This window comes from Phalacrocorax carbo, chromosome 1 (genome assembly GCF_963921805.1).
Source record: "Phalacrocorax carbo chromosome 1, bPhaCar2.1, whole genome shotgun sequence".
Lineage (NCBI taxonomy): Eukaryota > Metazoa > Chordata > Aves > Suliformes > Phalacrocoracidae > Phalacrocorax > Phalacrocorax carbo.
In genome coordinates, this window is record NC_087513.1 from 56,729,125 (window position 1) to 56,873,303 (window position 144,179).

Here is a 144,179-nt window from a genome sequence, read left to right on the forward strand (position 1 = left end):
GAACAAGGGCTAGCAATTGTAAGACTTCTCCCAACTGCTTATAGAACATTTCTTCTGCCTCTTCATCCTGGTTGGGTGGTCTATAACAGACTCCCACCATGATATCTGCCTTGTTGACCTTTCCCCTGATTCTTACCCATAAACACTCAACCTTATCATCACCATCATTAAGCTCTAGACAATCAAACCGCTCCCTAACATACAGTGCTACTCCACTGCCTCTCCTTCCTTGCCTGTCCCTTCTGAAGACTTTACAGCCATCCATTGCAGCACTCCAGTTGTGCAAGTCATCCCACCACACTTCCATGATGGTGAATATATCATAGTTTGCCTGGTGCACAATGACTTCCAGCTCGTCCTGTTTGTTGCCCATGCTGCGTGCATTAGTGTAGATGCACTTCAGTTGGGCTATTGATCCCACCACCTTTTTGGTGGGGAAAGCCCTGATTCCTACATGACCATTCCCAGGTGCTTCTGTGGTTTCTAACACATCAATAACCCTTGCATTTTTTGCTACTGCATGGAGCTCCATCCCCTACCTCCGCTGAAATGGCAGACTGAAGGACCTTGCTAGCATACCACCCCTCAAACATTGGCATGCTGCCCCCAGACTTATCACTAGCAAGTCTGGTTTTATCCCCTTCCCCCTTCAAATCTAGGTTAAAGCTCTTTCAATAAGCCCTGCTAACTCCTATGTGAAGGACATTTTCCTCCTTTGAGACAGCTGTAACCCATCTGTTGCCAGCAGGCCTAGTGTCATGTAAACTGACCCATGATCAAAAAACCCCAAATCCTGCCTGTGACACCAGTATTGATCTTCTGGCTCTTCCTGTTTCTTCCCTCATCACTCCCTGCAGCTGGAAGGATAGACAACACTATTTGTGCTTCTGATCCCTTAACCAGTCAGCCAAAGGCTCTGAAGTGTCTCTTGATTGCCTTCAAGACTTCTTGTTGCAACTTCATTGCTGCCTACCTGAAAAATCAATAATGGATAATAATCTCAGGGCTGTACCAGGGTAGAAAGCTTTCTCTTCACATCTTTGACCCAGGCCCCAGGGAGGCAGTAGACTTCCCTAAGAAGTGGGTCTGGTCTGCATACTGGACCTTCTGTTCCCTTCAGAAGAGTGTCTCCTATGACAATGACCCATCTTTTTTTTCCTTTATGGAAGCAGTTTTGATGCAGGGCATTGGCCGACAATCTCAGCAACACCTCCAAGCTAGATGAACCATCGTCCTTATTACTGTTCAGTTCCACTTGCAGAACCTCATACCTGTTATGCGAAGGCACCTTGAGATGTGGCACAGCTGAAGCAGGACTCAGCCAGAAGGGAATCTCAGGAGAAAGAGACATTTATTTTCCCACCTTACTGGTTTCTCCACTTCAGGAATCATAGAATGGTTTGGGTTAGAAGGGACCTTTAGAGGTCATCTAGTCCAACCCCCCTGCAGTGAGCAGGGACATCTTTAACCAGATCAGGTTGCTCAGAGCCCATTCCAATCTGACCCTGGGATCTTCTCTAGGGATGGGGCCTCCACAACCTCTCTGGGCAACCCATTCCAGCACTTCACAACCCTCATTGTAAAAAATGTGTTCCTTATATCCAGTCTAATTCTACCCTCCTTTAGTTTAAAACCTTTACCCCTTCTCCTGTCACAACAGGCCTTCCTAAAGAGATTGCCCCCATCCTTCCTATAGTTCCCCTTTAAGTACTGAAAGGCTGTAATAAGGTCTCCTGGCAGCCTTCTCTTCTCCAGGCTGAACAACCCCAACTGTCTCAGCCTGTCCTTGTAGGAGAGGTACTTAAGCCCTTGGATCATTTTTGTGGCCCCTTCAGGTCCAGAGGAAGGAGAAATAAGTGTGAAAGAGTTTGTTCTGCTCCTCTTCTCTGAGCTGTCCTCTTGTACAGCTCTCTTTATTCTTTCTTGCTTTTTCAGGTTTTTTGCACAGAAGCATGTTCTTTATCTCCAGGCTACATTTGCCAACACTTTGAAACAGTCCTCAAGGGAAAGTCTGGGCAACCTGCTCTGCTGAGCCTTGTGGTCTGGAGAAGACGCAGGCAAGTTTACTTTGTTGAGCAGTCCGATGTGGGCAGCCAGGGGCAGGCCCCAGGTTTGTTCTGCCCTCAGCACCTGCCATGATATTTGGGGTTTGGAAGGAAGACAGGCTCCCACTGGAGGAGCAGGTGAAGCAGCCCCTCTGTTATTTCAGCACTCCCCAACTTCTGAGCTAGAAAGGCCGTAACCCCAAGGATATCTTCTCTCCCCTGAGAGGGTGACAACAACTCTCCAACAGGCTGAAATACAGCTCCTACAAGCTCCCACCCTTACCTTAAGGCTGAAAAGCAACTCTCCCTGCTCTCTAGTATGGACATCACCCATCAGGTTTTTCCACCTTCTCCCCCACCTGTGGAGTCATCTGTGAGCACAGGCATTTTGTGCAGCCACTGATGGATGCTCATGGTTGTGATGGGAGGGTGGCTGAGCATTCAAAGGACTCCTCAGAGGCTCAGTGGTGTGGAAGAGTTTTCCTCAAGGGGAGAGAGCCATACAAGCACAGGATTGTCCCTGCCAGCCAGCTCGTTTGCCTTACCCCTGTCCAAGTGAGTAGGAGAGCGCTGTCTGCTTGCATTAAAGCTGTTGCACTGTTGATAAGCTGCAAGCAGGCAAAGAGTTCACTTGGGGAAAAACACAAAGCGTGGCATGGCAGAAGATAAGAGACTCTTTTAAAACACTTCTGGCTTTTGATAATCACAGTAATAAGACCTCTGGAGGAAAATCTATACTTAATAAAAAGTTTAACAAGCCCAAGGAGATATCCAAGGCTACTGAGACCAATTGGTGAGATCCTGAGACTTACTCACCAGCTCTTAATACGTTAATTCACAATGTACCTGAGAGAAGACCATGACCTCCAGAGTTACAAAAGCATTGCTACTGGGAGGATCAGGTGAAATTTTTTTAAGCTGGTGTTAGTAGCAGCCACTGTTCTTTCAGTAGAAAAACAGAAAGATGTTCAGCTATTTTAGAATAGGCAATTGCAAAAAACCTCTGTCTGAATCAGTCTTGCAATCACCGAGGCCGGTCAGCCTGTGTTTCCACGGTTGGTGTTTCCACCTTAAAACAATTGGCAAGGGCAGGTTTGATGGTGGGGCACAGAGAAAGGCAGGGACAGCAGGACAGGAGACGCAGAGGAAAGCCAGGGAAGCACATTCCTGCACAACACAGAGCAAGCTAAGGAGAGCTTTGGCTGCAAAGCACAGGCTAGGAGACACACTTGGGGTTTTGGGCAGCTGTGTTCAGGGAAACAGGACTTTGCCTATGTTCCTTGTCAATAAAGAAAGCTGCACCAAGGACAGACTTTCCTCCACTATCACTTACTTATCAAAAACCCCCTGCACTCCTGAGCTAGTTGCTCAGGTCTAGAGGTAGCTGCTGGAAGGGCTTTGGAGGATGCTGCCTCTCCTGCAGCAAGCACAATGAAGCAAACCCCAGTGGAAGGGCTGGTAACATAACTCAGGGTACAGGGGAGATGGTGCTGCCACTCGTGCTCAGCACCTCCAGCTCAAAGCCCAGGGTACACAGGATCACAAATGCAGGTCAACAAATACGTAAGAATAGTTGGAAGGTTTTACTCTGGGCCCTCTAGCCCAGGCATCCCCACCTCTAATCCCCTCTAGGGCCACTGGCGCAAATATGCATGCAGGGCATCAGTTCACTCCCACTGCACTAAAAAAGTCCCAGCATCCCTGAGCTACTCAGAAAATACCACCGCTTGTGTAATAGTGCTTTTCAATCCCAGCAATAGCAGGAGGCAGATGCAGCACCAGGGAAGGAGACTGCCAGCCCCCCCCACTACCACCACCACACAGGCAGGCATACAAACTTACCTTTCACTCCTTCCTTCACTAACTGTCTTATCGCCATAGCAACTGTAATCCTAGGTCATGCAGCTAGGAAAAAAAAAGTACAGCACAAATGAAGATACACACTATCACCAAACACAGCCTCAGTGGTAGAATCTAATTTTCATTAGAGACATAACGGTGGTTTTGCATAATTATACATATATTAATGCCCAACATGCCCATCTTCAGTTAAAATTCATTAATTCAGTTCTAAATAAAAAGCATTGCTCATTGCAGGTTTTTTTTTAAGGGAGAAAATATTTTTAAAAGCTCAACTCATACTTGCACAGCTTTTTCTTAATCCTGAGATTAGCAGGGAGAGGAAAATGCAAAGATTAAGTCAGCTTTCAAATAGAAACATGGCACAAAATGTAGAGGAAACTTTGCTACTTTTACAATATGAGAAGCGAGAGTGAGCAATAATAAAAATTGGCCAGATGCCAGAGCATACCTGGAACTGAGACCCAAAGGAAAACATTCTGAAGCCTTTCCCGTTGGTTCTTGCAGTGAAAGCAATACAGCAGCAACATACTGAGAAGCAACATACTTCTGTGAGTGACTGAGCACAGGTTTGGCTGGCACCAGAATTTACTACATAGCTTGAGGTCAGTGTTTACAAGAGGAGGTTTATTTACTCTGATGGCACAGATACAAGATAGCAGCACCAAGGGAGAACCCCAGCCAAGAAAACCCTGTAAAGCAAAAAAACCCATTCCTTTCTACCCTCCTTCTTTTATTTGCTCCTACTACCTTCAGGTTCCTTCATTACCCACTAAATACAAATACCCTGAGACTACTACACTACAGCCCTCTTTATTACCAAGTTTCCAGGTGGGCCTTATCTGAGTGATGGTCAGACCCCCCACCTTCCCTAGTCCTACATGTGGGGCAGTGCCTGGAGGGTGTTATTGCCACTTCAGGTGGTGTGGATCTGGGCATATAGGGGCTTTGAGACCTCACAGCAAGCTCTCATGTTGCGAGCATGCACACAGCTTTAGGGACGCTTGCAAAACTCAGACCTGGTACATGCTGGACTTAATATTAAAGTAAATGCAGCATCCTTAGGAGATGCCTCCTCTTTAATTGTAATGATATCCTAGCCAGGGAATAAAGGGAGAAACTACTTCCTGGGTTTTTTCTCCACCAAGGCTTATTTAATTCCTCACTTACAGAAAAGGCAAGGGGAACTAAGACAAAAGGGAGGGGAAGGCTGGGCTTGAGGGAAGGGTTTGGGGATATAGAATGGGTGAAGGAAGGGAAAAGTGGGCAATGGCAAAACAAATGGAAAGACAGAAGAAGAGATGGAGAGAGGTCTGTCCTAAACAGCGATGGAAATGCCTTATGGCTGTCAGTCTCTGCTCCTCTCCTCCTTGTGCTGTCATTAGCACACAGCAGGAGGAAGAAAGGCTGAGCACAAAGCTCAGCTGGTGGGGGGAAAAAGCTCCCTTCTCACCCATATTTCTGGAAGAGGGAGAGGGAATCCACCGCCTCTGTGTCCAAGCCCGTGTCTGCTCTGGCCAGGGTGTTGCTCATCCTCCTTTCTGCAGCAGTGAGCCCTGGCTGACAAGGACCTTTGCAGGCGCACAGGGTCAAAATATGAGTACCACCCTATGAGTACCTCCTGCCCCTGCTCGCTTGCCAGAGCCCTGGAAGTCCACCCATCCATAAGGAAAAGAGAAATAACAGCTTGCTTCAGATGCTGCTGGTCACAAACAGATTTAATTTTCTTTTTTTAAATGAACATACACCTCTGGCTCACTTGTGCTCACTTTGTTCCCCTTTCTCAAGTGGTGGCCCAGACAGAAAAGATGCTTTTTAGAGAAGTCAGATAGGGCCTGGCAGAGGGTCCTATTGGGCAGGAGCAGAGACCAAAATGGAGAGAACTTACCTTCTGTCCAGCCAATTCCTCCTCGACTTGGTTCCTGCCTGGGAAGCAGAGGCTGAAAATCAGTTTAAGTATCTTTATGCCCATGTTTGGCAAAGCCAGCTCTTCCATAACCATGCTGTATAGCTGACCTGTGCGTACAAAGCAACTCTGACCTGCCCAGACTATGCATGCTGGGGAGGTGCAGTGTGTTGCAGAGCTGTGCTGTAGGTATGTGTGGGCTGTTTACCCAGGATTGCCCACTGGCTAAGGCAGCTATCCAGCTTCCTGCCTGAACAGAGACCAGTGGCATGGCTAAAACCTCCAGAAAAAAAAAACAGGGAAAGTGTTCAAATGCCTCTGAGATAATATTTACTGGTGGTAACAAGACAGGCATTGAGATACGGTGGCTCCGTGTGGGAGGAAAGCCATTAGTCCTAGTGTTAACTTCCTGGTGGCTGATCTGGAGCGAAGGTTCAGAATATTCTCTGAACTGGTGGAGGAAACAAAACCAGCCACACTGATTTTTGTGTTATCTGGAGTTACCACCTTTGACTGCCACAAAAAGTGGGTGAGCCACAAAAAGGGGAGATGAGACACACAGGGACTTCAGATGGAGGAATGGAGAGGCAAGGCGTAAGACAGATATGACACATGCCCATGTGTCCATCAGCAGTAGAATTGTAGCAGGTGAAGTCACCACAGACGACTTCCATTTCACTCCAGCCCGAGTGCAGGGACCACTACCTGGCACAGGCCTGTGTGGGTCCCATATCCTATGTGCACTGGGGGAGCTCATGCTGAAGCCTTCTCCTTCTGCCGCTTCACAGATGAGCGCCCAGAGTATCTACACTGAAGCAAGCTTGAGCCTGTGTCCACAGCCTGCTGTGTTCCACAGCCCTATGCGCTGAGCGCACACATACCTCCTCACCCTGTGCCCATCACCCTGGAGGCTGGTGTGCCCTGAGTCTGATTCCTAGGCACAGGCCATACACAGCCAGCAAACATCTTGTCCCTTCTCATTCCCCAGGGACAGCATGGACAGAGGGTTTCCTTCTTAGGACATTTTCAGGGGATGCTCAAGCCTACTGGGAGTAGTTGGAAAAGGAGTGTGCATTTTCCCACTCCCCCTCCTGCCTTCTAGCACCTCTGTTGTGGGATGGACTGTGAGGGCACATGGGGCTCTTCCTGGGGGTGAGATGGGAGAGGGACCCTAAAGTGACTGGGGAGGTCCCTGAAGGGGGCATACATCAGTCCCCTCAACAGAGGATGTAGCAGAAGTGATGCTGAAATCTTGTGGTGGGACTGGGGAAACTGGCTCAGCATAGACATTTGTCTCAGGCAAGGGGCATTAACACAGCAATGGCTTAAAAAAAGTGAGTCCCCACTCTGAGGGAGCCAAATGGTTTAAGGTGTGTAAGGACACCTGCACAAGCAGCCCCAATGTCAGACAAAAGGGGCTTGTGATTGACCTCCACTCTCCCATGGAGCCAAATAAATGAGCTCAGAAGAGAAAGGGCCAAAAGGAGGAGAGGGGTGTGTAGGAAAGAATTAGGATAAACTCAAGGAGGAGCTGAAAGGATGACTGAGGAAGCTTGTCTCTGCCCCAGAAATGTCATCACCCCCCCATTCCCTTCCACTGGTTCCTGCAGTTTTGTCTCAGGCTCAGTCTCCCCTTTGGTGTTCCTCTTCTGCAGAGCCCACCACACACAGACATCCCTCGACATGGGGTACAAGGCGGGGGGAGCCCTGAACCCCCTACTCCATCTCTTGGGGAGGGAGTTTTCTTGTGTCACCTGCTGTGGCTCACAAAGTGCTTGGGCAGCACCAGGGAGAGTTATGGCTCTGACGGGGTCCCTGGCAGGACGGTCCCTTCCTTGCGAACATGGGCATTGAGCAGCACCGAGGGAAAGCAAAGCAACAAGGACTGAAGTGGCACAGCCCCCATTCCCCTTTGGAGGGACATTTAAGCCTTCTGGAGAGGCAGAGGGGATCTGTGAGCATATCCAGCAGCACAAGCTTTATGATTTAGGCAAACAGTGTAAATGCTTAAGTACTTACAGGCTAATGTCTTTCCTAGTGCTTTCACAAATGGACTCTCCTGCCCAACTGTGCAGAGCAACCTCAGCTGCAGTCTCATAGCAGGGACCTATGTAATTGCTTCCTTCAGCCTACAGGCACTCCTGGAAACCATGTCTGTGCAGTATGGCACCAGGTCCTCGTTCTTTGCCCTGCCTCCCCATCGGAGGGGACAGGCCAGTGATGCTTAGCTTGTCCAGCAATGTGCTGGGGATCTCTGTGTGGTGCACAGCACCTTGGAGGGTGTATCGAGGAGTAGGAACATCAGGCAGGGAGCAGGTAGTTTGTTTCAACGTTTTGCTGAAGTTGTACAGCAATTCTTGACCAGACGGTGAAGTGGAAGATGCAGCAAGACTGAGCTCCCCAGCTGGGCTGGAGCCGATGCGTGCATATACCAGGGTATGGGCTCTCCTATGGGCCCAGATTTGCTCTCACATGTTCCCACAGCAACAGCGAAGCAATCACGTCTCCTTCTCTGCCGCACACATCAGTTAAAATCACACTCGTCGCAAGCGCCTTAACTCAAGCACCCAGCCCTTTAATTGCTGCAATGAAGGATGTAGGGGATTCGGAGGCCAGCAAAGCAGAAAATTAGCATTTAGCACTAAAACGATACCACTGCATCTTCACCAGTGCAAAGCAAATAACACAGCCTTCCAGGCTGCCTCTTTCCCTCCCTACCTGCGTGCTCGGACCCATCGGGTGCTGCAACAGCCCCATAGCTTCCCACACCCGTGGGTCCTGCCCCCACAGGGCTGCTACCAGGGACCCCTGACAGGCAGAGGGCTGTGAGCTGGCATCTGCTTTCCACCTCTGGGCTTCTGATGAAGCAGATTTATACACTTGCTTCTGAGATAATCCTCCCTCAAATGTCAAAAGTGCCACATTAGCCGCTGCATTGATTCCTGCAGTATTTACAGAACAGAAAAATGCAGTGGCAGTAAGCACGAGGCTGGGGGGAAGAAGTCCAAACCCTTGGCATGTCCCTTGGGGTGAATCATCTGTGTCTCAAGCCACAAGTCAGACCTTCACCTCCTCCAGACCCTTAACTAGCTTTCTCCATCGTTAGTGCAAATTCCCCTCAGGCTTTTTCACCTCTTTGTTACCTAGGCTGTATTTTTGCCTGGTTGGACACAAATAAACATTAAAATGCTGTGTCCATCCAAGCACAAAAGGAAAGGTTGCTTACCAGTCAGGCTGGGATGGAGCCAGCAGCCCCAGCCCCAGGGTTTAGCCTGCCGGTGGATCCCACCAGATCAGGGCACCGGAGTTAGCTGGAGGGGAGGTGATGGCTCTGCCTCTGTAGTGGTCACCGAGCAGAATTATGGATAAGGCTCAGAGTGACTACTCTGGAGCAAGATCCAGAGCCCAGGGCTTGACTCTGGTTGCAGAACTGGCAGCCACACTGGCAGTCTTGCTTTGTTGTGAGATTTTGGACTGTTCAGCTGCACCCACATCAGAGATAACCAGGATTGAAAGCAAATTCCCCATTTATGGGTAAGACTTCAAACAGGCTGCAGGATGTTGGGGTTGGGGCAGGGGCTCCTGGTTCTTTCTGGCTGCCAACACTGTCTCCATTTCATGTGCAAACTCACATAGGATCAACATTCAGGTAGATGATAACTAACCTTCCGAATCTGTGAGCAGTGCAGGGGTGCCCTCCGCACTTGCACACCCCAGCCAGGGGTCTGCACACTGGTGGTTTCTACCACAGAGAATGCTGCAGTTTCCTTGGCCTCTCTTGTGTGGATGTCTGCATGTCCTTGACCAAAAGGGAGAATATTTCAATGTGTTTTGACATGGACCTGTGACCTCTTTGTGTTCCTGAGTGAATCATTGATGCTGAAGTGCCACAGCTCATGTCCTGAATTGCAGACAGACTAGCAATGTACATGGTGCCAGGAGGGTCCTGGTGGCCCCCCTCCGTGCAGGTACAGGCATGCACGCACGTACAGCCATAGTGGCTCCAGCAGCCCGAGGTCCCTGCATGACCAACCATGCCTTCTGTCGCAGCACCCCACCAGCCCTGCCACCCCTATTTCCTCTCCCCACGGGCGCTGGTCCCCTGAGCCGCAGCTGTGGGCATGCAGCAATGACTAGCGTGGGTTGCAGCAGAGCTGTACCTGCTTCTCAGGCTGTGATGCTGTGAGGTCATCCCTTGCTCCAGGCCGATGGTGCATGGCTGGAGGGGGGCTTTCTGGCCTGGGGTGAGCAAAGACCTCTGCAACTCATTTTGAACAGTGATGGAAGTGCTGCCCAGGCATTGCCTTTATCAGTGTTGCGGGGACTACTGGTGAGCAGTGCCCTGTGTCAGCAGTTTGGGCTGTTTATTGCTTTAATATACACTTGATAAAAATGACCAGTGGAGATGCGATTATAAACTACAGCCACCCTGCAAGAGGTACATGCCTATGCCCACATAAACACGCACATACACACACAGGCACACACAAAGCAGCAGTGACTATGGAAGCATAAGAATAAATACTGAGCAGACACCGAGGGATTTCTCAGAATAGTCTCTCTGTTTTTTTATTCAATGCCATGTTGTTTGTTGTTGGGTGGGTTTTTTTTCTTCCTGATTTATTTCCTATGCCTGGGCTTACTATAACAGCAGAAACTACTCAGTGGCCCACAACAATTAACAGTCTCTCATGTGTTATTAACTCTACATTCAATGGAAGGTAATTTTTAAAGTCTGTGGCAAGAAATATAAGTGTCCAGGGGTGACCAGTTGTATGTATGTAGAGGGAATATGCACACAAAAGCGGATCTTTTATCCATGCCACCCCATTTACATTGCATTCGACTCTTTCTTAGAAATATCTATTATTATCTAGAACGTGTGTAGATCATATCTTGAAACAACCTTCATATGGCTCAGATAAGGAGGTGGGAGAAGTAGTGTGTAAATGGGAACATAAATTAACTGTGTTTGTGAAGTTGTAATTGAAAGGAGAAATGGGGTCATCTGCTTTCATTGTTATCATCCCAGCTATTATTAGATGCAGCTAAAGGTGACGGCGGTAGTTTTAGATGAAAGATCACCTAGTACTTAATATCCAAAGCTGTGATAGCTTGAAAGCAAGGTTTATACCAAGGGCTTGCAGGCTAATAAAAATGCCTGCCTGTGCATAGACCATGCACCTTGGGTTCTTGCATGATGTTTCTCCTCCTTGTGTGTGGGCGAGCAGCTCTCTCCTAAGAATGCACTTTGCAATTTAAGAGCAAAAGCTTGGATTAAAGATGTTTCACTGAACTATATTTTCCCTTCAGATCACCATCCACACAGACCATGGTATTGCTGATTGTTTTGAAGCAGTATCTTAGCCCACATGGGTGTTTCTGACTGAAGGAGGGGTGGCCACCCTGCTTGCTTGCGCTAGGTGGTTGCTAGCCCCCTTTTTGGAGATGCTTTGTCAGGCTCTGTGAAGGAACAGTGTTATTCCCTTAGCAGCAGTCATAAGATAAGAAGAGAAAGTTGTGGCAGCAGAGCAATGACAGGCAGCAAATCCCACTGCACCGTGGTCAGCACAAACGGGTAAATTACAGTGCAAAAATTTCATCCAGGATGAATAAAAGCTGGAGGAAAGGGAGGGAAAGAGCTGCAGGAGGAGCTGCTGTTGTTTTGCATGGTTCACTGTGTGCATTGACCCTACCCTAGCAACCAGGAAAAAAACCAAAACAAAACAAAACAAAAAACCCCAAAACACCAAGCTACAGCATCTTTCAAAGTTTTCAGAAATACAGATAACTAAAACAGTGTTAGCCAGAGGGGTTAAAGCACTCTGGTCTCCAGGAAAATGTCCTTGGAAAACCGGTGCCTCTCCTACACTATCATTCTGCTCCATGAACTATGAGACAAAGAGAGAGCCGTATCTGCTGAGTTAGGTGACTACAGACAAAATCACTGAGGAAAAAGTTTTGTATTCCTCTGCGCCCACAGTGCTGCCCAGCAAAGGGAGAGCGTGAGCTGGAGCCTGCTGTGGCTTACATGGCAACAGCCCAACTGCTAATGGGAGCAACTTCGTGAGGTGCCGAGTGCTCCCCACTCCTACTCATGTCACAAGCATGAAAGACGCTCAGCAGCTCTGCTGACATGCAAAGCAACACTGAGGACATACCCAGCCATAAGGTCCATCTGTGCAATCCCATCATGGGCCTAAGAGAAAGGGCAGAGCAAAAGCAGTCGCATGCTGCAAACTGGAGGCTGGGATGCTGTTTTGGTGGGGGTGAGAGCTTTTGTAAATTGAGCACATCTGCTCTGGAAGTGGCCAGGAGGCATAAATATTGAATATCACATTGCCGGCTCCCACTGAAAGTGTGACAGGATCTTAGTAGAAATAAACAGGGAGCTTGGAAATATGCAGAAGATAAAAGTGCTAAAAAAGAAACATATATGTCCAAATGAGATGGAAGAAATTAATGATAATTCAAAGATACCAACATACTGAGTTCCTACTGGAAGTCAGTCCCTAGCAAGTAACAAAAATAACATGGAAAAAACTGAGAAGTAAGGCAGATTTCATAAAATAAAGTATTCATAAGACCAGGGATGGGAATATATGGAAAGTCAGGTCACATGCAGATAAACTGAGCTGTGCAGTATACATCTAGGGGCCTGACACTGCAAAGTACCAAGCACTTCCTACATGGTGCACTGTGTGCTTTGTATCGCAGTTAGTCAGAAAATCAGTGGGGTTTAATTTTTCTCTTCTCTGCAAAATTTTTGTGATGAGAACAAGCAAACCAAAGACACTTACCTTCATGTCTTCCGTAACAAATTTAGAGGTTTTAGTTACATTGGGTAAAATAAAATCTCTGCTCCCAAGCTGCTGCTACAATGCCTTTTGCTCTCATTGCATGGTAGGTGTGCAGGGCACATCTCCCACAGCACCTTGAGGACACCTCACTGCCTGGGGACCCATATTCAGTGCCCCATGGGGTGGACGGGTGGCCTGGTGTCACAAGGAGACAGTCACCAGAGGCCACGCAGGACACAACACCTCTGTGGTGCCCTGTGGGAGCATTTTGAACATGAGAGTCATTTTGGTGGGAATCATTTCTTTCTCAGAAAAAAGGAAAAGTAGAAGATCCCTTGAAGACATCTAAGTTTTCTGCTTTTAGTTTCTTTTCTCTGAAAAATTATCTTCCTGTTCAATGACTTTCAATGTTTCTACCCCCAGGCCTGCTCAACTCATGTTAATTTCACAGAAAGCTGGTGGTGTTCAGTCCTTTACAGGACCTGGCCTCACAAAATCCCCCCAAAACAAAAAACCAAACCAAAACCAAAAAAAACCCAAACAACCAAACAAAAACCCAAAACTAAACCAAATGCACTACGTTGCCAAATTCCCATGAAAGAAAACAGTGATTCTGCTGGCAATTGCTTTTCATATATCTAACTTCATAAGGAAACTGTTGGTAGTAGTAAGGAAGACAGATGAAGATGGACAAGGCATGAGAAGAAGGACACCTAGAAGTACACTTCATTCATTTGGCAGTGCTGAGACAGGGGCTCTGGGTGCAGAAGAAATATGGGTGCATTTTCCATGGGCAGGTTGGAGCAGTTGAGGATTTCACCTGCAAGAGGAGGTGGGAAGCACTAGGGATGGGCTCCACTCTGCAGCTGCAGTAAACCACATCAACAGGCCCAGAGGCCATGGTGAGAGGGGAAAGTGTACAGGGAGGGCTTAGAAAAACAGACTCAGAAAAATTATGAAAAGAGGTGAGGAATCGGCTGGGAAGCCAAGATGAAATGAGCTAAATACATCTAGCTTGGCAGAGCAGCAGCTGGAGCAGGACATGGTACCGCTGTGTGAGCATGTGGAGTAGCTCAGCACTGAGCGGGGAGAGGGACTGCTTTTGGTGGCAGATGCAGGGGAGAGCTGGGCACGAGGGTGACATGGCAGTGGGACAAAACAGAGCAATCTCAGGCTGATGATGGCAAAGAGCCTCCTGGCAGGAGCTGCCTGTGATATAGTCCCCTGTGGGAAGTAGGGAGTATGGGAGGCTGAAAAGATGCCTGGGCAAATCCTGGCCTGCCCTCAGGTGTTGTCTGTGAGGTGGGTGGGTGATGACAGAGGTTTTTCTTGGTGCCAACAGCCAGGCATAGCTGGGAAAGGCAGCTCTTGCCAGGAGAAACCCCACAACCTGCCCTGCCACAGAAATCTCCGGCAGCAACACAAGGCATTTGCTGGGTTTTAGTATTCTGCTTCCTCTTTGGGAAGGATGGATGTTTCCTCCTTCTTCTTCAAACAGTTAGTAAATAATTAAAAGAGAGAGACAAAATATTCTCTAAAGATAACCTAGTCTTCTGTTTCCATGGCAACCTCCTTCCTAAGCCAGAAGCTTTTTGCTTGAGTCATATGGCAGAGGGTGAAAGCCCTTTTGTGGGGAGGCAAGAGTGGTGGCATGACCCCACTAGGAGGCAAAGGGGAGATATTGTGCAGAGTAAAAGGCCTGTCATGGACCTCAAAACATGAGAAAAACAAAGACATTTTTCCTTGCAAGCACCTTCCAGGGACAACCGAGAATAAGGTGGGAGAGCATCCATCTTAGGGGCTGTAAGACATCCCTTGAGGCCACCATCACCATCTTTTGACCCTTCTCCCCTCCCAACTATTCCAAGTGCAGGCCATACTTCTATTATGACTGGGGCAGCTTCTAGCCCTGTACTGATCTCTGACCTTTCTCCCATTCCTCAGCTGAAATGTTTCACGACCGCCAGGACAGCTCGGAGTCCCACCTCCAAGTCCCCTTATGGCCACCTTCCAGGAAACACTGTGTGCATTAGGTCGTCTGGGGTTTGGCTGGGTTTTAACTGTTTGGGTTTTTCTGGTAAGCCCTCCCTCTGGCTTCAAAGCAGCTCTGGGTTTGAGTCTAAGCCTTGTGCAGTCCAAGTTCATTGTTCAGCCATTTGGGGACTGACTGCCCTCCTTCCCTGAGGATGTGAAACCATGTGTCTTGTCTCGCCTCTCTGCCCACAGGAGAGCAGGCATGGGCAACTTACCCAGAGAACCACCAGTGCAAAAAAAAAAACAACAACAAAAACCCAAACATTTAAACACCCTTATTATTGCTTTAATAAATCTGGATCGGCACCCTTTCTGCAAGGACAAGAACCCAGGCTCTTCTGTCTTCTCCCCACAGGCCTGACCTCACTGCAGTCAGTATGCAGGCTTGCAACACAGCAAACACTCCTTCCAGCAAATTAATCAAGTCCACACAGTAATTATCCTTTTCCTGGCTGTTGGTCCCATTTGACATGCCCGCTGTTCACACCCCCTGTTCGTAAGATGCAGCAGCTGCTTAAAAATCAGGCAGGTTACAATAAAACCAGAACATCTGTTTTGTGCTGCCCACTCAGCAATGCTTCATATGCCAGCTGGGAGAGCCTGGGAGGGGCTGAAGGTGCCCTCTTGATCTGATGGAAAAAAATGGGACAGGATTCCCCAATCCTTCTCTGAGCAGTGCACCAGCCTCCAAAACTCCGCACCTCTGTTGGGCTGCTATCCTCTCCCTGCTTCCCTTCTCACTCTGTCTTCTCTGACACTCCTTAGTGGAATTTCCCTGGGGTGATAGGTGACATCCGAAATTTGTTGTGCTCCCTGGGTGGCTGCCTTTCATACCCACCTGCAAACCTGGGAAGGGTATGAAACCTTGGAATTGCTGCAGGAGGACATCCAGGCTGATCCTGGCCAGGAAGGAAACACGTGCAGTCATACCGCTGGAAAGGCAAGGAGGGATGCAGCTTTCGAAGGCCTTACTGCAACCACACCGGGAGAGGATCATGTCTGCCAGATCGAATCCTGAGGCAGATCATGGTTCAAGGAGTCAATCTGCCCTTGTCCTCCACACTGCAGCCCTCCCCACTCACACTCCCCTGCAAGGAAGAAGCAAGGAGAGCTACAGTTCTCCTCCTCCCTCTCCCCCATCTCTCCAGCTGGTGAGCCAGTTAGCCTGGACACAACACACGCAAACATCCTTACATATATGTGCACACACACACATACACACATGCACCAATATTCCCTGCTCTCCGTGTCCGCAGCTGGCACTGAGCAGGGATCTGGTCCCAGCTACACTGACGCAAATCAGGAAAACACCAGAGGGTGAAGGTGATGCTGGAGAGGAGGCGGAGCCACCACCGAGCTGAGGATGTTCTTGTAGGGTCTTCCAGCTGGGACTTGGAACAGAGTAAGCCCTCAGCCAGGGGACTGACTACATTTTCTGTTGTTGAAGCCCCCTTTACTTTTATTTGTCTTTTTTAAAATTCTATTTTTGTCTTCTTTTAATATATATAGCTATAGATACAAAAATAACAGATAGTTTTCTCTAGAGATGATTTTTGCACCTTTGGGCTTCTAAAATAAAATACCACAATTAATGCAAACAAAAGGGGAACAAGTTCAGTTTCCTCTCCCCTTTAAACCTCCCTCTTCTGTTCCAGATTTCCCCACGTATCTTGTCAGTTTTTTCCCTTGGCAGTTTTCTTTCTTTGGAAAATTAAAAAACCAAACCCAACAAAACAACAACAAAATATGCCATGTAGCCCTTAACCGCTCCTCCCATGAGCATGCCCGCTGTGTTCACACATTCTCTTCAAAGCAAGGCTTTTCACCCTCAGACGTTTCCCTTGCTCCATGGCTGTTTGCTTTTCCCTGCTGCCGGGGCCAGATTTTCACCTGCTAGAAATCAGCGTGAATCCACCTCAAGCCAGAGCTCTGCTGCTTTATACCAACAGAAGCACACAATCACGTTTTGCCAATTTATGCTTGACCTGAAGATCTGGCCCACAATTTTTAATGTTTGAAATGGAAGCATGGACAATATGGAAGTTCCCAGAAACAGGCAAGGCAAACCCCAGACGCTTTTCCCTTGCTGCTCACCCTGTTCCCCTTCCCTTCGCCCCCACCCTCCTTGTTTGGTGTAGCAACTCCTTCAGCCCCTGTTTGCTTGTTCCTCCTTAGCACTTTCTGAAATTCATAATCTCTCGGTAAAAAAAATAAATAAATCGATCTCTCTATATATGTATATGTATATAACTAAACAGCTGCCACGCAGCAGTCACCTGGCTGGAGGGTCCTGTCCCCCACAGCCCCATGGCCTTTTCTTGTCACTATAGTCTCTGCGGTGATGGTCCAAGTCTTGCCCTCAGGCAGGACTGTTCCCGTATTGCTTGCATTCTCCCACGCCTCTGAGGTACGGTACCAGAGTATTTATTCTATATATATATATTTATGTATATATATATATTTATAAATTTTTGTTTGCCTGGTTCTTTTTCTTGCAAATCCTTTGGAATTGCTGCTGGGGAGATGCTAGTGAAACATGCTCCCCATGCCGGCAGCTGAAGGCTCCCTCCCTGTACCCCAGGGACCCTCATCTGTTCCTCTTGCTGACTCCATCACCCAGCTCCAGCTCAGATGGGAGCGGGGAGCCGTGGTCCCCTGTCCCCAGTCTGCCAGGGCCGTCCGGCTCCTCTCCTTCCCCAGTCGAGGGGGTGTCCTTGCAGAAGTCCGTCACCCAGGAGGGCATTGAGAGGAAGCCCCGGGGGTCAACGGTGTAGAAGGGCTTGGCGTGGTGAGCAGCAGGGCGGCGGGGCAAGGGGCTGGCGTGGAGGCTGCTGGTGCTGCTGCACTTCTTCACCAGCATCAGCCCTGGAGGTGGGGGCGAGAAGAGGGAGGTCAGCGAGAGGCTGCTGAGGGTCTCCGAGGGCTCACTGTTGTTGCCACCCCCGCGCAGGCTGCTGCCCGCCCCCTCCTCGTCCGAGGGGTCCATGGAGTCATGGTGGGTACAGCCAGGGCTGGTGCTCCCACCGCTGCTGTGGCTACGCTGGTGCCGACGGATGCTTCGCAGGCTGAAGAGCCCCCGGCCCCGCAGGCTCCGGTGGCGGGAGGCAGGGGAGAGGGGGGCTGCCAGGGGTCTTTGGCTGCCGGCAGCTGGTACAGGACACAGAGCCACTGGGAGGTCCAGGGTGCACTGGGGAGAGTCGCTGAGATTGAGGCTGTCCTCCAGTGTGGTCTGCAGGCTGCCCGCTGAGCTGCTGCTCCGGCTGTCCAGCGAGGTGTCGCTCTCAGGGGCCTGGGAAGCAGAGGTGTGATAATAAACCACAACTAGCCACAATAACAGAAAAATGGGGGAAACTCCTATTTACCTCTCTCCTCTGCTGGGGAGGGCAGCTATAAACCACCTGAACAATGTTACAAAGCACCAGCTGTTTTTGTCCAAGGAAATCCCTTCTGGAAGAGGACAGGTTTTAATATTTTCAGCTCTGATTTCATTCTGCTCCAGGATGAATCTTCCCCTCCCATGTGAAAAGCTCCACCAAAGAGAAAGGGTGCTGGGTCTGTGAGCCCTGCAGCCCCTGCTGCCACGGTGTCCCTGCCCACTGGCAGTCCAGAAGGCAGCAGAGCTGAGATTCCCTGTGGATTCCTGCTCTTGGCTTCTCTGTGAACCTGCCCCACTGGCTGCAGACACATCAAAACCATCAGCTGGCTGGAAATCAGGGGACTTCTTTACATAGACCTCCCCCCCGTTAAAAAATTTGCAATGTATGAGGAGAGAAAAGAGGTATCATAGTTCTTTTGACCAGCGCTAGTGGCAATGACAGTATTTAGGGCAGAAAGGTAGGGTCCTCTTCCAGCAGGAAGGGGAAACAGCCTTAATTTCCTTGTATCAGTGCTCAGTTAGTTAAGCTGCATTTCAGTTGTTCCTAGGAAATTGGTCTGCACTATGAGACCAGCACTGGGAATAATGGATATAGGACTGGAAGTGGTCTCCTGAACCATAGCTATTCAATACAGCCTGCGTCACAGAATCAGAAGTTTACCAATTTCTCCTTTAGAACGGGTCAGTGCTTTTGCCCCAGCGGCATGCCAACTTCAGAGCTCTTTCTCTTCATGTCTAAACTTATACCAGAAGTTTCAACACCGCAACAACTCAGTAGCCTCCAGCTCAAGGCTAAATTTATCCCTGGTGAATTTATACACATTTGTATTGTGCCAACAGTGCCTGTCACATAGAGCTGGATAACATATAATTTTATTTTTATGTTTTAGTTTGTCTGGAATAGGGTGTCCCCGTACTCCTCAAACAGGAATTTTTCATGGAGTATCTTCCAAGAACAATAATAGGGATCTTTACTGGACTTTCATCTCTGCCTCCTCTGCTCTTCAGAGACACTTGATCTTCCCTCAACACTTTTAGTCTTCTTTCATTAGAGAGAAATAGCTGCCTTTTCAGAGAGATAGTGCCTTTTGGGGACAGAAGAGCTAAGTGGGAAGGGGAAAACAGTGAGCTCAGGGACAGTGTGTGTGAATGTGGCACGAAGGGCTGTGGAGGAGGCAGGTGGGGAGAAGCCTGTTCCAACCAAATCAGGTGTGTGATCCAGAGACACAGCACTAAGAGGCACCAAGATGGCCATGTGGCTGCAATCTCCCTGGTTTACGCCATGGCTGCTGTGCATACAGGTGTCTGCAGCTCACGCTGTGAAGGGGACACAGGAGCAAGTTAAAAGGTGATGTGATTTTGTATTCATGTGGGGCTAGCTGCAGCTGTCAAACTATTTTTTGATCCAAAGCAGAATAATATATGATTTCAGGGGCTGAGCACTATAAAACAACCCTTTGCTGTACAACCCTTTCTCCTTCCAAACCTTCCTGCACTCTGCAGTCCACTATGCTCCTCCAACAGGTTAAATCCAGGTCACCAGACACTGACTACAGCTGCCTCTTTCTTTGCTCTGCCTTCCTCCCCATTCATCCCCCCCTGTTTGGGTGGCATGTGAAGATCAACCTTTCCTAGCAGAGGGAAATGGGGGTTCTCACCTGATGAAGAAGTGAACAGTTCACACTCGGAGATCTTAATGATGCCCATGAGCCTTGCAGAGAGATCTTAGGAAGGTTGTGGGGACATGAGACTTTCTCACCCCCTGTCTGGGTGGCAGAGATGGCTGGGTGGAAAAATTCTGCTGGTACAGGTAAGAGAGGGCAAGATGCACCTGGAGAGAAGGAGCTGGGAGGGGCTGACAAAGCATCAAAAGAAATGGGGAGGAAAACAGAAAGAAAAAAAAAAAGTTGAAGAGTCCTTTGATTTGATTTGGTGCCTTTGCTGCTGTTACACCAAGGGTCCTGCAAGTCCAGTGTAACACACACTCCTGGCCAAGAAGACTTGGTCTAGTGTTCACACCATGAGTCCCACTTTCTACGCAAGGACCAAAACCTGCACGATCTAACATGTCTCAGAGCCATAAAGCAACAGCCCAGGTTGCCTCTCCTGTTGCTGCTCTCACAGAGACATGCTGAGCCATAAGGCCTTGATTTGACTGTGTATCACTGCCAGAGGACTTTCATCCCAGATCCTGCAAGGCACAGGATGATGGGAGATAAATAAAGTGGCAGTCTGGGAAACCTGGGAACCACAGGAGGCCAGAGCATGCTCAAGAGTAGAACTGGAGCACTTCCACCAAAGGAAGACATATGTGTTCCCTGAACCTGTACCTGAGGAGCCTGGTCTCAGAGGGCAGCAATGTTTTACCATGCCAAGTAAGCACAGTTCATCCAGCTGGCATATCAGGGAGGCTGCCCCCACTCTTCTCTAATCATGCATGGGTGCGCTACTGTGAATGGGAATCATCTTTTTCACAATATTCACATAAGCAAGTCTGAGGGAGGATATAAGATCTAGCGGCAAAAGAAGGAACTGTTCCTCATCCCATTCCTGAGCACTGGCAAACTGAAAGTTAATTCTTGGTTAGCGTAACCCCATGTCAGATTAACTCCATTCCTGGAAGGCGGGAGGCAGGAGAAAGGCAGATGAGCTGAACCAACCCACACTTTCAACAGACCTGGCAAATGATGGGAGATGTGCTCACCTTTGGTACTTTCATGCTTTAACCAAGACTGGACTGAGTTGAAAGGAGTTTTCTCCATTTCACACAGGTAACTCTCTGGGTTTGTAGAGCCATCTTCATTGGATATTGGGAGCAGACATTCCCCCAGTTCTCCTGCTTCATTGGAATCAGGGCTGTCCTGGCCACCCTGCTGGAAAAAATAAGTGAGGACAGAGTCTGGTGAAATTTAATGGCAGATCACAGAGCAGACTCATCAAAGCCTCAAGAAGGGCTGATTCTGAAGATACCCTCAAGCTAGCTAAGAGATACTCAGGCTTGCAGCCCAAATCCCCTAAATTTAGGCTCATTCAGGGAAAGTTACTGACAGTAGTGAAGGGAACTTTCAAAAACATACATCCCTTTTTTCCTCCTGAAATCCTTCTCCATGATGTGTCTCTATGGAGAAGCTCTTGAAAAGTGACCAGAATTTTTATTCCTCAGCAGCGACACTTGGATGAATACACAGCACTTCACATGAGCAGGGGCAGAAGTACAGCACATGGTGCACCATGCCTATGACCACCTTGGTCTGGGGCTAACCTTGATCTCCTTAGGACTCAGCTGAGAAGTGTTGGGATTATCTGACTCATCTCCTAGAAGGATGGAAGAGGACTTGTCTGAGTTCAGGGATAATGCTTCCATTTCAGCCAGCTGGACCTGCAGGAAGGGAAAGGAGCTGTCACAGGTCATGCCTGGCATTCATATTTCAAGCAGTCACACTGTTTATGGTGGACAAGTGAGAGCCTGTAGACCCGAGATCAGTTTTAGGTTATATTCCTCCGATACATCAGGTACTGCCTAACCCAGACCTGGGCTGGGCAGGAGAATCCACTTTTTAAGAAAGGTTGAACATATGATATGCAAGCAGCCCGCCAGCAGTCCATGCTCCTCTAGTGCTAGAATTGGAGGAAGGAGTCCTGAATCTGTCCCAGTGATACGGCTGGCACAAGGCCCTGCAAGTAAAGCCAGGTGGGGAGAGGGCTCCCTCAGGCCGGTGACAAGGCAGTCAGCTCTGCTGAGAGATAAGGAGCGGACCCATATCTCTGAAGGCGCCATGGGCAGCCCTGCTTAAACGTCAAGGTGCTTTCATTCCAGGGGTAGTCATGCCTCTTGCAGTCCATGCCAGTATCATGCTTTTCATATTCTCTTACCTTCATCACTGAAAACCTGTTTCCCTCCAGCTTCCCTGTGTCTTCCCTCTCCCCTCGCCTCTAACCTACCCAAGACCACAGCTGACACATCTCCCATCCTGCTTTCCAGCCCTAAACTCATCCCCCCCACCCACACATACTTGTTATTTCTTGCTTTCTGAAACCAAGTCTGACCACTGCATCTTTCTCATCCTTGAGCCTCAGCTCCACTCCAATCCCATGCTTGACCTTGCTTCATGTTTTGCCTGTTTCATACCACGTGTGACCCTCTCCCATCCTCTTTCCTCTAAGCTTTCGGTTACCCTCTGCCTGACATCTCTTTCCCACAATGCCTGAAAAGCATCTCCTTTTTCTAGTAGCCTAAGTAGCTGCTCTGTCCCTCCTGTGCTTGGATTTCTGTCACTGGTCTCTAGAGTCCCATTGGTTCCCACCACCAGCACCTGACTCTTGAGAGCTATATTCTGGGTTGTCTCAGTCAGGACAGCTTGCTTTTTGGTCATTTATCTTGTCCTCCCCTGTGTTTGTGTTTACAGGAGGTGTGTATAGCTTTTGTGCTATAAGAGCAGACGGAACATTTGGAGAAATGACTCCTTCGAGCTGGGAGTTTAGTGGCTTGTGCCAATGCCAGAAACTAGAAGAGGTCTCCATCTAAGGGTTAATGTACTTTGAATAAACAGGACAGAAAATCAGGGCTGGATTTAAATAAAGGGCGCAGTTGACATCCTTATTTGGGAGATCATTCTGACACAGGAACATGGTGCTATTTAACCATGAAGAGAGCCCAAAACCAACAACTGCTGCTCAGAGCGCAGACACACCAGAGAACTCACAATGAAGTTATGTCAAGCATGCTACACAGCCACCAGTCAGCAACTCCTTGTGTAGAGAAACAGTCTTCATTCAGTCCCACTTAATGTGCGTACTCATCCGTTACTCGCCTAAGTGCTTGTTACACCAGAACAGCCTTACAGCTGTGCTTGTAGAGACGCGAGCATGAAATATGATAACATCTGTGACTACCTTCTCCATCCATAAAAAAGGGTTTCAACAAAAGCCAGAGTAGTCTGTTCTTCACGGAACCACTTGCTCACAAATTCTGGCCGCCCTGGGATCTACACAAGAACCGTAATCGCCAAAGTCACGAATAGATAAACTGCATGTGTGGAAACATTGTTCACCGCTCTGCCCGCTAGCAAACTCCTGCCACTGGTTAAGCACACTATCAGCCACCAATACACAGATGTCTAACCATCAACCAGCCCAAGAGTGAAAGGATAGTGATGAGAAGAAAAGAGGTTAGTGGTATGAAAAAAAGATGTTTTGTTCTTATAGCTTCCATTACTGCAGAATATTTAAAAATCCTCTTACTAAAGATGAAGAACAACAAAAAAGTTAAAAATGGCAGTGGAGGGAGAAAGGGCTGTTCACTATGAACACAATCCATTAAAACTGCCAGGGACATCAACCTGAGACACTGAACCACGCACACATATCCCTTAGACTATAACTAGTTGCAGATATAACTTATCTCTTAGAACATGGCCATGATTACAAAAATCCTTAATTGTACAAATAATTTGTTTGAAAATAAGATGCCAGCAGCTTAACTCTGAAAGATGCTGAGCACTTTACTCAATGCAACAAAAAGCTTAGCAAATATTAATAACTTCGAGCATATGTTTAAGTGTTGTGTCAATTCACTGTGCTCAGCATCTTGATGGATTAAACTACAAACAAAATGGGAGTGAACGTTTTTGACCAATATGAGATTTTTTTGTCAAAGGGCAGAGTTAAGGGTGATTCAGTGGGCAGCAAGCACACTATTTTGTTCAAACACGCACGTATTGAATAGGACTAGGTAGAAACTCTTTTGCCTATATAACTTGCTGTCAATTAATTCTGAGATAGTACAATTCTCTCTGCACGTACAATGCACATGCGGGTATGTCAATGTACCAGAGTACACTTTAATTTATTAATGATTATGTGCTTTGCTAGTGTTAGTGCTGGGACAATCCTAGCTGTGACTCCATATAGTGAGTTCCTGTTGGAATTTCCTCAATGTTTTTTTATACTATAAAATATGAAGAGGAGGTTATGTTCAACCGTGACTTAAACTCCTGAGCTGTAGTTTTGATTCATATGATCAGAAATAAAATACCTACATTTTATTACTGAAGTTATTCCTCCGGATACAGATAATTTCTTTTCAATTCTACATTTTAGCTGTATTGAAATATCAATTTGGAAAAATAATTTATGGCTCTATAACAGCCATTAGAAAATACGATCTAAGAATAATTCTTTCATTGTGATTATTCTGTTAAACTCTTTGCTGTGGCTGTGGGTTGCACTTCAAGATTTTGCTGTCTAGCTTCCTTGCCAGGAAGGTAAGAAAATCTGATGTTGTCTTCATTCCGAGGCGGGATACTGAAGACTATCTGGAGGGTTTTCAAATGCAGCAAACTAGTTGCAAATGCCTTAATTTCAGGGTAATCATTCTGGAATGACTTAGAAGACCTGATTTTCTGAGAAGGCTGAGCACCGACTGCTGAATATAAGGACTTAAGTAAAGCAGTGGAAATCACAGTTAATTGAAAACTAGTTATTTAGCTGCATTAATGTAGCATCCATTTGTGAAGTGCTGCAGTACTGAAACTACAGCAATGTTCGTATTTTGATACTTTCAAAGGGAAGCTATAGGGACCAGCAGGGAGCTGAAATGCTGGAAAAAATTAGAGCTTCAGAACTAGGCATAAGAAACCAAACATAATATTGATTTCTTCAAACATGGATAGACTAATCTGCCATTTACAGCTCTCTTCCCAAGTTTCCTTGTTTCTTTATAAGCAATAGCAACATAGCAAGTTAGTTATGAGGAAGGAGATGGTGAAGATTGCCACTGATGTCCTAATGTACTGACAGATGAGCCAAGCTACTGCCGCAAGTCTGACCACAATCACAGCACTTAAATACAATAAAATGATTTCAGAAACAAAATTAATTCTGCTACTTACTTAGCTTCTCCCAAGCTACTTTGCTCCTGAAGTTTCACAACATTAAAAGACTGACTGCTCAGGAAGTAGTTTTCCAAAGCATGTACTAGCTTTAGGAGCACAAGTATCAGCCATTCGGTGTCCTGATCTTAGCCACAACCCGTTTGTCAGCTAACAGGTTCTACATCAGAAAAAGGAGACTCTCAAACTTTTTCAGTGGGCCCATTTTTATTTAGTTTTTGCTCAAACTAATTAGCCGTTTTTTACCACAAACCAATCCTTGCTCACAGACGGTGACTCTATTCAACAAGGCATTTAAGCATGTGCTTAATTCATCAACCTCAATGGGGAATAAGCAAGCACATGCTTAAAATGAAGACAAAACACATGCTTAAATCTCCCACTGAATTGTCCCTGAGTGCTGTCATTGGGGTGAGATCCTTTGAGTCCTCTGCACAACATGAGCTTGAGCCTCTGCTTTTCTTGCAGAACTGAACACAACAAAAGATGCCAGGACGCCTTCATAGTAATTTCTCTACAGCTCATCCAGTCTCTCCTGACCTGTGTCCTGGCACCTTTCCATCACCTCAAACATCCCCCCATGGCTAAGGAGGGCAGGCCTGTACTAGAGGCAGTATCAGCAATGCATGACGGATGACAAACACAGGTAAACAAGCTCTCTGTCTACACAATCTACAGCCAGGAGTACACATCGGATGACCTGCAGGCATGTGGGTGTGCAGGTCTTTGGGGGGACAGTCCCCTCACGCATCCTCGTACGCAGGTTACCTCTTGCTTGTCATGGTTACACTTCTCGCACATGGCCGGCGAGGAGTAATGATGGAAGACGGAGCCCGATAGGTTATCGATGATCATTAACTCCCCGTCGAAGGAGTCCTTAATAATTAAAGAGACACTGTCCAGCCATAAGTTCTCCTAGGGGACAAGAAAGGGGGGAGGATGGGAGAGATCATTTTAAGAATGCCGAGTTTTTTGCTTCAAAGTTTCATGTGAATTTGGGGCTGGGTTCTCCACCCTGACTCATCTGGAGCAGCACCTTGTTCTGCAGGTACCTGCACAGGGTCACTGGGGGAGCATTTGCTCCTTATGGTGTGTAAATGTGCCAGAGTTCAATGCTAAAAAAAAAAAAGGAGGAGGGACTGCTTCACTCACTGACAGTGCACCACTGCACTGCTTATGCCTCCCTTCCAGCTCTGCTGGAATGCCTCACTCTTGATCTGCCATTTCCCCTGCTCTGTTCTTCTGAGCTCCACTCTCAAATTTGCTCCTAACACACCTTTAGCTGATCTGCTCCATCCCTCCTCTGCTGGCCCTCAGGTTCCTACACCACGATGACAATGGACAGGACTCACTGCTATCACAGCCTTGCCCCCACATGATGCTACCAACTCAAAAGCCTACCACTGAAAGCAAACCTCTCACCCTGAGGTGGCAAAGTATATCTGCTACAGCTAAGCCCTCTGTCATCTAGGCTGCCCAGCTTCTCCCCATAGCTACTTGCTTCAGTCTGGTTGGTAAGCTCAAAGTTGCACTCACCTGTGCTGGAGAGTAACATCTCATGCACAGATGTCCTTCAGGATCTGTTCTCCCACTGCCTCCTCCTGTTCCTGCTCCTTTCCCCTGTCCTGAATTCGGGGAGCCTGACTTGCGGGAGCACAGCCCATGTGCAATTTCAAGCTCAATCTCAGCATCCATCTCTGCATCCTCCTGGGCCTCCTTGTTGCTGTCGTCGAGATGTTTCATGAGCACAGCTACCACCACATTGATGAGGACAAACTGGGCTGTGAGTACAAAGCTGACAAAGTACAGTGGGGAGATGAACTGCAGGTTGCTGAGGCAGCTCCGGTCATCGTGGCTGCAGTCGCGCAAGGTATCCTTGAGGGAAAGTTGGGTTTGAAAGGGAATGATGGAAGGAAGGAAGGAAGGAAGGAAGGACTAAAGTAAGAACACAAGCTTGGCTGCTCTTTCTATCAAAAACACTGATGCCAATGGAAAGAACAGGGCAAATGTTTCTACCACCCCACACCCTCTGGGATCACGAAGCCCTCAAAGAATCAAGGACACTATCTGATCATGTGCTCTCTTCTTCAGAGCAAATACATCCAAAGGTGTACAGAGCAAACTACTTCCAGACCATTGTATGTTGCTGCTACTGTAGCCACACACATGCGAGCAAGAACAAAACTGAGCAGTCTGGTACTGCCTTCTCCCATCCAGACTCAAAAGCACTGTATATGTTCAAAGAACTTGCCTCTCTCCCTGTCCTTTGAAGGAAGGAAATATTTGTTTTTGATTGCTCTGGTAGCTCTGCAGATAGATGCCATGTCCAATGCACCTACATTCAGCTTTGATAACAGGCCTTATGACAGTGGATATTCCCTCTTAGCCTGGACAATCTTCTTGTTCTTCCCAAGGACAATTTGCACTTTTCTCAGCCAGATGTCTGTAGGACTAGATGAGCCCAAGGTCTAAGTTACTGTGGTGGGGAAGAAGATTCTGGCCCAAGCAGAGACCTTATCTAGCAACTCAGCTCCTTTGTTCCTTCCCTTTTCTAGCCCAAGCACTGCTGAACAGAGCACACATCAGAATTCCTCCTTCTCCACAATAAGGACATCCATGTCACTGAGGCCCAGTTACCTTCATGATCCCATTCCAGTTGTCGCCCGTGGACACCTGGAAAAGTGTGAGGAAGGCCATCCCGAAGTTCTCAAAGGTGGCGTGGCGGCTCATACCCTCGCAGGGGTTCTCGTCATTGCATACTGAAAGGAAGGGGATCGCAGCTATCAGCAGAGGACACACTGCCAGCCCCGAGATCAACAGCAGGAAGTAGGGAAGGGGACGTCAGGCTTCTCACAGCCTGGAGACCTCAGGTAACGGCCTCAGCACCCTGCCCAACACTTGGCTGTTGCCCAGTAGTACAGAAAAATCCCTGATGGCCCAGCCCCGGGATATCAGGCAGTGTAACTCAGTTGCTCAGGGGGATCCTCCCAACAGGTCATTGCGCTGCCTTTCTTCTTGGTCAATATTCCATGGCAGCCTTCCCTGAGTTTTTCCTGTAATCTTGAAGGCAATATCAAGGTAGGCAGTGAAGAAAAAGCAAAAGTTCAAGAATTAAAGAGAAACCAGACATTGCTTTTATTTTGTTAGGCTGTTAGGACAATAACAATTTAGAAGAAAATTCCTTTTACATCAGTTACGCATAAGGGAGAATAAAGGCCACAAAGTAATTCAGTCCCTTTATTGAATGACTACTGATTTTGAGAAACCTCAGCTTCCCAGCAGGCCTGTAGCTCACACTGGAGCATGGTCTGCTTGAGACTTACCCAGTTTTCCAAAGAGCTCCACTCCTAGAGCAGCATAGATGAAAAAGAGGAGCATGAAAAGCAGTCCGAGGTTTCCCACCTGAAAGCAAATGGCATGGTCAGCCCACCCCAAAGCCTATTTCATCTGTACAGGCAAGTGTTTCTATCTTTCAAAGCTTGACGAGAGCAACAGCAAATTCCCAGTGTAAAAATGCAAGCAAACAATTGCTCAACACTTGGGAAATCACCAGTGATGACACCAGTTGCAAATGGACTTGAAGGATACTTTTTTCCCAGTTGCCTCCACTCCAGCACAAGCTCTGTCCAGGGCTGACTGAAGGGTGCAGTTTCTGGGCCAGGTGAAAACAAGCACATGGGAGCAGGGGCCCAGAAGGTAAAGCCAGTTTGGCTGGGTGAAGGACCAGCTAAGGATTACAGCATAGAGACGTGACCTGTAGTGCTACATACCCCACCAAACCGTCCAAGTCCCTTGAAGTTATACTCATGTGAAGAGTGCAATAGCAGTGCTCTAAAAAGACAGGGACACAGGTACACCAGCTTGTGCCATGAATCAGGCAGAGCATGGTGGGGCAAAGCAGCAGCCGCGTGTGGAGGTTACAGCAGGGCTTGTGGAGGGAGTAGGCAAGCAGGAAGGAACAAGGGTAAAGAGGTCCTCTTGAAATGTGTGGAGAGGAGCAGGAGAAGAGAGAAGAGAAGCCTATGAAGGAGCCAAGAAGGGAAGCAGAACTTCCTTTGCATCTCATTAATAATAGGTCAAAGGCTGATTTCTGGGCCTCCAGCAGCTGCTTTTTGGAACCCCCCCCGCCAATGCAAGGATTGCTACTTTGTGGTGCACAAGGCAGCAGTGCCACCAGCAACATGGACACTGCCCCCAAGTCCTTACTCTCCCAAATCACTGCTTGCTTCTGGATCTCCTGCCTCCCAGCATGTGGGGCAGCCGAGTTATATGTGAGGAGCAGGAGGGGGTTTTGGGAGAGGTAGGCTGAACAGTAACAGAAAATGCCAGTAACAGCTGGTGGAACAGGAGAAGGCAGGAGAAATTTTAGGACCTAACAGGCATATGGGTGTTTTTGAAAAACTGAACCGTGTCCGGTCTGAATGCATGTGGCCACTGGGCCTTTGTTAGCATCAGCCACTCCAGAAATCTAATTTAGTCATTGCAACTGCTGTGCCATCCAAAATCAGGGGAGAAGCGAATGATTCAGCCCACCCACTCCCCTGGGCTGCCAGATCCTGGCTCCCTACATACCCAGTGGAAGGAATTATTTCTAATTACTAAATTGGACACCATGTAAATGCTCTGAACACACACCTCTGGGTCTGTGACTACAGGGTATTAAGAAAAAGAAGTTAATAAAACTTAGCTAAGGGCTAAATTTCCAAACGGGTCTTTAAAATTAAAGCTCTATTCACTATTAAGAATTGTTGCAGTATAACAAAGACAGGAAGGGAATTGAAACAGGTCAACTGGAGATGCCATATATGCCATTAGCAAGCCAAAATCCCTGATGTGAGTCTGTGCTCTAGGAACATAAAGAGAAAGGTCAAGAGAAGGACAAAGCACAAGGGAAAGGACAGCTTATTTTAAACTGCCTCTTTCGGCAAAGCCGATAAATCTTGGAGAATAATATTACAGATAATTCAATTGTCCCCTGAAGACTCAGTGTATAAAATATGGAGTCTAAATTCAATCTTTTAACAGTGAAACTGGGGAAATTTTAGCCCTGTTTGAAGTGCAGATTTTTATACAACTTTAACTATGGAGTGATTTTTGATCCCTCTGTTATGTAACTTTATTAAATAAAGCCAACCTGCTACAGGAGGAAGCAAAAGCCAATCAATAGGAACTGGCTTGATCATAAGTTTTGGTGCTGCAAGGATTAACCACTACTTGGTATTACCTTCCAGGGAATACCTAGAGGCCAGACCTTTAGACATCTGCTTGTGAAGATTTTGTGGCAGATATTGACCTCCAAAAGACCTGACCTATCATCTTGGTTAGCAAAGGAGCTGTAGGTGAATGTGAGAGAGAAAACCAGAATTTATAAAGTATGGAAGAATATACTTGTAGTTTGTGGCTAGGACCAGACAGCAGGGCTCAGAAGTTTGAACTGTGGTCCCAGCTGTACCTTTTGCTATCCTAAGCAAAAACACTTCACTGTCTGATGACCCGGTTTCTCCATCTACATGACAGGGATATGAACATTTCCTCCTCTCCTATTTATTCTTTATATTTTGGGGGTAGAAGTTGAGTGTCACCATTCAAGTGCATTACACTGCAGAGTCCTCTTACTGAGGGCTTCTAGATACTACTTCAGCCAGCTCTTAATACCTGTGCGCTGCATTTATCTGGGTTGCAGAACAAACACACCACAGACATGCAGATGCTGGATCTGGAGACCTGCTCTATTCCAGATACTTGCCTGAGCAAAACAGCTGTGTGGCTCCTGGAATGGAAAAGAGCAAGGTGCAAAGAAGCTGAGCTGAGCCAGCTTGGGGCCACAGAGCCAGAACTAATAAACGTTACTGTCCCAAAGCTGCCTGCCGTTAAGAACACCCTTAATCTCCTGTTCTTTTCCTTTCTATCTCAACCCCCAACTATTCTGGATGACAATATTATTATATATCCTATATATGAATTATATTATTATTAGACAAAAATACTAATTAGTATTGTATAATGAAAAGCATGAGAGATCAGACAGAGCACAGGATCCAGAAAAGAACACACTGTTTCCCCCTCGCTTTTGTGCCATGAGATTCCACTAATTCAAATAGGCATTTATGTCACCAACATCAGAAGTAAACTCCTTGGGTAACTACTTACACTGTTTTCAGATTGATTCTCAGCTCTGCATCACTCACTGAGACTGCACATTAGCTGAGAAATCAACTGACAAATGCCCATATATTTTGATATCATGCAAGATAGCTGCCTGCTCAGGGCCTGCCAGGAGAATGGTCTGACATATGATCAGTAGAGCCACATGGTGCCATTACTCCTTGCTTAACAATTCTCTCTGGAGAATCCAAAAGGAAGGGGACCAGTCTCCCTTGCTGCTCATCCATCACAGAGGATCCTCACAGTGGGCTTGAAGCCTGTGTAAAGCACCGTGTCAGCATCTCATTCGGCAACAGCTGCGGCTCACAGCTCATGAAATCCTTCTGTCTAGCTGTCTTGCAGTAGACACTTAACTGCCGGCTGCGTGAGCCACAACAGAGCGCGTCACTGCTTCTCATATATGAGAGGCTTAGAAACACAAAGGGATCCAGGAGGAGAAAGAAAGAAAAGAAAGTAGAAAGGGGGCAGCACTGGCTAAGAAAAGGAGTGACAGGAGTGCAAATGAAAGAGGATGGGAAAAGGGGACAAATATGCAAATAAAAGGAGGTGAAAAGGGGACACGTGGGGAAGGGTGAGAGGGGCAGAGACACAAAGACCTCCTTTCCTCCTGAAATGGCTGCCAGTCACCCTCCCCTTCTTATGGAGAGGAGATGGGGAGCTTTGGACTAGCCGCAAGTGGTAGACACTAGCTAGACATGATGGGAAGAAATCTGCCCTTATCCAGGAATCAAGCCTTATTTCATTCACCCACTGGAGAAGAGAGACATGAGATGTGCTGTACCCCCATGACTGACATGATAACCTATTCAACACCTATATGAGGAGGGCTGTACCCCCATGACCGACATGAAAATTTGGACATCACTTTCAGGCAGTTGCCTGCACAATGCAGTAAAGGCCACCTCTGAGGCTCCACAAGAATCAACCCTTTAGAAAAAGGGTGCATGGCAGGGCAGTTGGACTAGATAACCTTTAAAGGACCCTTCCAACCCAAACTATTCTATGATAAAAGGAGAGTCTTTGGGGAAGCTGGTCTGTTTTACCTGTGGCAGGGCTTGAACAACTGTATCCAGCAGTGCTCGCATCCCTGTGGCCATCTTCAGTAGCTTCAGAACTGCCACAACAAGCACAAGAGAAGTGTCACTTAGACTGAGCTCAGAAGGTCCATCCTTTGTGTGATTTACTAATGGCAGTATCACAAGACAGATGTCCTGTCTTCCCTTGCATTAGAAAAACTCTACTGGCCCCCTTTCCTCTTTGACCACTTCTTTTGACTGTACAACCCCAGTGGTTCCTTCTCCTCTAGTGCTTCTTACTAAACACCCTGTTTCTGCCACCCGTGACTATCGGGCTTCTTCTGCTTCACCCAGACAGTTTGGACAAGAACCCTTTTTATCCCAGCATTGTGTATCAATTCTCCCTCTGCTCTGGTTTTTCATTCCATCAGTTTCTCTTCCTCCAGCCACCATCTGTTAAGGCAGCTTAGCACATCTTGGCCATCACCAGGAAGATTCAGTCCCCTCCCTGTGCAAAATTTAACCCGCTTGGTGGCCACTTCTCCAAACACCACTGCCACACTTGCCCTATAAAAGAATAAGAGGGAAAGTTCAGCTCTCACATGATCTGCTCACCCTCCTGGTCCTTCACCTCCTGTTAAAACCACTGCATCTAAATGCCTGGCTTAAGGAAGTCAGAAAACCTTAGTCTCTAGGCTGTCCTCTGTCACATCCTCTGCCTTCCTCGCAGAGCTAGGGACAGGGGGAGTCACTGCTGAAAGAGTCATGGCACCAAGTCCCACTCCATGGACACCTACACCCCTGCCTCTGGCCAATGTCTCTCTCACCCCGGGCAATGCGCAGCACCCTCATGATCCGGATGATAGTGGGGTTAATTGGGAGAGCAGCATTGATCTCAATCTCTTCCAATGTGATGCCCATGACAGACAGCAGCACAATGGCCAGATCTAGCTGGTTCCACCTTAAGAAGAAAAATTGAAGAGAATAAAGGAAGATGGAATTTCTCCATGTCCCTAAAAAAGAAAGTGATATGTCTCCACTTTAACCTAAATATTTATGTATGAATTCAAGGTCCTGCTCTGAGTCAGCCTACATGGGCTTTTGCAGACAGTTTCACTTTGCACACACCCTGAGCAGCCAGAGGCAACCCAGCCTGATCTGAAAGCATAGAGCTGTGTTACTATGGTGCTACCCTTTGACTAATGGGCTCAGCTTTTTACGGCCTTACTACCTGGAATCACCTTCATTATATACATTCTGCTTCAGCATGCTCCCAGTTTGCCTCAAGGGCAGGGAAAAAATGGCGCTCTAACCCCTCCTTCTTAGCTTTCTAGCCTAACCAGCAGATCCCAACCAAAAGGCAGTTTTTGGACAACTCTTACTATTGCCTAGGCATTGCAGCTCATGCAGGCTGAGGCTAAGTCCATGCTCTGCAGAACTGGGAGGCAGTCAGGGAACTCTGCTACCACTCCAGATAGGGATCCATCCTCAAAACCTCCACCCCAAACCCAGTTGTCCCACAGTCACAGTTGACATAACCCTCTGCTCACCTGTCTTTGAAAAATCTCCGCAGACCAAATGCCACCAGCTTGAGGACTGCCTCCAACACAAAGACAGTGGTGAACAGGTAGTTGCAATACTTGAGGGCGGTCTCCAGGGACTGCCAGCAGAAAGAGAGGGTAAAGAATTGAGGCAAAAGCAACATCAAGCACATAACCTGTGGGGAGACTTTCCTGAGTGCCAACAATTCACTAGGAGGTGGAGAAGCTCCCCCATGCCTCCTACCTACTTGAAGGTGAAGGCTGCCTACTAAGGGCAACCACCAGCTGGCCCCTCTGTCCCATGTTGCTCCCAGGATCGGTAATTGCTCCTTTCTTTTGCACTGCTCAGCATAACAGGGAGGAGGAGACTGTTGCAAGGAGAATCCACCGAGTACCATCAGCCTCCTCTTCTGCCAGTAGCTGATGCCACCTGGACACCACCATGTTAATGGCACTGGCATAGCTATCAGCCAGCAATGAGGCATGAAGATTACTCCAGTTGTGGATACATGTCACTTCCTATGGGACCAAAACCCTCTGTGCCTTAGTCTGGAGCAGGCATATGTCATATCTCTTAGCTGTTGGGCTTCTGATTCTTTTATGTGCTGACCCTTCTCCACCACCAAGGACCAGTGTGCACAGCGCGTGGCATTTGGTGGTACTTCATACTGGAAGGGTTCAACGTGCTTTGGCAAGATTCTTTAGCAGAGCCTGACAGCAGGCTGGCATGGCTGGACCTGCAGGAAGGAGCTGAGGAGTGAGGAAGAGGAGTGACTTGTTCAGGAACAAAGGACTGATGTGAGGATGACACTAGATAAAGGTTGAGAGTTCCTGCATAGTAAAACTGGCACCATCAAAGGCAAGATAAAAGCTGGGCAGTTGGGGAAGACAGGCAGGCAACAGAGGAGCCTGGCAGTGGATTGGAATGAGGACGGACAGATTCAGTTCCTGATCAAAGCCGGAGCCACCTTGGACAGCATCTCCTCAGACACCACAGCTGCCACCTAAACCAAGGGTCTCCTGAAGAGAAAACTGAAATGCCACCGGGCAGATGTCATGATGAATGCTTTGTCTACGTATGGAGGCAGAAAGTTGCCTTGATATATCCAGCATACAATTTTACCATCAAAGGCATCTAGAGCTTTGCCAGGAACACTGAGAAGTATGTGGTCTTCCCCAACCAAAGAAAAAATTTATTCGGCCTTCAAAGCCCTCTACTGGGAATCACCCCCTGTAGCTGAGAGAGGCTCTGCTCAGTGCTTTGTCCCTGCAGCTTCTCTTATGGAAAAAAGGCAGCTCAGCAAAGATATCCCATCCCATGACACACAACTAGCCACTTTAGTCCTCTCAGCTCAGGCCATATGGCAGGGGAATTGGACTGACATTTGGAAATCTGATGCAAAGCCTGAAGCTCCCAGGACACTGCTGCTTCCACCACTCCTCCTGTTAGGATCCAGGGGAACATACAGAGCAGACCAAGCAGCTAAATTTGTGTGACCCACATATCCATTTAATAATGTAAAGCACAGAGACTTGATTGCACCATGCTTTCTAGTGGTCCAACTCTTGCTTAGATGCCTTCTCTTTCATGATTTTAATGGATAACAAGTAGGGGCTACCTTTCTGGATACATACAAAATTCTTCATGTAATTTTGCCTCCTACATTAACTCTTGCAACACTGTAACAGTATTTTTTAGAGACACTCAGTGTCCTACCTATGCTGGTGGGCAGTAGTCATCAGAGAGCTGTAGCAAAATAACATAATGACTAGAGGCAGGGCTTATCTCCATGATCTCACTCACCACAGGTTGGTTGTAGTGCTCCAAGGACATAGTGACCACGTTGAGGCAGATGATGAAAGTGATGAAGATGTCCAGATAGTGGCTGGTGCAGACCGAATGAATAAGGAGGCGTATGGGGCAGTAGGTAGCATAATACGGCAAACGCTGCGCCTCTTCAGTGGAAAGAGGGAGATGGGCAGAGTTAGGAAGAAATTGGAAGAGAGAGAGAAATGGGTAAGAAACACTGAGGAGAGAGCAAGCATAAGAGTGGTGATAGGTGTTGAAAGAAAAGGGAATGAAAGTGGGAGAAAGAATACGAAAGGATAGGTAAAAGACGGGATATAGGAAGGAGGAAAAGAATGCAAAACAGGAGGAAAGAAGTGGGGAAAAAATAAGTAGAAAAAAAGACAAGGAAAGGAATGCTAGAAAGAAAATCTGTTAGTCTGTGTTTGTGGGAATGGTGCTAAATCAGCATTTCATGCCTCGACAAATTACGATCACAAATGATAAAAGGGAGCAGATGGTTCCAGGAGAGGCCCCGGGGTGTCACAGGAGAGAGGGGAAAAACTAGAGCAGAGGAAGGGAAAGCATGGCCACAGACTGGAAATGGAAGAAAACCATCAGTCTGGGGTAGTAGGGATGATCTCTAGGGGAAAGTCTGCTTTTGGAATTTTTGTCTAAAGGCAATACAGAAAAGGACAGAAACACCAGGAAGAGGGCTTGCTTCACCACAGAGGGGCTGGGACCCCAAGGAGCGACACTACAACATTGATGGAAAGAGACACGAACAAAACACAGGGATCTTCCTCTCTTTCTTCCCTTCCCTTCCCTCTTCTTTAAATTTGGATTTAAACACAAAGGGTCATCTGTCCAGGTCTTCCCCCAAACACCAGCTGGGTTGCCAGAAGCCTAGGTGGGTCTATCCCAAGCCCAGGAGGTGTACGGATGGTATGCATGCCCTGTGCAGGCCAGCACGTGCACAGGAGTATTTTTGGTACACATTATCTCCCAAGGGGAAGGGTGCTAAAACCCCAGTGGCTTCTCCAGAGTCCCAGCAGACCTTGTCAGCCACCCCTCTTCCCCAGGTCGCCCCGGTGAGGTGCATAGCGACACGGCAGTGGCGTGGGGAGGAAGGCTGAGAGCGCAGCCACAAGCGATGCATTTTGGAGACTGGTCCGTTGGGAAAGAAAAAGAAGAGGAGAAGGTTTTTCTCAGAAAACCTTGGCCTACGAACCGACCAAACACTTAGGCTGTGCCTTACTCCTTCGCTTCTTCTCCAAGCGGCGCAGGCGCTTCTCCTCCCGCCGGCGCGCCTCCTCGGCCTCCTGGTGCTGCCGACACTTGTGGAAGTTCTCTACCACCACCCCAACAAACATGTTGAGCACAAAGAAGCTGACAATGAGGAGGAAGGAGATAAAGTAGAGGAGCATCCAGGGGTTGTTGTTGGTCACCGGCTGGAGGAGGAGAGAGAACAGAGGTGGTCAATTGGTTGGATGTGTGGTGGTATGGAAATTATGGGGGTGGAACCTGCCATGGTAATTGGCTGCTGGGGAGGGGGGTGTGTGTATGAAAATCAGGGGACTGAGCTGGGAAGAGCTGGGGCTAGAGGCAAGGCAGTCAGCCAGAAGGCTGACTGGATTTTGGCATCAGCTGGCGATTGGTGGAGTGAATGGGAGTCAAGGGCAAGGCTAAAGGCCCGCCTACACAGATTCACCCACAATTCAGGCACAACCCCAGCTGCAGGTCAAATACAACACCAGTATGTGGTAAATGAGTGGTCCAGGCACCAGGAACACCTTTGGCTCAAGAAAAGTAGGCACCACACCCACACACCACCAAAATGGCAACGAGACTGGAATAGAAATGTCATTCAGGCTCAGAGAGGAAGGAGGCCCTGACCTTGACTGGGCCTCACAGAAAGCCTACAAAGCCAATGGTGACATACCTTGTGCAGAGGTTCAGAGTTAAATGGAGCATCATCCCTGAGGTTTAAGCCTGTGGTACTGCATCCCATGGCAGGTGCCTACACAGGACACTATCAAGGTCATTGCCTTAGCAGTAGAGGAGTAGGGATGCAGTGGGCAGCAGCCCAACAGTCCCTGATTACAGGGTATTAAAATAACCATCTGTGGGCCAGGAGGGAGCCAGCATGCCATGAAAGGTACATGGCATCGTTGCTCTGGCATTACAAATAGATAAAGACCTGCTGTGAGATCCAAACTGAGTAGAGGGTGAGAATTACTACAGACACCCACTGCACAGCCACAGCTGTACCTCCCAGCATGGACCAGGAATGACCCTGGCCCCTTGCAAATAGGTGAGCAAAGGATTCAGAAGGGCCCTGGAAGGGACTTTTGGTTTGAGGGAGGTGTCTGTAGTAGGATGTTAAAGCATGCTTCTGCCTTACTAGCCCAAGGAAAGTGAAAAAGGTCCTTGCACAAGGAAGTCTTCATACCTGCTGATCAACAGCCACAGCATCTAGTCCATTATACATAATATTGACCCAGCCATCCTTGGAAGCCAGAACAAAGAGGGACATCAGAGCCTGCAACATACAAAGCAAAGCAGATATGGAGCAGGTGCATCTGGCAGGCTGGGAAAAAAAACCCCATGGTTTACGCTCTAACACACACAATATTGAAATACTCTTCCTGCCTGTGTCTCTGCACACATCAAAACCTGCTCCTTCCCCTGTGGAGGAGAGGGAGGGAGGAACAGGAAGCCATGTTCAGCCAGACCCACCAGAGGAGAGAGGTTGTGAAGAACATCTGCTTCACAGCAGGAGGAAAAAGAAAAATCAAGCTCTCTGCTGCCACCACTTTTCTTTTCCCTGCAACCTGTAAGCACCATCCTAATATCAACCCACTAGTGACACAGCTTCTTCATGGATACACACGCCAAATAACCCCCCCTCCTGGCCCAGGGATCAGGCTCTCCAGGCACTGCATCTGAGCCCTTGAGGAGGGGTACGTATAGGAGGAGACAAACCCTGTGCTGGGTTCCCATCAGAGACGGGCTGTGGGCACACTCACCTGTCCCAGGTTGTCAAAGTTATACTTGTGGTGCACCCATTTGTAGTTGGCAGCCACGCAGTCAGACCGGTTGGTGATGTTCCTGATGTCAACTCCCAAGCAGTGGTAGAATTTGCCCTTGAAGAGCTGCAGGAGGAGACTGACCCCATCAGACCCTTTCCCCACAGCGTTCCCCATGTTCCCTGGGATGTGCAGAAGCTCCTGAGATAGTGCATGGACTGCAAGGTTACAAGCCATGTGGAGCATGACAGGTAGGGAGGACCACTAACACAAGGTAGAACAGAGGCTCAAACACTGCTAAGGAACCAGGGTCACACTTGTAAACTTGGCTTTTCAGCCTTCTCCATTGCTCCAGGCTAGCAGTAACTGTAAGTCCTTACCATCTGACGGCCTTTAGGGCAACCTATCTGGGTGCAGTTAGAGCCACTGGCCCAAAAGAAAAAAAAAAACAAAAAAAACTTCTGTTCAATCCCCAAGAGTCATCTCCCCTCCCTCATTCGCAGTTACTGAGAGAGCTGAAGGGGAAAGAAGATCTCATCTAAGGGTAAAGAACCGGAAAAAAACATCTCAGATTTTTTTTTTCCCCACAAAGCTGCACTGCACTGCTGTGGCTCTTCTGCCCAGGGCTCATTTTCCCATATGGAAGGCACTGGATTGTGCATTTGTACAGATGCATCAGAGTAGACTAAGTATAGCTCATTCCCTGAGATGGAAGTAACACCCACGCCCTTGCTCCTCTGCAACTCAACAGCCAAAAATAAAGAGGATTAAATAAAAAAATAAAAGAAGGTTGTGGGTGGATTTAGGCCTCAGTGAGGGGGAGAAACAGAGCTGACTGGAAGCAGGGTTCGTGCAAGCAAGTGAAGAGCTGCATGCCCTTGTGGTGTGACATGGATGTGCCCAGCGAGCCCTGTGCTATGCCAGCCCTGGGCTCTCCCTATAAAGTTGACCCAAGCCCTGATCCAGCTCCTTCCAGGTGTGAGCTTTAATTCCTGTCTCATACATCCAGCAACACCTGCACTCACTGCACACCTGACTGTCCTTGCCAAAGGCTGTGGGGACGTTACGTTGGGAGCCAGCTCATGGAAGAGGGGAGGTGCAGAAAATTTCCTGGCTTGCCTGTCCCTCCTGCTCTGCTTGGTTCCCTGGGCCTGTTGTAGCACCTGGGGGTACTGGTGCCCATGGTAGGGAGGAGAGGTGTGGGGGCATGTGGGCTGTTTGATGGGCAGTAACAACCTACCTGCACACCCAGGATACCAAAGATGATGAAGAAAGCGCAGCAGATGAGAACGATGTTTCCTATGGGCTTGAGGGAAGAAATGAGTGTCTCCACCACCAGCTTCAGGCCAGGGGCTCGGCTGATGACTCTGGAAGGGAAGGAAGGGGAGGGGTGACAGAAGGACAGGGCAGGGATGTTTGGCCTAAGCTAAACATTTTCAGCAGCAGTGGACCCCTGCTGTCCGTGTGCAGTGACCCACAAGTGGGGATCACTCTCCTGTGACTAAAAAGCCTCTTCTGTCCCATGGGTTGGTTGTCTGATGAGATACCTCCAGGGCCAAAGCCATAAGGCTACGGGGAACCTTCCTGTGGTTTATGGCTTGTCAAAGACCACACTTTGCCTGGCACAGTGGGATCTGACTCTGGGACCCTTCCCGGGGAGGCCTGGTGGGAAGAGGGGGCCGAGCAGGGCTCGGTGGGGCTCTGACCGGAGCGGACGTAAGGTGCGCAACAGCCGGAGGACTCGCAGCACCCCCAGGATTTTGGCACCGCCAGCAGAGGCCACCGAGACCACAATGTCAATGAGAGACACAAAGACCAAGAAGCCATCCAAGATGTTCCAGCTGCTGCGGAGATAAGCCTGATCCCCAAAATACAGGCCTAGAGAGACCACCTGCAAGAGAGGGGAGAGGAGAGGGGGTTAAATGGCTCCTCTCCATGTTGCCTGCTAAAGGGCAGCTGTAGGGAGAGGGGGAGGATGGGGAACAGTTATCAACTCCACATGGCACTGCAGTGTCATCTCATCATCTTTTCCTTTCACCTGGAAGGCGACAAAGGAAAATGTCTTTGTGGAAAGTGGTGGCACATAACTCAAGAAATAACAGGGCTGTGGTGTCTTCTCACCTTTCCTCTGCCTCCCTGAGCAACAGGACACTGTAGGGGACATGCAGAAAACCTTTCCCCGCCATACCACAGACATGGGGCAAGTCTCCCAGTCCAGAGATCAGCTGGGAGGTAAAATTGGGCACCAAAACTCATACTTTGGCTCCTAAGATGGTGGTTTGATTCTCAGCAGTTCTCAGCACCAGCAGGCGCTACAGACATTGCTAGCTTTGGGGAGAGCTGAACACCCTGGCAATCAAGGCCATAATTTAGGTATGAATTTTAGGGAGTTTAAGTTCAGGCTGGGGCTCTCTTTAACCAGTTTTGGGACTCTCTCCCAATCACAAGAGGGGAATAGCAAGATTTCCCTATTGTCATAAATAGCTTAGACACCTATTAAATAATTATCTCAACAAAGAGCATGTTATTCATATTGTTGTTACTTCCCCCATTCTTGCTCCAGGAGGAAGGGTACAGACATTGTTACAAAATCTGTACTGGAGGCCAGCTATTCCTCCCAGATACTAAGACCCCTTTGGATTTAAAGCCTAGAATAAACATACCCTCCACGACTGACAAGAGGGAACTCAACCCCAGGCAGTATCTGCCTTTACCAAGGTAGGGAGAAGGACTGGCACACTGGAAAGAGGGAGAGATTTTAGAAGGTTGCTGAACAAACATGAACCATCTTGTTCCTGACACTGGGAAAAAGCTCTGAGCTGTTCATCACCACAGTAACTTACCTTCAGTGTCATCTCAGCTACAAAAATTGCTGTGAAAATGTAGTTGGACACCGTGAGAAAGATTCTCTCCTAGGAAGAAAAAAAAAAGGGAAAACAAACAGAAAAAGACCTTAAGTCTATCTTGACTTCTCCTTGATCTGAAAGATGGGGGAAATAAGAGAGGTGCCTTTGGCAAAGGCCATTGCTGTGCAGCTTTCGGCTCACAGACCTTGGCTCAACCCTGTGCCACAGCTGGGACAGGATCCTACGCAACTCCACAAGAGCACAGTGGATGGGATTTGCAATTCATCCTGCAAATCTGGTTTCAAGGCGCTCTTTGCTCTGTTCTGCTGGTGGTGCTCAGTCCTGACCTGCTGTGCTGACCTGGGACTCCTTCCCGAAGGTCTGTGGAGCACCAACCTCTAGACTGTGTGTAAGTGCAGTAGAGTCTGGCTGTCAGCTAAGGCAGACATGCAGAAAAAGCCATTTCACTTGCCAGCTTGACCTATCTCCAAGACAGCTCAAAAGTAGCATACATGAATGATGACATGCCATTCCTACAGAATGGAAGTTACTTCTATATTTTAGCTCCCACTGTCTGTCCCTTTGCCAGTCACCTCTTAACTGCAGGTGCCTGGGGGACTCTCTTACTCTCCAAAAGGGAGTGAACTAGGATTACTGTATTATAAAGTGGGTTGCCCTATTATAAGACCCTGCAGGGGAAGCACACACTATGTGAATTACTAATACTTGAGCATTTGAATTGAGGAGTGGGAGCTGGTGTTTAATGCTGAAGTTCTTCCAGAGGTCATACCAGTGCCTGGAACATTTACAAACCTCTGTCAGAGGCTGTGCTAAAAAGCAGGTGGGAGGAAATGGTGCTCACCGTGCTTCTGTGTTCAATTTGTGGTCTCTCCAGGGCAATGGTGATGCAGTTCAGGAAGATGAAGGCCAGCACAACATAGTCAAAGAGCTTGTGAGCAATGATGGTTTGGCAGAGAAGGCGAAACCTGCAAAAGAGTTCCAGTAGGCACCTGTGTCTTGGACAGAGCGAGGTTAGGAGCTATGAGGACAAAGAATTGAGAGGGCTGGCCAAAACTGAACTCCAGTGTAGCAGCTTTCCGATCACTGATACTGATGTCCCTTGCCATGGCATTATTCCAGGTTACACAGGGAGCAGAGCAAGGGCAGAGCAATAAGCTGAACCTTCATCCACTGCCCCAGTGCCAGAGTGGTTTTCTGACCACTAAAGCTCTGTGCTCATCTCTCACCCTGTAGAGGAGAGGCTGAGTTTCAATACCACCCCAGAGCAAAGAGGCCACATGCTGAAAGCTGAGGAGAGGCACACACGTTGGCTGTCATGGGGACCACACTTCTGTCCCCTCTGAAAGACACTGTGTCCATTAGTATAGGTGTCACACAGAGCAAAGGGCTTACTCTCATGACCTGTAACAGTACCCGCTTCTTTTCAAGTAGTGATGCACATGGACGAGAATACTGTTGGCTGGGGTACATGGACATTTTCTCCTTGTGGGAAGACCCCTTTAGCAGTAAGAATTTATCCCAAATTTCTTTTTTTTCAGGCAAGAAGAATTTTAACTTTGCCCTAAAAGATGTGATATGACTGCTGATAAGTTGGTACTGGGACTGAAAAAGAAATTAAGAGACTGTTCTGGTACCAGGGGAGGAAATATCAGTATTATGTAGTTGTTAATAATACATTCCTTCTCCTTTTTGGGTTAATGTTAGTATCCTCTGCCTTGTTTGCTATAAATATTTATGATTACACAAAAGAAAAATGGGATGCTCCAAAGGGAGGGAAGAACCACAATAGCTATTTAGGATTCTCATCTTTTCTTTCTTCTCCAGAATCAAGGAAGAGAAGTGGTGTTTGGCTGTAGAAGGGGAGATGGAGGAGACAAACACATTCCCAGCTGGTAAATTTAAAGTTGCAACCTAACATGCAGCTCAGGGTATGTGGCCAGCACAGCAGCGGAACCTGCCCCATCTCCCCAACCCTCTCATGACAAAAACTGCACAAACCTGTTTTGTGGAGAGAAGAGATAAATAGACCAGTCTTCCCGTAACTCACACCAGTCTGGCTTATAGACTTCCATCATCTTCCGGATGCGAAAGCACAGACTCTGGAAGGATACAGCAGAAGCAAGTGCCACTGGTTACCTTTCCACTTGCCCTTCCTTTCACATCTGACCCCAAAACACCACTATCTGCAGTTCCCCAGGTGCAGTACCTACCTTTCTTTAAATCCCTGAATGAGGAAATGGACTCAAAGAGCAACAAGCCACTGAAACGGAGGTAGGAGCTGCTTTGCCAGGGCCTGTTTACCCCTTGGTATTTGGGTTTACCTCCCCAGATCATTACAAATAAAACAGCAGGTGCCCTTTCTAGAGCAGGATGTTGTCTGTGATGCCTTCTCAGAGCTGCTGGAGTGGCTCTGTTACATAAGGACAGTGTTTCCTTGCTACCTCAGCTAAATGAGAGGCCAGGACAGAAAGGCCTTCTGTTGGCACTTGGGCTTGGAGGTGATTTAATGTCATACAGTATATATGCCTGTTCAAATTTCTACTGACCCTCCCTCCATTTTTTCCCCCCTTTGATCTGCTCACAGACTGTGGTCTCCCAGGCTGGCACCACAAAACTCACTTGTGCCTGTGCTGCCTGCTCTGATCTGCTGAGGTTCCCCATGAAAAGCTCTTGCTGCTCACACAGCCTGACCTTTCCTAGACCGTAGAAATCACTGGCTGCACTGATCTGAAATAACAGCCCCCAAATGACCATGAAAACACCTCACATCTGCTTTCCTCCCACCATCCACCTGTACGGCTGCCTTGCAGGCAGCCTGACAATGTGTTTTGAGCTTGTCTGGACCTTGAAGGTCCGATGTGCGTTCAATGTTGTCCTCCAGCTGTACTTAAAGCACCGTTGCAAGCTCTCCCATACACACAGCAGGGAGACTGAAACTTGAGGATGGATTTAAGGTTTCCCACAGCACCAGGTTCCCTCCACTAAGTACTCACATAATCTATTTCTTCATCATCCTCTCCTCGTTCCTTGCGGTTGTTCATCTTTGGGAAGATCTCCTTGGCAATACTGGGCATTTTGCCATTGCAGTCTTGATGCTCGCTGGCCCCAGACATTGCTCCCAGCTTATGGGTCACTCTGTGGCTGGACGGGACTGAGGCCAACTCCAGCAGGTCACAGGAGCCTTTGTTGTCCAGAGAGAGTGTCCGGCGGTGATGAAACACCCTTCCCATCCCGTCTGGCTCCCCATCTGCTGCCCTGTGCCTTTCCCCAGACAGGAGCGATTCGTGCTCGGCAGAGGGAGGTTTGTGCTTCAGGCTGTGTCCCCGGGCCAGGCTGTTCCAGCTGGAGCGACGGCTCCCCCAGGCTCCACTGCGGCTCCAGGCACCATAGTGGGAACTGCGGGAGCTGGACTGTAAGAGAATGGGATGGGACTCAGAGACTCCAGGCACAAGGAGGGAGCATGCAGTCCTATTTTGGATCACAGGCTTCTCCCTGGGCCCCTAAGCCAGGGGGTTGCCATTTTTCAGCTGTTGAGGAAGTTGCATGGTGGGAATTTAGCAGCAAACTTTGTAAATCTGACAATAAATTGATAACGAGTTAGCAACGATGTTGGCCGTGATTACTTTATAGCACCATTTGTGTGCAAAGCACTTACAGGGAAAGTAAATAATAAAGCCAAAGGCCAGGTGCCTGATGTTGTTACTTATACCAGCACAGAGCAAGAATAAAGCTCTCAAAAAATATGATTGGCAGCTTTTTACGCTGCCCTGGGGTAAAGGATAACAAAAAGTACAGGGTGATGGATAATGCGACACACCACCTTTGAGTACAGTCTTAGTAAAAGGAAGCAAAGAGAGAAACAGGCTTGTTGGTTACAGTCTAGTTCAACCACATCAGCAGTTTATGTAGTACATGGCTGCCAGCTCTCCCTGTTTAGAAATAACAGGGGCATGAACCCTTGGAGCACTGATGCACCACCACCCCTGAAAGCTGTGTGTGTCAGTGGGTAGAAAGCCCAGAAGCTGATGTTACAAGGTGGACAGGTCTGAGATGCATTGGTTGGACAGCCAGCAGTGCTTGGGGAAGTGCTAAGGGGCAGCAGGACCTGCTATGGGGAGCTCCAAGTCAAGGTTTCTCTCTTCATTTTTACAAAAGCTTCCAGAAAATCCATCTGTTATGGGACTTGGCAGTTCTGGCATCACCCAGATATTCCTATGCTCTTAACTCACTCAGGGCATCATTTTGTGTTCTGTGTTCTAGGAAAACAAGGAAAGGGCAAGACGAAAAAATATTTGACTCTGTCTCCTTGGTGTTTCCCATCTCCCACCAGAAGAATATAAAAGAGCGGAATCCCACTCTTAATGGAATATAGATCAATAACCTGGAAACAGATGTCAATAATCTGGAAATTTAGATAAATAATGTGAATTGACCTGGCTTCCTAAAGACAGGCAATGTGCTTGTGTTAGAAGCCTACAGCAGCAGTGCAATCCTCCACAGCAATCCCCAGAAGATGGCAGAAAGGCAAAAGAGTGTTGGACTTCAAAAAAAGGGTTTGACACACATTTCTACTCACTCACTTACCAAGGACCGCTGGTCATAGGTCATTCTCCCCAGGGACATCACACTGCTCTTCCGGGAGCCAACAGCAACACGGATCTGATCAGGCTGCAGGGAGTTTCGTGAAGAGCTGGTGACTGCCCCAGCAGCCACTGGTGGGTTGGATGAGGGCAAGGATTGGTCCAAGTGTCCATTAGGTGTCACAGGAATTGCACAGAGCTTGGGATCTGGGTGGAAAGATGCAGAAAGAAGAAAAAGAAAAGAAGAAGGTGGGTTTCTCACTATCCAGTGACTGTTTCAATGTCTAAGCTGTTTAGCATGTTAGCAGCAGCTAACAGAATATTAGCTGTCTAGCATCAATCACCATTGATTCCTTCTGATTTAGGGTGTTGTGGCAAAAGCAGTGCAAGCTGGGGAGACTTTGAAGTATTCTCCTCAGTCTTCAAAACTGACAGCAGCTCTACTTGGAGCCAGACAGACGAGCAGAGTGTTGGTCAGGCAGAATCAGGCTGACAGGCAGAGCAAGACGCCGAACCCTGGCAGCAAGGGGAGGAGAGTGCGCTTCTGCATGCCAAGAACACAAACCTGCATCATCAGGTCTGAACAAAATACCACTGACTGTCAGACTGGCTATTTAAAGCAGTTGGGCTGAGACACTGAGGAAGAGACTAAGATGTGGGGAGACCCACAGCCATCCATGTGTTGGGGTGACCTTTAAATTCCTGCAATCATACCCTTCCTGCCGGTCTATCCTACTATACTGGGCCTCTTCAGACAACTGATCATTGACCTTGAAGATCCAGAACACCTTTGAGGCGTACGTTGTATGCTGTAGATAACCATCAGCATTTGTCAAGATAGATGGAGAGGATGGGGTACTGGATTTTAATTCCTGAATGGACTAGAAAAATCATTTTTGTTTGACCTACTGCATAATAAAGGTCACATATCCTTGCCTGCATGCAGTGTCACAGCTGTGAGTGCACCAACAGGCTCCATAACCTCTTCCCCATCTGCCCTCCTAAGGGGTTGGCTGCCTACATTCAAGGTAAGTTCTGATTTGGTGCAGCCATGAAACCCAGGATCAGACTGCTGTGAAAACAGCTAGGTTGCAGGAGAGAGCTGTGACAAGTCAATACCACAGCCACTGCTCCTTGCTGTGGGAGCTCCATTTAAGCTCAGACCTGTGCCTGTGGTCCTTGTCTGGGTTATGCTCTGAGCAGGATGGTGCCTGTTCTTGCACCTTGCTAATCGTCATCTTGTCTTGCTGACTGAATTTCTTGGCTTGACCTCAGACCTGCCTCACCACTGCAGACTTGCCTGGCAAGGATTGAACCATTTGCTGTCCCTGGCTAGTGTCAGTGGACCTGCTCTGCTTACTTTGTGCAGGTACTGTGCCTTTGTCAGTGTGGTCCCTGCCTTCCTGCCTGGCTGTCCCTCCTCCTCAGCTCTTGGCTCACCATCCATTGCAGAGCAAGATACTCTTGCTGCTGCCTGCCACCAGTCCTGTCTGAAGTATAATACCTCTCGTAGAAAGACTTGCAGTCTTCAAGGAAAGACTTTGAGGGGTGGAGACCTTATCCAGCAGTTTGTAGGCAGACTGTTTCAACAGTTAATTATCTTTCCTTAAAAATATGTAGCTTTCTTCAGTCTGAATTTGTCTAGCTTCAGCTTCCAACATTTAATACCTCATTATGCTTTTTTCCTGCTCAATTAAAGAGCCATCTACCATCAGAAATCTCTCCTTATGGTTGGCACTTACAGAGTGTGTGATCAAGTCACTTCTCTGGTTTCTCTAAGCTTCATTAGCCTCTCACTATGAGGCAAGACTTCTAGATTTGTCCAAGTCCTTTTTAATGTGTTGGTATCCTCTATGCAAATGTGGGTCCCAGATTTGGACACAGTGTTCCTGAAATGGTGCCCTTGAAGCTAAGCAGAGACAGTCTCGCTTCTCACTCCTAGTTGGCGTTCTGTAGGTCATTCAAGAACTGTTCCCCTTAGCTGTCACATTCCTCAGGATGCCAACACAGCCCTCTTTTTCTACAGATAACACCACAAACTAGCATAAAGTTCACAATGAAGACCAGTAAGTTCTTGAAGATGGGAGTGATTTTTCCGCAGAATCTGCTGTCAGATTTCTCACTAAACAGCAATGGGATATAAGCAAATGAGGCTGTTTGAGCTATTGTACCTGAGCCTTCCTGGATCTCTTGGAACTGGTCTAACTCCTCTATGTTTGATGAACTCTGATCTTCATCTGAGAATGACCGGTTAGCATCACCCTGGAACACACAAATTTAGAAGTCAGGAACTCATAGACAGATAAAGACCATTCGTTCTTGTCTGTCATTCCTGGAACAACTGTAAAGTCCTCTGTGGCAGCCAGGCATCAGTGTGATCACTGGAAAGAGTCTCATGCACCCTGGGATGGCTGATGAACTACATTCTTGCTTTTGGAACGGCAAAGGGCTCACCCTAGTAGAGTAGGGTCTGTTGCACAGGACGGAAATTTTGAACTCCCTTTCAGAGGATTTGGCTCTATCCTTGCAAGGATTAACACTGTCATCTTTTTGTTTTAACGAAGCCCACCCTGAACTTAACAAGGGAAATGACAGAGGTGCGATACTTTGGGAGTTCTCCACCCCAGTAACATCAAAGTGTCTCAAAGGTCCCTTTTTAAACACCTCTATTCCTCGTCCTGATGAGGACTTAGTGGCAACTCACCTCAGCCTGGAACCCCTCCACAAGAATGGCCACCAGTAGATTGAAGAGCACATAATTGCCAAATGTCATGAGAGCCACAAAGTACAGGGATGCCCATGGTGAGGTAGAGGCCATGCCATTATAGAGCACAACATTCCAGTCCTCCTGGGTTAGGATCTGCAACCAGAAGCAGAGGCCACATAAACATGAAGGAAGAAGATCAAAGGGATTCTCAGAAAAGGACAGCGAAAGGATACACATCAGGACTACATCAGGCCCCTTAACTTCCCCATAATCACACACCCACCATCGCTGTCCAGCTATAGTACTACCCCAATAACGTTAGCTGAGCAAGGAGAAACAAGGGTGCCCATGAGGGCAGTCATGTGCTGAGGTGATGGTGTTAAACATGGGAGTTGCCACAACAGGAGTGATCTTTGAAAACTGTCCCCTAAAAGGAAGGAACACCCCTGTCTGAGAGATACACCAGTCGTTTGGTTACAACACATAATTGTTCTTTCTCCAAACTTCACATGCCAGAGTCTTTTGCATAGCCTTTTGTGCTGCCGGGAGCAAGTGCAATGCTCCACAATGAGAAAAAGCGCCTCCTGATCATCTTCACTTTGCCCCAGCCTACTCATAGAAAGCAAAGTGGGATCACCTGGAAGACAGTGACGATGGCCCACAGCAGGGAGTCAAAATTTTTCCGGTCAGGAACTGTATCTCCTGTGTCTGTCCTGAGGCTGAACTTGCAACCAAAGATGTGCATTCCCAGGATGCTGTTGAGACAAGAAGTGGAGATGGTGTCAAATATAACTATCTCTACCACCACAATGAGCTCATCAGGGTCATTCTCTTTTCTTCCCAGCAATCTAATGTAACACCACAGGTACAAGGGATGGAACAACACAGCCAGACCACTGGGACCTATCCATGAAGAAGGAGCTGCGTATTGCACCCCTGTAGCTCACCAAAAAACTTACTTTCCATCTGTACTGCCTTAGAGCTCACATATTCCCTCCAACCTCTCCTTCAGATTGGCTTTCTCCATCATTGTTCTTTGCTCTCATTTTTCATCATCTCCCTACCACTGCAGCCATGGGGTGCACTGACAAACTTTCTTGGTTGCTTTCTCCCACCCTTCTGCCAGAGTCATCCTCCAGACTGAACTGTTCCTTTCAGACAGTGTGGATTACCAAGAGACTTCACCTATCCTGCAATGGGACATTATGCTCAACATGTGCATTTGGTGGCAGTATTTCTCCACCCTATCCAGGCCAAATCTTCAGGTCCTGAACCCAGTTTAGGGCAGCAGTAACCTCAGCCCTTATGAACAAATAAACATTTGTCAGTGCTGCCTGAGCCTGGAGCAACGGGCAAGACATGTCATGCAATCATGCTCTGAAGCTGCTGTCCACACAAGCCATGCACTGCCTCTCCAAAACACTGCGAGGCAACTAACTGCCTCCTCACCTGAATATAAAGATGAAGAGCATGAGGAGCATGCAGAAGGTGGCTACGTTGTCCATAGTTTTCATCAGCACCACAAGCTGGCGGCGCAGCGCAGGCATGAAACGCACCAGCTTCAGCACTCGCAGAAGACGGAAAGTCCTCAGAACAGAAAGGCCGCCATCCGACTGGCCGATTATTTCCCAGATGCTATGGTCCCAGAGAGGCGCAGGCAGTATGAGGGAAAAAATGAAAGACAAGTGAATGAACAGAAGAGACAGAGGAATAACAATGCTAATCCAAGTTTTCACCTCTGCATTGGCAGAAAGTATAAAGTGGTCAGAGAGAAAATCTGTTTGAGCAAGATATGGTTAGAAGTATACACTATAGGCTTATCCTTAGGTGTAGAAAGCTGCATTTCTCCCTTAAGAACATGAACATGGCACTACACGTTGCAGGAATGAGGAAAGGATTGCAGTGTTAAATTCCAGCAGTAGAATTTCTTCTATCACACATTAAACCTTTGTAGCATCCTTAATTTGTCCATTTTAAAAATATTTCACAGCTAATATTTATTGTGGACTTACAAGGCAATTACAGTTGTCTCGATTCTATAGAGAAGAGAAAAGGGAGGCAGAAATGCTATGTGGCTTGCCTAGGGTCACCAAGGAAAAGACATCTTGGTCTCTCAATCCTTGGCCTTGTGCATCAGCTCAGCTCCTCCTAGTATATCTGCTAAATCCTTTCTGAAAAGGCACTTGAATACGTGCAAGCTCTGTGATACTCTTTTCTATGTGTATTTCAGTTGATCCCCAAGGCCCTTGTCACCTGATGATGACGATGATACTGTCAAAGATGTTGTAGGGGTTGCGGAGGTAATCAAAAAGACCAAAAGCAGCAAGTTTCAGGATCATCTCCAGGGCAAACATGCTTGTAAAGACAACGTTGCTGATCTCCAAGATGTTGGTCAATTCCTCTGGCTGGAGAGAAGGCAAATTCAGAGTCAGAACTGAAAGAGCCCAGAAATTATGGGAAATAAAGTGCCACCACTCCCAGGGGAGAGGCTTTGTAGGGAGCTGCAAAGGTCCCATGGGTGAGATTAGAGAGGAGCTGGACAGAGCCACTTGCACTCCAGTTCCTTTGCACATTTCATAGATTCATCATAGAATACATCCCTAACAAATTATATTACTAGAGGTGGTCAGGAGCCCTACAGCCATTCAGGCAGCCAAGGCTGACCAAGTGTCTCCCACATCCCACTCCATACCCTGGTCCCCCCAGCTAAAGGCTGCTTTACTTTGTTCAAAGAACTTCAGTATTTTGTGAAGCAAGGCAAAAGTGGCTGATCTGTGGTCAACCTCTTTCTTCAAGGATTTCTTCCTCTGAGGTTTCCACAGGTAGCTGGCACAATTTTTTGCTGTAATTCTGAAAACATTTGAATGATAGGAAAACAGTTCCCCATCTTCCTCTAAACCTCACTGCACTTCTCTGCCCCTTTCCCCTCTATTTTTGCCCTTCCCTGTTTTTCTCTCCTCCACTCCCCACCAAATTCTTGGTATGCATTAGTTCTCTGGTCTTACTCCAGCAGTCTTTTCTCATGCCTCTATTTTCAGAGTGGTCTCAATAATTACCCAAGCAAATAACATACTGGATGAATAAGACAACAGCAAGGAGGGGCACACTGCTAACACCTACCTGTAAGGGTGTAAGGGACAGGAAGAGCACATCAAGGTAGGGAAAAGAGGAAAAAATGGACAGCAAGAGGAGAAAGGCAGATGCACAAGGTGAAAGCCTCCAGGGATGAGACAAGATTACTGTGTTGAAATGAAAAAAAAAAAAAAAAAAAAAAAAAGGCAATCTAACCATGCCTCAGGCATTTTTTCTGTTGAATCTCTGACATCTTTCAGCCCCTGTGATACAGCCTTCTCCAGCAGAGACCAATGTGTTTGTGCATATGAGAGCAAGTGTTTTAATGATTCCATCAGTGGAACAAGTCTGAGCAAATTAAATTACTCCTCCTTTTGTTTTCTGAATTAATGACTTTTTCTTCAGTGTGTGCAGCCTTGGAACTTTCTCTGACAGGGTCAGGAAAGGGTCTAGACCGTTCCTCAGGAATGATGAAACATTGCTTCAGAGGGAGACAGAGGCTGCACTCATGTCACTGATGGGGGATGCCAGGATCTTCCCGTCCCCTGTGAAATGGAGGCATTCCCTGCACTGAATCTGGGATGGACTCATCTGCTCAAAGCACCTCTCACCCAGGGACTAGGACTGCACCAGGCCAAACAGCAGGGGCTGAGGTCTCAAACAAGGTCAGATGCATGAAGGGCAACACATGCACAAGCCTGCCCATATTTCCATATACTCAGACATGCACAGACATAGCCCAGGGAGACTACCACAGCAATGGCAAGGCACAAAATGCTCCCAAAGTGAAAAACTTCCTTCCAGTATAATGGTTTTCATCTTGGGGCCAGGCTAGACAACCCATGGCCTTCAGACCACATGAGACTGCTAGGGCAATTCACCTGGCTGTAGCCTGCTGCTGGCCATCCCCTTCCCAAGCAGCAGCTGGTGGGGACCTGCTCCAGACAAAGGTGTGCCACCTTCCCAGGCAGAGGGACAAGGCATGGCAGTTCCAAGGCACTTCTTCGGGGCTCCTCTGGCCCAAATTCCCACGTACACCTTGGGACAGGTATTTGTCACACCTCAGGCAAGGTTACATATTAGGTGCCACTGAGCCCCAGCTCCAAGCGTTCAAGGTGTATCTGACCCAGGCTCTGTGGTAGCAGGCAGTACTGCTTTCACTGTTTGGATACCCATGCCGAAAAGGTGGCTGAAGGCTCCCCTCTTCCATTGGTCTGAACTATGCCTGCCCACCAGGCCACTTTTTTAAGCATCACATAAAATGAATGGAAACAAAAAAAAACCTGCAAAAGCCTGATGTTTGGGGCAAGAGAGAACAGACATTTCTGGTACTGCAGAAAGAAAGAAAAAAAAAAGTGAGCCACTGCAGGTCAGAGCCAATATTTTTACCATGAACTCAGTGCACACTAGGAAGGGGAATCATGGTCTCTCCCTGAGAACTGCAAAATTGTTGTTTTCTTGAAGGGCAGCCTTTGTGTTGGCTGTGCCTGTTACTTATCCAGCTGATGGAAGGGGAAGTGAGGGAGGAATGCAGTTCTGGGTCTGATTGTCCCCCTGAAGGTAGGAGCTGCTTTAACCCCTGCTCTGGGATCCCCAGGGGCCCGGATCCTCCCAGGTGAGCAAATGGACTGGAAATTGCACCTCACATCTGTGCCTTCCCATGCCCTTTGCTAATTTCTTGCACTCCTCCTTGCAGCTTTTTGTTGAAATACTCCATTTCTTTCAAATAAAAAAAAACCAGGGGAGATGGCTCAATTTCCATCCATAACTACATTTGAATAACAAAACCATCCTGAAAATGAGGGGGGGAAGAAGGGAGATAAGAGCAAAGAGAGAGAAAGAATGAGCAAGTGTGCATGGGAAGGCAGAGATGAAGATCACTTCATGGACAGCCAGGCAGTAATGACACTTACTGGGAACATGAGGTCCAGATGCTAAACAGAGATGCCAATTTCAGCCTGAATCAAATGATTATCCGTGAGAATGAGCAACGTAAAAAAGCAACAAGCTATGATGGTGGATTATCCTCTCTGCTGTCCATACATTCTCTCTTGTGCTGTCATAGGGAGCAACTGATGCTTGAAAAGCTATGCTTGCATCTCACTTGTGTAAAAGGTCACCTGTTCCCCCATCTCTCCTTCCCTCCCTGACATCTGTTTCTCTAGTCGAGCCTCCACCTGTTAATCTTTTTCTAATGGGCCATCAATCAGCCCCAGCAAAGCATCCTTCCTAGAGAGAGGGGCAGGAAAGACTGGGCAGGGAAAGGAAGGAGATAGAGGCAGAGAGAAAGGCAGCAAAAGATGAATTGAAAACAAAGCTGAAAAAAATAGTAAAATAAACTCACTGGCACCCACAAGAAGTAGAGAAAGAGATTTTTAAAAATGGAGTAGGAAAGAAATAAAGGCTGGGGAAGGAAGAGCAACACAAAAGGATTGAACTCGGGGAGTTGGGAAGAGAAAAAGAGAGAGGAGCCAGCTGGAGAAGCACACTCACTGGCTAAAGGCAGATCCTGCATTGCAGCCCTTTCTGGAGACACAAGTAATTTGGCAGAGTGCAAAGAGCCATCAGCTGGAAGCCAGGGCTGCAGGGTGCGGGGTAGGAGCGGCTGTGTCCTGTGTGGGATGCCCTCACACCTGGGGCAGTGCGGCCATGAGTGACAGCGGACAAGACTGGTGGCTGGAATAGAGCTGGTGCGGGGACTCATTCTGGCCAGGGAAGCGTGAACTTGATGAAGGGAGAAAGCGAACAGGGAAAAAGTGGTTCTCTCCCTTCCTTCCAACCAACACACAGGATTCCCAACACAATGGATGTGTCATCTCACAGTTGTAAGAGCTCCCCAGGCTCCCACAGACACCACTCAGGCACTTATCATCAAAACTGTCAGCAAGGCTTCCTCCTCCCAGGCCACCCAGGTTTACCTAGAAACCGTAAATTGAAGTGTCCACAAGGAAAGGCCTGAACTCAAGGCTATTCTAGTCCAAGCAAAACTAGGGAATACCAGAAATCTCTCCACAAGAAGTCTGTTCATATTGCCAAGCCAGGAGATACTGGTTTACCCATCACAGTAGGAGAGAAAGTTGAACAAAACTGTGAGAGCTGAGTATTGGGGTGAGGAGGGTGGCTTGAACAGTTGAGAGACCCCAGGGGGAAAAGCGTGCCTAGAGCCAGTGTTTTAACCAGACTGGTTCACCTACACTACATATGGATCTTTTTCCAAATCCATGAAAATACCTAATTCACATCTTCATGGCACAGGTCCTTCATCTCTAACAATGTAGATCAAATACTGAGAGTGAAATGTATGATTCAGATTTACTTCAGAGCTCCTTCCCAGTGATCAGGAACTAGAATTGGGGCAATAGAGGGCAGCAGCTCAGGTTTTTCCCCCTTTTCAGTTTCTTATTAACATTGGAGTTCTTATGTTAGATGAGACTGAAATCTAATTAGTCCATTATCTGACAGCAGCCAGAAATTCCTGCACTATAGGAAAGGTTAAGAATATGCAGACCAGCATGAAGCCCCTGCAGGAGAAGTTTCTCCTACCCAGGAGTAAATTTGCAACAGTCTGGAAACTGAAGAGTTATTGATGTGATCTATGCAGACCAGCCCTACCAAATTGTACCTGAACATCACTGCTTCTGAGAACATGAGAGATATATTTCACAGAGACCTCTCTCCAGCCTGTCTATTTTTACTTACCATTCCAAAGTCACTTGACAATAATCAGAAGAGTCACAGAAACCAGCCATGGAACATACCAACTAGGTTTTACTTACTGTAATCACCACCCCACAATCAGTGCAGGATTTTGTGATGTTTTGTTATACCCTAGTTTTACAAGGCTGAAGTAACGTGGTTTCATCTACCACCCCAGAGAGACTGTTCCATCATTTACTAAATGTCAGTATGATGAGCTGGCTTGGACATTTCTGAATGATTCTGACAAGCAGCAAATAGTAAAAGGAGAAGCAATAACTGTAAAATATGAACTCGTGGATGCAATAAATGCTGGTATAAAGGGAAATCACACAGGATAAAGGATATGAAGGTACTGATCCAGAGGGCTGGTCTTGTTAGGAAACAAGGGATCATCTCCTGACCCGCACAAGACAGACCTCAAAGTATTGATCTGATGTATGCAAGAATACTGTAAGTAGATACTGGAGAAGATAAACCAAGTTACTCGACAACTGTCTTATTGGCTGCTAATGGCAAAGACGCTGGCGTCCAACAGGCCATTCAAGGAATGTATGAGAAAGGCAGCCTGGGACATTCAGCTGGGACCAGACTTTTATCCTCATGCTGAATAGGGAGAAAAGCAAGCAGCACCAGATCCTCTGTGAATATTAGAAAAAGTAAGCCTCTTAAAAGGATCCTTCTGGACAACCACAAGCATCTAATATCTTGATTTTCTACACTGGATTTTAAACATAGGCACTTCCAAGTAGAAGAAGACCTGAAGAACTGTAAAAACTTATTTTAAGCAGGACGAAGCTTGAAATGATGGATTTTGACTTGTGCAATGTCCCAACAACATTTGAAGGCCTGCTACTGAGAATATTACATGGTATAATGCACACTGATGGATTTGAATAAACTTATCTATTTACAGGTGATAACTTGTGATAAGCTTAAGGATTAAAAATGACTCATAGCAGTGCAGTTTGTCCCAAAATGAGTTGATTTCCCTCACAAGAAACGTATAAGGAGATGGGAGGCTACCTTGGCCACACAAACATGACAGGACAAGGGACTGTATGGATAAGCTAAACAAAGCCAAATTCCAAGGTGATTTGGATCTGAGTAAAGTGGTTTGAGTTGCTGAGATTAAGTCTCCTGGCAGAAAAACACTGTGAATATTAAACCCCTGAATTGTAATACACAGATAATTCTAATTTGTGTTTTTCTTTCTGTTGGTCAAGACTCAGGAATCAAAGGCAACACTCACACATGGGCTTTGCCCCTAGGATCCTGTGTTTCTGAACATGAACCTTGTGCCTGGTTCCTGCAGTCTCTCTTCACCCCTTAACTTGATGGTTGGTGGATGCTTTGGTCAGTGGGCCAGCTTACCTGTGTACAGTCCATGAACAAGTGGAGCAGCAAGGAGCTGACAGACATGCCATGAGCTGCTCCCAGGACTGCTCAAACTTGTGACACCTTCACACATCCTCTTGCCCAGCCAGATATGCCCCCAGAGCATAGCTGGGGTTGTGATCTCCCATGCAGCAGAAAACAAAAGGTTAAGGGGTCTCTATACACATTAGCTCTGGGCCAGGAGACTTTCATATGATGAGGTAACTGAAGCAACAGAAGCTACTCAGTCATAGGATGGTGTCACTCTGCAAATCACAGACAGCTGTGGGCAGAGGAGTTTTGCTGGATACTGTTCTGTGAAAGATTATGTTACTGGGAGGAAAAACAACAGGAAAAAGAGAAAGGAAGGAAAGAAAATGAGGTGATGAAGCATCAGTCTGAGATGTACTGATAGCATGGCCTGAGGAAAACTGAAAGAGACCAAAGGGAAGTGCAAATGCCTGTATGCTTTTGAGCTAACTGCTGACTGTAAAGGACCTGGAATTCATGGTATGGTCTGAATATAATTTGTTTTAATCTTCTGGTGGCAGGGAAACAGGATTCAGTATACACATTTTAAATAAACAGGCTGCACCACGTTTTTCAGTTATAATCAATTCGGCTGACATCCCTTTCTAGTAGAAACAGCATGCAGGGTCATAAGCTTTTCCTAGCTACTTATGGATAAAAATTGATAGCCTAACTTTAAGGATGTGTCATTAATAACCTGCTACTAGAAACCCCAAGGCTGCAGGCAGATCCCACTCTGCTGTGGGCTGTACAAACACAGCAGAGGCAGCCTAGAAGGGCTTAAATCCACACACACAATAGCCAGAACATGAGAACGAATTCTCTACCTCCAGCTCAGATATTCTTCTGCTAAATTCTTAATTCACACTGTTTCCAATAAACCAAAATGAACAATGGATCTCCCCGCTTGGTGCTCACATCTTTAAAACATCAGTGGGCAGTTTTCATATTGTCCTGGGCTTCAACCCTTAGTCATCTCTCTACTACGTGATAAATACATCACTCTTTTTTATCTATTTTCATGAGTCAAACCCTCCAGCCTCTTCTTCATCCTCCTCTCCTCTGAGCTCCTACCAGTATTTTTCTGGTACTGAAGCATCCCATGCAGTTTTGCATTCTGGGATCAAATTAAGGTTTCCCATCCTTGTATCAGAAACTAGCTGGGCTTTGAAAAATGGTCTAGTGCTTGGTACGTGGGTGGGATCCAGACATCTGAGGCTTCAAATAGTGGTTCAAACACTGTTGCTGCAAACAGGGAATTTGCGATACTCTGGGTCTCAAGATACCTCCATCCTGATACAGCACGGGACAAATCTGAGTGCCTTGCTTGAACCAGACTCACTGCCTGTCTCTTTGCAGCCTGAGATTGTGTTCAGGACCAGGCTTCATCTTGGCTCCAAAGCTTCAATGCAGCCAGCATCTAAGTAGTGGAGCAATCTCTTTTTTTTTGTGTGATCCTGGGAGACACATGGAGCAACTCATGGTCATATTCAGACTAGCAGAGTAGATCCGAGACATGAACGTACAGCATGGACTCCTTTAGCACAAAGTGAGGCAATGCAGATGCAAGGTCATGGCCGTGCTTAACACCCTCTGAAGCTGGCTCTGCACATCACAAAGTAGACACAGCCTCTGTTTCCTACGTATAAAATGAGGGCACACAATCCTTCTCCATCTCACAAGTCTGTCAGGATAAAGTGCACTGCTGACTCAGAGCTGCCTGCAAACTATTGGCGTGAAAGTCAAAACCTGTGCCCACACCTGCTGTCTACATCTGACCTATCTATCACGTTTTGCTGTCAGAGCAAACAAAAGGCTCAAGCCATCTGAGCCCCCAAAATGACTGGAGATGGGAGGTGGTGCCTTTCCTAGCCTTCTTATATAGGTAGACTGTGCTCAGGCATCTCTTAATTAAGCTGGAAAGGCTAGCAAGCTGATGGATTTGAATTGAGATGCTGGTGAAGTGCCTGTGACATCCCCAGAGGGCACATTAAATTAACCAAATAGACTAAGGATTCAGTAAACTAATGAAGAGAGAAATGAGAGAGAGAGAGATGAAGAAGATGGAAGAGACAAGGGTGAAGGAGAGAGAAGCAGATGGAAAGAGAAGACAGGGTAAAAAAGAAAAGCAGAGGGACAAAAGTGAACAGGGAGGAGAAAAAGAGGGATTGAAAGGAGGTGGGAGGAAAATACATGGAGACAGTGAAAGTGATTAAGTGATAAGGAAGAAAGACCCTCCAAGATCCTGTGGCTTTCTCCAAAGCCATGCTGGGACCATCTGTGCTGTGGCCTAGGGTCCAAATTGCTCAATCTCTGCCTCCACCAAGTTGCATCAGCTGCTTAGCAAGGCCATAAACCCGAGCAGGATTCCCCAGTCCCCGCTGCTCACCCTGTGCCCTGAAGTGCCTTACCTGCTCGTGGTGCTCAATGCCCATGCTGATAGTGTTCACTAGGATTGCAATCATAATGCCACGGTTGAAGTACTTGCTGTCTACAATCCCTCGAAGCTTGACCCTCACTTCTCGCCACATGTCACTGCAGAGCTTCAGCCGTCCACCTTCTTCAACCTCCTCCTCATCCTCCAGTGCCGAGGCACCCTGGTCCTCTCTGGTGCCTTCTCCCTCCTTTTCACTGGCTCCTCCATCCTCCTGGTCTGAATCAGCACTATCGAGGACAGAGAGCCTTCGGGATGCTTCATGCTCCCTGCTATGGCATCGGGGGCAGTTGGTGGGATCAGAGGTTGCTGTCACAGCGATGGGCTGGACCAAGCCCTGAGGAGGGCAATCAAGAGAGTTGTGCTGCTGGCAAAGCCCTGCAGAGAGAAGTGATCGTGCTTTAAGGAGAAAGCTTTGAAAAAGACATTGAAACCGGGTACCTCTTTGGCTTTTGGGTATTTAGACAGGGAAACTGGTCTTTCTAGCTGTAAGGGTGATTAAACACTGTCACATCATCTCAAGGGCAGCAATAAAAGCCATTGCTGTTGGGGCCTTTAGACTGACTGGCTGTATCACCAAAAGGCATGGTACTGTTCAGCTGCCTGTGATTAGGCTCAACGGAAGTTCACATCCATCAGAGGAAGAACTGTTTTGTCTGATGCAGGAATCACAGCTTGAGACTCAGTAGTTTTTGTTAAGTGGGAACTGAGGGAACAACGACCACAAGGGCTGCTTTTGGCCTGAACTGCTACAAGCTGGGTCCAAGCATCCACATGCTGAGCTGAACTCTTTAAATTAGGGAAGCTACATTAGCAAAGCATCTCCACAAGGCAGAAAAGGTAGCACAAGAACACTTCCTCCTGATAGCCCATGCACTCTGAATCAGAACAGATCTCCTGACTTCAGTGAGAAAACTAAGTTTCTGTTTCTCAATCCTCCATTTGGGCCTGGAAGATCAAATGGACACTGGGGGAATGAAGCAATTAATTCATTAACACGGTGCATGAAGTGTGCAGAAACTTTTCTCCCAGCAAGTAAAGAAAATGAAATACCGAGTATGCAAGACCAGCTGAAGGAAAATATGCCTTTTTGCTTGTTAATGGGAGCATAACTTAGGAAAGGCATTGGCAGGCAGTTAATACTAACTCTATAAAACCATTTTTACAGTCACTTTTCAGGCCAGGATTCCAATTTAAATGGTATCTCGTGTCGAATTTTACACAACAGCAGGAACTTCCATCAAGAGAAATTGTCTCCATTGCCCTTGCATATCAAACCGACTTCTTCAGTATTGCTCCTTTGGTTCAGGAGGTACCCTATTGCAATTCTACTCCCTTTGCCTCTCTCTTGAGGTCCCACAGCTACTCAGTTTGGGAGGAGAGATCTCCGGGACCTGCTGTGCCACCAAGTCCAATCCTTAGCACCATTCTGTCACATCCCCCTAATAATTCTCTCTCTCCCGAACTGCTATCATCACCCTGCTATACCAGACGTGGAGCCCTTTACAAGCCTCAGCCAATACTTTTAATGTTATCCCATTATGGTGTCTGAGTTTCAGACCTGAGTTTCCCACGTTCCCTGCTGGTCTCCTCTGTTTCATTCCCATTCTTGCTGGTCTCCACCTTGCTGGTCTGGTGCACCAGCCATGGCCCCACGCTCAATAGCCAATGTTAATTCTAATTTCTGTGCTTTGTAGGCACAGGTCCTTTGGCAAGCTGGCACTTGGAGATGCTCCCAGTTACTCTAGGATTTCCCCTATTGGCATTTCCAGCTTTACCCACGTAATCCTTACTGTAGTGCCTCTGTCTTTTCCTGTTCATGCCTAGCTTGGCATTGCTCGGATCCACGTGGCCCTGGCGCCGGCTCTGTATGCTGTTGTACAACCCAAGGGTGCGGCGTTTGGCTTTGCGCATGATGTGGCAGACGTATTGGAAGATCTCCTCGTAACAGTCTCCTGGCTCCATGTAGCTGGCGACAGTGCTGGAGGAGAGGTACCGGGCCCTCTGCTCCTGCATCAGCTGGTGCTCTCGCTGCTTGGTCTCCGAGAACTGTGTGGCGATGACGACCAGACACAGGTTAATCATGAAGAAGGAGCCCACCTAGTAGTAAAGGAGAAGGGACAGTCAATATCAGCACAAGGAAGAACATGCAGAGGCAGGAATGTAAGAGGAGAGCGAAGGGGGAGGTGGCTGGAAGCAGGCAGAGGAATGGGAACCAATCTGTATATGGAGATGGAATTCCAGAGAAAGCCAGGGCTGGCTGAGCTTGTTTTTGAGAATTCTTTCAATGTAATTTCCATGAAGAATTTAGAGCTCTGAACCGAAATTCAGGAAGCACAAGCCTGACTTCTTTGGTCCCCAGACTTTGGGACCTTTAGCAAGTCACTTAGAAGTTGCCTGCAAAGGGTTTGATGAAAACTGGACTTTTTTCATTTTTTCCCCTCTCCTTTGTGTTAAACAGAAAGTGGGGGGCAGAGGACTAGTTTGGTAGTTCAGTTGCTTTCTCCTCTGCTTATTCTTTTACTACTGGAAAAATCATGCGCTGTCATTTATGGTCTTCAGCTCTTGGAAGACATGTCAGAATTCTCAGAGCATTTTATTTATTTCTACTATTTACACCTTAATTCACCATACAGGGAGATGGCACTTTGCTGAAATGAATAAACTCTTGAAATCAGAGGAGTTTACAAAAACTAATGACTTTGAGAAGAACACTAAATAGTCTGGCAAGACACTGCTTCCTTGTTCATTTTCTATTCTTCTTATATTAGACATACTTTATTAGCTCTTATTTTAGTTGTCCTCCAGCCTAGGTTGGCTTTCCATTTCAAATACAAAAACAACCACAGCCCACTCCCCCAGTTTCTTAGAAACAAAATGCCCAAGTTCTTCCTTTGGACAGAAGCCAAAGAGTGTACCAGGCTTATTTTACACTTTTGCATGTTCCCCTTAAGCTTCCTTTGCCTCAGTTTTCCTATCTGTAAAATGGAGCAAATATTTCTTGGCGCTGAGAGATCTGGTGATAAAAATCTCACTTTCAGTGTTACATATTATGAAATTACAGATTAATCTCCACTAGGGGATCTATCCATTATACTTAGGATAAAACCTGGGCTTCAGTATGATGAAAATTTCATACATAAAAGGGCTAGTAGCCATGTTCAAAATAATTCTCAAAAGCTATGATGTCTTGATTGATGCCTATTCCCCATAGAGCTGTAAGTGGCAATACAGCATCGATAAAATGCAGAGTCTGATCTCTGAATAAGGACCACACATCTGTGCTGCTCTGAAATGGACTCTGCAGGGCAGCCCCCAGGATGAGAGGAAGCACCAGCTCAAGATTTCTGCTTCCCCTGGACCAGGGAGCATCCCTGCTACAGGACGTTCTCGCACTGTGTTCCTCCTGTATGACCATACACTGGACCCAGCCTCACCTCCCCATCTCTCCTTTCCAAGCAAACAGCTCTGACAGAGCAGGATCCAGACCTGCCCTTATCTTCATGCACACGTCCTCCTCCATATAACCCTTCTAGCAAAGGGGAGAAGGCAAACAAAGGTGGTGATAACCTGACCCTAAGCCTTGTGCATGGAAAAAGTGGAGTTTTTTTCAGCAAGCATCCCAGCTTGTTTTATCTATCCAAGCAGCCTTTGCCTCTGTGCGCAGTCCTTGCCACTTCCCCACCAGCTTCAACCCTTGGTTGTCCCGTTTTCTTGCACACAGGTGTCCAGAAGCTCTGTCCAGAAGCTCAGTACAGTGGCTTTCAGTATTTCAAAGGGCAGATGTCCCTGCTAGCATCTAAACAGGCCTTTGAAACATGAAGCCCTTCCCAACCAGATTCAGCAAAAGCACAATAAAACATCTTAAAATAAAGGGGTTTTTTTCCTCCTTTCAGTGCCCTTCAAAGCTGTTCTAATTCTGTTTCCCTTCATCACTGATCCCTTCTCTTCCCTCTCCTCCCACCCATATTTCAGACTATTCTTCCCTTCAGTTCTGTATGTGGCCTTGAAAATTACAAGGATGCCTTGTTCGGATTCCTTTGCCATCCCCCCGGATTTCCCTAGTCCATGATATCTTGCATGTTTTCACTGATGAGAGTATGACTGGGAATCCAAATTCTTCTCCAATGCACTCTCCTGCCCTCTTTCCCCTCAGCACCACAACACTTACATGGGCTTGTCCATTCAGTTTTCTCCCTCAGCTTGTCCCAAGTGAGGCAGGGTTGGGAGCTAGAAACCAGCTATACATGCATTTCTGGAATGGTAGTTGTGTCACTGCCCAGTACTTTGCAACTTCCAATAACTCCACGAACAACAAGCAATTAAGACTTGCAACACCTTCTCTTTCGGCTGCAAGAAAAGTTGCTGAGGGCAACAAGATGCCCTCAGCAGGGTCACACTGTAAGACTGGGGTTGAATCTGTAGGAGAGTTCAGGTTTCACACCACCAAGACCTGTTCTCTCAGGCACCATTTGCTGTGATCTCCCACCAGATGACCAAAAAGGGGAGGAATAAGAGGGATGGATACGGCAACTAGGACTGGATATGGCAACTATTGAAGCTAAGAACATAAAACAAATGAGCTTGTTTAATCCTTAAGACAACAGGCAAGTCCATAAACTCTAAGGCTCTGCCTCCCAGCTAGCAGAAGGACAGTAAGGGTCCTAGATGGCTCACATTTGAGCAATCCATCTCAGCTAGCTGAGTGGAGAGACCAAAAGTGCCTGACATGGAGTCAGACAAAGCATCTGACAGAGGCAGAAGGAGACCATTGATTCAAAGCCCCAACATAGGAATCCCATTCAGCCCTGAGACTGAGCTGTACTGTGATTAAGCAGATCCTGGCCTTGTTCAGCCCAAGGCTCAACCCCTGTCTCTGCAATATCTAATAAAATCTGACTGGTGTTGGAGAGGCTGACTTCATTGCCCATTATTTTTATTGCTTATGCCTGGATATCCAGCTTGTCTTCTGCAGCCCACATCTGTAAGCACAGACACTTCAAGGAGGTCACTGAGAGCTGCAATGTGGTTGCCAATCAGAGAGTTCAGAAGAGCTTTCTCTAGTCCAGGAGCCACACCAGTGGCCAAGAGCTGGAGACGTGACAAAGAGAGAGCAGGACCTCAAGCAGGAAGACCGAAATGAAGCACTGACCCAAGAGTTGAAAGCATGTCACCTCCCTGGTCTCTGGCAGAGGAAGAAGCTATTTACATTTTGCTGAATATGCAAAATGCTTTTACCAGGTTGTTCTGCAAGGCCACTCTGAGTGCCAGAGTGAGCCAGCACCCTTCCCCTCAGGCAGCACATCTACACAGGAGTCCAAGACCATGCTGGGAATATATCCAGGTGGTAGAGCCTTCTTCCTGCCAGATGAGCAGTAGCAGGTAATATCCTTATGTAGGTGTTTGAAGATATCTCTGTGAGGGAGGGAGAAGTCATGGGTGAAAGCATAGCTCTGAGGAAGAGGCTTTGGAGATCCAGCCCCAGATGAGTAAGTTCGAGCCAAGGCTGGGATGTATATGGAAAAGCAAAGAGTCAGGGGCTTGAAGTATGAATGTCAGAGCAATCCTGCTTAGAAACCCAGGCCTTTTGACCATGGATAAGGAGGGAATGATAAAGGCTGAAAGGACTGTGCTTCATGAGACTTGAAGAGGGATTGTCATTTCTATAAGACTCAGAGGGAAAATGAAACCAAGTGATAGCAAGTTCACAGTGTGGTGTTTCTATGTGCTGCAAAAGACGCATTACACATGCAAAGTAGTTAACAGAAAGGCTAAACACTTTCTTGGTGTAAGTCCACCAAAGGCAAAGGAAATATCCCATCTAGCATTTGTTCTGAGCAGTCCCTAGAGTAAGTTGAAGTTCTTGTGCTCCTGTGTTTGATGGAAATAAACCTACATGGCTTCTGCAAATGAGGGTGGAGTGCCTAGAAATGTCAATGACACTGCACAGTAAAATCTCAGGTGGGGTGTTTAATTGAAGGTTTTCAGCCACCTGAAAATTCAGAGGCAAAGTTTGAATCACTGGAAATCCACACGAGGTGAGCCAGCACTGGGAGGATACTCCTACTCAAAAACCAAAATATGCTGACAGAATTTACGTCGTTTGGAGCAGGGGGTGACGGGCAGTTTTTGGAGCTGGCCCGCAGCAGACAGGCATGCCCACCCCAATGGTTAAACACTGACTGTTTCACAGTCCTTCTGGCTCTGGGAGAGACTGTACCCGAGGGCAGGAGTAAAGTCTGTGCTGAACAACGCATTGTACAAGTCTGCATATCCTGGCCATGCTGCTCAAAGTGAAAATACAGGTGGGTGCTACATGTCTATAGCATGGTGGGAGAGCTGAACAAACCCTAGGGAAATAGTTGTTTTCTGAACTCACAAAAAGCAGAGGATGTTCAGCTTGCCTTTGGGAACAGAGCTGTGGGAAGCTCCCTCCCCATCTGTGCAATCATACCTCTGCACCGTCTCTCCTTGGGACTCTCCAGCCTCAAAGTAAAAGCAGAATTCCTTAAGGTGTATTTCACCTTTGCTGTCCTGGCTTATGCTGAAGCCACAGGGAGTAGGTCATCTTTCTGTTTTCCTCTCCTTGTCTTTCCTCTGTCATGGCACAAGGCCATAAGGCAGGGAGAAATTAAGGACACCATGAAGGTTCAGCGTCTTCATAAGTTTTCTGACCTGAATGGACCAGCAGATTTTTTTTTGTGTGCCACTCCCCATACGTACAGGCTGCAGAATTTCTCCCAGAAACTGGGTTACAGTTTGTTTGCTCTCAAATCATTGCATGTCAGTTTGAATTTAAACTAGATCCTGTGCCAGGTGAGTCTGTTAGTGTTAGTGGGTGTTTGCTTCTAGAGATTCTATTTCTAGGACGGCATGGCCACCTAGGACAAGTAGCAAGTGAAGAGCAGAGTCTTAACCAGCTCCATTCAGCAGCCCATCCAAACGTATTTAGGCTTTAGAGATACGCAACAAGGTCCTTACTGGCTAATCAACCTAGAGCTAAATTGCACCTAATGTATACAGATATTATACTTCCCATAATCCATACTAGGTCTTTCCCTTCTAGCCTTGAATTTGGTCTCCATGTGGAAAAAATGCAAGAGTCTCTATAAAAGCAAAATTCTTCCTTGTTAGAAACAGGATATTCCCTCCAATAAAATGCACTTACATGTAGGAGGCTTGAGGAATGGAAGAGGCAATGGCATCACATTTCTCACCTCTCTCTCCAGGTACCACCACCAAACATCCTTACAGCAAAGCAACCTTCAACCTTCACTTGCATAAATCCACAGGGCTTATAAACTCTTTATTAAGTTCTCATCACTGACACACCTTTTTCCATCCCCACCAGCCACAGGTGATCTCACACAGCCAGTTTACATTGGACTGCTGACACCTTCAGAGCAGCAGCTCATTTTTGTTCATGACAAGGAAGTAATTCAGCGTGACAGACCCTGAATCTGACAAAACCTGAATCTGAGATCCTGATTTTGAAAGGTCCAGGTGCTGCCAAAAGCCATAAAATATGGCTCAAGAATGTCTCAAGAGCTTAAAATGTATAAAGAGACCAAGTAAGAGGGCAAATGCAGAAATGGTTTTCTGTGCTTTCAGGCCTACTGGTTTGGGGAATTTACTCTGAGAGAAGATCTAAGGATGAGAACATTCTTCTACACTGGGTATGTATATCTCTAGGAATCAGTCCTGACCATTTGTTTTGAGTGAAAGAGAATAACCTGCCTGACAACTATGTGATCTTGCCACTGACTCTTGGTGAAAATCACCTAGCTGTGTCCCTGAGATTCCTAGAGGAAATCCAGGCAAAGTAGTTTGCTTCCCCGGTGTCTGCATTGACTTAACAACCCTTTTTTGTAGGCTCTTAGCTTTCAATGCTGACAGTCGTCAAGTCTTATACTTACAATTATCAGCAAGATAAAGTAGATAAAATTGTAGAAGGAATGGGCATCCATCACATAGTACATGATCTCCACCCACCCTTCCAGTGTGATCACCTGCAAAGACAAAAACCAACAGAAACAGGAGGGAAGTGGGCTTCCAGAGTTCACTCCTCAGTGTATACAGGCACATACCAGCAGGGCTGTTGCAACCCAAGGAGGGTGAGAAACAACAATTTATTTCAAGGAGGCCAAATTTCGATTCCAGGAAATCAGCATGGTACTGCTTGGTGACACTGGCATACCGTCAAAGCCTGTGAGATCATGCTAGCCCACAGCAGGAGTATTTCATTAAAATAGTTCATTTCCCTGGATCGCAGCAGGGGAAAACCCGCAGCAGGTTTCTGTGCCCCTTGGACTGGACACCACGTACAGCCGGTGGAAAAGAAAAAAGCACGGATTTCAGCCCCCATCTGCAACATGTGCTGGGAATTAAAAAAAGAAGTAAAAGAGACCCCTTTGCTCTAGTGATCTGGATTGAAAGGAAAACTGGTACAAGTTAGCCTGAAGGCTGTAGCTCATTTCAGCAAGGGCCTGGAACAGCTCTACATCCCTCCTCATCTTCAGGAACATTGTTCATGGTGCGCACTCTGCCTCTCTTGCCAGAGTAATTACAAGGCCCTTTTCTCTCTGCAGCTGTATCACACCCTGCAGAAACCGTTACAGGAGCACAGAAAGACTGAGTTGGAAAAAAAGAAAAATAGCTTGAGCCTTGTTAGGAGGCTAACTCAGTCTTACCTGAAATATCACAATCCACGCGTACCCAATGTTGTCAAAGTTGATGGCACCCTTGTGCGGGTTGGCATTGCCTGTACGGCACACGTTGTAGTACTGGTTCCAGTTGACACACATACCACTGACATTGAACTCTTGCCGGACTGAGTTGTAGTAATAATAATCGTCCTTGTCCAAACAACATTCATGGCCCCTCTCCTTCAGTGGGGGTATTTCGTGACAGCCCATAATTCCATTGTCTCCTGACAGCGAGCAGATAAAGGGCATCTCATCATCTTCCTCAGGTTGGTAATAAGGGGGCAGGACAACATCACCTTGTCTGCAAGGATAAAAACCACAATCATAAAGTTCCTGTAACAGGCAGTTTCCCGTCAGCAACACCAGTGGATCTGGGAGCTCCCAATCTGACACAGGGACTGCACTGGGTAAGGAATTTCCAGGTTTATTTCCTCAGGAGAAGGGAAGGGAAGACAAGGCTCATGGAAAACAGGAAATTTTCAGGATGAGTCCCCAGTTTTCAGAGCTTTGCCTGCCATCAGATCACCCCAAGCCAAATTACACAATCTGCTTGCAAGGAGATGAAGAAAAGCTGGAATACAGAGATTTACATTCTGATCACTCTCCTCATTAGCATCAAAGCTAAACCAGATACAGTGATATTAAAGAAGTTCATCAGACTGTACTGTGATGTGCTCATGTATGTAACTGTTGATGGACATGTTTTATAACATTTGGCAGTGAACCTTCTGTACTTCTAAAAAAAAAAATCCAGTTCATGCATAATTAATGTTGCACAGCTAAGCCTTAAAATCAGGAAATGCAAAGTTAAAATTGACTTAACCTTAACTTTGACTCCTCCTTGCCAGTTGGCATTATGGGTGCAATGTTTCACGACAAGTTCACGTGCTTCTTTCCAAATAATGCAAACACCTTCCAAATGCATGAATAATTAAAATCGTCTATGCTTGCCTAGCTGGAGATGAGCTAATGATCAGGAAAGTGAAAGGTGGAGATTTAAAATTTTCCATTAAACTTTATCTAGTGCATTCCCTGCAGTGCTACAATACACAACTTTCACGTTGCATGAATGCAGACTTCTTTGCTAAGTGTCATTGGAAGAGGACAAGTGTTGATGAAAAAGGAAAGAGAGAAAGTCTCTGATTCTAAACTAAGCGGGACCAAACCACAAAGATCTGTTGTAACACATCCACATCACTGGTGAGCTGGATGCCTGCAGACTTCATTTCTCTAGTAACGGTCAGCCAAAGATTTTCTAGTATCTGTCACTTTGCAGGCTGTGGCCCCAATTCACTTCTCAGTTACATCAGCTCTGCATGGATGTAATTACACTCATTAAAGAGGTACTACCCCTCATTTACATAAAGGACAATCATCCTAAACATTCATTTTTCCCCAAGGAATACATAAACACAGTAAATGGCTGCTTTAAGCAGCTCCTACACTCTCTTCCCACTGCTGTTCTGCAGATTGTATTTTCACACTTTTTTTTTCCCCCAATTTGAGATGATCTACAGCTTTAGGGTTTTTTTAAGCAGTATAAACTGATAGGACGTCTGGGATTAGTATATGGTTTTAAGAAGACATTTTAAAGCCTGAGATCTGCTAAAGCCAGAAAGTCAATAGGAGGAGCTGTGCCCTGGAACTCCCCAGGAGGGTGGTTGGAGAATTGGTAGCAGGCAGGAGCTTTTCCACTCCATTGACTCTGTGGAGCAGGAGAGCTATGCTCTGCGGGCTCCCCCTGGCCCCCCCCCAGAATAAACCTCAGATACCTTGACCCCTGTGTGACTCCAGGCTCTCTTTGCCAGAACTGGGCCCACATTTCCCCATGGGGTTTTTTATCCCATTCAAGCAGCCATTCTTTGCTTTCAAATGCTCTCCCTTCTACTAATCTAGCTGTGGGACACCTCTCCCAAAAGTGCTTGATCTCCCCACCACAGCACCTTCCACATGCAATTCTACTCCTGAAGTTTTCTGATAATTTCCCCATGTCCCTCCAAAACCTCCAGAGGTAATGCACTACTGTCCAAACCTTAGCTCCATCTCGGAGGTGCCAAAGATGTCCCTGGAAGCATCAGGCAGCACTAAGGGTTTCTGTAAGACTCCTCTGGTTGGTTTTTAAGAGGTAGCAAGTTCACGATAAAGATGGCATGGCTGGTGTTTCAGAGTTTCAACTCTTTCTGGGAGTAGGAGCAGTATCTTGAATCCCTGGGCACAGTTGGAGGAGGCAGCTCTGCTAACCTGTGCCTTAGCCAAATCCAAATGAGCCCAGGCATCTGTGGACTGTGAAGACAGACTAAAAACAGCTGTCTTTGCCCTCCCTTCCTTTCCTCTGCAAGATGTGTCCAATGCTCTGCATGGCATCACCCTACAGCCGTTTGGAGCAAGCAATAAACATAAAGAGCCAGGCAGCAGAAGGCAAGAGAGCAGGGAAGGGGAAAGAGAAATGCTCCTGGAACAAAGGAAAGAGACATTGTCTCCCAGGCACTCACACTGTGAAGTTCTCCTCCATGAAGCAGCGGTTGCGGAGCAGCCCAGCCCACAGTTGCACCCCGATGATGCCGAAGATGAAGAAGACAAAGAAGCAGAGAAGAAGGACGTTCCCCAGCATAGGCAAGGTGTCCAGGAGCAAGTTCACAAGGATGCGCATGCCTGCAGGGGGAGAAGAGAACCAGAAGGAGCAAGTGTGGGATGGAGGGACAGAGAGAGAAAAAGAGAAAAAAGGAAGGGAAGGAGAAGGAAAGGAAAAGGAACAAAAGGAAAAAGAAAGGAAAATTTAGGAGGGGAAAAATGCCCAGTGAAGATAAAAGCAGAGTGGCTGAAATTAATTACTGCCCAAACCAGGCTAGATTTATGATCATTGCCCTTTCCTGTCCTAAACTCTACTAACAGGCAGGCAGCAGAGCTGCTGTGATGCCATGGTCTTTTAACTCTAGGCCTCCATCTGCAGCAGTGAAAAGCAAAGGGAATGAGAATTTTGGTACCATCCGCTATCTCACTGATATTCCCCCCTTCCCCACAGAAGGGCAACAGAATGAAAACTCTGTCCAAAAGGTGCACAGCAGCTCAAGAGCCTCAGACATCCCAGTTTAAAGGCAGTATGCTGCAACCTGTGAGAATTGCATAGATGGTCCACGGCCAGCCTGCCTAGTGGGATGAACCGCTACAACACGCACTAACTGTCATAAATTAGCCTTCTCAGTGAGTCTCGTCATGGAGACCACAGTCTCCTCTCTTGTCTAGTCATCCCTCCCCAAAAGGGCTGAAGCACACAGGTAGCAGGCACAGCCCAAAATGCTGTCAGCACAGCACCTCTAGCCAGTAAAAATGTTTCCAAATCACTTTTTTTTTTTAATTACCTAATTAACTCTTTCTGTGGTTTTAGTTCTCCCTGGCTCTTCAGCTCACAGAGCCACAAGTAGGGGTAAGGACAGGCTCCTTTCTTGATGGAGCTAATGGCTTTGCCTCTGCTCTCCAGGGATGGCAAAAGTCTAGAAATTCTTCCCAGCATCATTGTACCGCCTTTACCCCAGCGCATACCTCGTGCAGTCGTCTCTCCTCACCTCCATGGAGGTCCCTCCCCCAGGGCCCAGGGAGTTCCTTCACTGAAGATGTTCCATGTAGGCCAGCAAATAATTAGCTAATTAGGCATTTATAACCAGTTCATTACTTCAGATGGCAGTGGAAGGGGAAAGAGGAGGGGAAGATAAGATTAGGATTCTTTGACAGCCCTCTGAGGCACAAGTTAATCCCCCTTGTGTGCCCAGCATCAAGTAATTAGCCACACAATGCTGTGCATTACACTCTATTGCTAGTCCCCGAGCTGCTCACCCACAGAGAGCGGAGGGAAGCAGTGCTTGCAGGGGGCATGCAGGCGTGGGGTACACGCACACTGAAGGGAGAAGGAGAAGGGCAACTGGTGTGGGGCATTGGACTGGTTTATGTCAGAAGGGAATGTTTCAGGGACAAATGGGGGTGGGAGAGACAGGAGTGGTATTTGCAGGTAGGTGATGTGTAGGAAGAAGATGCTTAAAGATGGCTACTTGGGGTCATGGACAAGGAACAATAGCATTAGCTCTAAGGCCAAGCTGTGGAGCAGCAGCTAAGCCCTGCTTGCCTGACTACCTAGCTGTATCACTGGTCACCAGTTAAGGCAGTTTCTGGACAGTACATCAGTAACCCAACAGTGCAGGGGTGCAGCTCCAGCTGCTCATTGGGGATCGCAGACACACCATGGGTCACTGACAGTTTTCTCATCTGTCACTGCACAAAGCCCAACAGCATAGCCACTGTGCCCTGATGCCTGTCCCTATGACGCACCAGGCTCTGGAGCAACGTTCCACACAACACTTTGGCTTTAAGGCCACACACCCTCACTGCAGCGCACTGGGGTCCCAGCATTAGCGCTGCTTCACAGCATGAGCTCGGTAGTTCCCATAAACCATCCTGGTCAGTACATTAGGGAAAGCCAAGTGACATGAGAAGCTGTGCCAGCAGTGCTGCAAGAAGGGGTGATGTTTTTCAGATCAATTGATGCTAGCTCCATCTCAGAGCAGAGGTCATGGGAAGAATGAGAATGCCTTTACACTGAAACGCAGAACAGATAAAGCAGACATCCCAACCAGAATTTTACAGACAACACACTTGTTGGGTCAGAATTTGCAAAAATTCATTTTGTCCGTGTTCCAAGAGAAGACAATTAACTGGCAAAACTTGCCTGCCTTTTCCTTGGAAACATCCTGCCTGCCCATACATTCTCCATCCCGACTCTCAGAGGGGCTACTGACGGTACAGGATTGTGCTATCCACAGTTCCAGGATCATAGCAATTGCCCTCATGCTAGACCCTCTGGGGTACCTGGGCCCATAACCCAGGAAACCCATGCCAGGCAGGTGGCCCCAGCACTTGGCATCTTTTCCACACCACAAAGAATTTGGCATTAGTAGGTTCCATTTCTAAGTCCAAATGAAACCCAATTTTGATTTTTTAAAAATCTCCCAGTTGAACAGAATCATCCTTCTCTGCCCATTGATGGTAACTGTGGATATGAGATTGGCTCTTCCAAAAGCTGTAACGCTGACCCTACAGCCACCCAAACATCAACTGCAATTCCCCTACAGGCCAACCACCTCTAAAACAAATCCATCACTTCACTTTGTGCAAAGTCCCTTTTGCTTCCTGCCCTAAACAGCAAAGCAATTTCTCTGGGAACCTGTTTTTCACCTGTTTTCAGAGGCATCAATTTTCCATCAGGAAAAAAAATGGACCTCTTCTGCTGAGTTCACCCAGATAGCAGAGGTACTTCAACTACTACTTCCACATGGATGAAAGGCACTGTGTAAATACAAGCTCAATACCTTTGTTCTCTTCATTGTTAGCCTCCCCTGCTGCCTGCAAAGCTCATGCTGGAGTCCCTGAGCCCCGTCCTCTGCTATGGTATTTTGGCAGTGCTCCTCCTGCACTTGTGCCAGCCACTATGGGCACTTTGGGGGGAAGCCCTTGCAGCCTCCCTGTCCCTTCCTGAGCCAGCAGCCCAGCATGGGTCTGTCTGCAGCTGGGGCTTTGCAGTCCCTTGGACCTAGGAAAGGATAGGCTGGTCTGGCAGCCTTGCTAAGGCATTTGCTGCACGTCTCCAAGGAAGGACCCTCACTGCCAGGCATCTGGACACTTTCATCTGGACAGGCAGGAGGGGATGATCCCCACTCATGTGGGATACACAGAGCAGTGTGTTTTGGGGTCCTCACAGCCTAACTGGGAGCAGGTTGCAAATGGTCCCTGGCTCCTCAAGTACTCACAAGGTTTGGAGGAAAGAAGGAGAAAGGCTGAAAAGCCTAAGAATGGAGGGTGATGATCTACTGCAGCCCCTGGTGGCTGAGGTGACAAGGTCTCTACAGCAGCTGCAGGGCAATGGAAATGGGCAGAAGGCAAGGCAGGGGTGGCGGCATATTTATCAGTGCAGCTTTGGGAGCATCCTGCCCTTGGAGAACTGGGACACACCTCTTTTCCAAGGGGCCTTCACTGGACAAGCCCCCATCCTCAGCAACACTGCTGCGTCTTGCATGACAACTTCTGGAAGATGTTGGAAAGCTGTTTCTTTGGCAAAGTCCTGCTGCCTCCTTCCTATCTTTTGCTGCCTCTGCCTGCCCCTGTGCCCCTTTACTTTTCTCTCTCTGTTCCTACATCTCCTCTCTGCCTCTTGCACTGCTCCGCAGCATACATAAACGTCTCCCATCCTCCATCCCCACTGCTGCCTTTCCCCCCACCCCCAATTTGTCCTTTACCATTGGCAGAGCAGAAGCCACACTGGCTCACAGCGAGGAGGGAATATGAAAGGGACAATGACCTTTTCTGAAGCAGCCTTTGAAAAAAGGAGATGTTCCCTGAGAAGAGAAAGGAAGAGGGGCTGGGCAGTCTGGAGGAAAAGCAGGGAGGGAGAGCATTGATGAAGCAATGTTCAGCAACCAAACAGGCTCCCAGGGCATCAAATATGAAAAGGTTTTGCTCTTCAAGGGGAAGAAAAGCTAGAAACATGAAATATTCATGAGTGCCAGGTGTGGGCTCTGAAAGGCCTTTTCTCTTCCCCACTCACCCTCACAAGGAGACCAAGGGAAAGGAGGAAACAAAATGGCATCAGCTGTGGGCATCCGAGGAATGATCCTCATGAAACGGTGCTCAGATAATGTTTCCCTGCTGCTCACCCATGCCCTTGGCCAAGGGGTGGGGAACGATGCTCGATGGGACCTCCCAGGCAGGGGTACTCCTGGTAGAATATCCTGCCAGAGCAAAGCCATGAGCACAACAGAGATGCATTAATCAGTCCAACACAGAAGTGGACTATGTGGGGAAAGTACAGCACAGGGATAAGAAGCAGCTGGAGGATGAGAGGAGTGCCGGGGAGCGAGCTGATTGGGAAGCACAGCTCTGAGCAAAGCCAAAAGACAAAGCAAACTCGCTGAACTCCCTCCTGGGTTCAGGTAAAGCAAATCCTCTGTCTTGCCCTGGTGGCATCCCGAGGCCCTTCATGACAAACTCTGCAGATGCTACGGTGACCATAGCTCCCTCCAGACACTTGCCATCAACCCTGATTAGCCTGGCCATCACAGCTAAGCAGACACCAGGCACGTGCCAGCTCCAGCAAAAGCATGACAGTGGCAGTGAGTAGCTGGGGCAGGGCTGGGGAGGATGTGAGCTCCAGGTGGCCAGACCCAGCTGCACAGGACAGGTGTGCCAGGCAGCTTACCACCACCTCCTCCCCCTGCATCACTCTGTCACTTCGCTTCTCTCCACTGCCTCTTTCCTATAGTGAGGACCAACAGCTGAGCTGATTCACTCCCTAGCACTAATCACCCTGAGGATCTGAATGGGGGACTGGCTCTGGAGAGGGTGAGAACCCTGTTCTTTCTTGTTTCTTCTAACTCACCCACCTCTGAGGCTTTTGAGTCCTCCCCAGCTCTACAGTGATGGACAAAACTAATGTGCGCAGAGTCAAAAGGAGATAGTAATCTGAGGCAATCGTTCCCTCACTTAGAGTAAACCAGATGGAAGAGAACATAATTCCCAGCACCCATCTTATCTGCATCATGGGCCAAGCCACCAATTGTCATTTTAACTGGAGCAAAAGCAAATCTCTTCCCCATCAGCATTTGTGACTGTAGCTGGCAGGACATTTTGCAGAGTGCAGAGACTGAAGCATCGTTCTGTCCCTCAGCCAGGCCGCTTGTCCAAGCGTGCCTTCTTTCCTTCCTCCCCTGCCCCCAGGACACATGGCAGCCCACCCAGCTAGCCCAGGGTTGGCAGGATTTTCCTGTGCATGTTTCTTTGTGGGAATTTTCAGAACTGAGAAACCATTCCAGCAGATAGATGGTATTTGTGCGGAGATAACACAGGGAGAGCTGTACCTTTTTTTTTTTTGTGGCCAAGCCCTGTAGTTAAAATAATCTCCATTTGTGTGCACAGTGCAAGCTGGTGCTCCTACTTGTAGCCTTCCTCACTGATCTCTTGTTGATCTGAGGCTTAGCTGTCATTTCACGCATTGCATTCATTTACATTAGCTAAAAGGTGGTGCCAAACTACTGCAAAGAGAAACCAATCAGCTGTGTGTGCAACAGCAGATGCACTGTCAAGTTCATCATTATTATAACCTATAGCTTCCCTTGCCACCCAGATATTTTTCGCTTTGCTGCATTCCTCCTAACTGAAGCCTCTCCTGCAAACACATGTGTAAGCGAGAGGAACTCAGCTGGAACAGCTGGTTTGCAGCTCCAGATGCCTTCTCAAGCTGCAAAGCCAGCCTCACTCACAATGCAGACTGTCACCCTTTGCTTTGCATGAATGCAAGAGAGACCATGTCCAGATGGCTGGCCTGACCCAGATTAAATGAACCCTATGGAAAAACAGGTCCAGCTGACAGTATAGGGTAATGAGAGCTCTTAAACCAACTCTGCTGCTAAGGAAAACCTGCCCCAGACACAAGTGTGAAACACTGGCCTCGTTCAGAGGTAACCAAAGTCTTTTCCCTGATCTCTCTTTCAGGTTCCCAGAGCATTTGTAGGATACATTTAGGGCTGCAGGTTTTACACTTGCAGGTTGTCAGCAGCTTAAGAGCACCACTCAGTTCCTCTCCACCACCCCACTCTTGCTGACATGCAAAGCTTTCTAGCATCTCTGACTGGCTCAGACACCTCATCCAGCTCAGCCTGTTGATGACCTAATCTCCAATTACCCAAACCTTTGTCACTCCTCAGCTTGACCACAGACACAGAAAATATCAAAGCATGACATTTTCAGCACTTACAAAGCTTCAGCCAGTACAAAAAGCTGTTGCTCATTTCCTCAGTAGCACGGGCACATCAAGCCTTGCCTCGGTGCAGTGACTTCCCTCAGGATACTGAATCAAGTTCAAGCATTAAGTGTCCTCAGTCCTTACCTTCAAAGTGCTCCTCAGCTTAAGCCCAAGGCAGCCAAAAGAGAGACTAAAGCTCCAGAAAAAAAAATAATGTTGGTCAGAGCCTTACCCTGCTGGGACAACAGAGCTCTCCAAAGGTTTAAAGTGTACTGATGTAAGAGGAAGAGCTCTCTCAAGCTTGCTCCAAGGCTGCAGAAACAATTCCCTTAGGAGTCAGGGACTAGCACGGACCTCACTGCTTTTCACTTCGAGAGCAAGACGCTTACCGTAGATGGATCAGGCCAGGGCAACATGAGCATCAAAAAGAAAAGGAAGAAGAGGAAAAAATACACCACTTACAACACTCCCGCAACACACGCTTAAGCTAAAACAACCACCAAAAAGAGAGTGCAAATGAAACCTGAGACATGCTGTTTTCCCTGGGGGAAAGAAGGCAACAAAAACACATGGGTGCTGCACAGCCATGATGCTCAGCACAAGTCAAAGAGGGGTCAGGTGACAGAGCCAGGGCTGAATCTCAATATTCTGAATCCCTCAGAGCTTTCCTTCCTACCTGCCCATCAAATGTCATATGCACGTCAAGGAAATAGGCCCCTCCTAGCTACACTTAGCATACAGAAGCAACAGCAACCTTGAAAACTGTAATTCCCTTTAGCATGGTATTTAGCAACAAGTCCCACAGCGCCCTGGCCATGCTCACACCACAAGTAGTTATTGCCACATTTCTTTGCTGAAGACCTGCAGTAAATCCTACAGAGAAACAGGCCCAGCTTCCATCACAAAGTAGTGAAGATCTTTTTATAAAGGATCTTTTTAGAGAATATCAAGATGTCAAAAGCAAAAAAACACACCTACTCCCCACCCTCCGACCCTCCATCCCACTCAAAAAAAAAAAAAGAAAATTTGAGAATGCTAAGAGAAATACTCACCAAGGTCAGGGAAAATTATCTTCTCACCAGATCATAAATTATACCAAAAATGAACTGTGGCTTGAACTGTGGTAGGCTCTAGCCTACCTTCCACAGAAGGCAGGTGGTCTAAACAGACTGTGTGGAGTCAGCTCAGTTTCAAGCTCTCATATTTCTTAGCTTTGTCCAAGGTTCACAAGACCCAGCACACAAAATATTTCCTTCCTGATGGGCTGGAGTCCCACCAGCCCTACAGAGGGACCAGAAAACAGAGCCATGCTAGGTGGAGCTGCCAGGTGCTTTGAAGAAGCAAGCCCAGAGATGAGGCTTCCTAATTGCAGACCTGACCCCAGGGTTACAGGGGCTTCAAGAATGAAGGCAAAATCCAGAGCATTTACCTTAACACCTAAATGCTGACCCCTGTGGAAAAGAGGGGCCTCTGTCCAAGCTTTGCTGTGATCTAAAAAGGAGGAGACACCTCAAGATTTGCAGCAGGCTGCACCTTACTAGGGATGCTGTGAGCCCAGCTAAGACCCATGGATAGCAACATCCACCACAGGCACTCACATACAGTATGTGTCACTGTAGCACAGTTGGTAGCCACATAATCTGTGACATGAGCAGAAAGAGACACAGCCAAGGTCTCAGTCAGGAGCCTCCTTCTCCACGCTCTCTCCCCATTAACCCCTTGCAAGCTTTGGGCTGTTAAGTAACCTTTTCTTGGAGAGTGATGCTAGATGTCAGATTATTTCTGAGAGAGGTGTCTCTCTGGGGGATTGCTGTCATTCTGTTCTTTTTTCTAATACTGAACATCTAATAAGCAACACCTACTACCACCTGCTACTGTTGTTCATTCACTGATCATCTCTTTTTTTTCCCCATTTGTCACTGCAATGATGACTGCATTCACTTTCAGTGAAAACTCTATTAAAAACATACAGTGCCAGCTTTTCTTTCAGAATTACAGGGGTCACCCAACACCCGGGACAAAACGTAACTCCAGGGCTGTGGCTGCAAGCCACTTGCCCCCATTCTACAAATACCCTGAAGTCCTTTACACTCTCTAGTTCTGTAAGTAGGACAGAATAATGCAAAATATAATGTAAAACTGTTAATGCAACTTCTGGTTAAAGTTTAAGGGAGCTAATTTCCTCTTACTGTCACTAGCATGAATCATGATTCTTTCTACTGCAGGCAGTGACGTGATGTTAGGTGAAATCTGTGTGAAAAGGAGAATCAGGCCCAAAATACACAAAGATAGAGAAATTTAAGGTTATGGTTGTAAATTGCCCTGCCCACACACACAAAGCATAATTTACATTAGTGTAATATGACATTATCTTTCACCCCATAATACACTTTCATTATTGCTCATATTTCCATGGTATCCATTGCTTGATAGGTCCCATGGGACAGATTTTGCAAAACAGCTCAGCTCCCATTTAGGCAGCAAAATACATGGCTGGGCTTTCGAGAGTACTGTGTACACTGGAGGCTGAGCTTGTTTGAACAGGCAGCAGAATTGTCACAATGGGAGCTGCGAGGCACTGAGCATTTTTTAAATTCTGGCTGTGCAGGCTCCCCTAGAGGAGAAGGGAGAAATAAAGATTCCAGCAAAGGTCTCTTTATGACTTGTTTTTGGTTTGTTTTTCTTCCCAGGCTTGCTTTACTTCCAATAACACAAACTCCAAAGTGCTGTTGCTAATGCTTGCGATTTTTATCGGGAGTCTTGGGATGCGTGGCAGAAACCTTCAGGCATAAAATCTTGCTATGACTTGATGATCTCGGATCACAGTTAAAAAAAAAAAAAAAAAAGAGAAGTTGTTTCCATTCCTCACTACGATGAGGGAAAAAAGAGGACTACAAGATCTGAGCAACAGATCTAAAGGTCTGAAAGCCACGTGAAAAATAAAAATAAGCTATAATTTTTTTCCCTTTTCTTTGTTCATATCTCATGGTTTTAAACCCATCTGACAACCTACAAGCACACAATTCGTGACTTTTGAATACTTGTTTATAATAATAGTGAAATCAAGTAGACTTGTTCAGAGAGGGAAAGATTACTTTCTCCCATGATCTGTGACCACAAAAAAAGGGGACTAAGCAATCTATGGTGCAAAAGACAGCATTACCAGGTCTACATTTCCTGCACTTCAGTGCTCCCCAGCTCCCTGCCATGGTGCTACACTAACACAGGGATATAATTTTCTTTTTTTTTTTTTTTAAACTCCCAAATTTACTTTGATTACCCATTTAAATATGTGACAATATATTGTACACTATGGAATGCACAAGAAAAACAGCACTGAGATCAGGCAACAAGTAAATAAAATTGGAGCATGTCTTCAGTGACTGAAGACTTCCTCCAGCACTACAAGTCGTGAGTTTGTTACAGCTGCTTAGTTTGTTAAAAAGCCCCAGAGAAGCATTGATTTGCAAAGCCATCCAGCGTATTTATCTGAGAGTCAATAGGCTTTTTTATACTAATCCTTGCCCTTGTTTCGGTTTTGATTTCCTCCCTTTCTCTCCCCGCGACACTTTCTCTGTATTATCCTACACGCAGAGGTGCATCACCCCTTTGCGTGCTGTGCCCAGCAAACCCTGCCACTTGCCTCCTGTGCAATTCTCCTTTGAGCCCACCTCCTTCTCTGCTCTCCTTTCTATTGACCCTCACGCTGCTCTGCTCCCCCTTGCACTGTTTCCCTGTACCCTGAATGTGTCTGTCTGATTTAAGGCTCAACTGACTGGATAAAGAGCTGCATATACAGGAAAGTGCAGCTCTGAGTTACATTTCCATGTCCGATCTGCCCCCCTCTCCAAGGCAAAGGCATCCTTTAATGGCCTGCTCCGGGCATAAATTACATTGCTCTCTCTAGTGCGTCGCTCCACTTGGCTAGGAGACTGGGTTGGGAAAGGAGGATATAGACTGAACTCAACCCTGTCAGTCAAGTCAATCCCCTGTTGGCTTTTCTCCCGCCTTTCATTGCCCACCTGCCTGGGACAGAGCCTACAGAAAGCTGGCAGCTTCATCGTTGAATGCATTTGATTCACACATAGCCTGACCAGGGAACGAAGAGGGCTTTTTGACCTCTTAACTTTTGTGTATGGATGCTGTGAGAGAACATCGATCTTGTTGCTGTGCTAGCCTGCTCAGGACTGTGGCTGCGTGTGGATACATCTCTGCGTGTACACATTTGCACGTGGCTGCAAGTATGGTTTGTGTGTCACTGAGGTGCAATAACAAATATTTACAGAACAGCTTATACAAAGAACTGTGTACGGTGTAAGTTTAAATATTTGCAAAATACAACAATATCTGAGTTTCAGTTATCAATTCACAAATAAAGCTGTGAGAGGAAAAATTGTACTTCCAAAAGAGTCGAATGAAAGAGTACATTTTTGAAAGAGAATCAGCGCTGGAAGAGAACAAGCAAGTGACAGTCCTCTTTCAGAAAGACTGAGGCATCTGAAGCAAAGATCCTGTAGGGGGGTGTCTTAGAAGAGGAATCTCATAATCCCTTTGCATTTCCAACTGCTAGAGCAGGACTGCGCCTGTCAAATGTGCTTGCTTTTTGTCTGATCTAGCTGTAAATGAGACTGTTTTACAGCCTAATATCTCTCAGTCAGAAGCTAATTTCACACACGCTCATCAGTGAAATTAGTTCTTCAAAAACACATTTAGAGAAATAAATGTCATCACTTCTCCCCTACGCCAAGCGTGGGGTTCGTAGCCAGACCACTCTGTCTTAGGCACTGTTACAGCACCAAACACAGGTAGCTCAGTGTGGAATACAGATCTAAGGCAGGCATATAAATATAAAACATCTGCTTTTCCCATTCCAGAGTTCAGCTGCTTCAGACTTTTTATATCGGTGCTTTGGTCTAGTTTGCTGAACGCAGGGCTAAAAGTTAGGAAATGTCAGCTGTATTCCTGAGTCTGCTGGTGAAACTCCCTGGGTGTCACTCACCTGGTCTGAAACATGAGAAAGATTAAACCAACAAGCCTTGGTTTATATCGTTGAGATCTGTAGGAGAAAAGTAGAAAACTCTGGTCTATTCAGACCCATGCGGCTACTATAATAACAATAATTAATAAAGAAAAATGAAGCTAGACCAACATTTTCCTACACGGCACTTTTACAAGCAAAAAATGCTATTTCACTGAAATGGAAACACTTCAGTGGTGTGATCGTTACTGAAACATCATTTAGCAAGAAGAAAAGGAGGATGAGGGGAGGAAAGGACTTTTACACTAAAATGGTATAGCTGAGGTTTTTTGATTTTTAAACTTCTTTGTCATGGCAAAGTATAGGGAAATAATCAAAAAGCCAAACAAACCACCAAAAATTAGGCAGAATAAAACCATATTAAAATGGATGGGAAATGCTTATTCATGTTCTGACTGAGAAAAATACATTTAGAAAGAGCAGAACTTCCCACAAATCTGAAATTCTATTTCCTGCACAGTTAGTAATAAGAATATAAAATTATATTTCTAATTCCTATACCTCCACATAAGTATTACTGCATTTACGCACCAAGTATTAGCACATATATACACTTCCTATTCAATAAAGTTGCTATGCAACACTCTGCAACAGACTCCTTCACTTCCGTACAGTGTGCTCAGCTGAAGTAATCTGCTTCCAAATGATGAATCGGTTACTAAATTGTAAGTGGAAACTGGAAGACATCAAACACAATGCAAGGACTCTTCTTGCATAAGACCAATGCGACAAGAAAGAGTAAACTGAATAAACATTTTCTGCTCCAATGTAAAAAAAAAAACATAATAGAAGCAAAATATATTCAAATGATCAGAAAACTACTACGGACTCCCTGCTCAAAAGTGGGCAGAAATAGAACAAAACCAGCCTCCCCTACAAGCCTTCTGCCTTGCCATGAGAAGCGATGAAAAAGCTAGCAGAAACAGCAATGTTTCACCTAGCAACCTCCACATAATTGCGAAAGGATAACAACAACAAATGGATGTGGAATTTCGCCCCAAGCCCAGGACACAGACATGCCCAGAGTAGAAAGCAACTACCTCAGACGGAGACCTGGAGGGTATTTTTTTTCCTCTTTACACTTTTTGGGTGACTCGCAGGGCTTGTCACACCAGCTCACCACCATGGGACTGAATCTCATAGTGACAGGACCAGAACAATCTCTGATTTTTTGTTTCAATGATTTCCAAACAAAACCCAAAAAGGCAGCATTCCTGGGGCTGCAGTCAGGAATGCAAGAGATAAGCAGGAATACTAATGAAGGTGTGATATATATTACAAAACTAGGGCACATCATGTTTACTCTAGTACACTTCAAATACGACATGCAAATAGAGGAATGATCAGGTGGGCAGAGCCACAGACTACTTCATCCAGAAGTGAAATCCAAAATGATCAGCAGCACATCCTGCTGAGAACTGCAATCAATTGCTGATAACCGGTAGCTAAAGATGAGCTCTAACCCTAAAGCAAGGAGGTTTGAAATCTAGAAGTGTCTCCACGTGAGCTCACATCCCTTGGACAATCCCATTTTACTTACTTTACTTACACAGTGCCTCTTACTTGATTTGGGGCTGGAAGGACTTCCCATGGCAGCAAGTTTTACAGCCTAATCATCAACTGGGTGGAGAACTTCTTCCTTAAAGGACATTTGCCACCTTTTGGTCACACTGGATGTCCTTTTCTTCTTCTGTCACAGTTCAGGTAGGAGAATCTATGTATCCATTACATTATACATAACGAGTACGGCACACACAAATAGCATTTGTCAGCTCCCTGTCAGCTGTTGTTTCAATGCCTCACAAGTCTCACTGTGAGGAAGGGCTTTCAGTAATATGTTAAAAATGAGCACAGGTAAGCAGAATTTAAGCATCTCCAATTTGGGCATTTAAACTTCAACCTTGTCCACCTGCCAAGAATATAAAATCAGTTTTTTAACTTTATATAACAGGTGATACTTTTCCCTCTACTGTGTTGCTACTATTTCCTTAGTGTCATTCTGAATTTCCTCCCTCTTAATTTTCTGGCATCGCTTCTTTTTTTCTTCACATACTGCAAAATTTCTCTCAAATTTCTCCAGAAATTTCTTGCTTCAGTATGTGCAAACACTGGCTGATTATTAAAGTGTTCCTTTTTGGGTACTAAATAATCTACCCAGACAGACCACTTCAGCACTTCTCTGCTCATGCAGTAATCACTCAGGTTCCTAATCACTTTGTCCATTCTCCTGATAATTAACTTCCATTATTCAGTCCACATGGCCAGATTCCTCTGTGAAAATCAGTCTCTGCCTGGGTGCTCACTTGGAAGCCTTTGAAATGGCCACTGGTGAATACTGGGCCACATTGTCCCATTGCAGACTTCTGAACATGGCCAAATACCTGCTTTTGGGATTAACCCACCTGCCCCTCCCCAAATATCTCACATTCCCACCAAGACCTCAATCTCCTTCTGCCTTCCCCTGTGTTATCCTCCTCTTCGTTTGCTAGCCCCTGCAACTCCTCCAGCTTCATATCATCAGGACATCTCACTAACAGACTTTCCTCTTGCTTCAGATCAGTAATGAAGAACTTTAAAAAGACATTAAAAACAGATTTGTGGCCAAAGGTCCCATTAATTATGTTTGCTGTACCCCACTAGACACCTTCTTTCTATGCAGCTCATTCCCATTTATCACAAGCCTTTGTTTGCAGCCTCTCTGCCAGCTTTCAACGCCAAGTCAGTGCTTCCTCTCCCAGGGAATAAAATTTTACTTTTTTTTTTTTTTGCAATTAATGGCAGGATGTCTTTCTTCCAAAACATTCTCTGCATATAACCACAGATTTATGTAGCAAGAAAGATATATAAAACTTCAATCACAGAGCAGAAATTAAAACAGCAACAATTTTATACAGGTAAAGTTTTATACTGATAAAAGGAGCAGACAGGCAGCATCACAGTCAGGGGAAATTCAATGGCCTGTGCTCTGCAAAGGTCAGGCAAGATGATCGAAAGCATCCCTGGTGCCTCCGCATGGACAGAGCAGGTCCCTGGTGGGTCAGTTCTGATGCCACTCACACTGCTCCTCCCTGGGGTCAGCTCCTGCTGGCAGGACAGCGACTCCAGCTGCTGTGAATATGTTATTTGATTTAAGAGACATATATGAATATGGCTGGTATGTGGAATAAAACATGGCCTCGACCCTTTGTCAGTCAAGCTTTACTCCTGACCATTGGTGTCCAGCAACTAACATAGCAGATGTCTGCAGGAGTCAACTGGATATCATTCAAGATATTCCTGCTTGCCACCAAGTTTAAGTCTACCCTGATAACAGGGATCAGCCTCAAGGCAGTCTTTGAGCACAGACTCATGGGACTCCTTATGAAGCAGGGAGGAAAGCAAGCTTCATAACATGAGGATAGTGCTGCCCTCACACAGCCAGCCATACACTTCATGGAAGGGGTGAGCTTGCCATGCACAACCTCCAGGCCACCTCCCTCCTCACAGAGGACATGTCCCCCCCCTGCAGTGCATGGCCACAGCCAGGACTGTAGCTGGCCCCCAGCCCTCTCCTCTCTGGAAGAGGAACAGAGAGATGGAGGCAGGCTGGGGAAGTTTTTCTGCTGACAGTTGATAGCTAAAAGGTTGTTCTTGGGTCCCATCTTTATCACCCCATGATGGATGTGTTATGTGTCTTCAGTGCCAAAACCAGCTGCTCCTCTGCCTGGCATCCTCCTGCCACACTGGGCACACAAGATTGTGCCTCAGTTCCTCCATCACACCTTTCAGCACCCTCTGTCCCTGGCTATTGCCCAGAGATAAAAATACATCCAGGAAAAGGGACAAGACCTTCTTCTAGAAAGGCTTTGCATGGAACCAGAGACCCTGAAATCCACCTCCAGAGTATGTTCAAGAAATAGGTGGCATAGTGAAAGTGATTTTGGCACAATGAAAAACATATGATGCAGACCAGGAGGTTGACTATGCAAAATTCCTTAGATCTGGAAAAGAAAAAGGAGCATCTGAGCTCAAAAGAAGGATTAGGAGAGCTCAGGCAAGGTCCTAGCCACTGCAGACAGCCTGATTAGGGGAATTATGGGGAAAAGCAAAGACACTTCCTATCATTTTGCAGAACAGAAAAACTTGTGGAAGAAATGCCTAGACTTTCACAGGGCTGCATGTGGCAGCTGCTGCCTTTACACAGGGGATAAACAAGAGCATTGGAATGACACAGCGGACCAAGTTCACTGCTCTTGCAACGCCCCCCTACACCAACAGCATGCAAGCAGCCCACTGATTCACTTCCATCCACCCGCATACAACCACTCTGAAGCCTGAACCACCCTCCACTGAAGTTTCCTGCTGTTAAATAGCAATGGCAGCACCTACTTAACTCACTCCAGGTTGCAGGGAGAGCAACCCTGACTTGAGTTAAAAAAAAAAAAAAAAAAAGAGAGAGAGAGGCAGGCACAGGAACAGAAGAAAAGGGAATAAACAGTTCAGCACCAATAAAAGCTGCAAAGTGCAGCAAAGAGGCTGGTCGTCTCCCCATCCTCAGGAAAGAGAGAAGAGGGCTGTGGAGGGGCAACCAGTACAGAGCACGTGGGAGCAGCGCGTGTGCGTGGCACATGCCTTAGGGCTGCGGCTCGCATCTCCAGGCTGCAGCACCTCTCTAGTTCATGTGCAGACCTGAGCTGGGGAATGTGCCTCAGACCTGAACAGCACCGGCAAGCAGCAGTTCGGATGCCGATGCATCCAGGTCCGTGCACAGCCCCAGCAGCCCTATGCCCAGGGACGCTCAGCTTGGTTCATACGCACACACCAGCTTGCAGGGGGGATAGCTGGCACAAAAAAGGGAGTACAAAGCACAGGAATAGCCGGTGCTACACTCCCTTACACTGTAGAGGTGTGAAAGTTTTTCAGATGAGAGGATCTGGAAGAGTGTGTGAAAGCCTGAGCAAACCAATTCTCCCTGCTTCTACCAGCTCACCCCTCTCCAGACCTCATACACATCCCTTTTTGAGGCTGCAGATGTTATCAAACCTGCAACGTCCTTCATTAAGAGCAAGAAATTACGCTTTCCTTTATCGCACATTGTTCAGCTTCAGCTCCTGAGCTGTCAGCATAGCCCTGCATGAAGGATGACCAGGGCAGATATGCTGAGAGACTGTAGCTTTCCTGCCCATCCAATGACACCGTCTTGGCCCCATGATGGGGAAAAGCCTGCAGGCACCATGCAGTGGCCTCCATTCAGTTTGTACCCGAACCCAGCCTGAAAAAAACCACCACACGCATCCTTACTGATTACGTATTTCCCACAGCCCAAGCTGAGCAGGTGTGAGAGGGAAGCACGACTTACTAGGCACGCGGTTGATAGCTTTCAGGGGTCTCAGGACACGGACAGTACGGATTGCAGATAAGTTAATGTTTTGGAGATCCAGGGAATACTCCACTATCCTGCAGAAGGGGAGAGAGAGAGGAAAAAAAAAAAGTTTAAAAGAATCCAGAATCTTGGCTTGAGTCACAGAGTTGTCATTTCCTCATTGAAGGGTTTTCTGGAAGTCACGGAGACAAAGCCTGAGTCTTTGGGAGCAAAGCTGAAGCCTCCAGAAGCAGGACTGGAGCTCACGGCTCCCCTGTGCAAAACACATTGCCTGCCCATGGGACGGCAGCGAGTGGCGAGTGTGTGCCGTGAGGATGCAGGCCAGGAGCTGCGATAACACTTACCTGCTGCAACAGTCAGGAAGAAAAAGGGCTGCAAGAAGATACACCAACTAGGAGCGTACACTTCTGGTGAGGGCACGCACACAGGGTCGACATTTCCCACGAGGCCAGGAGGAGCGGGGCTGCATAGCTGGTTCTGCTGAGCATTACATGCAGTGCAGCAGGGTGCTCCCCATGTTACCCTCATCTCACAGACCAGGATAATGTACCTACTAGAGGTGGCTTCAGCTAACCTCTTCTTCCTCTCGTAGAAGCAAACTTTCTACTTAAAGACGTAACTGTTTCAGCTAGGTAGGAAGGCTTCTCCCATAGCAGTGAATCACTCCTTTCTGACACCAACCAAAAGGGGAAAAGCCTAATTTTAGGACATATGCTAGACCTTAGCTTTCCTAACCCAACAGCATGCTCCCTAAATAACCTCAAAGCGCAAATAGCTATGACTAACACATTGGCTTTGCTGCAAGAGCAGCAGGTGCAGGTGAAAACGTGGCCTGGCCCATCATCCCCTAGCTCAGCATTCCCCTCCTTGCCCAGTATGGCAAATGTCCAGTAACTTGTCCACCTCTTGGAAAGCACAGTTTGAAACTAGATTATACTAAACATTTACCCTGGCCAGCAATTTCCACCTGAGGATCTCAGAGATTATTGCATGTTTTAGTGAACACAGGTGCCTGAGGCCTCCAGGAAGACATAGGTGTTCTCACCAGCTTCCCCAGGGTAACCCTGATGTGCAGGGAGGATCAAGAGGGTGACAAAAATGGCAGGTGAAACAACATCAGACTCAGGACAGGAACTGCTTCTCCTGAGTCTCTTCTCGAATGTGAATAACAAAACTACAAAAAGCTCCCTTTTCCTTCCAACATGCTCAAGAGACAGGGAGGGAACAGGGGACACAGACTGTTACTGCACTCCTTTTCAACCAAAAACATCACAATTTATATAGAAAGACCTGCAAGTCAGTAGTCCAGTAGCTAAAGTCCACCCAAATCCCTCTGCCCAGGAAGAACAAAGGAATGAATCAGAGAACCTAAGTGAGATGTTGAGAAGGAAATGGAGTACAGCCAGCCCCTAAGAAATATCAGGGAGAGGACGTGAGTGCAACTTGAGCAAAATGGATTGATCCTTCCATCAATCACTCTTTTCACTCAAAAGGACCTTGAAGAGCAAATGTCTAGTTATCTGTCTACACCTTTCACAAGAGGGACTTGTCAGAGTGATAGATTTTCAAACACAATGGGGTAAACCTGTCGAAGTGTTGTGATTATTCTCTCTCATGCTCTCTTTCTTTCTCTCCCTCATTCCTTTTACACGTTTCTCTCATGCACTTTTAGGGTAATTGCATGAAATAATTCTTCCTCTGAAATGCAGTGGCATTCATTTACCTCCCTGGAGCTGTCAGTTCCACATACACTGAGTGCAGAAGGAGAGAGGAAAGATTTCATGCAGATAATCAAAGTATTGAAACCCTGCAAAAAAAAAAAAAAAGGCAACACAAAAAACCTCCACCCCAAACCCAGCAGCAAAACTTAGCCTACAGAAAGCATTAGTGACAGACTGAGGCTTGGGATCCAGTCAGATGAAATTGGGAATGGTATATATGGTATATATATTTTATATATATATAATGGTATATAAAGGAGGAAAACCACACACAGATATAAACACACAGACACGGGGCATCACACAACGGACATAACTCTGTGGTGCAGATGAAGAGTACAAAGGGCCTTGAGTAAGCACTGATCAACCTTGTTCCAAAAGCACAAAGCAAGATTGCCTCATCAGCATGCTGTCACTCCAAAATTAAGCAAACCTGCTGAAAATTCAGAACTACGGTTATGGGCAAAGCACCATATAGAAATGGCTGTATGACTCCCAGGACATAGGCTAACATCTCCTCAGAGCACAGAGACCTGACATGTAGAGGCAGCTCCTTGACTGAAGGAGTCCCTATGCTGCAGTTTGTTATAGGAGGTAGGTATATACACAGAAACAAAAAGGTCTCCAAGCTTATTGAAGTCCCACAGAACATCCTTTCTTCTCCTAAAAAAATAACCCTTAGAGCACTGGGTTGAGGTCAGACCTCTGAAGGCAACAAAATTATTTTTGAGCAGTAGCAGAACCACCTGAAACGTATCTGTCAGATGCCAAATAAGCAAACAGCCAAAACCACTTCTAAATTCATGAAGTCTTTTCTGAACTGCAAGCAACCAAATGAGAAGTCCTGAAGAACACTGTGACCCTCACAGATACTGAGCACAGGGGAACAGCGCAGAGCTAAGGCCAAGATAAAATCAGTGGGCAGAGGTGACAACTTTTCTTAAATCTAAAATCTATTTCTAAATTTAAAACTAATTTAATTTCTAAATTTTAAATCTAAAAATAATTTAAAGATAGACCCTCCATTTACAGACCATTCGAGTTTTGTCCTTTTCTGGCTATAGCCATGTTGCTGGCATTAAAACAGGAGTCATCTTAACCAGGTGCACATTGCTGCCCTCTCCTAGTTGGAATGAGCTTTCCACCTATATGGCACAGTCCATGCGTCACTAGAAGAGTAATAATCATCAAAGTAGTGAGCGCAGGTCCTGGTGGAGCAAGAAATATGTTACCCTAGCTGCAACTGTGCAGCTCCTACAGCCAGCAAGCCAGCCTCCTACAGCCCTTGGTGGCTGCAGATTTGCTGCGATGACGTTCCAGTTTAGGTAGAAAAAAAAAAAAAAAAGAAAAAGAAAAAAAAAACCAAAAAACAGACAATCAGTGCCAATGAAAACAGCAGGCTGTTTGTAAGGATGGGTCGGAGAAGGGCAACTGTTACATTTTTCAGAGAGCAACTTTTAACAAGAACGAGCTCAGCCCTAGCAGACCCCCTCTGCCTGTGGTTCTTCCTGAGGCCTTCTTGGCTGTAATAACAGAGACATATCCAGGATGCTTAAATCCCTGTGGATGACTTATGCCTGTTGTAGCCACGTAAATCGTATCCAAAACAACTCCAACACCAGTGCAATTTTGCATTAGGGCTGCTTGTGCTTGCCTTTTTATTCCTGGTGATGGCTTTAGCATCAGCTTATGTCCATGCGTTTCTTCATACAACGGTAGCATGCCCGTACCACGACCAACTGCAGGTGTCTGGGGTGAAATGAAACTCCATTGATTAACAAAAAAAAAAAAAACATTTTCTGTGCAGGTAAAGCCGATGAATTCAAATGTTGCCTCCTTTCTCTAATGAAATGAGATCTCTAAACAACTCTGCTGGACTCTCTGGGCACCTGTAGCATTTCAGGGATTGCCAGCCCAGCTGTTACTGCTTTTATCTGTCTCTAGCCAACCCTGCTCCCCACTGCCTGGAAACCCTATACACGTAACCCCTCTAGGTTTGGGCTGTACCTGATCTTCTACTGCCACATATAGAAATGGAAACAGGTTGACAGAGAGTCAAAAGGAAATGTCACAAAAAGTGATCGGCCAGAAACTGGCAGGAGATTTATATCAGGAGACTCACATTTTCCCATGTCTGTGTCTCAAGATCTGATGGTGGATTAGGTGCATGGTGTTTATTTGGACTCATAGTTGGGCACCCAAACTTCAGCATTTGGATCCTTATCACACCAGCAACCTGGGAACCCTGTGTTTGCTGGTTTGTTCATAAACCAAGTGCAGGGAAGTGCTAAAGCTTTCCAATTGGTTGCATCCTCACTAACCTCCAGGAGCTTTCCAGGCTCCTTACCTTTGCTTTGTGGCAGCTTGGTGCCTTGAGCAATGGTAGCCCTGAGACCTGACTGCCCTTCATCTTCTTCTCCCCTCTTTCTTGGCTGCTTTAAGCGTGCCTTGTTTGTAAAAGCCTTAGTTTCTTTAAGGTCCAGGGGCAGACAGACAGAGACTAGGAAGTGGGGAAAAAAAACCCAAAACCTGCACTGATTGTGACCTGTCCTTTCCTCTTATCATGACAGGGCAGAGGGGAACACATCTCTCCTAAGGGAAATGGTAGCTCATTTCTGGCACTGCTAAAGTATTTTGCAGCCCCTGGCGTGGGTGGGCAAGTGCAGGGGGAGGTTAGGAAGCTGGAACTATGCTAAATCAGAGACAAACTCCTGATCTGTGATGGAATTTGAGCACTGAGCTGTCAAGATAATTGAATTTATACAGTAATTCTTCTTCCCTCACTAGAGATTTTCTTCTTCAAAACTTTCCACATGAAACTCTTCTGGAAGAAGAGATTGACGCCCACACCGTCCCCATGCCATAAGGCTCAATCTTGATGCATGGTGGGAATGATGACAGGGTGGGAAATGGGACAGGGGCATTGGCTGCATGCATGGGGTTCATCCTGCAGAAGCAGGGGACATGCCTGGCAGGTAACACCTCTCTGCTCGAGCTCTGCCTCCCTCGCCACTCTCAAGGTATCCTACCTCCTCCCTACCCTCTATGTCTCTCTACATCCATCTGACTTATACTCAACTGCAACTTTTTGAGGTCTCATTTTTATCTTCCTCCTTAACTTCCGGTTTTTCTGTTCACCCCTTGTCTTTCCTTCATCTTTTTCTACTTTGCCTCATATCCTTCAATTCCCTTCCCAATCCTCTCTTTCCTCTTCATCTTCCTCTTTACTCCTTTTGTTCCTTTCCCTACTGTTCATCTTTCTGCTTTATCCTCTGATATAGTGTCTGCCTTGCTGATAAACATTAGCCTATGCCCGGGTAAGTCTGCTCAGCTGAACACACAAGAGACCTTGAATTCAACAGAGACAAGACCAAGCCGGGGCAGGGAACAAGCAGGCAATTTGTTACCACATTGACCCTGTCCAGAAAGTGCCTGGTCTGGTGTACCTCCATCCCATGCCAAGCCACTGGAGCAGACAAAGAGCACACAGGGATAAGGGGGCATGCAAACCACCAACATCGCAAACCTTCACTACTTATGAGGTCTTAACAGCAGCAGAATAGCTTCATTAGCTACAGTTTGACACTTCTTTTGCTCCTCTGCACCCGTGAGCTTGAGAGTGGGCTTGGATCTGTCTCGGCACTCTCCACTTCACTAGCACCAATGAAACTAAGGAGAGAAGAGCGAGGCTCATTGCCCAACAGCAGAAATGCACAGCCAGGGTGGCTCTGTGCCAGGCACGGAAGAGCAGACTGACCAGCAGAATGGAGGAATAAAAACTAAGACTATTTAAAATAGACATAGCAAGAATATGAAAAGCATGTAAGGACCCCAGAAAATTCAGACTTTATCTTGCTGTACATGTAACCCAAGATAATACACTTGTGCAGTGCCTGGCTAGCAGTTTCCTCACAATTACATTCAATGAAATCCATTATTAAAACAGTTCAAACACTACCATTCTCCTCTTCATATTTACATCTCCTTATACCTTTATTAAATACTTATTAACTTTCCTAATCTTAGCTCCCGAACTTCTATTTGCTGAAAATTAGCAGCCAAGAAATAATATTTAAAACATATTCTGGAAGCATTCATGAAAAATACCAAGGCAGTATTTTTCTTATGACACAAAGCCAATAAGTTTTTGTCAAATTCAAAAGCTGCCTAATTCCCCTTCTCTGATAGGGGTTTTCAGTTGGAATCTAATTAACTGCACCCTAATCAATTCATATTTCTTTGTCAAATAAATTTGGGTTTGGCACTGAAGCCAGCTTTGTAGCTTGGACTTCCTAGCTGTAATTTCAGGCTTGCTATGAGTCTCTGTGCAAAGTGAAGCTTTTCCAGTCTATGGACTTTTATTTGGCCCTTGCATCTATGAGCACCTGGGGTGACCAAGGCAGAAGATTTATTGGTTGCTTTCTGCTCCAAATTTCTTCAGCTTCTCAGCTATGTCAGGGATCTAAGCCTGATGTGTACCTACACCATGACTAGATATGGTTTAACCAATGTCTTCGGTGTACAAGAACGCCTTAAGGCCCTCAGCTACTTGATTTGGCCATCAAATTCCACAAACTAGCATTTCTACCACTTCAAAGATCCAGAACATAGGAGTCACAGGGAAAATATAAGACTAAGTCTGCCAGTTCCCCTCTTGCTCCATGGTGCAGGTGGCATAGGACTGCCAGGCAGCCTCCACCACTGAACCTGCTCTCAGCTTGCTTGATATATACCTGAAGAGCAAGCTGTGCAGGAATTTGCACACATTTTGCAGAGTTTGGTGCCTCTGGGGCCAGGCTTCAAAATGCATCCACCCTAAATAGATGAGGTGAACTCCTTTCAACACCTACCATGGAAAGGATGGGATAACATCATATGGGATGCGGCCAGACATTACACAGTAGGCCTTTAAATTACTCTGCAAACCACAGCATACTCAGCTAAGTAGTCTTGCTTATCTCTTTTAAAGCTAGAGCTCATCATGTTGCAAAAAGACAACTCTCTGCTGACATAAAATGTAGAAGATAGAAGAAAAAAAATCCCTTGTTACTAAAACAAGGACTGCAAAAGTTACATCCTTTTTTCCCCCTTTACTTAAAAAAAAAGAAAAAAAGAAAGAAAGAGGCTATAATTCTGCCAATAAAAAGTAAGACATTCTTCAGGGAGTGATAGATCAATTACTAATTACACAGTCAGTGCCAGAGCTATGACGCTTAGTATTCTTAAAAAAATAGCCTGCAACTGTCCCCTCCTCCAGTACAAAATCTTTTACTTTTTTTTTTAAATTGCTCTGCAAGCAAAAGCTGCTGAAAGCTTCCACAGCCTGTGAGACTGGTCCCTTGCTGCCTAGAATGTGATTATTTCACACCCCTGAACACTCAGGTTTCCTCCAAACTGTGTACTAAAAGAAAACGTCAGAGTTTCTTAATAGTTTTGGAGACATGATATGAAAAGACATAAGCAGGTTTTCACACTGTGATAAGAAAGCCAAAGGGACTCGCCAAGCTCAGATGACTGAAAACGAGCGACGGGACTTCACTTTTGAAGACCAGGAGTCTGAATGCAGGCTCTGAGCTCTGTATTTTACTGCTTACAGGAAAAAAAGAGGAAAAAAAAGGTGCCTACATTTCGGTCCTGCCCTGTTTTTTTTTTTCTTTTTTAAATAAAGCTAAAGACTCATGTGGTAGGAAATTAGCTTTTAGGGAGGCAAAAAAAAATCAGGCAATAATTGAGAACTACACACAACGCATGCCGGGTACCACTGCCTCCTTGTTTTGATTCTTCTCTGGTGTGATTCATTTCATTTTGATGACTGCTTTCATTTCAATATGTTGCACATCTATGGATAGTTTTACTAGGAGAAAGCAAATGAAATAATTAGTATCATTAAGGAGGAAAAAGTGAGTGCATTTTGGGGGGAGGGCTGTGCTTCTGATATTTCTGATATTTCTGCCTTTGGTTAAGATGCTATTTAGCCTGCTCCTTACTGGTTTCCATCTTTATCCAATCACTGCTTGAAACACCTAATTGCTGTATTTATTACAGTTTTCTTTAACTTGCCATAAATTTATAGAAACTTTCATTTGGTGTTGAAGATTAGATAACTATGGTTTTCTGAGCATTCTGCTGTTTACACTGCTGCTAATATGTATTTAATGGTGTGAGATTTTAAAGTCATAACTATGCCAATTCTGGCCAGGTCCCTGAAGGACCATAGTTAGTTAAAAGCAATGAGAAAGTAGAAGATTAGCAACACACTACCCCATCTTGTGAGATTAAGGCCAACCAGTGTTTTTCGGGCTAAGCAGCATCTTCCTGGCATGGAAGGGCACCACGCAGTGCCAATTTTGTTTCCTGTGAATGTGTGAGCATGTGAGGCTGGAGGCCTGGTACCTCTCAGCCTCCAGAGAGCTGCCAGTCCCCTCTCCTGAGCTGAAATGCAGAGGTATGAACGTGGGGCCATAAGTGTAAACTGGTGGCTTCCCAGTAGGGAGAGTCAGTGTTCAGAGGTACATGCACAAGTTTGAAAAGAGCTTGGATAGGTGGATTCAGGAAGCAGTATCACTGCAGGTTTATGGAAGAAAGGACACGATATCTAAGGAACTAGGGGAAGAAAAATCAAGGACAGTAGATAACTATCAGAGAGAGAAGGTACAAATAATTATTAATAAATAAATAATAATAATTATTAATAATAAGAATAATCATCATCATCATCTCAGTTAAAAGAGAACAATATTTTCCAGGCTCCCAGTATGGAAGATGCATAAAGCACTCCTGAAGAAGCAGCTAGCCAAAAGGCACACGGAGCAAGAAGAAATGATCTGCTCGATCCAAGGGGCTATCGGGCCTGCCCAAAAAGGGATCTCCAGCTGTACGAAGATGCCAGAAAACCTTCTACAAAGGTGCATAACTACTCAGAGAGGAAAGATGCTTTGGAAAAGAAATTATGATATCAGGACAGGCTTGCTCCCGTACTATAACTGAAATGAGATAAGAAAAGCAAACTTAGGAAGGTTTTCAAACTTCCAGGACAAGATTTACCCATGATGATGCATTTGGAAATTATTTGTTTTTCTTATCATTATATGCCACAGGTTGTAGACAATTTCTAAAGAAGATGGACAAAAAATAGTCAGCTGAGCTCCTTGTTGGCCCTTCCTGGCCAACAGACAAAGGAGATAATGGAGGAATCTGGTAATGAACTGCTGACTTGGCCAGCCACAGAGGGCAGGAGACATGCAGAGCACTGGGCTACCCCTGGAGAAGCAAAAATATTAATTCTTCTTCTAATGAAATACTGGTTAAGTTTTTAGGGAACTGAGAGATGGACCAGTCAGGAGATTGTTAAAAGAAAGACCAAAGGGAAAAGTGATGAAATTAGGAAAAAAGTCAGTTCTTACAGAGCCTCCGTGTCAAGAGCAAAACTAATCAAGGCACTAAGAGATGTAAAGAGGAGAAAAACGGTATCATCTATACACCAGTGCCAGGGGCCTGAGTAATAAAGAGAATACAAATTGTTCATTTTTATGAGCATAAACAGCCTAAATAGCATTAAGAAAGCCTGGTGGGAAGATCTGCATGAAACGAATATTAAAATCAATGATTTTAAGCTAGCTAGGGAGGCTCAAGTGGACAGAAACAGAGGGGGAGTAGCACACTCTGTCAAAAATGGCATTTTCTAGTACGGAATCAGTGACAATTTGGAAATGAATACGTATAGATTAATTTTCTGCCATATAAAGTAGAGAATTCCTCCTGGGTAGAGAAATGGGTTGGCAGAAGCTTCATGAAATTCAAGACAGATGCAAGGTCCTGCACCTGTGCTGGACTGACCCACTGCCTAAGGATTGATGGGTGGTGGCTCTGCTGAAAAGTACCTGTGGGTCCTGGGGGACAGCAGGCGACACATGGTCCATGTGAGGAAGGCTGATGGTGTAACCAAGCTGCACCAACATGAATGCAGCCAGTAGATGAGGGAAGCAATTATCCCCTTTACTTTGCACTTGGTAGATCACATCTAAAATAGCATATTCAGTTTTGGCCCCCCCAATATAAGAAAGATGTTATTAAACTGGAGCAAGTTCAGTGGAGGGTCACCAAGATGCTCAGGGGCTGAAGCACTTGCCCTGTGAGGAGAGGCTGAGGGATGGGGGCTTGTTCAACCTGGAGAGGAGATGATTTTGGAGGGAACTAACAGCAGCTCCTTCGTACCTATGAAGAGGTCAGTAAGGAGATGTTCTTCAAAGAGGTGCATGGCAGGAGAAAAAGACACAATGGACATAAATCCAAGCAGGCAAGGGAGGTTCAGACTTGTTACAGAGATAAATCAGCAGTGGGGCTGGGGCCCAGAGAAGTGGTGGTGTCTCTGTCTGAGGTAGTTTTCAAGACTTGACTAGACAACTCTAAGCGATCTAACTTGAATTTGTTGCTGACCCTCCTTGAAGAAGATTCGACTGGAGAGTTCACAAGGTCCTTTCCAACATGAATTATCCTTTGATCCTATGAATGTGATTGGATATGTCCAATCACACTAGAAAACAGGCTGACTAGCTCTGTTGATATTGGTCTGTAATTCAGAGGAGAAAAACCCTCCCGTTATCCACCTGCAAGAGTTGAATTTGGGCAACATGTGCAAGGACACTTAAATCTCCTTGCAATTTCTGAGCATTTAAAGTGATGTGCCTTACAACTCAAAGAACATTGCATTTAAGGATGGAAGAGATACAGACACTATTAAGTGCTTTTTCTTTTTTTTTATTTAATCACAGAACTTAAAGCTAGGACTACTTGATTACATGTGTTATGTACAAATCAAGTAAGGTCATAAACAGTACTAGATATACTTGGTGGATTTAGAGAGGCCGTATTCATGAAGTTGAAAACACACAGAAACAGCATGCATCAAACAGGTCAGGATAAAGACTAATTCATGAACTGTGGATGACAGTCAAGTGGTGTTTAGGAATATTTATCAGGTGTCCAAGAAGCTTCAGTAGAGGCGAGAAAGCTGAACAGGCAAAAAAGATAGTACAACATAAGTGAAAGCAAAAGCAGCAACGTAGTAATAATAGCAAGAGAGGGAAAGCTGATACCAATGGCTATAAATTAGGAGATGGAAATTGTAGAAGCACATAAAATTGAACAAGCACGTAAAATGGTACAAGTTAATCACTCGAACAAGAAAACAGAATTGTCACAAACAGTGTAAAAAGGCAAAAAACTTAGGTTAAAAAGAAGTTCTATGGGGAAGGTCAGGTGATGTATGTGTACCATAGAAGATAATGAGCTAGCTTCAGCTCCAGCTGTGATCAAGTATCTTAGGCTGTGCCTATCAAAATAAGGATATTCTAAGATAAGCAGGCCTGGACAATTTATATCCAAGAGCTTTAAAACAGATGTCCAGAAAAGATCTGGACCAGTACTGATGATTTTTGATTAGTCTCAGAAAACTGGGAAAGCGTCCAAGGGTCAGAGGAATTCTGATATTGTGCCAGTACTTTAGAAACACAGTGATCTCAGTAGGCTGACTGGACTGATGCTGATCACAGTACAGTAATGAAATTGCCAATATGTGGCTTTGATAGATTACGGATTAAAGGTGGATAATAAAATTAACCATAATCAACACAGGTTTAAGGAAAAATAGACATCATCAAACTAATGTGCTATAATTTCTTATGAGATTGCAAGTCTGGTTCACACAAGTAATTATGTTGATATGGCTGGAATAATATGAAATCATCATGACATACATTAGCTGGAGAAAAACTGGCTAAGTAATAAACCTCATATGCAACAATAAATGGGGACTCATTCGTGAACAGATGTACTTCTGTAGTGCACAATTTTTACTGCTCTGTTCTTTATTTATTTATCACAACCTGGCAGAAAATTTAAAAAAAAAAAATCACTGATGGATTTTGCAGTTGAAGCATATTTTTAGGAAAACAAAAAAAGAAATGAAGAGGAAAAGTCAGCAATATAGAACAGTATGAACTGCTTTGGAAATGCAAATAATATGTACTCCAATGTGAACAAATCTAACAGCATACTTCTGGGAAGAAAGTTTTCTGCTCCTACTAATAGGAAGGGATTTTCTCTCTTCAGAAGAGGAGACGGGTAGGGGTGGAAAAACCCAACTGACCAAGCTTGGAGGCAATGGAGAAAGCAGCTGAATGAATTGACAGGGAGATGCAGTGATTGATTAGATAAGATACTGCAATCCTTGGCTGTAGGAACAGGGAAATTTCAGGCTGGAGTAGAGAGACTGTATTACCCCCGAAGGCATTGAAGAGGCTACACAGAGTACTGTGTCTTGTTCTGATGTTCACCACTTTTAAAAGCTGTTAACAAACATTGCAAGTATATTCTAAAATGCCAAAATATACAAAGTCATGCCATTCTTCTCATCAAAGGCATGGTTAGGATGGGATTTGACCAGAGCTTACGAGATCTATGTGGCAAGCTCCAGTGTGATAATGGAGAGGGGCAAACACAGGGCATTCTCTGAAAGATACACTAGCCTCTCCTCAGCCATTGTACTCCAAGCAGCAAGTAATTAAGGAAAGGTTTTAGATATTTTCTGGCATTGACACTTGTCATCACAATCATCCCTCTGTCCACATAGTGAAACCCTCTCCCCCTTATCCTACCTAGTTACTTACACAAGTAAATTGCATACCAGAACACGTCATGGACATGCCACAGAAGACAGCAGAGACAGACATAATTCCCACCACATATTGCTAATTACGGCAGTTGGCTCAAGAGAGGCAGAACAGACCCTCAGTGGAATGAATGCCCCCAAGGCCAGGCAGGTTGCATGAATTCAGTCCTTGCAGGCGAACCCTCAGGACAGAGTCATGCAAAGAGATATCTCCCTTCCCAGAGGGACAGCAGCATCATCTCCAACTGTACGTGAACACAACTGCTTCACAGAGTAGAGCGAGCAGGAGAAATTGCTCACTCATTTTTTTGCTGGAGAACTGCCTGACTTAAAAAGCTCATGAGCGCTAGCCCAGAAATAAGTGACTTTTCTCCTAAATTCATGCACGTAGAGACACTGGCCTGCATGTCCAATGTGATTAGTGTTCGCATTCTCTCCACTTTCAAAACTTAGTAGTCTCTCAACTTAGGAAGCTGCCCTTTGAAATCACCTCAGATCGAGCTCTCCAAATGCACCCATTGCTGTGGGAAACAAATAACGACAGACAAGATCTCATCACAAACGCAGGGGAAGAGGGACTCCCACCAGGACAGCTGGTGACAAGCACAGTCTGCTTGAAACGTCTGGGAACCTGCAACCTCCTGTCACCAGCAAGTAGTTGGGAACTGGAGCATCAGCAAGCTAAATCTGCATCTCTGGTTGCTTGTGCGCAAAAGAGTATTGGAATTCTTCAACCCAAATTACCTCACTTGGTTTTAGGAGCTCCAAGGGGAGCAATGATGCAGAGCATTGACTTAGAACTGTTGTTTTGGGTTTTTTTCTAATCCTTTCTGAAGAAAACGTGTTGAAGGTGGTTGGGGGAGGGATCATGCAAGAAGGGAGAAAGTTCTGGTGATGTCAGCTCCTATCGCCATGGAAACTGAACATTTTTAGTGACAATGGAGTCTTCCTCCTTGAGCTGCTGGTTTGCGTGGGGAGCAGGGGCAAGCAGGGCAGGGGCACATGAGGGAATTCAGCTAACTAAAACTACAGCTTATGGCTTTCCAAGGAAGTGAGGAGAAAACTACAAATGAATGCCTGAATACATGGTTTATGTAACCAAAACACTGTCTGGGGCAATAGCAGCAAATAATCGTTATGCTCTTTGATAAAACATGCTGTCATGCAGCTAGCCAGATGGAAGTATCTCAGCTGCCCAGGAACGCCCAACAGAATGGTCCCTTGACTGCACTTTGCTTTTCCATGCTACAATTTATTCTTCCAACCTTTGCTGCCTTGCTGGTGTTTATTTGGAAAGACAGAAGGGAAGAGAAGGAGCAAGGAAGCACAGTCCTCATTCTTGAAATTGAGAGAAGCTGCGTGTCTTCTAGACAGTGCATTATATCCCAACATCATTCGGTTCTTGAGAGCCAAATTTATGAGCTCCCTTGCAGGCAATGAGAGTACAGGACCATGAAAAGGAGAAGGCCCTTAGAGAAAACTGATTAGCCTCTGACCAGGATCTAACTCAGCGGCATTCAAAACCTAATGCAGGATGTCTTCTCTTAGTCAGAAGGCTAAGGCAGCATCTGGACCCACAGTAAGCTGAAGCCATGATCCAGGTGTGGGACCAACCAGGATAGAGCTTAGAGCTTAAATCTGAGGTTAAATAAAAGCCTGCAGTCTGTATGTAAGGCCAAGTTTGAGCTTTGGATTTGATTTAAACAGTGCAGACAATTTTAATGAATTTCAAAGAATAATGAATTAATAACCACAAGCTTTTATAACTTGAAATACATTATATAGTCATTAGTTCTCTATAACTAAATGGAAAAATCTTTCTTTAGCAGAAGTCTTTTGAAATCAGATATTCTAATGAGATTACTATCATTTCAGCCTGACACCTCGTGAGGACAGTTGTATAGAAATCAGGAAACAAATTTCTCTTGGTTTTGGACCTGAAATGAAAAATCCTCCACACCGATTATTTTATATCTAAGGAGTTGATTCTAAGTCTCCTTGGCATTGAAAGGAGTTCAAATATAAGCTTTTTTCCTAGTACTGTTATCAGATGCAGAAAGACTCTCTCTCCTCAAATTTCTGCCAGCAATGGCAACGCAGGGAAATATGTAAATAGGGTTTACTCCCTTCTCATATAGGTAGCATGGTTTTCACTTGTTTCCTGCATGGAGTAAGCACTTGAGCTCACCCTCTTTCCTTTAGCATTGCCCTACTGATTTCTTCATCTCTCCAGACAGAACCACTGACATACCATGATTGCAGGGACACCAGGCAGAGCTAGACCCCAGGTTCCCAGGCCTTTTACCCCAATACGCCAGCTATCCTGTTCCCACCTGGAGCAGATCCTGCCGGCATATTGCAGCACATCGTCTACACAGGGGAGCACTGTGAGCTCCAGTGTCCCCCTTTCAAACACACCTGTTCTTCCCTTTCCTCCTCAGCATCTGCTATGGTAGGGTCTTGCTTTCCCTGCATACAGTCACCAGCAGTTTTGCCACCAGGAGCTCAGGCTAGAACATACAATGATCTGGCTTTTCTCACCATGTGTCAGGTGCTTTAACTTAGTCTTTTCTGATGAACTCGCAGTCCCCATGCCAGGCCATTTTATATCAGATGCTACTCACAGCAGGCTCAGCCACAAAAAAAGGTCTTCACATCTCACGCATGTTGCGCTAATTCAGAAAAAGCTACCGCTTTCATCTGCCTGTCCTCCTTTCATGCGCAAGCTGGCTGAGAATCAGCCCTCAAACTTTTACAACTGAACTGAGTTTGAAAATCTCTTCTCCCCCCGGAAGCAAACAATTATATATCCCTCCAGAGGGAATGACTTTCAAGTCTTGCTGTAGAACTGTGTCAAAAGCAAATATAAAGACAGTGCTGCTCTGCACCTCAGGGGAAAACTCTGAAAAGTGAGCTCGAACTCACTGCTGGCTCAGTCAGTAACACACACTTCCAAGTGACAGCAAATGTGGGTAATTCCTTGCTGGGAGGAAAAGGAAATTTGGGGTCTCTCTGAAAAGATGTTCACCTGTTTGCTGTGAGAACAGCAACATTACATATTTATTTCTGAACTTTTTTTTTTTTACTATACCACAGGCAATCTAACTGAAAATGGACAAATTCCAAAAAAGCACATGCCTGCTGGTATCAGAGATGGACAATTTGCTGTGATTCAATAAGCAAATCCTGGTAGGCTTTTTACTTCATACATGTAGAGGAGAAATCAGAGCTTCACCATAGCAACTTTGCTGTAAAAAACACTCAAATGTCAACTTGTCCCAACAGTACCATGGGTAAGGCCAGTGCAATACAAAGACAAAAAGCCCAGAGTAACAAAAATTACATTCCTACCTTCAAAGCACTGCTGCTGGAAACAGAGTGCTGGGTCTGGTAAAGGTTGCACCTCTTCCACTCAGGCATTTTAAAAGCAAACTTTAAAAAGGTTTCTGGGCTAGGTCTTCAGCTAGTTCAAAGTAACATCCTCTACTGAAGTTGTGCAAAGATAGATGGCTACACATCAGCTGGGGAGCTAAGCCGCCTTGTCTACTGTTTCTTCCATAGACTGCTAACCCCAGCATGTCTGATTCCAGTTTGACAGATGTACTGGAGTAGGACCAGAGTGGAAAGTTTCCCCTCAGTTACATCATTTCTGTTCCATGCAAGATTTTAGAAAACACAGAACAAATAAACCCAGAAACTATTGACCTACCCAGCCATGACAATGAAGAAATCCAGGCGGTTCCAGGTATCTCCAAGGTAACACTTCTTGCCAAAGATCCCCAAGGCCACCATCTTTAAGACCATTTCCATAGCAAAAAAGATGAAGATGAAATCATCAAATACCTGCCAAACAGAAACCCAAGAGCACGTTTGATAAGCAATTTCAGCCTTGGACTTTAAAACACAGAATGGGAGATAAATACAAAATTCAGTACTTCTGAAAATGAGTTAGAGGCAGGGCTAGAAAAGCTTCTTCCATGAAGCCCTGGCATCACAGCTTCCTGATGCTGAAGTAAGCAAGGGGCTTTTATAGTTTTTTTTTTCCCCATGGGAAAAGTAATTGATGTAGACTCAGAGACTTCTAACATGGACTTGAAAGGAGGTGTTGGCTCAGCACCAGCAGGTCCAAACCTGGCCAGGGAAACACTGTCCCTCCAAGGTCTCCCAGGAGGAATTCCTCATGAATCCACTGCAAATGCCTCAGCTGAGGACAAAGTGCAGCTTCATGCACAGCTTGCTCAGCACACACGAATCACAGATGGAGACTGGATATCTGAATGTCACAGCCTCAGCAACACTATAAATGACAAACATGGCTGTCACCACCTCTTTGAGGAAGCAGGAAGCACAGCTAGTGCATTCATAGGCTGGATGTCCCCATGGCCCTTCTTGGCATACCTTTTTTTTTTCCCCCTCCCTTTGGGCATCCTGAATGCCACCTATGGATTCAGTAGCACCGTTGCTCCTCAACAGAGTAGTGAATGCTCTGGGAGCTGCTATTCTTTGCTGCCTGGATACTGTAACCTTAGTTATTTCTCCCTGGCTTACCTCTAAGCTACGTATCTTATAGCTATCTATGTGAGGAAACCCCTGCTTATGCACAGGATCAGGAAGGTTAGCAACTGTTCTGTGTTGCATAGTCACAAGCTGAATTCATTCGTTACTCTTTCACCCCATTTGCCTCCTCAAAGCAAGCTCTTGCCATTTTACAACAGGATAGCTTACTGCCAGGGACATTCTCGCCAACCTGTCTGGGAAGGAGTTGCCCACACGCTGAAGGAAAGCATGCATGAAAATTTGTGACTTGGACTGAGGCACCATCACAACAAGAAGAAAGTCTGCTTACCTGCAAGATTTTACACCTGTCAGAAAGACAGTCCATATCCTCACATGGCTGATACATCCCCAGGGTAACGCAGTTTAATAAAATCACCATCATGCTGACACACTCAAACCAGGTGGAAAAGAGTCAAGGAAAACTTCTGTAAAAGCATCATGGCTGAGATAAGCTTGCTCTAGGCTTGGGGTGACAAAATAGGAAGATTAAGGGAAATAACAACTACAGGTAGGCTGATTTATAACATTCTGATGTTTTTCCACCCTTGGTTCCTCACCATGCCACTCCTTAATTAAGTCAAAACTCTTTAGAAAAGGGGAAAGTAGATGTAACACAGAGGCCTAAAGTATGTATACAAGTCAAATCATTACCGTAGTTAAACACATGCTCATTCCTCTCCTGTTGGTTTATTGAATCTTTCAAATACACAGAAGAGACTTTCCATGGTGGCCTATACTCAAGCGTAGCAGAGACCTATATGATCTAGGAATAAAAATGAAAATGGACAGCCAGACCTCTTATGTGAGGCTGGTGATTACTGCCCGTGTGGGAAGGGGATGTAACACAAGGCTAGAAGTCTCCCTTTTCCCTTCAGAGAGGAATTTGGAGATAAAGAGTTGCCATATTGGAACAGGTCAATGGTCCATCTAATCTGTTATTCTGCTTCCAGCAGTGACCCATACTGAATAAAACTCCACAATGTGCCTAATTAAGTTATTCAGTAACCATGGGGGGAAATTGCATTTCTGACCCCAGCTGGTGATCTGTTTATGCCCTAAAGCATGAGGATTGATAACCCTTATAATTGTTTTCTCAGCTACACTGGTGTCCCTGCAGATGCTTTGCTTATTCATTTGAACCCTTTGTTGATAATCTTACTAAAATATCTGCTTCGATAACAGTTGGCAGCCGTGAGCTACTTTGGCTAATTATACTTTACATTAAAAATTGTTTCCATCTATTTATTTTTCATTTGTTGCCTTTTAATTTCAACATGTGCCACTTCATTTATATATTCCAGAATAGGTTTAAAAATGGTGTATTTGTGTGACCTTTTCTGTGCTCTCCACACCCTCTACCTGCCTCCTCTTCCCCATCCTTCTCCTTCTGAGGAGGAGACTCCTGAAAGAGTCTTAACATCTGATATACACTTACCCAAGAACTCATTGGATACTACAGTATTTTAGCTTTAAAAGTGGCCATGTTTCTGTCATATCTTTCCAGCATTCACACTGCAAAACAGTGATGTAGATCTAATGAGAACAGACCTCCAACCTCTGTTAGAACTACCCTTCTTGGGTATTTTACACACCTCGCATAAATATATCCGCTCAGTTTCCATTGCCAGATAAAACTCTTTTTTGTTTTTCAATTTAAAATAACAAAGCCAAGAAATTATCTAGTTAAAATACAACCTACTAAGTGCATCCATTTTCAGTCCTTGCAGAACTGAATCCAAAACAGTGGCCTGTATCTCTGGTCACTTCTGAAAGACGCTCAACATTTATGGTTCATTCTGAGAAACTCTTCCATGCTCATTCTCTGTCAGTGGTTCATGACTAATCCACACAATCTGATCTAGAAGATTATTAATTCTTTTTCATCTCCCCCACCTGGTTTTCAGTGAGCTACCTTCATTTGCAAAATCAGACAAGAGCAGGGCACCAACTATACTGTGCCAATCATCCTAAGAGATGATTTCAAGAATGTGTTATCACTGTCCCTCATTAAATTAATCCCAAGTGCTGTACAAAGTAATGCATGTGGAGGCCACCCTCGATGTCAGCTTCAAATCCAGAGGTCTTTTCTGAGAGGAATACACAAAAAGGGCACAAATAATATGTTTGCTCAGAGGCCTACACAGCACAACTTCAACTTTCTATCCTTCTCTTTTACATGTTTCTTTAATGATCTGATACAAAGCCCAGGAAAGCAATTAGAGAGGTTTCCATTAGCTCCCGAGGGCTTTTCGGGTAAGACTGCAATTCTCTTCCAGACTGTTCAAATTCCATTTGGTGTCATCTTTGACAGAACCAGAGAATGGTTGACATTGGAAGAGGCCTCTGGAACCCATCTTGTCCAACCCCCTTGCTCAAAGTAGCATCAGCTACAGCAGACTGCTCAGGATCACATCCAGTGGGTTTTGAATATCTCCAAAAATGGAGGCACCAGAACATCACTGGGCAACCTGCTGCAGTGCTTGACTATCTACACAGTGAAAAAGTGTCTTCTTATATTTAAATGGGATATCCTCTGTTTCAGGCTGTGCCCATTGACCCTTGCCCTGTCACTGGGCACCACTAAGCAGGCTGTCTCCTTTACTCTTCACATCAGGTATTTACATGCCCAGATAACATCCCCCTGAGCCTTCTCTTCTACAGGCTGGGCAGTCCCAGCCTCTCAGCCTCTCCATTTTGCAGCAGGTGCTTTGGTGGCTACTGGAAAGGCAGCACCAGTGAAGCCCTGACAGAGGGATCAGCACTGAATGACACTCTTCAGGGGGGCCAAAAGAGTTTCAGCATGGACTAAGCCAACAGCAACTAAAGTCCTTCTTCCTGGCCATAAAGCAGTCAGAAGCATGGACAGAGCCAGTGATTAGAACAGCCCTGGATGAAATTAATAGGTAAAAAATGAAAAGCAGAAATTGTTTTAAAAGCCAGGGATTTTACTTCAGCAAACTTCCAGGAAACGTGACCCAGAAGACCCAGAGGCAGGGAGTACTCTCCAACTGCAGCTGAACTCAGGAAATTCAGGCAAAGGGACCTGAAGTCAGAGGCTTATTTCACAGAGATCTATACTTTTGTGCACATGCTTCAACAGCAGCAATGCATGGGTTGTCAGGATGCTCCCATGTTCCTTTTGCTCCGCTTACTCCCCTTGCAGCAGCCCTCCTGCACCACTCCAGGCCATGTAGACCATGGCAGGGTGCCTTTGGGCAGCTGGCGAGACCCCAAAGCACAAGACCTGGCCAGCCATAGTGACTGCTCCCAAAAATGTTGCAATTTGGGCCAGATGCACACAGCCTTCATCTTCTTGCTCAAAAAGCTGTGGCCGGCTGCACTCAATTTCTCCTCCTCCTCTGCTTTTTGGATACTAGCTCTCTGAAAGTTTGCCAGCATTACCCAGGCTTCCCAAGGATGCTGCTGAATTGCTGGCTGCTCCTGGGCTATTAAAGTGACATTAGGAAAAGCTGCCACCCCACAGCTTTCCTTTCAGAGCCGGTGGGGACCCTGAAAAGGCACATCCAACTTGCAGTGGAGAGGAATAATGCGCTAGGAGAAAACCAGAGCATCTCCTGCCCCAAATCGGGAGGGGTTGATGCCTGCTTGGGTCGGTGGAGGGGGTAATTAGAAGTACCTGCTGCCTTCAATGTGTCACAGCTGTCAACCACAGCGACTGCCTCCCGTCACTACGGCAACAGCCTGCAGCCAGGTTTATCATCTTTCTTTGGGTGATGCCTCCCCCTCCCTGCATCCTTCACCCCCTCCTTTTCCCTGTGCCTGAGCCTGTAATTAATTTCAGCTGCTGACAAAGCCAGTCTTCACAATCTGCATCATTCAGTCAGAAATTTCATTACTAATTAACTTCTTTCGAAGTTCAAATCTCCTAATTACAAGCAAATCCACACACATGCTATACCCCTCTGCCCTGGCCCCTCTGCACTGCTGCTCTCTGTCCCATGGCCCCACTCCCAACACCTTTCCAAGTGAGGCCTGGGGCCTCCAACAGGTCTTGGAAACTAAAGGGAGACCCAGGCATTTCTGCCCACAGTCAGCTCCTCTCTCTCAGCCACCACAGATGTTTCAGAGGAAGGTACCAGAAAACCTGCAGCAATCCACTACATAATAACCTGCTTTTTAAGAGAGGTTTTTCCCTAACAGTGGCAGTTCACAGGTGATTCAAGCCCTCAGGGATAAAGGGGTCATGGAGCTCTTTTGGTAAAGAAAAAACAGCAAGGGAGAAAGGTTTCCTGACTCCTTTAACCATGGGCTATTCTCATTATCCACATAACTCTCTCCTCCTTGTAAAAGTCCTGTTAAGCTCTTGGCTTCAGTACTGTCTTGTAGCATGAAGATCCATATCTAGGTTAACTATATTTTGTCTAAAACACATTTCCTTGTACTGGTTCTGTAGTTGGTGCCTGCCTGTGGCAGCGAAATTTTGATTTGCTGATGGGTTCCCCTCCTTGTCCTTCCACACTCCAACCAGGGTCCATCCAGCTGCTGCCTGAAGGCAGCCACCACAAATCCATTGACCCTCCACCATGTCTTCCAATGGACAGGGCAAATCTGGGTGGGGAGAGACTCAAGAGGGACATGCATCACCAGCACACACTGGGAGAGCACCATCATCCACCCCAAACCATCTGGGATGGAGTCAGTGCTGAAAGTCACAAGTTACAGGACAGCTAAGGAGATGTGTAGGTGTTTCTGGGAGCTGGACATGTTGTGGTAGTGCTTGATAACATGACTATGCATAATGCAAGATTATGTTAGAAACAGGTGATAGGATACAGGCAAAGATTTTGGGCCTGATTCCTGAACAACATACAGCAGAAGCAAAGTATGTGTATTGGAGCTGTAAATAGCTTGCACCTGGAAAACTGGGTACCATTTAATGTTCTTGGGATCAGCCTCAATCTCTACTTTTTATCACTAACAATAATATAACAAAGCAAAACAAAACAATACTGTGGGGTCCCCCATCCTCTTCCTCCTTTATCATCAGCTGAAGAGCAAGAGTACACCAGGCCCAAAAATCTCCCCAGTAGCTGGCACTTCTAACAGCACAGAAATATATAAGCTTTACAACCATGACAATCCCTCAGTCTTTCCTGTTGCCATCTCCAAACCACTCCTAGGGTATTATGCCTTGCGCCAATTCAGGTCTTGAATATCTCAGGACTGTTTAGCCTGCAGTAGAAATGCCTTGGCCAAAAAGCATTTGCACCAAGGGGAAAGGCCATGTGTGTCTGGTCACAGTAGCATCTCTTCCTGCCCCAAAACAGAGAGAAGAGCCTGCTGTGGTAGAGCAGTTCAGTGACTGAACTGGAAACATTAAGTCCCTTGCAATGCATCCCAAATACCACCCACCCACCCACAAAACTCCTTGTGGCCTCCCATCTCTGAGCTAGTGCCAGGCAGGCCCAGCTGTGGGCACCCTGCAGGTGAGACATCACATTTGCAAGATCACTCCTCTCCGCCTCCCTCTCATCCCATCATGCTTCCCACCAGCTAGATGGCTGCACCCTGTGATTCTGTTTGCAGTGATTGCATTTTCTTTCCCTTCTTTTGAAATAGGCTAAGGACAGTGCTGTGTTCCCTCCCTACTTTCCACCCCTGCTTTATGGCTTTCCTGGAAGAAGCCAGTAGGATGTTGTAACTGCAGTAGGACAGTTAATATTTCATTTATAATGGATGGAATGATTTGTGTTGCAAAGGTCAGAGAAAGAAGCAGCTCCAGGGAAAAAAGTGCTTATTTTCTCTCCATTGCTGTTGGCTTTTACAGATGGCCTTAACAGGTGGGTTTCATTCTTTCCCCCTCCCACTTTTTTCTTGTCACCAATTTTTTTATTTTCCTTCTATGCTGATGTATAGGAGTTTCATGGTCTTTTCTTCTGCAAAACGAGCTGACAGAAGCAACAGGGTTCTTTCTCTTCAGCTTCAATCTGCTAAGATAATCCACTAGGAAAAGTTGCATGTAACACCTGATGTTCACTCAAAAGGAAATACATCTCAAAGTGTGTTTGTGTTCAAATAGATCAAAACAATCAAAATATTTCTCAGAACAAAAAGCTTTAAAAAACCTATTTAGGAAAGGCTGAAACATTTCTTTGTCTTTTTTAGTGCAAAGAAATGTTTCAACGTTACAGAAAAAAGGTGGTGGTTTTTTTGACCTTAGAACTTTTTTTTTTTTCCCTTCTCTCTTCTTTTTGAGTTCTGAGTCAATTGGAAATTAAATGCCAATACTCAGCATTGCAATGCTGGAATTTCATGGTGGCCAAGCCGTAGAGTACAATTTATAAAGCCTTTATGCAAGTCCTCAAGGTCAACATGCTCTAGGTCTTCCCGTGTGATGTAATCTCTTGTACATGTTTGCTTTCATCACGTCATCACTTGTACACTCTTGTCACAGAAGAAGAGCACCTGAACTTTAGATAGCTGACACATGGATCACTAAGGTCTTCACATCTTTCACAATATTGATGCAAAGGAAAGGACAGCAGTACTGCCAAACATGGCAGGACCGTTATATTGATTTGAGAGGCACTAGGAAAGACATAGGTGACTGGTGATGGTGTTACTGAGAGGCAGGACAAGAAACTACAGAAGAGGGAGGCAGTAGAGAGATTTTAAATGCTTGGCCATACTTCAGTGTTTCTGCCCTTTGGAAGGGACTTAACATAAAGAAAAGATTCATTAGAAAAGGCAAAGACTCAGTTGTATCCATATTAAATCAGACAAACACCAACAAAACAAAGCACTATACATCAGCCTCTCTGATCAGTCTAACTTCCCAGGACTGCTCAGAAAGTGAGTCCTGTACCAGGCCACACAGGATTTGGCTGCATAGCTCACATTCAGATTTACCTTAGAGACTGGTAAGAACTAGGTCAGTTGTATCTCATACACCACATCATATGCCCCTGAAGATGGCTTTTGGCAAGTTGGGTTTATTTTGGGTTTGTTTCGTTGGTTTGTTTTTTGGTTTCATTGTTTGGTCTTTTTTTCCATTATAGAAACAAAATGAAGCAAACCTCATTTCTTAAAACTCTTTCCATAATGATTTATTCGGACCTGCTAATTGCATTCATTAAACTCTCAAGCCCAGCAAAACAAAACTAATAGAAAGAAATTTAACCTCTGGCAGGAAAAATATGCAATGGAGATTAAGAGGCTAAGAAGGACTCTGAAGAGCAAATAGACAGAGGTATTAATGCAATGAGACAGGTGTTCAGATATTCCAGAGAGAGGAAGCCAATGAGAGAGCTCTGACCTAGTGCAGAGCCACAACAGGCCACAGAGAGCCCCTAATCAAACAGGAGGCTGCAGAGAGAAAGGAAGACTTCTTTACAATGCTCTTCACCACAGCAACCACAGGACAGCCTGTTGGTCCTAAAGCCAGCACAAGTTATACCAAGAATTTTGGCTGGCTGTCACACCGCCTGGATGGATATACATTGGTCTTCTAAATCAGCCTGGTGTTTTCTTCAGAGGAGGTGTACAGATCCCACTGCTAATTATTCAAATATCTCACAAATACCATGCATCTTCATCAATGCTGCTACACAGCCCCACCATTAATGATTACCTCCTGCCTGTAGCAGCTGGGCCCCAGAGCTTCTCTAGTATTAATGACCCACCTCCAAATTGCATCTAGCTTTCAGGGTGCAACAGAGCATCTGTTTAACAGTGTGCAACATTCCTACAAAGCTGTTTACTATAGGAAGCATGAAAAAAACCAGTATCTGGAAAAAAAAACAGAAGGAAGTAATTACCCAAATTTAAACTTGAGCAGAGTATTAGAGGTAATGACTATTCCTGGAGAAAGAGCTTTTTAATATCCTCAGATGGCTGGGACCATGGCTGCATGTCTTACTTGCCAGCAAAGCAATATTCCACCATGCTGTGGGATCAGTTCAGGACTGACTTGAGGAATCGTACCTCATGCCGACTCCCAAATGGTGCCTCCTGCAGCATTCTGGCTCTGCCTTGGGGATCGCTGTCCAAAACCTGACCTGGCTTCACACTAGGAGCTTCAACAAGGTCACAGCATGAGGTGACAGGACTGCAGCTTGGGCCATTATTATGTTATTTGACAGTTGAAAGAATTTTGCTCCAGAATTTCCTACTCAAAGTAACAAGCTCAGCAGCTGCTTCCTGCTGCAGATGGAGCTGTAGGGGTAACAGACACCAGGGAAGGACCACCAGAGGAAAACCCCTAAAACATAAAACTGAGATCAAAACTGCAAAGCTCTTACTGCTTACTGATATTTCACTTTGTGGATGTAATTTCCTACTGACATCAGTGGCAAAGTAGGGATATTTAGAAGAGTTAGTCTTTGGTTTTACACTCAGTTGGACCTCTGCTCCAGAGAAGACATGAACTCAGCAGGCCAAGGTAGGAAGGTGTTTGCAGTCCAGGGGTGATTTGAATTAGTTATGTGCTCCAGAGTAAAAAAATCTGAATTGGAATGGGTGTCATGGTTTAGCCCCAGTCGGCAATCAAGTACCACGCAGCCGCTCGCTCACTCCCCCTGGTGGGATGGGGGAGAGAATCAGAAGAGTAAAAGTCAGGAAACTTCTGGGTTGAGATAAAGGCAGTTTAATAGGTAAAGTAAAAGCTGCGCATGGAAGCAAAGCAAAACAAGGAATTCATTCACTGCTTCCCATCAGCAGGCAGGTACTCAGCCATCTCCAGGAAAGCAGGGCTCCATCACACATAACGGTTACTTGGGAAGACAAACGCCATCACTCTGAACATCCCCCCCTTCCTCCTCCTCCTTCCCTCTGCTTTATATACTGAGCATGACGTCATATAGAATGGAATATCCCTTTGGTCAGTTGGGGTCAGGTGTCCTGGCTGCGTCCCCTCCCAGCTTCTTGTGCACCTGGCAGAGCATGGGGAGCTGAAAAAGTCTGTGACTGGTGTTAAGCGCTACTTAGCAACTACTAATGCGGAGACGTTTTATCACTACTGTTTCCAGCACAAATCCAAAACAGCCCCATACTAGCTACTATGAAGAAAATTAACTCTATCACAGCTGAAGCCAGAACAATGGGGCAGCTGAATGCTCTGACACAGGGCCCCCATTATGCATGACCCCAGGCCCTGAAAAGACGAGCCAGAGAGGCTGGTGGAGTCACCATTCTCAAACCAGAGCCTGACCCATGGTGGGGTTTTTTTGTTGGCTTTCTACCTGATTTAATCTGGACATGGTCAAGCTTACTTGGTGCAAATTTCCTTCCAAAGCGTAAAAATACAGTGTTTTGCAAGAAAAAAACCAAAATCTCTCCAAATCCTTCCTCTTTACTTCTGTGCTTCATTGCCCTGCCTCCAAGAAACACCATCTACAGTTGTGTAAAAGTCTTCCCAGCACCTGATGTAACAGTCCTGTCATGTTTGGCAGTACCGCAGTCCCTTCTTTGGCCTTCATGTCCTCATAGGTTTGAATGGGGTCCTTGTCTTGGGTGGGTCTGCTAGACATATCCACCAAATAAATACAGCACTATAATAGTGCTATATTAGGCTGTGTGATTCAACTTCAGGAAAGAGAAAAGGAAAGAACTAATGATGATGGATTTGGGAGGGAAGGGAAAGCAAGAGAATTTAAAAAAGAAAAATAGAAGGCATTGCTTTTTCCCCTCCCTACTTCTCCTAATGTTTTCTGGTTTGTTTTGGTTTTTTCTTCTGCCTTGGTCTACTACTCTTTTGCTTTCCAGAGCTCTCCTTCCCCTACTCTCGTGGAAAGAAATGCTTAAATGTTTGGAATGAAACAGCATAAAGAGGGGAATAAATGTTTCTTCAGGAACCAGGTTTTGGAAGACATGCAGGCCTTTAAGGATGCACAAGAACATTTTGTGGGACGTTTTACAGCATACAGATCCCTGCCTCCCACTGATTTTGGCGAGACCTCATTGTGCTCCTCATGTCTACCAGATGAACTCTCTGATAGCTCACAAAAGCAAACAGGTGAAAGGAGGGCACATGTGGAGAGGGGAAAGTTCGCTCCAAAGTGCCAAGCAGATTCTAAAGCACAGTCAACTCCTTCCATTTCCAGGGCAACTTTCACCTTCCCAGTAAAGGGTTGTCTTCCCATCTTACTTTCTAGTGCTGTATAGTTGTCCTCTTGCTGTGGATTTTAGGCTCAGTGGGCCTTGGGAAACAGTCTGTGGGGCACAAAGAGGATGTTCCAATGATGTCCTGAAACAGGTGCTGCCACACAGCTGCCCATCACTGCCCAGGCTTTGAGGGCTGAGGGTCACCTCCCCAGGACTACAGCACAGATGTGTGGAGGACAGACAGGTATGGATCCTGGATGTTGCTTTTGAGGATTGTTTTTCTCCCCTACTACCTTGCAGCAAATACAAAGGGATGGTGGAAACACCTGTCTTTGAATAAGAAGCCGTTTCCCTGAAGAGTAAAACAGGTAGAAGAAACCTCACCAACACTGAAGGTCTAAAGCCCACACTGTCTTCCTGTTACTCTTTCTTGCACTGGTCTCTGTTCATCACTGTTGTCTTTCTAGTCCATCCTAGTTTTCAGATGTCACAGATTGCTTTTTTCCACTCTGTGCAATTTCCCACCCACCTCTGGCAAAGGTCATACAAGTCCAAGCTGAGCTCACAGGGATGCACGACTCAAATATGTCTGAAGGGAGTGCAGGGCACCCTTGATAAAAGGCCATCTTGCTTTGCAGGAATGCAGAGATAACAATGAAAGCACAAAGGACAGACTATGGGCCTTCTTACAGTTTAAAAGGAATATGTGTACTTCTGCACAGGGGCTCTGCTCTCTGCAGGTGGCAGGGAGGGCAGTATCCTGTACCCCAGCACATCACTCTGTGAAGGATGTGGAAGTGAGCACCTTGTTCCTCCAGACAGCAAGTTTCCAAGGCTAACTGATCTTACAGGTACTCTGACTCCAGTAGCAGTCCTGAATTAGAGAGGCAGAAAGATGGGATAAAGCCACTTTGCCTTTCTCCCTTCTCCCAGCTATGTGATGCTTTCAGTGGATACAGCATTACTAAATCATGTGCTTGGCGCTTAGCTTAGCAGGCTTTTCTGACGAGTGCTTCAGTACAGAAAAGAAAGTCATGCAGTGACAAAGCTCTGCAGCAAAGTAAATAAAGATTAATTCAGAAGTGAAGGGAGCGCTCAGTAAGGTCACTCAGAAGAAATTGCATACAGTCTAAGGAAAACGCAGGGCAGTAAAAAAAAGAGCTGGCTATGAGCTCCTGTTGTTTGTTTCATTATTGGCTGTAATTAAATAAAACTCATTATTTTCAGAGTTTCAAGATGCCACCACCCCCTACTTTGAATGCACATTTTTCCACTCACTGTTCTTGATTTTTTTGAAGGCATGTAGCTGGATGCATCCCAGGCCCCTTTGTCCTGGTTCCCAGAAGGTATGCTAGAAGAACTGGCACTGTTGGCCTGCAGGACACGTGCCTGGAGAAAGGACTGATTGCAAGTGACTGAGCCAATCGGTCTCAGCAGATAACTGGAAGCTAGGACCTCCAGCCAGCACACAGGCTCACAGCAGCTGCTGGAACCTCCTTGAGGACACAAATGGGCTATGGGTGATCTCCTGAAAAAGAAGCTCCTGACATGTACGTGTGACAGATACTCCTGAGGGGTGGGAGAGATGCTCATTATTTAAGCTTCTTATCTGAGGAAGAGAAGGGACCCTGTGGTAGATGAGCAGATGCGTCAGTACTCTCCTTGTACATATCTGCTCTCTTCCTTCCCTCCTCTTACATCCTGCAACAAAGAGCACTCAGAGATATTTTAAACCACCTAGTTCTTCCTTCAAAACAATACATAAACTTTCAATTAATTTCCACACCTCTTAAGGTACATAAATACTTCCCCTTTGTAACTGATAAGAAAGCAAGCAGGAGAGGAACAGGTTTTTCCAAGTGGCCTCTGATTTGGGTTCTCCAATGCATAAGCCTGGTTTTCAGGAGTGTGTAATACTTGTAATTTCTAACACAGCCAAAAAGAATTGTGAAGCTCCAAGCCCTCGAGCATCTGGCTCCTCGCACTTCAAGTTGGATGGCCAACGATTAGAAAAAACTTCACCCAGAGACCACAAAGTAAGTCACTGCCTGGGACTACATTAAAATTCAGGTGTTCCTGACACCCAGTGCCTGTTCACTAAACCCCTCAGCTTTCTGGCTAGTTGACAGATTGCACCATGCCAGGGAAAGGAGCCAACATGACTCATGCTCAATCACCGTGATACCAACAGTATTGAGTGTTGTTCTAGGGGGGTTAAATGCTGTGAATGTGCTAAGCATTATCAATATTAAAATATTATTAGTATTATTTATGAGGTATCTCCATGTGTCCTAGATGACACTAGCCAAGATAAAATCCAAATTATGCAAAATGTTACATAAACATGCAGTAAAACATGCTGCCTGCTCCAAAGAGTTTTTAATCTAACCAAACAGGACAAGCTAACAATGCATTACAATCTCTGCTTTGCACACAAGAAGCCAGAGCACAGAGAAATGAGCAGATTTACCCAAGGGCAGATAGGAGACATGGGGCACAGCTGGAAACTGAGTAAAAGTCTCTCAATTTTTTCTCCAGTGTCTTTGACCCAAGATCATTCTCCATCTCAACTACAACCACATTCAATGAGGACAGTGCCCACAGGGAGAATGGTTCTCCCATAAATCTTTCCTGAGAACAATGGAAAAAAAGTGTTCAAGTTCCACTTTAGAGAGCCAAGTAATGTACTGCATATAGATTACTGTAAATGTAGGCCTCCCTACGCCCATCCAGACATGTCTCTAGCTGTCCAGGTGTGCAGTGCACAGAGAGGCAGGAGCCAGAAGACCTATGCTCTCTACACCCATCTTTGACTGATGCTTTAATTGGGATCTCAAGGTAAAATTCGGCCCATGCTTACAATACCGTAATGTTAAGTCCAGTCTAATACCCAAGTATCTTTTTTCCAATCTGCCAAAGAATTTGCTACCTTCCAAGGGCACTCCAGGTTCCTTTGAGAAAAGATTTCCATGTAAGCACAAATTATCGATGTGTTTGACTGCAGAACGACCAGCTCCAAAAAAAGCAGTTCCTACACAGCAAGTTGCTAATAGCACAGGCTAGCTAAAGCCTCCATCATCAGTACGACATAGTTCAGCTACCTCTTTGATGTCTTTCTGCCTGTTGTATTCATCACCTCTCTTCAGATTTAGGACTAGTAGTACATTGCTATTACCACATTCGTATTCCTGTGACCTATTTACTTTCATATAGATTCAACTTCACAGTCTATTTATTCTGGAGTTTTTGACAACCTCTGGAAATATACGCCTCTTTCTCTTATTTACAGCCTAACTTATTTTCCCCTGTACAGTTTCCAGACAAAAACTATGGATGTGCATTAATTTAATTTCATTTTGGACATACCAGTTACAGCCTAGCTCATTGCCCCCACATTTCCCTTTCTCTTTTCAGAGTCTTTCTTATGAACCTATTGGTTTGATTTTGTTTTATCTTTTAACAACCATCCCCAATTTTGTATAACTGCAGGAGTTGCTTTTTTATTGCATTACTCTGCACTGTCTCACAGCCATCCATCTTCCGTCATATTAATTACTGAGCACCAAAGGATCACTTGCATTTCCATTGTCCCATGCAGGTTTCATTGCCTTCTCCACTAGTCAACTACCCCCAGATTCCTCCCCCCTCTCCACAGTACATACACTGTTTAAATACTGCCCACTTAACTACTCATTTCCAGCAGCCTACTTCCCTTTTGCTTGTAGCAATAAAGTTACTTTACCATAAAGATGGAATAAATATGATTGTTTAGCTAGGACATAGCTAGTACAAAGTGTTGGTAGGAGTACAAAACCCAGCCATCTTTCCCTGCCTCAGAGGACAGGGCCACGGGTGGGGTCAGAGCAGCCTACAAAGGTCCACTACAGGGAAGGCTGTGTTGTGATGCAGACCTTTCACCTCTGAAAGCCCCTGGATCACCAAGTCTGAGAGAGACACCAAGTTATTGGTAACCTGTCCAGCTCAGCAAGGCAATAGTGGGTACCAGTGACCAGATACATGCAATAAATTTGTTCTTCATGGATTAGAATGGCTTCTTCGTGCCCAGTGCAGCCCTGCCCAGGGCCCATCAGGAGCAGTAGCTTCATATGCTGTTCTCCAAGATAACAGCCTCAGGATACCTGCCGTTAGCAGACCCATCACCTTCTGCAAATTTATTCTCCTATCCCTTACACACAGTGTATCCCTTTCCAAATAGATTTATCAGTGACTTAAAGCTCACATCTTCTCCACACAATCTTTTCTTTCATCTGAGAATGATTCTTATTGTCCAGATAAAATCAAACATGGATCCAGCAGTGTACTAGAAAAGACTACTGTAGAAGCTTTAATTTTAGGCTTTCTTACTAATAAGCTACACTTACATTTCAGGATTTCTTGCCTAAAGAGTCTTCTATCACTCTTACCAAGACGTACCATCACAGCTGTCTCTAATGTACTCATGCACCTTGTAGGATGTGACGCCCTTGTATCCAGTAGGCAAATTGTCTTACAGGTCTCATGGCATCACACATCCAGCTCTCTGCATGACAGACAACAGAATTATCTGCTCTCCCCATAACCCATTTGCACATCACATCCACTCAGTTTACGCAGCCAATGTAGCAACTATCAAACCCAAACCAGAAGCTGTCTGTGCTCCTGCACAAGCTGATGTCTCTCAAACCCAGAATGCCACCCGGCTGGAAAAGCAACACAGATGCAAACTGACAGTTACCAAGTGTGTCATCATCATCACCATCAGCAAGGTGCTACTGAGCTTAACGGGAGCTCTGGACAGGAGTGCTGGAGGGAAAGAGTCCCATCCTGTAGTTAGAACCATAGAATCATTAAGGTTAGAAAAGACCTCTAGGATCATCAAGTCTAACCGTTGCATGTCTAATACCCTGCTGACCACATACCTGTGCTTCTCCAAGGAGAAATAGACCACGGGTCTTGGCCTACTCCACTTCAGCTTACCTGTGGCAATTCAGTGATGACAGGACTTGGCAAGAAACATGAGAAAAATACAGAAAATAACAGTTTTCCTAGAGAGTCAGGAGGCAGAGAGAGGCCTGAGAAGTCATTGCTGTGACCTGTGCCTCAAGCATCCACCCATTTTGCTGCCAGGACAGACACTGTTTCACATATCCATTCCCATGGGACATTGTGCTGCACAGGAAGGATGTCTGTTTTGGCCAGAGTCAGGCAAGGGACCAAAACATTTTCCCTCAGGTAGCTGCAATTACCATTTATCAGGGAAGAAAAGAAGGGATGGTCCTGCCATAGCACCTCTTTGGGAGAGGAGAAAACCCCTCTGCACCAGCCGTTTTCTGGAAAAGAAGTTGCCATACCTGTTCCTACAGCAGGAGGCTGAAGCAACAGGCATCTGCACCTCCATGACACTTTCAGCACCCACTTAGCTTCACCACATTTAAAGAGCTTTCACATTATTTATGACAGCAAGCAGAAGGAAAAGAAAACCATAGCATGGGTCAGGATAGTAAAGACAGACTTAGCATGCTCAGAGGAGCCAACCGCTGAGGACCCACAGTAAATCTCAAAAAAATCAAGTGCAAAAGAGCTCCCATCACTTTCCCAGAAAGAACAGCCCGTCCCTAAAGCCAGCTTTGCTCCCAGCCCCTCTACTATGAGGGAGAATGACAAATCACCAGCCAACAGCCAGGTGGCCAAAGTCCTGCAGCCCCTTGGGGTGAGGGAGCCTTGCCAGGGAGCGGCTGGGGGCCAGGACAGCCACAGTGTGCCAGGTCTGGAGTTGGCCACACGCTTGAACCCCTATACGCTGTGGTAGGCTGATAAGGCTCTTTTTCCACTACCCCACCTTGCTCTGCACGCTTCCCACCCACCCGCCACTAAGACTGGGGAGGAGGGTAGAGAGGAAAATCACAAATCTGCACCTATTATAATTTTTTTTGTTTAAGTCCAGCTTAATTTCTCAAGGGTAATTAGTTCTAGTGACCCTTCAAATATACTTTTCAGCCTCACAGAGCCATAAATTTCCAAGTGACAATTGTCACGCCAAGCTGTGCTATCATGTACAAAGATCCTTGCCCGTCCTGTCTATCTCTCCATGCTTTAAGACCATTTCCGTGAAGCCTACACACACACAGCACGCCTGATCATTTCCTCCCCCATTAGCAATCACACTTCTCTCTCACATTCCTCCTTTCAGCTTCCTGGATGCTGTCTTAGAGGGTTTTGTTTGAAGGTGTATAAAAAAGAAATGAGACTGACTTTGGCCCTGTTATAGGCTGCTGCATGACAGCTTTTCAAAGGAAGTATGCCTATGTATGTTTAACATATAAAAAGAAATAGGCCACATACATAGGACAATCATCAGCTGATACAGGTCTTTCATCAGGAAGGCACGTACATTCAGGTGTTTTGATGGTTTGCCCAGTGTTTTATTTCTTCACCTAGCACACTCAGACTTTTAGATTACATATTCGATGCACATGTTATTTTTAAACAGCCAAAGTTCTCTCTTTTAAGCCAGTCATATCTATTTGGAAACTTAATCTTTCCCTTGAGAAAGCCTTTTCTTCCCATGCTTGAGAATTCCCCTACTTTTTCCAATTAACCCTAATTTAAAAGCAACGGAGCAATAAAAGATCATTATTCCCCATCTTCATTGCACTGAAACCCTGTGCTCTGCAGAAGGAATTACTGTGATTCTTTAGCACCTTCCCCTGTACCTACCACCACCAAGGTCCAAAACAAAGCCACTGAAGTCAGCAAAAGCCCACATGCTGCACAGACAAGATCCTGCATAAAGCAACCACCTTTCAGCCCACAGCACAGAGACAGTGAACTTGTCCACAGAGAAGGCCTTGAAAATTTGAGGTGGTGCTAGACAACTATTTCCAGCTCCCCTTTCCAGACTCCATCAAATCTTGGCCACCACACCTCTAACTTCAATAGCACATAAATTTGTGGATCCACATTTAATTTGTTGCATAATACATAAAGAGGGAGCAGCATGGACATACATGTATATATTTGCCTGCTCGTTTAGGGGAAGAGTGGACCTAAATCATTCCCTTTTCACCCAGTCACTGTGACTATTCTAGGTCAGCTTTCTGCTTCTTGTTTTTCATCCCAGAGCACTGGCCCAACCAACAGTTCCACCAGCAGGCTAGTGAGACACAGCACAAGACTGGGATAAAGTAACCAGGGCAGAGTAGAGCAGTTTAGCATTGGAAAAAGATATCAGGGGGTCATCTTTTTAAAACAGAGATGGTTCTTTCCAGCTCCAGTAGAGTGAGGCTGATGGCACACGACACACCTGACCCTGGCAGGGACAGAGAACAGCTGCAGTAAACAAAATCTGAATTCCCCAAGCCCTCCATAGTGCAGCCGCTTTCTAATGTGCTTTAGAGCATGTGGTGGTGTGATGGAAAGGTTTTATTAACACAGAGCCTACATAACTCAATTGTAAGTTTTAATACTTTCCAAATCATGTCAGTAAAGCGTGTCTGCAGAATCCCCATTCTACAGCTGGAATAGCAGAGGATGGTGGCTCAGTTTGAGAAAATACAAACTGGGACAACTCCAGTGCTTACCACCCAGTGGCTTTCCAAAAGGGTCCTATATTTGTACCTGGTCAGGAATAACCCATAACTCCAAGTCAGTGGAGCTCTCCACCGATTTACATATCTCTATGCAGTGTCCTGCAAACCACCGCAGCATGGGTCAGATGTACATCCTGATCAGCCCTTCTTGCTGGGGGTGGGGGGGGTGGGGGGGGCGGAAATCTCCAGCAGAGGAATAGGGTGGAGGACAGAAGGTGACAACTGCTTCAGTCTTGCCTGTGTAATGCAACACTACATGTGGGACAAGACCACACAGCTACAGTCAAAAGCTGAGCTCAGATTTGTTACGGTCAATTTATTAGACTACTTGCACATACATAATCATGTTTTCTGCAGCACAGAGATGGCACTGGACATTCTTAACCTGGTTTTGAGACATACACCAAAAAATGCACTAAAGCAGGTCTAAGATAAAGATCTCGCACCCATGGGAGCTGGGCACTCCTTAGGAGTGCTTAAATGGAAGAGAAACACAGTCTAGTAGGGAAGCCAGTTGGTAAGCCTGAAAGACCCTTCTCAACTCTAGTATGGAAGATAGCAAGGCACAGGGGTTTTATCAGTTACTACAGAAAAGCTGGATGGATTTGGTGCTTGTGACAGCATGATGAAGGGAGAAGCTAAAATCCAGGCCAGAGCTTGCGAGACCAAATTCAATCACTCAGGTCTGCCACTTCTGATTTCAGATTAAAACTTCCACCTCTTTCTATTGTAGCACCTCCATCTTGCCCAGGCTGGTGAAACGTGTAGTTGTGGTTATATATGTTCAAGCCTAGGAAAAGCTCTCTATGCTGTCAGGCTCCTTTTGCTGGCACCTTTTGGACAGGATCTCTGTTCAAGTATTTCTGCTCTCTTTCTTTGCCACAAGGTTACTCTGTTTCTAGACTACACAATGATATTATCAAGGGTCATTTATGAAGGTTCTCAGCAGTATCATTTATTTGAATATGATAAAAACCTAGCTAAAACACTAAAACAACAGATCCCCATCATGTTGCTGGATGTGTAGGGAGGAATTGTTTGTTTTTCACTGACCCTTTAAAACAAATGTTTTGCTGTCTGGATTAGAAAACATGCCACATCTGAGTAAAATTTTACTCAAATGTCCTTTCTGTTTTCTGTTGCTCTTCAAACAGGGAATTTCAGAGACTGCTTCACTGATGAGGAAAAAATGGATTTGGTTTATTTCAGGAGTGGAGGCTGTGCCTTGGCTCTCTCTGATATATGAAACATCCCTTGATTGTGCAAATACATCCTGATGGTGTCTTTGTGTTCCTGTCACTCCTGATTTATAGGGGCCTTTTCTCCACTCAGAATAAGAATTTGCATTTCAATTTCCATTACTTGTACCTCTCCCCGCAGCATTCCAGCCCTGGAAGGGAGCTTGTGTTCTGCTTCCCCCCAGCTGCTCCACACTGCACCAGCATCAGGGAGGATACGGGAGTAGGGGCGGTACAGGCACTGCTCTATGGGAACAAGCTCACACTACTGAGATCTCCAGTGAGATACGTGTTTGCTTAGGCCCAACAGGATCCTTGACATGTTTGATCCTGTTTCTCACCCCTTCCTCCATGCTGTGATGAAGGGGGAAGGCAGCAGCCCTGTGTCCTGCCTGGTTCCCAACACAGGCCCTCGCTTACTCACTTGTTTTGTGAAACAGCAGCCAAAAAGAGCGAGAGGGACTCGGATATGCTCAGGCTTGCCCCAGCAGGTGATTCACCCCCTGCCTGCTCCATTCTTGCAGGGGTAGCAGGAGGAAGCCCTCCCTGGGGGACTCATCACTGCCTTGTTTCCTGCGGGGCTTGTCCCTAGTCTGACAACATGAACTTGCAAGCAGAATTCTATCCAAAAATCAACTGAGAGAACAGCAAATGTCTTGGACATATGCATTGAACAGGGGTCCAGAAGCCATTCTGCCTCCTAGGCTTCATACATACCTCTCCTCCAAACCTCAGTGGCCACAATAAGTTCCTGTGTCAGCCCAGGTTCTGCACTCCTGGCCACACACTGCCTCTTCTCGTTTGTGCAGTCTGGATGGGCTGTCACAGGCAGCCTGACCACAGTGTAAACCCTCCAAACCTGCACAAGGGGTGGGCTTAAAGCCAGCAACATGTGAGAAACCACATGGGCTGAATTGCAGACCCCACTGTCCACCTCGCAGCTGAACTTGTGGTTTGATGGATGTAGTTCATGTCCACCTATGAAACATTACAAGCTTTGAAATAAATTTAAAAAATGAGAGAGAAAAAGATAGCTTCAGAAACAGAGAAGTTGCCAGGACACATCAAGCTTTAAAGATGTGAGTTGCAGAAATGCATTAAGGCTCATTCTTCAGAGCTGTCAGCCCCACAGCCATTATTCAAAACTGAACTGTTGAAAAAAAGATTAAAAAACTGAACCTTATTGCATCTGTTTGGACATTAAAGCCATGGATTCCTAATAGGCTGTTGGAAGTCAAATGTCACACCGTGTGCCATAAGCCTGCGTCGTCTTAATTTGCAACGGCCTGAAACAATATAGTTTAAAATACATTTTGCTTCTACTTGTTTGAAGTACATTGTTTTGACCTAAGGCTTTTGACTATCACCCATTACAATGTTGACTTTTACATCATCATACAAAGCCAAAAGGAAACACTCTGAGCTGATTAAAACATGCACATAATTTCCAGGGGGTGGAGGGCTGACAATAAATTTATGCTGATTTCACAGAATCAGCATTTCCAACTGAAACCAGTTCCAGGGCAAAATTCTCCAGAAGCACTAGCAGGAACTCACGTGCTGTCCCCAGTGCGCACCTGAGACGTACAGACAGATTCAAACACCCAACTTTGGTCCCGTTTTCTCTACTGAGGCTATTTTTTTTTCTTTCAGAAGTTTGTACAGAGTGCTGAAAGCCATTATATTAGACAGTATCTGCCCTATTTATCCAGCTCCCAGCTGGTTGCAGCGGCACTTTCGTCAGTGGCTCTGAACTCGCGAATGCTGACACAGAGATTATCTGCCCCGTGAAGAACAGTTTAACCAGATTAATCTGTGGGACATCCCATCAGCCTCTTCTCTGCAGAGCCCTACGGTGAAGGACTGGCGTAATCTTGTAGTCTATAGTGTGTGCCCACCCACCCCAGGAGGAAGCTATCCCATTCCCCAGGATGCCTTATCCTGTTTTCCTCTTTTGGCTTAGCCCCTTTGCAGTGCCCTCCATCCCCTTCAGGGAAGGGCCAGCCTGAAGGACACAAGGGGCTGTGGTGGGATGGGGCAGGAGACTGCACCCTTATTTTCCACACCGTGGAGTTGGCAGCCCTGCTCCCAGCACAATGTACCATGCTAATAGGGACACAGAGCAAAGCCCCATAGCCCTCAGCCTCTTAAACAGAGCACCTTTACACAGCAGGGTGGACTAAGGGGAATTAACTGAAGGTTCTTTCCTCACCTGCCTGGCTCCAACTTGCTTTCTTTCATTACAGCAGATAAAAACATAAACCCGTTAGTTGGCAAATCCAAGCCCAGAAATCACATTCCCTCAGCAACTTGTGTGGGTTCAGAGGAGACAGGAACAGGAAACACTGATCAAGTCACCTTTTATGCAGACTTTTAAATAAGGGAGGAAGGTTCAGCACTAGCATTTCCACTACTGGCTTTTTTATTTCTTATTTTACTCCACCCCCTCCCCTTCCAGCCTATCTTTAAACATCTCAAAATGGGCTGATTTTGAGGTGAACTAGAAATCCTGGCAATGGATGATGACTAATAAGCTATGAATGACAGAAACTTGGTGGAACACTAAAAAGCAAATGGGATATTATAATACCTGGCTGCAAGTATATAGAAAAGTGGGTTCAAGCCAAAGGGTTGGAGAAATAACGCAGTCTTTCAAATACCTCTGTGGAACTAACTCAGAAACCTTAAAACTCTTGAAGGGGCAAATTCTAAGTGCAGAAGATCATACCATCAACTCTGCAGGGATTCACAACCCCAGGAGCTGTAATACATTTATAAACCCATGCTGCACATTTATCATTAGGGTTCTAAAGACAACTGGGTGTGTGGTTCTGAAAGAAACAACGGCACAATTTAAACAAAGTGAAGATTGGGGAAATTCACCTGTAAGCTGGCACAAAGAATACAACGGCTCCTTGGCATTTTAAGCAATTGCTTCTTGGAACAGCTAATTCGAACACCCACAAGCAAGAGCAGCTACTCCTGACTTCATTTTCAGCAACATGCAGGAGCTAATTCAAGAACTGACAATATCCAAGCCCTTAAGGAATAGGGTTCACAACATAATTAAGTACAATGTCCTAGGAGGAGGCAGTGAATGAAGAGATACACGAGTGACACCAGATTTTAGGAAAGTGTCTACAGCACAAGAGTAATTCAGAAGGACATTGGTTCAGAGTAAAGGAAGAGAATACTTACAGATAACTTGAACAATGCATAAATGATGCAGAAAGGACACTTTTGGTGGGGTTACAGAATCTGCAGAGTATACAGGTTATTTCGGGAGGTCAAAACAGCCTCTCAAGGTTAGAGAGGATTCTTGGGTACTGTAGTGAGACTTAACTAAGTGACCAACATGATAAGATGGCCAACATAAGTGATAACACGTCAATAAAAACAAACTGATTATCTAGAAAATCTGCTTTAAAGCTGCACCAAGTCATCTTGCAAGATTTTGAGCTGCAACAACCTGTGCAAGGGGGCTGAGGTCCCCACACAGCTCAGCACTCTTTGGCCAAATGCATTATCATCACGCAAGGAGTCCAGCTGCAAAAGGACTGGAAGGAGGAAGGCCGCAGATACCGGGCAGGACTGGTCACCTCAGATTGCGATGGGCTTTGCAGAATCTGAGGAGGTTCAGAGAAAGGCAGGATTGATAGACAGCCTGGAAATGCTGTCCTCTGCAAGGAGAGAGGAAAGTTTGGGCCTGTTTTTGGTCCCTTTTCCCAAGGGAATCCTCTTCCCCGCTACACATACCAACTACATTAGCAACACCGTTGATTCCTCCCAGGACTGTCACCACAGTGTGTGACTTAGAGGGTCAAAACCCTCTTAGAGGGTTTTGATCTGCTACTGCTTAGGTCCTACATCTGCTGTAGAGCACGCAGAAATATTTCACAACCTCTGATGTGTGAGAGTACATTTTTGGCAGCTCATTCTGGACCTAATAGCACAGTAGCTCATGATTGCATGGTGCTGGATAAGGCAACTCCAGCCATCCCGTTTGGTCCCAAGCTCCTCTGAACAGGAAAAATTATACAAGTGTATAAAATGACAAAGATGGTAACTGGGGAACTTCTGTTCTTCCAGCTCCCAGCACAGGGCCAAGAAGTTACACAGTGGTATTAGAAGATGCCAAATCCAAACCTGGCAGATGGGAAATACTTCTCCCAATTTCAATATATGTTTAAATAGCAAAACACAATGCCATGGGAAGGTAGCAAGACCTGGATCCCTATATCATTCAATATAGGACCAAGCAATCCATAGGAAAATAAAACCATACCCAGAGTTATCATCACTAGTGAGACTCAAGGCTCCAGCACTTACACCAGTCTCTAACCCATACCCGTGGGATTAATCCACACCTGGCTGCAGTGAAGTCTGTATACCCTGTGAGGTGTTCCCTGCTGTGGTTAATCACCAGCAGTTATGTACCGGACCAGCCCCAGCTCAGCCATTCCTCTCTCATCTGAGCTGGATAGCATTTATAATCAAAGCAAGCACATTTACTGCTCAATTGTTTGAAGTGCCTAAGTATGCTGGGGTCATAAGCAAAGAAGCAACAGGTCTCTGTCCTAGAGCGTGGAGCAAATAAGGCATCACATGAGGGCAGCTGTGAGTCGCAGCAGATGAAGTGGGCATCAGCATTAACTCTTCTGATGCTCATTTGTATTTTTTTCACCCTTCCAGGATCAGTTTGCTCTATCTTTGAGTCAGACCTTCACAGATCAGACCAAGCAAACCCTGATTAACACCCCATTTTCAATTTATAAATGTAATTGTTTGTATTAGTACAGTTGTGTATCGGGTTTTCATAGCAAGGTTTTGGTAACTGAGGGCTACAGTAGCGGCTGCTATAAGCTTGCCTTTGGTCCAATAAAGCCAATGCTACATGGCTCCAAGATGGACCCACTGCTGGCCAAGGCCAAGCCCATCAGTGATGGTGGTAGCACCTCTGGGATAACATATTTAAGGTGGAAAAAAAAAACCACAACAACCAACCAACCCCTGCACAATTACAGCCAGAGAGAGGAGTGAGAATGTGTGAGAAGACTCTGCAGACACCAAAGCCAGTGGAGGAGGAAGGGGAGGAGGTCCCCTGGAGAGATCCCCCAGCAGCCCATGGTGAAGACCATGATGAGGCAGGCTGTTCCCCTGCAGCCCATGGAAGTCCACAGTGGAGCAGATATCCACCTGCAGCCCATGGAGGCTCCCACGCTGGAGCAGGTGGATGCCTGAAGGAGGCTGTGATCCCATGGGAAGCCTATGCTGGAGCAGGTTCCTGGCAGGACCTGTGGACCCGTGGAGAGAGGATCCCACGCTGGAGCAGTCTGTTCTGACAGACTGTGCCCCTTGGAAGGGATCCACACTGGACCAGTTCATGGGAAGAACTCACATTGGAGAGGTTTGTGGATAACTGTCTCCCAGGGGAGGGACCCCAGGCTGGAGCAAGGGAAAAGTGTGAGGAGTCCTCCCCCTGAGGAAGAAGGAGCAGCAGAAGCAACGTGTGATGAACTGACCGCAATCCCCACTCCCTGTCCCACTGCACCCCTTGGCGGGGGAGGGGAAGTAAAGAAAACTGAAGTTGAACCCAGGAAGGAGGGAAGGGTGGGGAGAAGGTGTTTTAAGATTTAGGTTATATTTCTCGTTACTTTACTCTGATTTGATTGGCAATATATCAAACTAATTTCCTCAAGCTGAGTCTGTTTTGCCCATGGCAGCAATTGCTGAGTGATCTCCCTGTCCTTATCTTGACCCATGAGCCTTTCATTGTATTTTCTCTCCCCTGTCCAGCTGAGGAGGGGAGTGACAGAGCAGCTTTGGTGGGCTGGGCTAACCCAACACAAATTGCTATGACTCACGTTAGTTAATACCGCAGAAGGTAGAGAGACCTTTCAGACAGCTGTCATCTTCCACACCAGTCACTATCAGAGAGGCCAGACCAACAATTCAGACTTAGCCCAGAACCAGAAGTGTCTGACACCCTTATCCACTGCACATCAGCTTCTTCTGTAAAGATAAACAGGTGGAGGAATGTTAGCATAGCTCAGTGGCCAGGGGAAATGCAGCTACAAGATAGTATTGCACTGGGATGCTGCAGTGACAAGCCAGTTTCAGGATAAGTAGATTGCTTTGCCAGCCAAATTTTTTGCAATGTTTTATCTAGTGCAGCTAGCCTGAGTGCCAAATGCCCAAGCCTTCCCTGAGCTCCAAGCCTCTTTTTAGTCACGGCACTTGACCACCTTTTCTTTATGGATTGCCAACCAATCTGAACAGTGCTCCCAATTCCTAATTAATTTGCTACCCATTTCCTTATCGTTGAAAAAGCATATACATGCAGCTTACACTCGTGTGTTATGAGCAGCTAGAGCACATGTCACTTCCTTTCAATGTAAGGTTGGTCTAAATCTCAATAATGTCACTCTCTGCCAGCTGCTGCTTTTCACCACTCCTAGGATATTGTTTATTCCTTCTTGCATCTCTCAGGATATTCCTCATACCTTGTTTCTTTTGCACCACTTCCCACTCCTTCCACCCTCCTCCTAGTTCCCCTGCCCCACTGTCACTGATCCAAATTTCTTCTCCATTACTCTCCTGCCACCTTGCTAGATGTCACTACTTACACCCTCTGTACATTCCCACCTTTGCCCTGACATATTCTCAGTTTGCTGCCTTCCTTCTTCTCAGGAAAGCAAGTAGGGGAAAAATGCCTCCTCTCATTTTTATACACAGCATAGACCCAGCCTGGTTTTAGATCAGGCTCTGGCAGAGCCAGAGCACTGGAGTTGCCTGGGATAGCTAATGATCTCATCTTCTGCAAACCATGAGCTTTTCTCTTGGCTCGTTCTCTTTGACCTTAGCACAGCCTTAAATATTGAGCTGCTGCATCCTCCTGGAATTCAGCATTGACATCTCTTGCTCCTGCCCAGCTTATCCTCATTTGTGATACAGCTGCTCTCCCTCCCTCTGTAGGTAACTCCTTTTCTGTAGTGCTATCTCCTTACGTGCTCTTGCTCACTGTGGCCTTCTGATCCCTTTTTAAAACAAAACCATAAGTGGTCCCACCTGGACCGCAACAATACCTGGAAACTGCTGCCGTTGTGGATGAGAGTGCTCCCAGCCTTTAGCACTCCTGATGGTACCCAGTAAATTGTAGGGCACTCTTAAGACTTGTGGGTTTTGGCTATAGCCAAAAGAAACAGTGATAGGGCTTCCAAGTCTGTCTGACTGGCAATTGCCACATCCTTTCTTAATTTTATGCTTGAGCAGATGCTTCTCTCCCTACAAATATTCGAGTCAGCAGTGACACAAGCACACACAGCAGCCAGGCCTTTTCTTTGGGCTCCGACTAAAGGATCCTAGCAACAGAGTTTCTAGTGCATTTGAGCTGGCTTGCAAGTGTCACAAGCCATGGGGCATCCATCAGCTTAACAACTTCACAGGTACAAAGCTCTTGAATATTCAAAATTTTTTGTCCCTTTCCTCTTCCATAAGCCTCCAGAATTTTTAGTGTCTTAAAGCAAGTCCTCTCCATCCCTGGGACAGAAACATTTCCCATTATTTTAAATACCTTCCAGGCTCCCCCTTGACTTGTTGCTAAGTCAAATCAGCCATAATTGGCACTTTTAATCTTTCCTGCTAAAAAAAGCTCAATCCCTCCAGATCCTTCACCATTTCCCTTATTTTCTCTTTCACTGCTTTTCTCATTTTGCTCTTCCCAGAATCCCCCCTAAGCTCAGAGTACTCAATGTGTAACTACCCCCAACCCATCGGAAAAAGGAGTACTACATTCCAGGTCTACAGAATTATGTCTTGCTGTACACCTAAGCAACAAACTCTTTAAAGCAGGGACCATCTTTCGCTTCCTATGTTTATACAGGGTCTACCAAAACAGCTCCTGATCCTCCTACGTAACAGTGAGAGCAAGGTGCTCTGAACTGCAGAATTTATGAAGCTTTCATGATTTGTGTCTTACCCCTCCAAAAGTCCCCTTTTCAGGAACAGGCCTCTGCCCCAGTGCTCCTGAGGGCCCCCCCTTCCCATTTCAGAGAGAGGGTTGCAGGGGATGAGAGACAAACATGAAGCATCATTAGTTCTGCTCACAAAACTACTCTCTTCATCCTCGCTGGGCTTGTCCATCTTCCTTACACCTTGCAACACATCTCAGGTCGACTTCTCCTGCAACTCTATTTACCCTGCATCACACCACAATGTTTTACTTCCTCCCTACGTTCCCAACATCTTCAACAGTTTACCACCTCCCCGGCCTATGTCCATTCCTTCTTCCCACCAGTGCACTGTACTGAGCACAGCATGCCCTACCAGCATGGCAAGCAGCAGCAGCTACCACAGCTGCTCCTGCACTGCACAGCCTGCCATGCCAGATGGCCAGCCAGCTCTTATCTGGCCAGGTGTTCACTGCCTTTCAGCAGCCAATGGACCAAGCAGAATAGATGAGGACCCTGCTCTGACCATCCTTCCTTTAGTGAGGGCACCAGTAGGACCACTCTCCTCCATCCACCCACCTCAGGTTATGAGATTGAAATTGGCCAACAGGTTCTTACAGGGGGCACCAATCACCTCCACTTCATTTCCTTAGTAAACAGAGCTAAAAATAACAATAGTAATAGCATTAACAGTGCAGCCCAAGACTGCACTGAACTTTTCTTCTGATACGTTGATTTGTAACTTCATATCTAATTTACTTACCTTTATTACCTGCAGGACTCACTGAACATGTGCTGCACATCCAAACAGCTTTCAGATGTACAGACAGAAAGTGTTAGTTAATAGAGGAGCCTTATTAATCATCGTTACAGTTTCCCTGAGTCTCCCTTCCACTGCAACCTTCATCTAAGCTTTCATTTCCTCTTATCCTGTCCCATTTCCCTATTTTGCCTCAAGTTCCACTTCATTCAAACACGGCCCCAATATCACTCTCCTACTGTTCATGTTGTGCAAGGAAAAGCTAACATCTTTTTTGCACTTGAATAGCTTCATTGATCTCCAATTCATTTAAAAGAAACTAGTTTAATATTTTCCCATTTTAAAATTTCTGCCCAGGCCTCTTTTCCATCCTTTTCTGCACTGAAAGTGAAACAATACTGCTGAACATTGAGGGGCCAGGATGAGAAGCGGCTCAGGAACAAACCAATATGACAAAAAACAAGAAGCTGCTACTCCCAAATATAATACCAATGATCTCTAAATTACTTTCAATATGAGGCAGCTCCATCACTTCAGTAACATCAACTAAATCGGGGAATTAACAGGCCACATTTGGAAAGCATCTCAGGAGCCAACCCAGAGGCCTCTAAACAAGGGGATTTTCAAGTTGGGCCCAACAAACGGCATGAAATAACCTTTAGAAGTAGGGTTTCTAAACATCTGAAAGAACATGCTGTGACAAACTCCACACTTCATGGAGTTTCCTCAGTGTCCACAGGACGACCAAGAAGTTGGTGAACAGTTTAGAGGAGAAACCATATGAGGAGTGGCTAAAGTCACTTGGTCTGTTCAGCCTGGAGGAGAGTGAGGGGAGACCTCGTCAGAGTCTGCAGCTTCTCACAAGGGGAGGAGGAGGGGCAGGCACTGATCTCCTCTCTCTGGTGACCGATGACAGGACCTGAGGGAATGGCAGGAAGATGTACCAGGGGATATTAGGAGAAGGTTCTTCAGAAGGTTCTTCACCCAGAGGGTGGTGGAGCACTGGAACAGGCTCCCCAGGGAAGTAGTCATGGCATCAAGCCCAACGCTATTCAAGATGCACTTGGACAACATGCTTAGAGACATGGTGTGAATTTTGGGGTTGTCCTGTTCAGGGACAGAAGTTGGACTTGATGATCCTTGTGGGTCCCTTCCAACTCAGGACATTCTACGATTCTCTCTCTTTTTTTTTAACACACACTGAAGAAAAAACATGTCTTAACACCCCCTGAATATTTTAAACATGACAAGCTAGTGAATAAATGAAATTGGTCAATATTTATACCCCAGCACGATTCAAATCCTTACTATGGCAGTGAACCAATTTTGTGATGGATAGAGATTAATTTCTAGGCTGTGTCACATGCTACTTAAACATACTTATCTGGAAATGAGAACACTCTGAGTGACAAAATTGCAGACAACACCAAGTTATTTGAGGTAGCCAAGACCAGAAGGAACAGGGAAGAACCTGAGTGAGACCTAAGCAAATAGATAATGCAATAATAAGTTATATTCAATGTTGGTAAATGCAAATAATATCTCTAAAGAGGGGAAAAGTGTACATTATTCACACATCTTTCAGATTTATGAAATAACTGTCTTACTAAAGAAAGGAATTGAGATGGCAATAGGAACAGCTGAATGCTGAGCTCAGCTTACTGTGCAGCTGTGGCAAAAAACCCAACCATGATGTCAGAATGCAGGAGGAACAGCATAAAGCAATACAAAGACTGTGCTGAGCCCTCTATAATTCAGGGATGGGATCACACCCGGATTATTATATACAGTGCTGGTCACCATCTCAAAAGAAAAGAAAAAAACAAACCAACCCCAAACCAAACAAAAAAACCACAGAAATGGGAATGGTGGGTAAAACATAGCCACGACCATGATCACACTGCACAATTTAGGAGGACATACTGACAGCTCTTGTAAATGGAGTACTGATCTGGCCTATACCATTTCTCATGTCCCTACCTTCTCCATTGTATTTAAGGTAAAACAGCCACCTGGATTTCCCCACATATCACTCCCTACCAAGATGTTTCAGCTGTTTCACGACTGCCCACAACAATCAATCTTGCATTGAATTTAACTCCTATGAATATTAAAGCTCATAGCTGGAAACATCTCTTATTTTTTCAGTGGTTGATTTCCCCCTTCCCTCTGTTGTTGCTATTATTGAATTCCCTACTTCTGTTATGTAAAGTAATTTGTGCTATTGTGTTCAGAGAATATGGCTAGCATGGCAGATAGCACACAAAATAAGATGATATTGTATCACTTATCTGAAAATCTGTGCTTACATCAGAGGAGAAAGAAGGGGAGAGAGCACCTGCAGAAACAGCAGGTGGGGGGTCTGTGAAGGTACCTGGACTACAGCAACAAGGTGGGCACTGCCTCATGGCACTGCATATGCTGCTCGACAGCAAGCAGCCCAGGGGAGATGGCACATGTGTATCGCAGATCCTCAGTCCCCACCACCCCAGGCAGCGTTCACTGAGGAACAGAGAAGACACACACAGCAAAAGGTGTCCTCCATCCCTCTTTTCCTATGCCAGGGAAACAGCCTGTAGCAGCGCAGGTTCCTGGCAGCCCCTGAGGTTGCCAACTACTGAATCATGCTTTGCATTTCTGAAAGAGAAGCTGTGGCAGAAATTATAAAACTCTCCTCCATTTGGATGGGGGAAAGGATTTTGTAGCACATGGGTTTGCTTTGGCTAACTAAAAGCACATGGCCATGCAAGGAAAGCAGTGCTTTAATCACTGAAAGTAGCTGGAATTAACACTAATCACAAGCATTTAGTACGCCATGGATAAAGATGTTTGAAAGTGTTTCTGCCAGGGGCCTGTGGGCTGCCTTTACATAGCTACAGGAAAAAAGGTACACGAGGTACACAGTCCCTTACTGATGCAGCATCATGTAAACCTGTTTGCCTGTATACTCTGCCACGCTCCTCAGAGGCTTAAGAGTCCTACCAAGAGGAGACAGAGATTACCAGGGCTCCAATCCTTGACCAAAGCCCAGCTTCCACCTTGACACAAAAAGTCACCTCGCTCCTGGAACAAGGGAGTCTCTCCAGACCATGCATCAAAAGGCCAAGGAGCAGGAGAGGCCAAAGGTAGAAGGACCCACAGCACCCATCCCTTTCCCTCCATCTCCAGCTGCAACTCATTACTCCCTGGAGTCATGGCTCTGCCTCCAAGGTCTTCCTCTCTTTACACCCATTGGTGGTCCACTGGGGCTCTCTGGTCTGGAAGGTGTTACAAAAATGACCCAGTAACACCAATCCACTACACGCTCAGCCAACCTTAAAAGACTCTGAAAAGCAAAGTCCATCACAGCCCTGAGGTATTTGGTGAGTGTTTGTCCATCCCCATGCTGCAAAGCAAACTTCAAGTTCCTAAGCCAACCAGCCACATCAGACAACTGCCACTCAGCCAAGAGCCACCACATACCTTGTGTTGCTGAGGGAGGGTGGCCAATTCACCCCAATCTATCTCCTGTCCCAGCCTGAAGCCCCAAATTACCCAGCATATCTACCACCGACCAAGCCCTGCTCTCTGACACAGAGCCAAAATGGGAAATCACCTGAAGCACACAAATGTTCATACAGTTCATGGACCGCCAGTTGGCCTAGCTAATTCATTAGTGGGGCCTTTCCTTCTAATCTGTTACAACAAAGTCCTTGGCTCCATTGGAGATTCCCCCAAATGTGGACAGGGCACAGCTTCAGCAAGTCCTATCCCTGAGCTTTAAAGCAAGGTTTTTATGCATTTCAGTTTACATCAGGATAGTGCACTCTTTCCAGCTTCCTAGGAATTTCCTACATCTTCATTTTTTTAGTAGCCTCCTACAGACCCTAATCATGAATGATTTATAACTAAACTCAAGAGGACTTTGCAATTCTGAATGGCTTCTCCCTACAAATTGTCTGTTAGTCCTCTTGGTGACTTTCTACTGTATTTTTGAATATTCAAACTGCTTAGGAAATGCCCTGTAATTCATTAATATCATACTTCAGCTACTTACACACAAAGACGTACAAGTGAATAATTCTAGCCCATAATCACCCAGTCATAAAACCGGCAGTAGAAGTAAAACAGCTTTTGAACGTCTACCGCAGGTTATATTTTTGTGAACCCATAGCTCAGCAGTCACACCAGGCCATGCAGGTGAGGACATCTGCTTGTGTGAAGACGATCTTCCATTATGTGAATGGCAAATGTCTGTCACGCTACACTGGCATTCAGAATTTAAAGTCCACAGGAGAGTCCAAATAGATTGCTTCAGCAGCAGTTTTGCAGGCATGGTTTCTGCCCTTCACCACCCTCAGAGAGACCTAAGACTGCTGGAGGACTGAAACTATTTAAACTGACCTCCTGTGTGACAGACTGACAACATGACAGTTACCTTGCAGACCTAAACAAGATCCCAGTGTTTTAGTGGTACCTGGTGGCACCTGTTCAGCCATATGAGTATCTCTGCATAGAAACAAGAAGTGCTTTGTTTCCAATGGGTCTGATTTAATGCCACTAAATGATAGATGCCCAAACTTCACTATTTCCAACTGAATAGTTACGAGAAGTTATTTTTGTTGGCCTTTCCCTAACAGAGGTAAGCTTGTCCTTATCCAAGCAGTAGACCCCTTTGCAGTAGCTTCCACTCACTATCAAATCCTCCGCTTTCACTGATTACAAGGTCAGCAGCTCCAGCTTACTTTCAAAGCCCTTACCCACCCCAGGACACTGCCTCTCCCACACGCCAAGTTCACAGCAGACATCCTGAGCCATGTCCCTTCCATTCAGGGCCAAGATAGCGAACAGTCAACTGTCAGCCAGGGTGGTCCCCACTCAGATGCCACAACTGGCCAAATCAGACAGCATGCTTTAAATCAAAGAAAAGTTCAGAAGTCCAAGTTCTGCCCCAACAGCATGGGCAGCTAAGAGCATATAGGGCTGTATTCACAGGACTGTATCCAGTAGGTGAAAGAAAGTGATTATTTCCCTTCACCCAGTACTTGCTAGGCCATATATGGATACTTGGTCAGCTTTGGATTTGTCAGTACAAAAAAAAGAGATGTTGATAAACTGGATCAGGTTCAGTGAAGAGCCACCAAGATGCTTGGGGAGCTGAAGCACTTGCCCTACAAGGAGAGGCTGAAAGACTGGGGCTTGTTCAGCCTGGAGAGAAGATTTAAGGGACTGACTAGCCCTCCATCCAGTAATAAAAGGAGATGGAGACAGGCTCTTTACTGCAGTACATGGCAGGAGAACAAGAAACAATAGCCTTTACATGAAATAGGGAAGCAAAGGAGCTTTCCCTACATAGTGAAGCAATAGCAGACATTGCCCAGATGGGTGGTGCAGACTCCATCCTTTGAGGTTTTCAAAATCCAGCTGGACAAAGCCCTGTGCAGCCCAGCCTGAGTTCAGTGCTGACCTTGCTTTAAGCAGCAGGTTGGACTCTTGAGGGACCTCCTAAGGTCAGTTCCAGTCTGAAGGATTCAATGATTTTTCCTGCCCTCAAAACTACAGCACACGTTTCCTCAACTTCCAATTCCATCCAGGCTTTCAAGTATAGAAGACATCTCAGTAACTGAATAAAATGGGATGGCTTTGAAAAACTAAACCTGTCCCTTAATCACAAAAAAAAAAAATAAATCAATACATATATCCAAGGGAACCTTCCTTTCCTTCATCCTTCATGCAGGCAATGTCTCTCTACCCTCCACAGAGACCATCCTTTCCTGAGGACAAATGCTCCATTCGTTCTTTCACTCTCCTTTATTACATTGCAGCTCTACCACTACCCTTACTCTAGGATTTGGCAGCCTTGTTCTCTGGCAAGAGAAGGAAGAAGTTTCTCTACTGTGACATGAAGAGGTGTCACTTTTGTATTCCTATCGTTTTCCCCAGATGCACATCACTCTTCCAGTCTCCAAGGGAACGTGCATACTCACACAAAGTTGGAAACGAATATGCCTGGATCAGCCCCCAGACTGGGCATGCATACACAGCCTTGTGCTAACACACCCACCCACTCAAAGATTAACTAAATTTTGACCTGATTGCATCCAATTAACCTGAATTTCTCACTTTCTTGCAAAGCAGTTTCCTTCGCAAGCCCATTGGCCTTTACCTTGTGGCTATAAGTATGATGCCCTAGAAAAACTGAACAGGAGGGGAAAGCAAGGGTATAAGAGAAAAAAAAAGCAGTATAAGACAACAGTATAAGAAAAAGACATGGAAGCAGGAAATTATATGGCGTATTATTTTCTTACCCAGTATAATTTTTCTAAAACAGCCATTTGTTTCATGCCTCCCCTCTATCTGCCTGTAAACTCAATGGGATAAGTATTTCACCTTTTGACACATCAGGAAAGCACCTCCCATTCTGCAGATGCCTGCTGAAACAAGGCACTTGGGCACAGGCTTAAGACTAGCCACATGCCAGGGGAGACACTACAGTCCCAGAGATGAGAGCAATGCAATGAGAGGAAAATAAAGCAACAGAGAACATTAATGGGAGAACAGAGAGAGAAGCAGCAAGGAAGGCGTGCAAATAGAACGAAAGAGAAAGGAGAAAACAAAGAAGAGAAAGCTAAATAAGACACAGAAGAAAAAAAAAAAGAGCATATGTAAGGCTAGTGAAAGGTATAGGGGGTGCAGTGGAAGGAAGAAAAATTATATTGGAATACATTTGAATCAAGAGGAAAGAGGCTCCAGTCCAGGGCAGAAGGAAAAACAACACCCACCACCACACAAAACCAAAAAACCAGAGCTAATTAAAAGAGATAAAACTACAGTCAATGCAGACTGAGTTCCTACAGCCCACCATTCCTCAGTGCTCCCTGGCCAGACCCACTGGTCTCCTTCACTGCAGGTGCAACTCTGGCACAGCAGATCCAGCCTCAGCTGGGGACATCATGGTCCAATACACTTTCAATAAATAGTTATGGTGACATTGCAGAGGAAGAGGGGCACATGGAGATGGAAGGAGAGAAAAACAGATATGGGATTAAATGAGACCAAGCCCATTTGCCAAACAAAGCAGGAGAAAGAAATAGGGACTTATTTTTGGATAGTGCTTCTGAAGTGAGTAACCCTGCCCCCTCCTGCTTGGTCCTGTAGCCCACCTCCCTCCCTCGGTTCATTGCTCTATTTTGGGTTTAATTATACACCGTGCACAGGGACTGGAACACACCAAGATCTTCCCTGGTGCAGAATTTAAACACTTCTGTTTTGCCTTTTCCCCTTTTGATTTCACGTACAGACTTATTTAAAAAGACAAAGAAAAAGAGAAAACCATTCTTTTGTTTTTCAGATGAACAGGAACAGCATTTCTTTTTTCCCTCCACTTCAGTCAGGCTTGTTCTCTGTGCCCCAGTGCCAAGGCAGCTCTGTCAATTATGAGCAAAGGTTTTATGGGGCCATTTTTTGCCTCCTTTCAAAAGGACATAACCTGAAACGGGGGGGAAAAATGCAAACAACTACAAAGTAAAATAAGGGGGGCAGAGAGGAATGGGGAGAGGAATTTTTTTCTCTAAGAAGGCAAGTGACCTCACACTGATACAGGAAACTCTTTCCACTGCTCTGTCCCCTTTGGGCAGGTCCCCCCTGAATACCACCCAGCAAGACCAGATAGTCACACTTGGTGCAATGGCAAGGCGTGCCAGGTCTCGTGCATATCCTTGGCCACTAAGGTGGGGGGGTGACAGCAGGAAGAGACCTATAGCCAGCAACAGATCAGCAGCGAGGACCAGGCAGAGGTGATGTGGGGCTGGAGGAGCCCTGTCCCATAAGGGAACCATTCAGCATCAAGAGACCAACACCGTCCCTGCAGCCCTGACCTGCCACACTGCTCTCAAGGGAGCCCCTGCAACAGGCACAGACCCTATTTGGGGACACCCTGATTCATGGAAGGGAGAGGACCAGTTTGGGGGACAGCATGCAATGGAATCTATGTGCAGGTTAAAACGAAACAGCTCCTCCTAGGTCACAGGTGGTAAGTGCCAGGAGGCCATGCCAGGTTAAAAGGAAGATGCCACTGCCGCAAATAGCTGTGCTTATGGTAGGATAGGGTAGACTCTCTGCTTCTAGACATTTCTCTTTACAAAGCAAAGCCTTACCCTGCCCAGCCAGCCAGCTCTGAAGTGTTCCTCTGCAGCCTGAGCATGCAATTAGCACTACTAATTGCACAATTGCAGTGCTTATGTGCCCTGGTCTAGTCAGGGCCTATATGCCAGGTGCTGCACAGACAAAGCAAAAAGATAGCAAGATGATTTCTTCCCTCCACCACAGACCACCAAGGGAACCACAGCAGCCATTGCATTTGAGGCAGCAATATGAAATTAGGGTGGAGGGGGGTGGCTCTTCCTCTGCAGCCTCTAAGGGCAGGCAACATAATTTCTCCTTGCAGTGGGCTTCCAGCATAGAGGGCATGCAGGGCTTTTAGATGAAGGGGAGGATAACAGAAAACAAGGCACAGGGCACAGATGGATGCTGAGGCAATGAGCCTCTTCTGCACAGAGAGTTTCTGGTGTGGGACCTTCCTCTTTTATTCTTCATCAATGGAAAGATGGATCAGTAGGTGCATATGACAGACTTAAAGCTCAAATATGTCAGTCTGAGGAAATATGTTTCTTTAGTGAAAAGATTAAGCTCATACACGGAATACAAAAGGACCAAGCAAGTCACAGACTCATGTAGGAAGCTGATTTAACCTTAACCCAGACCAGAGAGATTTTTCAAATTCTGTGAAATGCAAATTTAGGCTTGAGACAGCAGAAGCAGCTATTCCAGGTGACATCATTCAAAAAAGACAAAGAAATCCCCAGAGCTGAAAGACGCAGAAAACTAAAGCAACAATCACAGATCTTCAGACCAGAAGTACAAAGGGCAAACTCCACACCCTGTCACAGCAGACAGATCCTCTGGTGCCTCCACTGCAGCTATACCAAGCCTTACGCAAACAGGAAAATAAGAGCCAAAAAACACATAGCATTTGGTCAATTATGTCATCAGTGCTTACACACAAGAAATGTGTTTTCAAAGTTATATCGCAGCTATAGCCAAAGCAGCACTAGGGCAATGATCTATGTCTTCTGGTAACTGCAGTGACCACAGTACAAACTGCTTCAGGTTTGCAGATACAGCTGAATAGAGACAGAGCTCTATCTTTTTATGCCAGACACTGGTGCTCTGGGCAGAGTTAATCCTAGAAAATAAATAGCATAGCTAAGGAAAATGCACAGAAATCTAAGGCAAGGCATGCTGCTTATTCAGGACTTGAAGTACAAGGGCAAATAACTATTTCCACCCTGCTCAAGGAAAATAAAAAAACAACAGACAAGAAAACTGCACCAAACCAACAGTAGCACTTAGGGACAACTTTCCATACAGTGCATGCAGATTAATGTATCGTAGCTGAAAGCCTGCCTCACTGCAATGCCAGGCACGAGGAGATCAACTGCAAGCATCTTCTGGTACTGCATGGCTGTCTCCAAGGCCCTGCAGAGAAACACAGGGCTCCACCATTGAGTCGGCCTCCCATCGTGAGCTGCATTATGATGGAGGGTAATCACTGCTGAGTCATTCAGATGAGACAGGAAAATAACCTCCAAGCGTGAGGAATAGGAGACAGAAGCAACCTTCAGGCTAGAGATCAGCTATCAGATCCATTTCAGAGGCAAAGCACCCAGGAAAAAAGATTTTAAAAATAAATTTAAAAAAAAAAATCTCATCTCCATTGTGATCAAATATTCATCTTCCAAGCTTCACAGGCTGCTGAGGGGTGAGGATTTCCCTCCGTTGGCAGGACTCAATATTAATGCAGACAAGTGGCAGGCTCCCAAGGCACAGGCAGGGTCTCTGCGGGGAGCAGGGCCTGCCTTACATGCATGTATCCCAAGACTGAATAGCCACATGGATTCCCTGATGTACACAACAGGATTTCTACTGCAGAGGCCTTTGTACGGTCTTTTAAGTCTACATGGCCTGCTTGCAACAGCTTTGCTTTGAGATCTGTGCTCCTCTGTCAAAAGGGGCTGAAGTAGGACCAGGGGTTCAAGAGATGGATGGTGCAGACACCTATGCTGTTTCCTTAAGGAAAGAGCTAAAAATTCGATTTCTCTTAATATGCAAAAACCATAATAGTAATCAAAGTCGATAGAGTTGTAGACAAAGTAAAGCTTCCTATAAAGCCAGAGTCTGTGGCTGTTATTGAAAGGCTATGTTAGGTATGGCTACCTAGTGCTCCACGGGATTTACATAAAGCCATGAAATGTGAACATTGCTTGAGAAAACCCACTGCTGAGGAGAAAGCCAAGTTTCCAAAAGACACAGGAGATTATATATGCATGTACATGCAAGCATTCTGGCAAAAAGCAAGGGTTAAGCTTAAATTAGTGACAGTGTGCATGTTGTTCAGATGTCATGTAAGAGCTCTCTACATGGTTTTAAATCTCCTCTTCAGGTCTTGCATAGACTAACCACTTAGATCATTACAGAATTATGAAATAGTGCATTTTAATTATTTAATAACGCATTTCTAATTAGGGTAATCCATTAAGGGAACAATTAGAGAACAGGGCCTAATTCTCCCCCGTGTTATCCCACTTTTGCAAGGCTCTGCCATGAATAACATGACATAACAAGTGGTGAAGAGCACCCTACAGACAAGCTTTGCTGTAAATATACATGCATTAGCTAGTAAATGTATTAAAAGCATTATTATAATAGAGAAAAGCATCTGTGCTCCACAGTGCGATTCCTGAGATGAAGCAGCTTTCAGCTGCCACCCAACAGCACAACTCAGAACCACAACACAGGTTTCCAAAGACAAGTTTCCTGCTGATTTCTAAGATAACTCAACCCCACCTTTTGAGATAAGAGTCGCAGACTTTAAAGTATTCTGTCACAATAAGAAATCTCAGTGGCTTTGGCTTATCTTACCTCACTCTCATTTAGCTTCACACTACAGTGTGGCAAAATTCTCTGGTCCCAAGAGGTGTTGAACCTTCACTTGCAGGGGGGGAAAATTTGGGGGAAAAAAACTGGAGCAACATTCACGTGCCTCATTAAATGCAGGGAACCTCAGCATGCTTGTATGTGTGTGCTTTTGTGCTGTAATAGTCACATACAGGCATTTAAGTCTTGCACTGCTTTCAACTCAAGTAACCCACATATGAAATCCTTAAGCTAAGGGCTGATCATGACTGTGCTCATCCATGCAAAAACAAAGTGAAGAAATGTATCATGTGGAAGATACATTTGTGTACATTATATGGATGTATACATGAAAGCAATCGTATTTCATGGTCACGTGTGCACAGAAAACAGAGCCGAATAGACAAATATTGATATGCAAAGCTTTACAGCATACATTTCATATCTGCCACAGAGTAAAGATCCAGCAGTACACCTTGGTTCAGAAAATGATATGGACATTTGTTAATGTTATTCTCTGCAGGCCAAACAGTTCACCTCTGCACAAAAATCAGAATTCTATTTCAGGACCCCAGCTAAGGCTGACCACACATGCACATAAGCTCCTGATGAAATCCAGGCAGATAGAACAGAGGAGGATTCCTCACCCACCTCCACCTACGAGCCAAACAACAGCCGAGCTTGGGGTCATCCCCCTTTTATGGGAATTTGGCTTGCACTGAATGAAGGTGGCTTTAAAAAAATTAACAAAATAAAAGCTATAGAGGAAATAGCCACACCATAGCCTAAGTGGATCCATAAGGATTTGTGAGTGTGATAAAGCTTGAACAAAAAGCATTAAGTAGTAAAACTACTTCAGGAAAGTGCTGGAACATGGCTTGCCTCCAGCAGCTGGTTTGAGGGGTGCAAAAAGGTACTGGGACAGTTAAACATACTGATCAACAGGCCAACCTTGCACTGTCCTTGAAATAAGTCAGCTGCAATGTCCACATTTCCTGCCTCCTCCCCCCACCCCAAAAAAAAAAAGTACAGAAAGCATTTTGACCCCTCAGTAACAGCAGCCAGTTGCATTTGGATTGCAGTCTCTACATGGGGCTAACAGAAACCAAATCCAGGTGTTTTGTTATCTTGCTTTCAAACACAGTATTACATAGAAGAAAGAATGATTTAACTGGCTGAAAACCTTTTGAAAGGTTGTATGCCCTTTAGCTTGGTTTATTTTATGCATACCTTTTAACACAGAATAATAAATTCCCTGATATAAAATTACAACCTCATAAATATCAAACAGATGGCTGCAGGCTCCTCTTAAGAGCATGCTTTGGAGCAGTACCTGGACTACAATATACAATGCCAAAGCTGAAAAGAATGGAGTTTGTTTCACTTGCAGTTCAATACATCCATTTTGCACTTCCAAAAATGACTATGCTGTGGCATGGAGTGGGGGGAGCGGTAGCAAAAATTGCCCTTTATTTCCAGGTGGAATACAAACTGCGAAAAGAACTGAGCACATTCATAAGCCCGGAAGCATCAGTGTTGCTTCAGAGCAACACCCCTGAATACACAGGTCACGCAGGACCAAC

General features: G+C 46.0%; 1 protein-coding gene across 2 annotated transcripts; it reads right to left on the reverse strand.

Annotated features, from left to right (window-relative positions):
* Positions 1 to 14,393: 14,393 nt before the first annotated feature.
* On the reverse strand, positions 14,394 to 104,441 carry CACNA1I (calcium voltage-gated channel subunit alpha1 I). 2 transcript variants are annotated; one of them, XM_064453976.1, is made up of 35 exons: positions 104,335 to 104,441; positions 103,198 to 103,331; positions 87,075 to 87,172; positions 70,409 to 70,568; positions 67,902 to 68,217; positions 67,128 to 67,220; positions 61,005 to 61,311; positions 59,189 to 59,589; positions 50,856 to 51,007; positions 50,052 to 50,237; positions 49,240 to 49,357; positions 48,600 to 48,755; positions 48,067 to 48,157; positions 45,900 to 46,102; positions 44,309 to 44,725; positions 43,314 to 43,414; positions 42,157 to 42,280; positions 41,292 to 41,360; positions 40,155 to 40,339; positions 39,689 to 39,815; positions 38,449 to 38,574; positions 37,872 to 37,961; positions 36,678 to 36,870; positions 35,438 to 35,589; positions 33,643 to 33,752; positions 32,920 to 33,053; positions 32,120 to 32,190; positions 28,235 to 28,313; positions 27,549 to 27,670; positions 26,448 to 26,786; positions 25,680 to 25,826; positions 21,284 to 21,400; positions 20,726 to 20,891; positions 19,680 to 19,876; positions 14,394 to 17,934 (listed from the first exon to the last, which is right to left on the reverse strand). In XM_064453976.1, exons 1-35 carry the CDS (start codon positions 104,425 to 104,427, stop codon positions 17,233 to 17,235), a joined length of 6,276 nt encoding a protein of 2,091 aa, XP_064310046.1. In that variant the 5' UTR covers positions 104,428 to 104,441; the 3' UTR covers positions 14,394 to 17,232. The 2 variants fall into 2 exon arrangements, with proteins under 2 accessions (XP_064310046.1, XP_064310036.1); XM_064453966.1 differs by having other exon boundaries at positions 20,726 to 20,894.
* Positions 104,442 to 144,179: the final 39,738 nt, after the last annotated feature.

Coding starts and splice junctions, on each gene's coding strand:
- CACNA1I (XM_064453966.1), bottom strand. CDS start 104,427: ATGATGGTGATTTTATTAAACTGCGTTACCCTGGGGATGTATCAGCCA. Junction 42,281..43,313: donor CTCTTCTCTCCACAAAACAG/GTTTGTGCAGTT, acceptor ACTCTTTTGCAG/GTTTCGCCTTCTCTGCCAAA. Junction 25,827..26,447: donor GATGTTACTCTCCAGCACAG/GTGAGTGCAACT, acceptor CTTGTCCCCTAG/GAGAACTTATGGCTGGACAG.